The following is a 140,820-nucleotide window of genomic DNA, read 5'->3' on the forward strand; positions in this document are numbered from 1 at the left end:
CACAGCTGGTACAGGGCAGGTATCTCTATTCAGCTTTGGCACTTCAGAGAATGTACGCATCCATTGTAATAACCAGCAAATGATCTGAAAACTTCTCCCGGCTAGGGTAGAGCCCGAGGAGGGAGTGACCATCTGTTTTACTTAGCACTGTATTGCCCAACACTACCGGAGGCAGGGGTCACCGCCTTGCTGGGGGTGAGAGGTGGAACCCCAACAGTTGGTCCAGCCACACTCGCCCCTGCTTGGCTTTGCTCCCTGTGGCAGGCAGGATAACGGGTCCCCAGAGATGTTTGCTTCCTAACCCCAGGAACCTGTGAAAGAGAATTTGTAGGTGTGAGGAAGTGAAGGATCCTGAGATGGGAAGGCCATCCTGGATTATCCAGGTGGGTCCAATGCAACCACAAGGGCTCTAACAAGGGAAGGAGGGAGGTAGAAGAGTCGGAGCAGAAGGCCCAACACGCCACTTCTGGCTCTGAAGGTGGGGGAAGAGGCCATGATGCAAGGACTGCAGGTGACTTTTAGAAGTCACAAAGACAAGGGAACAGGCTCTGTCCCAAGGCCTCTAGGAGGAACAGGCCCGGCTGGCAGCTTGACTTCAGTCCAGTGAAATCCATCTCAGACCTGGGCCCTCTAGAGAGGTAAGATGAATTTGTGTTGTTTTAAAAGCCACTGCATTTGTTACAGCAATGGTAGGAAATAAGCAATCCCATCGACTTTTTCCTTGTACGGGCAGACTCGTCTCCAGCTTCCTGTGGTCTGCATCTCTGATCTCACCTCCCTGACATCTTGCTCAACACTCTGGGGCCTACCAGCTTGTCCTTGAGACTAACTTGGGTTCTCTGCTCTCTCTCCACACCCCCCTGCCTCTGTAAATCAACCTTCAGGTCCCACTCCAAGGTTCCATGAGACGCCCATTCAAGAAGTACTTAGGGCTGAGAGCACTATTCTGGGACGGGGAATGTAAAATGAAATGAGCAAGGTCTCTGCTCTCCTGTCTGGGAGGGGACAGGCCCCAAACAAGTACTCAGATGACTAACCGGGTGATTTGAGCAGCGAGAGCACCTTGTTTGCATCCCTGGATCTTGGTGGCACTGGCAATACCATGCTGTGAAGCACACGTAGGGTACTGTGCTAGTGAGCAGATGGGCCATCAGAGAAGGCCTCCCCAAGAAAAGCCGTTGGAGCTGAGACTGAATGATAAGCAGCGTCAGGCAGCATGAAGACTCCCTTCCTAAAACCTCCCTAAAACCTCCGCCCTACCCCTCAGCTCTCCTTGAGCTTTTCTGGCTGTGTTTACCTGGTGTTATTGGCTGAGATGTGTCTCCCCAAATTCCTAGGTTGAAGCCCTAAGCTCCAATGTGACTGTACTAGTAGTGAGGGCCTTTAGGAGGGAATTAAGGCCACATGAACTCATAGGGAGTAGGGCCCCAAACTAACAGGACTGGTGTTCCTATAAGAGGAAGAGGCCAGGGATTCATGAACTCGGAAAAGGCCACACGAGGACAAGGCCAGAAGGCAGCTGTCTGCAAGCCAAGGAGACCCCAGCAGAAACCAGCCCTGCCAGCACCTTGCTCTTTGACTTCCAGCCTCCAGACCGGTGAGAAAAGATTCCTGTTGTCCACGCTGCCCCATCTGAGGCATTTCTTGAGGCAGAACAGACTGGTTTGTAAATCTACATCACTGGTCCACCTAGTGGTGGTGGAAGAACCACCTAGCAGGTCTCTTTGCTTGTCCCTTCTACAGCCCACTCTCTCTGTGGTAGATGAGAGAACGTTCTACCACGGACCTCCCAATTCAGACTCCTCGGCGAGTGACTCCCATCCCATACATAGGGAATTTCAGATTCCCCACGTGGCCCTGTTGCCCGGATCTTCCTCCATCGCACATGCCAGCCATCCCAGGCCCTCCTTGTTCCCCAGGCAGCATGCTCCAGCCTCAGGGACTTGGCATGTGCTCTTGCCTCGGTCTGTGGCACTCTTCCTCCTCTCCAACGGCTGTCATTTCTCAGGGGCCTTCCCTGACGATCCCCTTTAATGCAGCCTCCCACCACTGCCACACCCTGGTGCTCTAGTTTCTTGGGTCTTTGTGCGCTCGATGGTGCACACTCCCACTCGCCATCCCAGGGCGCCGTGGCTGTGTCTTACACACAAGTGAGCCCTTGCACCGTGCAGAGCTCTACCGCCAACCTGGTCACTGAATACAGGTAGAAGCAGCAGCCCTCGGGCTGAAGGAACGCGGGCCCGGCAGCCACTGGCCTCGCGCTTCCGATCCTCCTCTGTAAGAACGGGGCCCATCTAGGTGGTTTCCAGGATGCAAAGAGTGACTACGCAGCGTAGGACGCAGCGGAGAAGGAACGGCGGAGCTAACAGGCTCCTGGAGAGTGGCACCCTGACGCCCGGATCTAGGTCACCTCCCTGCCCGCTGCGCTTCCACCTGCAGCGCCTGGGCCCAGGGCGGCCGGGGACACGCAGGAGCGGGCTAGGACGCTCAGTGCGAGCGCGCCGGGCACCACGTGGCCTCGCGGCCGCCGGACTCCCACTGCCCGCGCACCGGGTGGCCAGGTCGCGCCCGCAGCTTCCGCCGCCGCCCCCGGCCCGACGTGGCGCCGCCGCCCGAGCCCGACGCTCGCGGCGCAGCCAATGGCGGCGTCTCCCGGGCGCCGGGCGCGGCCTCCCGCCGCCAGGGGGCGCCGCTGCGGGCGCAGCCCTGCCACCACCGCCGCCGGTCGCCGAGGGAAGCTGCGAGCGAGCGCCAGGCCCCGCCGCCGCCGCCTCCGCGCCCGCCGCCCGCGTCCCGCCCGGCCGGCGCGCGTCCCGCAGGTAGGAGCTGGGCGCCGCGGGGAGGGCGCGCGCCGCCGCCTCGGGCCCGCGCGCCGGTAACGGGCGCGGCGGGCGGGGGAGGGGCGGCGGGCGGGGGCGGGGGGCGCGGCGGGGCCGGCGGAGCGCGCGCCCCGGGCCCGGACGGCGCCGCGCTCTCCCCGCGCCCGGGGCAGCGCACCCGGTTCCGCGAGCCGGGCTGGGGGCGGAACGGCTCCTCTTCGGTTATCGCACTTAAAATACGTCCCCCCCGTGCTTTCTGCGTGCGCCGGGGGTCGCGGGGCCCGGGGCGGCCCCGGCTGGGGCGGGAGGCGGCGGCCGTGGGCCGGCTCGCCCTCCGGTGAAGCCTCTCGGGTCTGCGCGGGGCGCACCGCTGGGTGGGTGGCGATTGGTTTCCGGCATTTATGGGGGATGCGGGGATTGCGCGGTTTTAGGTTTCTTCTTCCCACCCGTGAAGAACGAAGACCTGTCAGTTCCCATTAGCGGGAATTTCCGGTTAGGGGTGGTCATCGCAGGGGTGTGGTCAGGCTGGAAGGGCCTGCGGGCCCGAGGGGCGGCGCCTGCCTCCTGATTGGGCGCGTTTATGGGGAGTTGGGCATTTCGCGGTGCCGGGTGTGAGGGATGCTAGCGGGGAGCCGGCTTGGGTATTGGAAGAGCCAGGGTCTGCTCAGACTGGACCTGAGTTGCCCATCAAGGTGACCACTGGCCACGTGGGACTGCCGAGCCCTTGAATGTGGCTAGACCGAATCGAGATGTACTCCCGCTTGATTGTTTAAAGTCTGGTTTTAAAGGCTTAGGATGAGGAAGAAAAGGACAGAAACGATCTCATGGGTAATCTTTTATACTTAAGTACACGTCGAGATGATCATGTGCGCATGTTGGATGGAGATGCGAGGTCAGCAGCACTGTCCCCGCCTTCCGTTCACTTTTTGGTGTGGCTACTTGACAATTTAAAACGGCACGTATGGCTGGCATTATAGTTCTATTGGACAGCGCTCAACTGGAGCATCTGAGTGGGGGAGGGGCCGGAGCCTCTGCCATCTGCTTGTCTTCCTGCTTGTCTGGAAACAGGCCTGTGGCCTCCTTCCCTGGAGGCTCTCAAGGAATCTGCTGCCTCGTCCCCCTCACTCTCTCTTGAACTGATGAGCCGAATTGCTCAGTGGGTGTCTTGTCCTAATTTGCATAATTCAAGTTAATGGACTAAATTGTATCGTTGAAAAATGCCCTCTTATCTGCTGTGTGCTTTGTGCTGGAGACTGGGACTACGTTGTACAGAGGTTCAACTCCAAATAAGATCATGGATATTGAGGTTGGACCGTTATCAGTGTTTGTGTGTTCTGCAAAGAGCCTGTTGATTCTCTTTAGTCCACCTGTGCTGGAGAGCTCCTGCCCTGCTCTGTATTACTGTGACTTTTGCTCAGTATTTATGCCCTGATTTCCACCCTCCTTCCTGTTCCCCAGGTAGTGTCAGTTTCCTAGTAAGAAGGGTGGTTCCTCAACCACAGGGCCCACAAGTGTTAATCTTACCCATTTTAAAATCTGCCAATTTGTTGTCAGTGTGTTGTAAGTGGAAGGAATCAATTAGAATCTCTCAACACTGGGCAGGGTTTGGATATTCCAGTGAATAAAGAAACTGAAACCAAAGGTTGTGTGGACCGAGTTCCACAGATGCTCCAGGACAGACTTTCTAGCTGGGTGGGAGGAAACTGGTCGTCTAGGTTATCTCTAGAAGTGTTTTGCTTGGGTGGACGTACTTTTTCTCCAGAATCTTAGAAGTGAAATTTGTTCCTATTAAAGCTGGAGGTGTTTACAAATCAAGAAAAAACTAGATGATATTTTAAGGGCGGGGGGGAGTAGAAATATTAAAATATTAATCCAGAGGTTTAAAAGTGAATGCTAATGGTAGTGTTTCCATTTTAATTCTCTCTCACACAGCTCATGTGAGGTATTTTCATTGGTGTAAGGAGGTGGTGTTAGCTGTCTTTGCCAGGTTTTGTCCCAACAAGAAATTTGCTTTTTAATCTTAAGAGTTTAGCGACGTGTTGTCTAGTTAGTCAATATTAACGAATTTCACATGCCTCTAGTGAGGCTTCAGGACCATGGGATGGAGTTACATATGGGAGAGGTAGAGAATTTGTTTCACACATACAAAAATGCAAACTTTGTGTTTTATGAAAGAACCTGAATTTGGAGTAGGGTGTTAATCAGGCCTTCTAGGTGAGAAGGCAAGAGTGTTTGGGGATATCATGTCACTCAGCTTTGACAGGAAGACATCATGAGGGTTCTGGGCCCAAGTGATCCCAGGCAAATTATTTACCATGATTACACTTGAAATCTTTCTGTTGAATCCTCCTGCAGAATTTGCAGATGGAGTTGGTTCACAGGGAACAAAGTCTTATCCACAAAGTAGGGCTGGGTGCTAGAGGAGACTTGGCAGATGTTTTATCTTTTGGAATCTGAAATCTAGCAATTTCAAAGTGAACAGTTCCTGTAACAGGAAAAACCTGGCCCAAACCTTCCCCATGCCTTTTGGCAAGTTTCCATTGCGAAGTTTTCAGTAAAAGGAGAAACTGTTTCAAGAAGTGTCCAGTAGCAGCTTCTCTGTTACACGGTGGTCCAGAGCCTTTGATAATGCCTCACTACCTGGGCTTGCAGCCTGCTGAGCTAGGCAGTGTGCCTCCACACCCCAGGGTTCTGGCAAGTGTTGCAAGAGTTACTTAGTACATTGTTGCAAGAAGAGGTTGAAAATAATGTTACTCTAACTACTTTTTAGTTTTTTGGTTTTTCAGTATTGGGAATTGAACCCAGGGTGTTCTACCACTGAACCACATCCCCAGCCCTTTTTGTTTTTATTTTGAGACAGGGTCTCACTAAGTTACTGAGGCCAGCCTCCAATTGATGATCCTCCTGCCTCAACCATTTTAATTAATAGTCGGGTGGATCACAGGTATTTGTTGTCTTAAAGCCATAACATAGAGAGGTGAGGTTGGGGATGGACCTGAGCGTAGATATGTATTTTGAATTTTTCACTTGAAACACAAGTGTACCTTTTTAGGCAGAAACAGAAACAATATCCTGGTGACCTGCTGCCTGCTGTTTCTATGTTAACCTGGTCCTATGTTAGAATGTCCTGTGAGTAAAGCTGCTTAACACTAAATATTTTATCCAAATGCATTACGGTCTGGGTAGAGCATATTCCCCTGGCAAGATTTATTTATCCTGACTCCCTGAGTCCACTACATTCCTGGGAAAGTCCTCTGCTTTGTCTGGATTGCTTTAAATGACATCCCTGGAGTATGTCCAGGGACACATGTCTGCCTCTGCATGTTGATTCCATTCCTCCCGAGTGGTTTTGAAGTGCGGGTCTGTTTGTCTGAACCCAGGCCCTGGCCACCTGAGACAGGTGCGGCCCTCCTTGGGTCAGCTTGGGTACTTATGGTGTGGATGAGAGGCCAGGCTGTCTGGCTTTGACATCTAGCCCTGCCACTTCCTAGCTGTGTGAGTCTGGGCCAGGTAAGTCATTTCTCTGCATTTATTTCCTCATAGCACTTATCTCTCAAGGTAATCAGGATCAAATGCTTAATAGCATAGCCCATGGGACGGTGGTAGCTGCTGTTCCTTTTGTGGGATTTTTTTTTTTTTTCCCAGTACTGGGTAGTGAACCAGCGATGCTCTGCCACTGAACTATATCCCCAGGCCCCCCTTTACTTATTTGTTTTATTTTTAAATTTTGAGATAGGGCCTCGCTAAGTTGAAAAAGCTGGCCTGGAACTTGTGATCCTCCTGCCTCAGCCTCCCAAGTCCATGGGGTCACAGGCCGGCCTCCCTCAGTGTGCCGCAGTCAGATTTGCTGATCTGGGTGTCTTCTGCTAATGGGAGCTAGTTTCCTGGATCTATCTTGACCGGCTTGACCGGCTTTAGGACACTGAGTTTCACCTAATAGACACTGGCTAAACCTTGACAGAGTTGCAGTGAAGATTCAGGGTACCTTTTGTCCTTACGGAACCTCCAGATGAGTAGGAGTTTGTGTCAACCAATCCCAGAAAGATGATATTCCAGCTTGCAAGAGTTAGTTCCACTACATTAACTCAACTCCTGTTTAATTGTGTCTGCCTGAAAGTGTCCTGTTCAAACTCCCACTCCCAGGGCGTTTCTTGATATTTAGGAGAAGAGGCCCGAAAGGACCACCTCACTGTGCTCCTTGGGTGTCCCTTAAGGTTCCAGGTCCTCTGCTGCCCCCACTCTGTGAGGTGCACCCACCCCGCTGCCCACCCTGGCCCCCCGGCATTTCTTTTCTGACACCTCCTCTCTTGCTTCTTTACCTGCACCTTTCTGCCAGGTTCCAACTCTGGACTTGGTGGGGGATGTCCTCTTTCTACTTGGCTACTTCTCTCTTTCTTCCATTCTGATATTGACCTGGACCCAGGTATTGTTCAGACAGTATCTGAGAAAGGAAGACTGAGACAAGGTACCTGCTTAAGGGTGTGGTGGCAATTTAGGGTGGTGAGGGAAGAGGCCTAAGAATGTCTTTTAAGCCAGGATTCCAGAATGAAAAGCAGTCCGCTTGGCAGAGGTCTGGGAAGTGCATTTTGGGCAGATGAAACAGCACACAGGGTGGCTCAGAAGCGTGGAAGGCTTGAGTGAGATTTAAAATACATGGAATTCTCCTGTATCACTTCTTTTTTTTAATACATTTTTTAGTTGTAGATGGACACAACAACTTTACTTTATTTCTGCGTGGTGCTGAGGATCAAACCCAGGGCCTCACAGTGCTAGGCAAGCACTCTGCTATGGAACCCCGGCCCCAACCCCTCCCGTATCACTAAAATGATAGACCCAATTTTAACAATTTTAAACCATGAAACAACAGACACTAGAAGAAAACACAGAAGTGTTTTATAGAGCTACCGAGGGAGCTGGGCTGGGATTCAGTGGTAGGGCCAAGCAGGTATGAGGCACTGGGTCCTCTACCCCTAAAAACCTTTGCAACTTTTAAAAAATATTATTTCTCAGATGTCAAACTCCAGAAGACGTGAAAGAAAATATTGATAGATTGAATTTAAAAAAAAAAATACTGTCAGAAAGCCTCACAAGCCAGGCGTGGTGGTGCACGCCTGTAACACCAGCAGCTCTGGAGGCTGAGGCAGGTGGATCTCAAGTTCAAAGTCAGCCTTAGCAACTTAGGGAGTCCCTAAGCAACTTGGCAATACCCTGTCCCTAAATAAAAAATAAATGGGGCTGGATGTGCCTCAGTGATTAAGTACCCATGGGTTCAATCCCTACAAAGGAAAAAAAAAAAAAAAAAAAAAAAAAAGACCTGAAGGTCTCATAATCAGTCAACCTTGAAAGTGGAGGTGCACACCTGTAACTCCAGCGACTTGAGGCTGCCAAAGAGGATTGCAAGTTCAAGGCTAGCCTGGGCAATTTAGCAAGGCCCTGTCTCAAGAAGTAGAAAGGGCTGTTGTGCGTGGTGGTGCTGTATTCCTAGCAGTTTGGGAGGCTGGTGCAGGAGGATCTTGAGTTCAAGGGTGGCCTCAGCAATTTAGCAAGGCCATAAGCAACTCAGCAAGACCCTGTCTCTAAATAAAATATAAAAAAGGACTGGGGATGTTACTCAGTAGTAGAGTGCACTTAGGTTTGAGACCCAGTACCACCACCAAAATAAATAAATAAAAACTGAGAAAGTCCTACAACCAAAGCCAAAACGTGTGGGTGTCATGGAATACTTTGTTCACATGTACTGATATGAAGTAACCTCCAAGATTGGGTATATGGTGCAAAGAGCAAAGTCCAGAATAATCTTAAAGGCCCTGGTTTCTACAAAAAATACAAGCATAGAATACTTCTAACTTTTTGTTTAAGATAATTATAGACCCAGGAAATTGCAAAAGTAATACATGGAGTCCCATGAACCCTTCACCCTGCTTCCCCCATTGGTGAAATGAAACCAGCACACGTTGCAACCAGGAAATCGCCAGTAGTGTGATACCGTTGACCAAACTGCAGACTACACTCGTTCTCACCAGCCCTCGTCTGTGTTTTGGGCGTGGTTCTGTACGTGGGTTCACGTGACCATCCCCACAGTCAGACACAGAAATGTGCAGAGTATCTTCAGCAGGACACCTAAGTGACTGGAAGCAAAGATTGGCTGCCCTCAGGGAGGGCCATGCGATGGCCAGATATGGCAGGGCTCCTTCTCCCTGTCAGGTTAAAATACTCTAAAAACAGTCTGAGATGCCTGACAGTCAGGTGGAACTATCAAATAGACAGCGGGTGTGTCTGCTGCTCCCCCGAGCTCTGCCTGGGAATGGACTGGGGGTCCTCAGGGCTCTAGATGAGGTCACTGACATCTGGGCATTGCAGGAGGACTCTAGGGGAGAGGAGGGGGCGTCTCCAAGGGGTTTGTGATAAATCCTCAGGGCTTTCACATCGAGAGCCCAGGTAGAGGTGGAGCCACAGGCCTTGAAAGAGACTGTGGCCTATGGGGTGGACCAGACCTAGCAAGGACTGGGACAGGGAGGGTGCCACCAAGTTTGAGTGAAAGCATGTCTGTTGGATCTACTTTGTAAAAATTTTTCTGCATTTAAAATTAAGGCCAAACCAGGCATGGGGGTGCATGCCTGTAATCCCAGCAGCTTGGGAGGCCGAGGCTGGAGAATGGCAAGTTCAAAGCCAGCCTCAGCAACTTAGTGAGACCCTGTTTCTAAATAAAATATTAAAAAGGGCTGGGGATGTAGCTCTGTGGCTAAACCCCTCTGAGTTCAATTCCTGGTGCCAAAATAAATAAATAACAGATTTGTACAGAATGCAAAAAAAAAAAAAAAAAAATTTGTACAGAGGTACGCTGGGGTGCAACTCGGTGGCAGAGTGCTTGCCTGGCATGCCCAGGGCCCTGGGTTTATCCACAGCACTGCAGAAGGCAAAATAACAAAAAATCCAAAGCCAGGCAATGATTACAAAACAAAACCATCAAACCAAAACAACACAAAAATAAAGTGGTATACAAAACAAAGGGAGGAGGAGTTATTTCACAAGTACACTAATCTGTGGTAGAAAAAAAATGGAAGAGTGGCCACCTGGAACTGGGATTGCCTGGGAAGGGGTCTGTACCTTAATGGGAGCCTGGATTATAGGGAGTTGGTCAAAACTCACATTCACATTTATGCATGTAAGGCTGGGGTTATAGCTCGGTGGTGGAGTGTATGCATGAGGCCTGGGTTTCCATCCCTAGCATCCTGCAGAACTGCAAAAAAAATTGTGCATTTAAAAAAAAAAAAGAAAAGAAAAAAGGGCAGAGGTCATGCTACGTTTGCTGAGGCATTTAGGAATGAATTAGAATTGAGGTCTGCAACTTACTTGGAAATTTATCAAAATCAGGAAGTGGATTGATGGCAGGTCAGTCGGACAAGCAGATGGATGCAGATGGGAAGATGATAAATACAGGAAGATGTTAATTGTAGAATATGTTTAATATATGTATATAGTCTTCATTGTTTAAAAATGTTTACTGAATCAGGTGCACACCTGTAATTCCAGGGACTCAAGAGACTGAGACGGAGGATCACAAGTTCAAAACCCGCCTCAACAACTTAGTGAGACCCTAAGCAACTTAGTGAGACCCTGTTTCTAAATAAAATACAAAAAAGGACTGGAGATGTGGCTCAGTGGTTAAGTGCCCCTGAGTTCAACCCCCGGTACCAAAAAAAAGAAAGAAAGAAAGAAAAAAATTTACTGTGTGTTTTGAAAATTTACGTTAAGATTTGGGAAATAATTTTTAAATTGAACTTGAAATGGTCTGTCATATTATATGTAACTATTGCCTTATTCTGTGTCCCCAGATCCTTTTATGTGTACAGGAGGGATGTGTTTATTGCTGCTAAAAACGTCTGCATCTTACTTCCTTCTAATCACTTGGATTGTCAGCCCTTTGCACCATATGCTTTGTAAGAGGTCAAGGTTCAAGGTTTTCTAGCACTTTCTGGAGAAATAGCTCTAAGGCTATTAACTTGGCAGATTATTACTACCCAGGAGTGCCTTCTTAGCCAACAGATTTGCTTTATGAGTGAACTTCAAATTAATTCCTCCCCTCAGCCTGGCGGGCTGGGAGCAGGGTGTATCACTAGCCCGAGAGAGTGGGGTAACTGTAGTGCTCTTTTCTTGCTCTGGGACCCTTTGCTCTATGAGTCTGTCTCTGAAGAAGTTGGCCCAGAGAGGGTTTGGGGTGTAGCTCAGTGGTGGAGTGTATGAGTTTGATGTCCAGCTCCCCTCTTCCCTCCAAAGAAAAAATAGGGACCCCGTCCTGCTATGGGGGAAACAGGAGAGGTTGCTGCTCCTGTGAGTCATCCTCCTGAGGAACGCTGCGTGGACTTTTCATGGCTGGCTTGCACATGCGCATCAGGTTGGGGCTTGAACCCAGGACCTCGCACATGCTAGGCAAGCCCACTTCCAGAGGTCATTACCATTACTGCTGGACTGCCCTGTGCTCCTGTTTGCAGTTATTTCACGTGTATGCAAAGAAATATGAGTCCATACATAGTGCTCTCCGAAGTGACTTTATGCTTAGGAATACAAATTTAAAAGTCTTCCTGGGCCTGGTGGTGCAGGCCTGTAATCCCAGCAACTCAGGAGGCTGAGGCAGGGGGGATTGCAAATTTGAGGCCAGCCTCAGCGATTTAGTGATGCTCTAAACAATTTAGTGAAACCCTGTCTCAAAATAAAAAAAAGGGCTGGGGATGTGGCTCAGTGGTAAAGCACCCTGGGGTTCAATTCTGATAATATATATAGATATATTATCACGGATTTTTCTGGCACCCTGTTTCATTTCTACCCCTCCCACCTCTGCCTTTGGCTAAACAATTCTTCTTTTCTTTTTTTGATGGTACTAGGTAGTGAACCCAGGGCCACTTTACCACTGAGTACATCACCAGTCCTTTTACATTTTTTTAATTTTTAATTTTTTAATTTTTATTTTTTTGGTGGTGCTGAGGATTGAACCCAGGGCCTTGTACTCTACCAACTGAGCTATCTCCCCAGGCCCCCTCTTTTTTTTTTTTTTTTTTTTTTTTTTTCATTTTTTAAAATTTTGAGACAGGGTCTCGCTTAGTTGCTGAGGCTGGCTTTGAACCTGAGATCCTCCTGCATCTGCCTCTCTATTCTGGGAGTACAGGCATGCACCACCCCCTGGGTTTGCCTAAACTATTTTTGAGAAAACTTCTCCAGAAATAGTGCCATTTGATTTCTGTGCCATGGACTTCTTGAATTTCATATTTTGGAACATTTCAAATATGTGCAAAGTAGAGAGACTAGTGTGAAGAATTCTTATCAGTATTCTACTGTTTGATCCCTGCCCCCACATCCCTGTTGTAAATTACTGGAGTATTTTATTTTTTGCTGAAATATTTTAAAACAAACTCCAGACATCGTGTCTTTTTCCATGAAAACATTTCAGTAAAGTACCAACTTTTAAGTATAAGATACGGATTTTTATTTAGAACAGACAGTATTTAAAAGATAATAGGATCTATCACCAGTTGTCAGCCTCTGGACATTCCAACCCCCATCCTATCCTTACACTTCAAAAAAAAGGTAGATTTAAAAACAAAACTACAAGTGGTAAATAATAATGAAACTCAAAAGTTTCAGCCACACACTTGAAGTATGGATGGAATTTCCCTTTCTGTCACCAGGTCCAAATTCGTGATTTATGTGATAAGAGTCGTCTTAGTTGGGTGCTGTGGCGCACATCTGTGATCCCAGTGGCTAGGGAGGCAGAGGCAGGAGGTTTGCAAATTTCAGGCCAACTTGGGCAATTTAGGGGGAAAAAAAAAAGGTCTTAGTTTCAGGTCTTATTAGTCCTCAGTGTGGGTGATTACACGCACCTCCCTCCCCTCCACCACTTCCCCCCCAGGGACATTGACTGTGGTGTGGGTCAGGGTGCTATAGGCATGTGCGTAGAGGCCAGAGATCCTGCCAGCTGGCACCCTGCAGTGCACAGGACACCCCACAAATAAGCAGTCACCGGCCAGGGTCCTGCGGCTGGCAGCCTGGGTGCAGGATGCCCTGGGGAGGGGTATTTTACCTGCATCTCTTCACAGAGCTTCTCCCTGAACTTGGGGGTCCTGCTCAGTGAACATTGATCACTGGGGGGTGGACACCAGCAATATGGACTCGTGTCGCTTGTCAGTATTAGGTTGAAGGCAATCCTTAACTATCCAGAAAATACCAACAGAAGTAATTTTAGATGACCATTCATCAGTGGTACCAGTGGGACGGTTTCAGAAGTTTGGCAAAACAAGCGTATGGTTTAGAATCTGCTTACAAGGAAGCCAAGCTCCCCGGGAGGCACTCAGACATGAGCGCTTTCTCCTTCTTGGAGAGCTTCTAGAAGCAAGGCAAAGGGACCGGCTGTTCCAGTGCATGCATGTGGGCCACTGAGGACAAACGCGGCCTGCAGCTGAGGGGAAGGAAGGGAGCAGATGACTTTTCCTGGAGACCAGTTAGGAGGGACAGACAGGCGGTGCATTGCCTTTCAGCCCGGAAGAGAATGGACACTGCTTGTGGGGGCTCAACCACAGGGGGCCCAAGAGATCACTCCTCGAGGCCACTGGGCCCCGGCCCTAGACTAAGTGGGGGATGGGCCTGTCCACAGCTCCCAGTGGGACAGGGCCTGGAGTTATGGGGGTTTTAAGGTTACCCAGGAGTTCTGGTGCCTGATGTAATTGCGTGCCTTGTTTCTTTCCAGATTGTTCATTTAGAAAGTGGATGTGTGGGATAACATGTCCAGTGTGTCCGAGGAGAGACGAAAACGGCAGCAGAACATTAAGGAAGGACTGCAGTTTATACAGTAAGCGCTGAGTTCATGGCCTGGGTTCTTGTCACGTGCTGGTTCTTTTCTTACGTGGCCTTACCTTGAAAGCAGTTCGGTCACATTCAGCGGGTCCTGTCGATCTGGGTCAGAGACGACACCCTCCGGTCTGTTTGCGGTTCTTGTCTGCAGTGGAGCCCACTGTGGTGGGTCTTGGGGTGAAGTCCTTCGTATCCCCCAGAGCTGAGGTCTTGGACTTTGCTCTCGTGAGAAGGGTTCTAATGAATGAAATGTGATGCAGTCTACCTCTGCCCCCGAGGGCTTTCACCCTCAGATGTTCCTGTGAGGAAGTGCGTTGGTGACAGACAGCCCTGGGCTGGGTGGACATGTCCGGGCAGAAGGGCCTCTTTGTTCCCTCGTGGGAAGGACATTGTCCTCTGTACTGCACTAAATTGGATCAGATAGTGTTAGTGGCCTGTTCTATTTTTAACCTTTTTGGCATTTGAAGAATTAGGCCTTCTTTTAATAGAAGTAGATTTGAAAGAAAAGTGTGTGCTTAAGAAAGCGCTAGGAATAGTTGGGATTTTTGCTTCATGACTACAGGCACACGGGTACTGGTAGTGAAGCGTGTCTTCGGATGTGTTTTGCACAGCGGAAGCACAGTTTTAAGATAACTTCTGGTGAACAAATTCTGATAGGAGCCTGATAATTCACAGATGATTTGTTTCTTCTTAGGTCGCCGCTGTCATATCCAGGAACCCAGGAACAATATGCGGTAATGACCCTGGGAAGGGCTGCCTGAGTCTGCAGAGGCTCGCGGGCTGCCATCTACGGCAGGGTTGGCAAACCTGGCCTGGGTCAGACCTGGCCGCCACCCTTTTTTGTGAATAAAGCTTTATTGGGATGCAGCCATACTCAGCTGCTTATGTATCATCTCTGGCTGCTTCATGACTTGAGGTGGTGGTGACAGAGACCATAGGCCTGCAAAACCTAGGACAGTCATTACCTGGGCTTTTACAGAGGCAGTTTGCCAACCCCCGTACTGGGCCAGCCTTCTGGGGGAGGGGTTGCACCTGGCCAAGTGTCTTGAGTTTTCTTTTCCTCTGTTAGTGTAGTTTGAATTAGTGTGTCTTTTGAGCCCTTTGAAAATGACAATTTTATTGAAAATAAGTGGGACAGAATTTGATAAGAAGAATGTATAGAATCTTCTATTTTTATTTTGGAGAAAGTCCTGACAGCAGCACTAAGGGGGACCGGAAGGCCTGAGGAAAGAACCAGCAGTGGGCCTGCCAGTGAGACCCAGGGAGCAGGCCCTTGGGTCACCTGTGGCCTTTGGCTCTGGGGGTTTGGGTCCTTCCCAATGTCATTTCTCTCCGTCTGGTTCTTCCCTTCCTGTTCAGTTCCCTCCTCCTCTCTTTTCCTCTCTCCACGCAGGTGTAGAGGCAAAAAACTGAGCTAGACACCACTTGGAAGGATCCTCTCATTTTCCACATGTGGAACTGGGGCCCACAGAGCACAAGTGGCATGTCACAAGTCACACCAATTATTAATGGTCGACATGTCCTGTTTCCTTTAATAGTCTAGTCAGCTTACACCTGAATCCATAAAATGAGACCAAAAAAGTTGAGTATTGAATAGATCTTGTGATGGAAAAGGGCTTTTAAGATTTTGAAGCAATGAGAGAAGTCAGAAGGAAAATTAAGAACTCTTGTACAATCCAAAGGATGTGTGTAGTTACTTGAGACCGGCTCGGTCCCAGTCCCCCCGGGAAGTGACCCAAGCAGGCAGTAGACGAAGGAAGAAATACAACAGGCGCAAACGGGCGGGAAGTTCAACCGTCCTGTGGGGACATGCAGATTAAAAGGACGCCGTGCTTGCTCGGCTCCAGAGGGATTTCCTGTGCATGTCGCCGAGGCACGTGCCCCATACCGTGCGGCAGGGGAAGGTCCACGAGGCTGTTGCTTTCCTGGGGTGCATGTTCTTGAGCCGAGGGCTTCCCTGTGCTCATCATCCTGGTGCAGGATCGGGAGCTGGGCTTGGATTTGCGGGGCCTTTTGCTGGGCTTTTCTTCAGAAGGAGGGAAAATTCTCTTGTAAAAACCAAAAAAGCAGCTCAGGCGGAGCCCCTCGCAGACCGCGCAGCCGGGCTTGCGGTGCCGCTTCTGCAGCAGGGCTGTTCTGTCCGGGCTTTCTCTCAAGTTTGGGGCATGACCCTTAAAGTCGACCTGGTCATTGCTGTGTCCTGTAAAGGGCTTCAAGAGGCAACTTTCTTTTTTCAAGGTGTATTTGCGTGCTCTTGTGAGAAATCTTTTTAATGAAGGAAATGATGTTTATCGGGAACGTGACTGGAACAGCTCCATAAGCCAGTACACGGAAGCTTTGAATATAGCTGATTATGCAAAGTCTGAAGAAATTTTAATCCCTAAAGAAATCATTGAAAAACTACATATAAATCGTATTGCCTGCTATTCTAACATGGTAAGTGTGGGTTTTTTTTTTTTTTTTTTTTTTTTTTTTTCTTTCTTTTAAGAATATTTCTAGGAGCCAGGCACGGTAGCACATGCCTGTAATCCCAGTGGCTCAGGAGGCTGAGGCAGGAGGATCGCAAGTTCAAAGCCAGCCTCAGCAAAAGTGAGGCACTAAGCAACTCAGTGAGACCCTGTCTCTAAATAAAATACAAAATAGGGTTGGGGATGTGGCTCAGTGGTTGAGTGCCCCTGAGTTCAATCCCTGGTTCCCCCCACCCCCCCAAAAACAAGAATGTTTCTAGGAGAAAATTTACCTCTGTGTTGTAGTACATTAATAAAGAATAATTTTCTTCCAAACATGGAGGTACATATCTATGATTCCAGGGACTCAGGACTCAGGAGGCAGAGGCAGGAGGATCTCCAGTTCAAGCTTACCCTGGGCAACTTAGTGAGACCCTGTCTCCCAATTTTTTTAAAAAGGGCCAGAGATGTAGGTAAGGTGGTTAGTAGTAGGGTGCCCTAGGGTTCAAAACAACCAAAACTCAAATTAGGAAAACGTGTTTTTTTTTTTTTTTTTTTCCAAACAGAGCTGGGGGTCAAACCCAGAACTTCATGCTAATTTCAGTTTTTAAATTTTTTGTTTTTGTATTTATTTGCATTACTGGCCTCAAACTTACGATCCTCCAGTCTCAGCCTCCCTAGTGACTATGATCACAAGCACGTGCTACTATGCCTGGCTAATTTCAATTTTTAAGAAAGGCATATTAACTGCTTTTAGTGTGACCTGAGGCTTTTAAAAATCAGTTTTAGATAAATCTTTAGCGATTTAAAAAATTCTTGGTTACTAGTCCCTGAAGATTGCCATTTGAGGGTGGTGGTGGGAGTGTGCTCACTTATACAAAGTCACCTGGAGGGTACAGTGGCCCTGCCTGTGATCCTAGCTGCTCTGAGGCTCCAGCAGCAGGATCACAAGTTCAAGGCCAGCCTCAGCAACTTAGTGAGACCCTGTCCCAAAATAACAAGGGATGTGGCTCAGTGGTTAAGCACCCCAGGGTTCAGTCCCTGGTACTGAAAAGGATTCAGTTAGCCCTTGTAGGCTTTTTCCTTTCACAGAAGATTATTTAGCGCAAGTGTTTCCTGCTTCTAAGCTTAGAAAAAAAATCTTTTGATGGGCTTATAATTTTCACTACATATGTTCAGGAAGATTTGAAGATGAATTTAAGGAAAGTGCCCATGTTGTCTAGCACTCTCTTCAAGGGCAGGCAGTGGTGACAAGTGTGGTTTCCAGCCCATTGGTCCCCTCCTCAGTAGTGCTGGGGGTTCCATTCCATTGCCCTTTTGTTTTTAGTTGGTACATCAAAAGCACCCGCGTTTACGGGCTGCTCCGTGGAGCATCAGTGTGCGGGTGCGTGCAGGGCAGGGCTGAGTCGGGAAGCAGCTCTGTCCCAGCCGTCCTCAGTGCTCTGGGGGAGGCTTCAGGGGACACTTCATGTCATCGCCGCCACGATTCCCACAAGGTAACTGCAGAGGGGAGGCGCAGAATGGAGCCTGGCCCAGGGCTCTTCCATTTTATTTCTAGAAGGCTTTATTTCTCGGCGATCTGGGGTCCTTATGGTCAGATGGGAACACTGGCCTGATAGGTGGTAGGTACATAGAACATGATATCCTTTCCACCTTCGTGTATTTGAAATTTCAAAACAAAACTAATTCTAAAAAAATAACACCGCTTTCTTTGAGTTTTAACGGAGTGCAGCAGGCAGGGTCTTAAGGTTGTTTCCAGTGTGAGAAGGGAATCGTGTGGTTGCTGACTCTCTTCTCTGGCCTTGCCCATCAGGGTTTTCATGAGAAAGTTCTAGAAGACTGTAGTGCCGTCCTCAGTGTCAATGCCAATAACTGCAAAGCTCTGTATTGGAAATCTAAGGCTTTGAGCGACTTAGGAAGATACAAAGAGGCCTACGATGCTGTGGCCAAGTGCTCCTTAGCGGTGCCTCAGGTATGGGATTTAAACGTTGGTTCGTGGGTTTACATCATGGCTGTAATTGCTTGCATGTGAGTGGCATTTAAAGAGTTAAACTTCTGACAGTGTGGTTGTCCCAGTGACTGGAGAGGCTGAGGCAGGAGGATCGATTAGGCAAAAAGGTTGATAGAGATCAACCTCAGCAATTCAGGAAGACCCTGTCTAAAAAAGAAAAAGCAGAACTGGGGATGTGGCTCGCTGGTAGAGTACCCTGGGCTCAGTCCCCTTGCAGCCTCCAGCCGCTCCAGCCGGTGTCTGGACAGGAAGTGTCCCCTGGCTGCTGGTTCGCCGATGGTCTGTCAGTAGAATGCTCTTCTAAGCTGTGTGTGGACTTTTTTCAGGATGAACACGTAATAAAACTGACTCAAGAGCTAGCTCAGAAATTGGGATTTAAAATAAGGAAAGCATACGTCAGAGCCGAGGTAAGCTGAGCTTCCCTCCCTGAGGGCTTTGCATTTTGTTTTATAAGTTGCAGTAACTTCAGTTTTTAAATTCATGCCTTTTATTTCAGCTCTCATTGAAATCAGTTCCTGGGGACGGGGCGGCCAAGGTAAACTTATGATTTCTGTAAGAAGCATATTTACTAGAAAAGGAAGAGTGGAATTCTTAGCAATTCTGCTTTTCCTATTTTTAGTACGTGCCTCTTTTCGTCCTCATGTAATTGACCGGAGCTTCCTGTCACTTTAAAAAAGAAAATAAACTCAAGTAATATATTTTAGTCTTAACCAGCATTTCCTGAAATCCACTGGAGCATTTCACAGGATGTGAATAGATGCTAGGTTTTATTTGAAAAACGTGGTCCAGGGCAAATACTAGGATACATTGAAAAAAGAATTATTTTCTTTTTTCTTTTTCTTTTTTTTTTTTAAGCCAAGTCTTCTTAGAGATAGTAGAATGCTAATGGCCACTGTGAGTGTGTGTGCGAGTGAGTGTGTTTGGCGGGTGAAGTGGTGACTAGATTAGGCCCTGGTATTCTGCTAAAGGTCCTTTGAGAAATTTCGGACCACAAGAAATAAGTGGGCAGCTGGACTTGGTTGCACACCCATAATCCCAGCTGCTTCGGGACTCAGGTGGGAGGTTTGCTTGAGCTCAGGACCCCCCCGGCAATATAGCAAGATACCCCTGACCCCCTTAAAAAAAGAATTGCTGGCCTAGTGCACACGTTATAAAGGTTTAAATACTCCTTTTCCCCTCCACTCCCTGCCCATGGTACTAGGGATCGAATCCAAGGGTGCTCTACCTCTGAGCTACACCCCCAGCCCTTTTTATTTTTTATCTTGAAATGAGGTGCCAAGGCTGGCCCCAAATTTGTGATCCTTCTGCTTCAGCCTCCCAAGTAGCTGGGATTACAGATGTGTGCCACCAGCAATCAGCATTCCTTCTTGAGTTTTATAGGTGCTTCACCGTTTAGGACTCTGAAAATGTGACTCACTGTGGTTTAATTTCTAGGCTGTGAACTGTTCTGTGGAAGACATCGAGCCAGGTATGTTTCCACATGTCATCTTCACCGGCTGACGAGTGCCGGCTTTGGACTTGACTTTTATGTGGCATTGTAAGAGATCTCTGCGTGGTTATTAAAGTGACAGTGTAATTACTGTCATATTTTCACCCAGCTCTTCGTGTTCTCTGTCACTGACTAGTAACACTAGTATTGTGTAAGTTTGGCACAAGTGAGTGAGTACATTTCCATCTGTTACAGATTTGTTAACTCCGAGGCAAGAAGCACTTCCTGTTGTTTCTTTACCTGCATCCAGTTTTTCTCATGACATGGGAAGTGAGCTGGTCTCAGTTCCTATCATGCCCTTAGCTTCTGTTTTGTCCCTGCAAGTGGAAGAGAATACTCTGCCATCCTCAGTGTTGGCGAATGGAGGGAAGATGCCCTTCACGATGCCCGAGGCTTTTCTGGATGATGGAGACATGGTTCTTGGAGATGAGATCGATGACTTGCTTGATTCTGCCCCAGAAACTAATGACACTGTTATGGTAAATAAGTTCAGTGCTTTGCTTTACTTCCAAAGATGCAGTTACCATTCGTTTAAATTGTCAAGTAACTGGGTAGATATTTTGATGTTTTTGGGCTGAATTTTGGATTTCTGACTGAAAATTATTTTTGTCCTTTGGTAACTGGATAATTAGGTCATTTTTAAAACAAGAAAGAAACATGCTATCTAGTCATTAGCCATTTTTTTTTTTTTAAAGAAACAAATATAACATTCCAAAAAAGAATAAACATTCAACATTTAAGGAAAAATTAGTTTTATGGGTTAGGAACTTCTCATTGGCTTAAGGAAATTCTCTACTGACCATATACCATAAAACAGAAGTCTGCAGACTAGCCCACATTCCAGATGGGGCCCACTGCATACTTTGTGTGGCCCACAAACTAAGGATCTCTCTACATTTTTAAAAGGCTAGAAGAACAAAAAGACAAATTATATGAGACTGACTTAGTGTCCATAAAGTTTTATTGGAACCCAGCCACAGTACTCTTTATACATTGTCTGCAGCTGCTCTGCGCTGCAGTAGCTGAGTTGAGGAGTTGGAATGTGGTTATGTCATCTGCAGTCAAAATACTTAACTTCCAGCCCTTTATAGAAAAAGACTTCAGACCCCTGCCATAAAGTATATTAAAATCAAGGCCCCTGAGAGGGAGAAATTCAGAGCTGGTTTGTGGTGGGTGATGTCTCTGAGGGTTGCTTGAGGTTAGAAGTGTCTGGAAAGGCTGGCAGCTCTGGTTTTGGTTCTCAGCAGCTCTGTGGTCTTGGGCAAGGCACTTTGCTCTTGGTGTCCCAGCATCGTCTGTTCAATGGCAGTCACAGGCACAGATCTCGGAGAGTCCTAAACATCCCCCTAGGTGGCCTGTAGTACCCACTGTGAGGCACCTGGGGGCATTCACGATTCTCTGCTCTGAATTGGGAGGGGAGGTGGGAGCTACAGTTGTCCTTGGGAGATTGTGAGTTTCACCCCCAGAGAGATGGTTCCAGTTCCCTGGTCTTTTCGGCTTCTTTTCTGAATCTCCCTTCCTCCCGCCACATCCCACTTATCCCACCGTTCCTCTTAAGTAAAGCAGATTCTCAGGAGCGGATGAGTGTAATAGTTGGATTAATGCAATATTAGACCTCATACCTCAATCATTTCTAACAATCAGACTTGGAAATAAACTCCATAGCTAAGGTTTTTCCAGTAAATCTTGATTTTGATTGTAAAGTAACATGGCCATCCGGTGTAGTGACTTGTTTTTATTTGCTGGTGTTGAAAGCAGGCCAGCTAAACTTATGGCGGAGTTTTGAGATTCTCGATTCATCTCTGATCCGTCTCTTCTCCTGCAGCCGTCAGCCTTGGTCAGAGGGCCACTCCCGGCAGCCAGCGTCGCCCCCAGCCTGTCCTTTCCAGCATCTCTGCTGGGGACCTTGCCCGTGGGTGCGAGATATGCTCCTCCACCCTCCTTTGCAGAGTTGTATCCACCTTTGACCTCATCCTTAGAAGACTTTTGTTCTTCTTTAGATTCATTTTCAATAAGTGAATCCAAACGAGGTAAGACTCTAGACCATCGCAGTTAATTTTCTAAAAATGAAAATTTGTATCTGGCAATTATGTAACTAATGCTAGGCAGCAGGTACCTGGAGTTTTCGCAATAGAGCTAACAATGTGAAGACTGAGCTTTTAGTTTTGAGTTCACCTTGACCCCACAGTACCGTTCCGAGAGCCGGAGCAAAGGCAGGAGGGTGGACATGAACGTGGCACTGGTCCTTACCTTGGACCGTTTGTTAAGCTGGGTGTTCCTCGTTCTGGGGTGAAATGACTTAATGTGTTCTTCAGCAAAGGCCTGTCCCATCTTAAAGGGTCTGAAAGACAGGTTGTCTTTTTGAATCCTGAACTGGGAAAACACAAATTTCAGATCTGTGTTTAGAATGGTAGCCGTTAACCCTATTTTTGGCTTCCTCTGTTAAGCTCATTAAACTGCCCCTGGCCTGACTCCTGTTTCTGCAGTTCCAGGTTTAATTACTTTAAACAGTACTGTAAAAAATCTTCATATTTTTCTGAGACATTGTTACATGGCTAAAATGGCAAAACTTTAAATAACTGGATTAAATATTTACAACTGAAAAGATGGAAATAAATGGGAGACAGACAGGCGGAGAGGAAATTGAGTGGTAGGCCAAGAAAAACAGGGTTTGAACCTTAGCATTGGGCTGAGTTGCTGCTTCACCTCTTCAGAGGGGAGGCTCTGTTCCCATTTTGAATAATTTTCTTAGTTTTTTACAGTCCTACTCAGTAGGCCCTGCCTTAGGTCATTTCTCCAAAAATAACTTTTCATTTTAATCTGTTTGACTAAGGGTTCTTTATGCCCTTGGTTTCTAGAAGCCTTCTTTGAGTGTCAGTGATAAGCAAGAAAGCTCCTAGGAGCTGGGTCGGGAAAAGGAGGTGGGAAGCCATAGCCGTCAGCTGCTGGGCCCTGTGTGTGTGTTACCTGACGAGAGTGAAAAGTTCTGTTGAAGTTTTTTTATTATTTTAGATCTGCCCACCTCAACTTCTAGAGAGGGAACAACGCTTAACAACAGTAATTCTTCCCTTTCACTTGTAAGTGCCACTTCCTCTTTTGTAAATACGTCGCTTAAATTGAAATAGGCCTGTACTTAAGTAACTGAATTATTTGAATGAACATGAAGGTCTCCCTGAAGTTTCGCGTGTGCTGTGGGAAATGGTATGTCAGACTCTTGTAGAGCATCCAGTACTAAATGCTGTGCGTTTAAGACTGGATCTGTCATAGCAAATTAGTCACTGTCGCAGATGGCTTAAGAGGCGCTAACGCAGCATAAGCAAATCAGGGCATGTCGGATGTTCATCCACAGGCTCAGAACAGTGCGTCTTACTTTAAACAACCTAGGGAGGATCACCAACGGGGGGCCTGGAGACCAAAGAGGAAAATGTAGACCGAGTTGGTCTTTTTAAAGAAGGGCATGGAGGACGGGGACAGTACCGACCTCACCTTGCTCTTCGGATGACATCAGCCTCCTTTGTTAGTGGTAGTACAATATATGCTGCTTGTTTGTTTCTGTTTTTTTTTTTTTTTTTTCTTTCTTTCTTATTTTTCTTGCAGATGAATGGACCAAGTAGTTTATTTGCTTCTGAGAGTTTCCCAGGAATTTCGAGTCAGCCTAGAAATGACTTTGGAAACTTTTTTGGAAGTGCGATTGTGAAACCATCATCGGTGACTCCAAGGCACCCCCTCGAAGGAACCCACGAATTGAGACAAGCTTGCCAGATCTGTTTTGTCAAATCAGGTCAGGACCAAACAAGTGGGCAGAGCGTGTTCAAGCCAATTCAGACCCTAGAAGTTGTTAAAAACTTGTAATTAGATGTCACCAGAACTGCTGTTGTGGCTGTTCATCACCTGCTTGTAGTTCTTACTAAGGAAGCAAGGGTTATCGATGGGGCATCTGGAGACTAATGGGATGAGTAACTGCTCTGATATTGAGTATTTACCTGATCTTAGAAACTTATCGAAGCTTTTAGGAAATTCCTTATGTTCTAAGCATATGTGTAAGAACCTGATAATTTTCAAATAAAGCAAGAACTAGAAGAAAAAAAAAAACATCGTAAGATCAGTATGTGGCCAGGTATGGTGGTGCACACCTGTAATCCCAGCTGCTCAGGAGGCTGAGACAGGAGGATCGCAAGTTCAAAGCCAGCCTTAGCAATTTAGTTGAGACTCTGTCTCAAAAACTATAAAGGACTTCCTCTTGATTTTGTTTCAAATCAAGTGATATAAATAATTCTGATCTGGACCCAACTTTTACTTTCTTTGTTAGTTGTATTTCCACCCCTAGTTCTGCAGATTTTATTTGACTTTATTTGAGATTGTAGAATTGGTCAACAATCTGGACCAAAAATGGTCCTTTATAAAAATAAGCCTTCAGAATTCCTATCCAAGTTATTTCCCTGATAATTGAATAAGGGGATGTTTTGGCAGGACTGATGGTGAATAGAACTTGTGTTGCCTGGCAAACAACCAAAAAAAAAAAAAAAAAAAAAGTCAAAAGTCTGCTTTGGTAGTCTGTTTCTGTTTTGATGAAATTGGGGGATGGTAATGAAAATCACCATTCCTCTGCCCAGGTCTGCTTATAAATTGATTGTAGAAGGAGGTTTTTTTTTTTTTTTTTTTTTTTTTTTTTGATGCATATCAGCAATCTTCTTTTTATCTTTTTCAGGCCCTAAGTTAATGGATTTCACTTACCATGCTAATATAGATCATAAGTGTAAGAAAGATATTTTAATTGGTAGGATAAAGAATGTTGAAGATAAATCATGGAAAAAAATTCGTCCAAGACCAACAAAAACAAATTATGAAGGACCATATTATATATGTAAAGGTATATATTGTGATTGCATAGCTACATAAGTACTTAAGTACGTTATATAAGTAAAAACTTAGATTTGGTACATCTATTATAAGCGTTCTAATATTGACTTCATAAAAGTGCTTAGACTTATTAGCAAGATCCTTGCATTGAGATGTTAGTATTTTTTCTGTTATTCTTACTGTTGTTTTTTTAAAATCTTGTGTATATTTTATAGTTGTTTATGGAAACAGGGCTTCAGCCAAGTTTTAAACAGAAAATGCTGAAGCTTGAAGTGTTGTCTACAGAGAATCAGAACACTGGACTAAAGCTTTGAAAATGTCACTGTGTTTGAGATACGTTGGGGAGAAGTTGGTTTTTTAATTTCTGTCCCAACCACTTAGTCTGAATATACTTGGAATGTCCCTAAAATGATTTTTCAACCTCAGATGGAGTACTTGAGAATATCGAGCCATTTTTCCCTTTTGCAATAAAATTCATTTAGGCTTGGAGATTTAATTCCACTCCCAGAGAGTAATAAGTGCATAACTTCTTGAAGCTGTCTATGGAGTATTATAAAATGTCAAATGATGCGCTCAGTGTGATCAGTGCTCATTGGCTGTGAGGAAAGGTCGCATGGCTCAGTGTCTCCTCACGCCCTGTCCTCCAGATGTCGCTGCAGAGGAGGAATGTAGATACTCAGGCCACTGCACCTTCGCTTACTGTCAAGAAGAGATAGACGTCTGGACCCTGGAAAGGAAGGGGGCGTTCAGCCGCGAGGCTTTCTTTGGTGGCAACGGGAAGATCAACCTCACCGTATTCAAACTTCTCCAAGAGCATCTTGGAGAATTTATATTCCTTTGTGAGGTGCTTTTTCCAAGACTTGTATTCTGCTGTATAATTGGTGGTAGCATCGGGGGTGTAGTGCAGCGGTAGGGCTCCTTCCCGGCCCTGGTTCCTTCCCCAGCACCACACATACGCACACATAGGTGATGGTTTCTGATTTGCAGAGAACTCAGCAGATCCTACCATGAGATAAAGCTTTCACTCAGAAAGCGGTAGCTCCTGCCAGGCCTGGTGGCACACGCCATAACCCCAGCAGCTCAGGAGGCTGAGGCAGGAGGACTAGAAATTCAAAGCCAACCTCAGCAATTTAGCAAGGCCCTGAGCAACTCATTGAAACCCTGTCTCTAAATAAAATATAGAAAAGAGCTAAGGATGTAGCTCAGTGGTTAAATGCCCCTGAGTTCAATCCCTGGTACCCCCCCCCCCAAAAAAAAGAGTGGTAGTTACTACTATATAAGAATGATAAGAAGACTTCACGTTGGCTATTAATCGATACAGTATGGAATGTAAAGGTTTATAAACTAAGGCAACATTCTGGGCACAAGATTCAGAGTCTGCATTTGTGTGATAAACCTTTTTCTCTCTGTTCTAGAAATGTTTTGATCATAAACCTAGAATGATAAGTAAAAGAAATAAAGATAATTCTACTGCTTGTTCTCACCCGGTTACGAAGCATGAATTTGAAGACAATAAGTATGTTGGTTGTTTCTAATTTTTGTAGTGAAAAAATAGATCCTTTTCATAGATCCAAATAAACCAAAAGTGGGACTGGGGTTGTAGCTCAGTGGTACAGCACTTGCCTACCACATGTGAGGCACTGGGTTCAATTCTCAGCACCACATAAAAAATAAACAAATAAAATAAAGGTATTGTGCCCCTTTGTAACTGAAAATATTTAAAAAAAAAAAAAAGGTGTGTGCCCAGCTTCCCCACTGCTTCCATCATTCTGTCCTTGTTTTCAAGCACGATGACTATTTTAAAATCTTTTAAGCTGGGCATGGTGGTGCATGTGTGTAATCCCAGCAACTTGGGAGGCTGAGGTAAGAGGATCACAAGTTTGAGGCCAGCCTCAGCAATTTAGTGAGACCCTGTCTCAAAATAATAAATATAAAAAGGGCTGGGGATGTGGTTCATTGGTTAAGTACCCCCTGGGTTCAATCCCTGGTACCAAAAAAAATGTCTTTAAGTAGATTTGACTGGGAATTAAGTAATGAATTATTAAATCGATTCTTTAATGTAGAAAAACATTGAGTCTAGCAGTTCATGACGGATTTAGGTGTTTGTTGGTTTAAAATGAAATTATCCCCCCATTAATCCAACAATTGCATGTGCTCATTTAATATTTCTCATAAAGGTTTAGAATGTTCTCAGTCTAGAAATGGATAGTGTGTGTGTACACATTTTTAAAAAACTACGACAGAACAATATCAAAATGTTCCCGTTTCCTCTTAGGTGCCTCGTCCACATTTTGCGAGAGACAACGGTAAAATACTCCAAAATACGTGCTTTCCATAGTCAGTGTCTGCTTGATTTATGTCGACACGAGGTTCGCTACGGCTGTTCGAGGGAAGACGAATGCTTTTATGCCCACAGTCTTGTGGAGTTGAAAGTCTGGATCATGCAGAATGAGACAGGTGGGTCTGCATGCCTGAGAACCGTCTCCGGGAGCAGAGGGTGATGGGACAGGGACAGTAGTGTGGAGGCCCGCCTCCTCCACCCCTGTGGGCGCTCTGTTGGACTGTATGGTCACTTCTGGTCTTCAGGGCTGCCTGTTTTGGGTGTGGCCTCCTGTCATTAGCTGCTGATACGAGTCCATCCACGTTGCCTGGATTTGGGGGGCGGATCCCTGAGGAGGCAGCGAGAGCTGTGTTTGTAAATTGCATTTTGAGACAGAGTCATGTGGTACTCATTCTTCCTGGTGACAGACCAGGCTGTCCCAGGGCAGTGGTGGGTTGATGTTCTCCAGGTCTGACTCTGACTAGACTGGTGCTCGGTTGCTGTGTTTAGAATTTAAGGAGCCTCCTACCTTTCCCAGGTATTTCCCATGATACCATTGCTCAGGAGTCTAAACGATATTGGCGACATTTGGAAGCAAACGTACCTGGAGCTCAGGTATGTCCTCTGATGTCCTCCATGTTTTTGTTTTTTTTTTTTTTTTTTTTTTTTGCGGTACTGGGGATCGAACTCAGGGCCTGGTGCTTGCGAGGCAAGCACTCTACCAGCTGAGCTATCTCCCCAGCCCCTCCATGTTTTTTCTAGAGGTGTTGGTTTCTCATAAATATTGGAATTGCCTAGAGGATGTTGCTTGGTGGAGGAGGTGGTTTACATGTACTGTCCAGTTATTTTTTTGTTCATTTGGCTGAGTAATTCTTTTGAAAAGCAATTTGTATTTTAGTTGGTCATGAAACAAATTTTACCTGCCCATAATATCATAATGTCCACCCACCGCATAGGATACTGTTTTTCTTATTTAGCTTATTTGATGAAACAGTGGGGGTCTCGGGCTTAGGGGATTCTTGGACTGAGGGAGGTAGTTTTATTGTAGTCGTGCATCCCACCTGGCATAACTTGTTAGTCCACTGTCTCCCCCGCAAAAAAGAAAACCATTCCAGGCATCAGAATGGGAGAAGAATTGGAGATTTTAATTATCAGATCGTATTGATAACAGTCAAGACACCAAGCCAGACCCCCTCCTTCCCAAACGTTGTATACTATTATGAAAAAGATGTATGGTGCTTTAGCATTTTATTCCAGAAAACTAATGTTCTCTTATAAATGATCTCTTTGCTTAAGGTACTTGGCAATCAAATAATGCCTGGATCTCTTAATATGAGTATAAAATTTGTGTGTGCTCAGTGTCTGAGAAATGGTCAAGTCATTGAACCAGACAAAAACAGAAAATATTGTAGTGCAAAAGCCAGGCACTCGTAAGTATCCCGTGGGCAGCGTGGAGGTATGCCTTTGTGATCACTGTTTCATGGGTATGAAATCTTTCACCTCAGAAGAAAGATTGAAAGAAGAAAAGATGAACACTTTGAAGAGAGGAGTGTATAATTTATGTGTACTTACAAAACAAAAGGGAAGAGATTTTGAAGACTGAATAGCTAAGAGTCCAAAAGTAGTGCTTTTTCTATACTTTATCAATTATTTGTTGAGGATTCCTAGGGAAGGTTGGTAAATGTCCTCAGGAAGTGAAAGTGTAGCATCAGAAGCCATTTCTTTTAGAAGTGTTGAGGGGGAAAGAGGATCTCTGGTCTTCAGGTGCCGACTTCGTACCTCTCCCCTTACATGATGCCTTTTCCCGGTCTGTCTGCTTTTTCTGAACTCCATTTTCCTTAGGTGGACCAAAGAGCGCCGAGCCATGAGAGTGATGTCTTTTGAACGTAAGAAGTGGATGAACATCCGTCCTCTCCCCACAAAGAAACAAATGCCTTTACAGTTTGATGTACATACGTAATTTTTAAGCCACTTTTTTAAAATTAGGCATTTCAAATCATTAGAAAGTAGTAAATCAGATTAAAACTCAAGCCCTTTAAACAATGCTCATCAGTAATAGTGAAATTTAAATGGGTCCTCTCTTGTTTTCCTTCCCCTGTAGTATGTGTGTGACTCTTTAACAATTTGCATATTGACTGGAATTTTAGATACTGGAATTGAGAAAGAAGTTATGGGTATAACTATGCTTTGGGGATGGAAGGAAAGAATTCCATTTAATTTTGATTCCTCAGGTTTGACATCAAACCCAGGGCCTTCTGTGTTATTGTGAATGATATTGATGGGTTTGTTTTTATCCTGCTTTGTCTGTTTCACTGAATCCAGGGATATGAGCTTAAAAATACTCAGCGTTGTAGGCGCTGCTGAAGGTAGCCCAGAGGAGGGCATTCAGGGCCAGAGAAGCACGTTCCCCAGCACCCCCAGGGTGGAACAGCAGGCCACCTCCAGTTAGGGCAGAGCTTCCCTGGCGCAGAGGCATGTTGTATTGCAGCACGCGGTAGCGGTCACGTGGCCTTGGTCATGACTGTCCACGCAGACCACTTGAGTTGTCTCTGGACTGTCCTCTTTACAAGAGAGGGGCTCTGGAGAGTCCTGAGGTATTTCATTGTGTGACCTAAGGGACAGGGACGGGGGGCATCACAGGAGGTCAAGTGTCTACCCCCATGGAGAAAATATGGGGAGAACCTTCTGCCCAGGGAAGTGGGGCATTTGAATGTCAGTAAGCCATCTTCTCCAAATTGCCAAAAAGAGTTGAGGAAGAAGCCAATGAATTTTTCATCACCTGCAGTATCTTGCAGTTTCACATCAGTAACGTGGTCAGTCCTTGCAAGGAAGCAGAGTGTGTGTGTGTGTGTGTGTGTGTGTGTGTGTGTGTTTTATCCAGAATAGGTTAAGGCTCTGGTTTAATCATAGGGTTTCATAGGGGGGCCCAGGGTTTACTGGAGCCGTATCTTGGGCTTTAAAAGCTAATGTATCAAGGACGTGGTTAAGATGAGGACATCTGAGAACCATTCTAGTTCATGGTTATTCTTCTCTTGCCTGCGTTCTGCTACTGTGCTATCTGACAGGAGCTTATTTCCTTTACTTTTCTCTACCATACTAGGTATTGCTAAGGGTCCTTTTTCTAAAAGAAGAAATAATACTCTGGGCATGTCCGTGTGTAGAGAGTGTGATGAGGTGGAAAGAAGGTAGGCTCAGAGTCTGCCAGAAAGGCATGTGGCAGTTACTCGGCCTCCGTTGGCCCATCTGTCAGTGGGAACACTTGGGTCACAGGGAAGCTTCAGTGCAGTGCTATTCTGTAAAAATCCAGAAGAGTGCCCGTCTTTCTCCTTGAGGCTTCTCTCCTTGCTCCTCCTCCTGGGCTTTGAAAGACAGTGGTGAAGTTCTCTCATGCACACCCTGAGCACCCCAATAGGGATCTAACTGGGACAAGAACGTGGCGAACGAAGTCGGAGCTGCTGGCTTCACGCAGAAGGTTTCAGGGTGGTGTTGCTGACGCTGGTCCAGTGGAGCAGATGTGCCTTGTACTTTTGAGTGTTGCAAAAGCAGATGCTGAGCATTCGCTGCCACGTGAGCTGATCACATGGGCAGCTTCTGTCAAAACATTGACCTGCTAATCATTCGTTCTACTAGGGTTTAGCCTGTAAAGACAGGTTGGCTGCAGATACTTGAGAAAGAGCTCTCTTGGCAACTGAGGTTTGCTTGGCTCTGGAAGGTTGATTCTTGGGAAAGTCCACATTCTGCTGATCACTATAACTTTATTTTCCTACCAGTGTCACCATATTTCCTTTGTTAAATAAAAATGTACATAACCAGAGAGGTATTATTTGGAAGCCCTGTAACTCCATGGTGGTGCAATGATTGCCTTCAGATAATGCGTATCTAGCAAATCGTGGCCAAGGTTAGCTACCAGCATTGACTATCAGTAAGTTAAGCTTCCGAAGGGTCCCTGGCCCTAGTTAGGGGGAGCAGGCCGCAGTTCCTTTAGTGTTGTCCAGGGCTGACCCGGAGGCGGCATGATGTAACATGGGAAAGGAGGAGCCATCAGAGAGGGCCCGAGGTTTCATGGCAGAGTTTCAGTGTTCTGAGTGAATGAGTTTGTTGACATTTTCTGGTAAGAAAATGTTCTGTACTATAATTCCATACTTTACTTTCTTCTGGGGATTTCATTTTGGAAAATTTTGACATAGAAATATTTACCATCAATGTCATCTCAAGTATTTTGGGCTTAAAATCAATTTGAATAGAGCCAAATTAATTTTTAAAATTGTATTGCTAAGTATTAGCACCAGTAATAAGACTTATTTTGCTTAAATTAAAAATTAGTTTTACTAAGTGTGCTCTGACTTAAAACCCGTTTACGTATCTGTTTTTCATACAGCTGTGCAACCATATTGCTTCTGGAAAAAAATGTCAATATGTTGGGAACTGTTCCTTTGCTCATAGTCCTGAGGAGCGAGAAGTGTGGACTTACATGAAGGAGAATGGAAGTAAGCGGATGTCCTCACTGTGTCCTTGAGCTCTGAAGTCTAGCTCGCGTGCAAATGCTTTTTCTCCATAAAAACGCCAGCTTCGCTTGCACGGAAAGCAGTGTGCTTTCTAGACAGTTTTACTGTGGTGGTGACAGTGGCTAGAAAATGAGACCTCAGCCCCGGGGAGCAGAGTGAGTCCCAGCGTGCTTGATTAGGCCAACTTTGGTCTGGCCCTAGGTCTGCTGTCATGTGATCTAGCAAACGTGGTCCCCACAAATGGCCTAGAGAAGCTCAGTCCTTCTGTGACTTTTTAAACCAGATGGTCTACTCTTGTGGCAAACGGTTGCGCTCTGAAGCAACAGGGCAGATGGGAGGTCTCCACAGGGAGTCTTCACTGGTAGAGCAAGGCCAGGTTCAGAGGCCCAAAGAGAAAGCTTTTATCTTGGTTTTACCTTGGTCGAGTTTCAAGTTCATTTTGGAGCCTTTGAGAGGAGCCACACACCACTTTTGTGCTTTTTTGTTTGTTTGTTTGTTTGTTTGTTGGTACCAGGGATTGAACTTGGGGGCACTCGGCCACTGAGCCACATCCCCAACCCTATTTTGCATTTTATTTAGAGACAGGGTCTCACTGAGTTGCTTAGTGCCTCATTTTGGCTGACGATGGCTTTGAACTGCCAATCCTCCTGTCTCCGCCTCCAGAGCCGCTGGGATTACAGGCATGGGTGACTGCCTTTGACCATAAAATGTTTTACTACAAGGAACATTGCTGTTTAATCTCAAATAAACAAATAGAAATACACTGACCGCAGTCTCTGACGGCAGGAATCATTGGATCTAAGGCTGCCGGCTGCTCTGTGACTCGTGCGCAGTCCGCTGCTGTCTCGCTTACTGAGTGAGGACACACAGTTGGCCTTGCTGAGACCTTGCCGGCTCTCCCACTGCTGCTTCTGAGAAGACTCTCCAACTTCTCCCACTTCCTCCTGATGACCCAATGTTAGAAACCCTCAAGCAGACATAGTGGCTATCTAGGGGACAGATTTTACCCCTCAGCTTCCCTCCTTCTGGGGACAGTGGGCAGTGTCTGGGGACGCTTTCATGGTGATAACGTAGGGGAATGTGCTGCTGGCTTCTAGTGACTGGGCAGAGTCTGGGGATGTTGCTAAGTATCCCATAATGCAATGGGCAGCTGCCAGCAGGAGAGAATTCTCCAGCCAATGTGTCAGTGGTGCTGGGGCCGAGAAAGCCTGGTCTTAGCACTTGGCGGCAAAGTGGCCTACTACCTGTTCTTGCCACAGGATGCAGTTGGCAGCCCCCGTCCAGGACCTGGGCTCAGTGCTGGTGCTGCCGCCTGCACTTCAGCACGTGGGTGCTCTGACCTGTCCTGATGGATGGCTCCCGTCAGGGCTGGGATCCTGATGGACGAGAGGCGGGGAGTGTGTTGGCTCCAAGCCCCCTGCGATTCACAGGTCGGTGGCCTTGCGTGGTTGTGGCACCGACAGTGAGTGTGTAATGCAGGGTGGCAGGAAGCCGTGCGGAGGCTTTTTTGACAACACCTTTATGATGGTTTGAGTTTTAAACACTCCCAGAGTGTCTTGCAAATTCAAGGAGTGGTGAATTAATATTGAAAACTAACGTTTGCGGTTTAATGGTCCTGAAATTGGTTCTTACCCATGAGAATTTATCTGCAGCTCAGGCAGGACCACCACCCTGGGCCCCTCTCGCCTTTGTTTTGAAAACATGCTGACTGATAGAAAAAGTGTGCCTTTCCTTGTTGCCGCTGAAATGATTCATTTTTCTTTAGTACAAGATATGGAGCAATTTTATGAACTCTGGCTAAAGAGTCAAAAAAATGAAAAAAGCGATGATGTAGCCAGTCAGTCAAACAAGGAAAATGGAAAACAGATTCACATGCCAACAGATTACGCTGAAGTTACCGTAAGTACCCGGGTCATCTGAGCCCACCTCTGCCTGACAGCGGTTGATAGGAGCTTTTTTCTTCCCCACCTTTTTGAAAATGGGACTCCATTTCCCACTGCCTGCTCTGCTCTGGGGCCGTCTTCTCCCCTCAGGGGTTTCCTGCTGTTAGCTTAGGTCTCCTCAGGATAGGAATTGTGTCCAAGGCCTGTTCCTCTCCTCGCCAGCCTGGGACCCTGAACAGATTAACCTCCCTTGAGGGGGCTCATGATGACTGTGACTGAAGTGTGGGGAGCGCAGGACCCGACCTCAGTGGCGGGCCACAGAGGTGCTCAGGGATGTGCCCTGCTGTCCCCCAGGCCCTGCTCCCTGCTGGCCTCCCGTGGTCTGGCCTCTCTGCATTGTGTGGAGACACCTCGGTTGCTGATGGGCTGTTTCCACTTTGGTCTTCTTTTATTTTATTTGTTCTTTTTAGTTACACATGGCAGCGTATTTCGACACATCATACATGGAGTATAACTTCCCATTTTGTAGTTGAACATGGTGTGCAGTTTGCTGGTCGTGTAAATTCTGTGCGGTTCATTCCACTGTCTTTCCCATTCCCTTCCCCGCTCCTTCCCCCGACTCTCCCTGTCCTCTGTTTTGGTTTTCTTTTAAAATTTTCAAAAAGGTAAAGTAGCTACTATAATGGATGGCTTGAGCCCGCCATGCCAGGTCAACCAGGGTCAACGCTTGTCTTTGCTTTTGTAAAATAAATAGTGTTGCAGATAAAGTTGGAAGTCCATGTGTTCCCCTTCCCAGAGGAACCAGATCCAGTGTGTTTCCAGGCCATGTTCACGTATTATTGATACAGTTATTCTTAAACAATCTGCAGTTCTACCCGATGTGGTTTTAAACTCTACACAGTGCATGTGTTGTTCTGCTTGCTCCTCGCTGGGTTTTGGGCACCTCCCCATGCTGGCCAGGCCCATGAGCACAGCCCACTGCAGGCCTCCTGTGTGGCCTTGTCTGGCATGTCTTTGCACAGGGCACTTGGGAAATGACCACCCCAAAGCCTAGAGTTCGCACCTGTCATAGCACTTAAATCCTAGTGTGACAGTTCCTCCTGGGGAGGCCCGTCCCTGCAGGGCCAGCATCTGTCCTTTTTCTGGCTCCTGGCACAAACCTGGCCCACTGTCATGGCTCAGTTCAGGGGCATGGGGCGGAGCTGCTGCCAGTCCTTCTGGAGTGGGTCTGTCCTGCTCTCATCCCCCTGGCTTCCTTCATGGTGCCGATTCTTCACAGAATCCTTACCTAGCTGCCTCTTGTCCTCCCGACAAACATCCTTGTTTGGTCAGCTGGCGGCTTCCTGGGTGCCTCCAGGAGTTGACGCCTCCTCTGCTGTCGGTGTGCTGGCTTCCATCCCCACACTGTGCTCTCTTCCTTGTTCCTGCTTCTGACTTTGAGTTTTATGTTCTTGCCTTGCTGCCCAAGAGTAGAGCTGGGCCTTAGATCAGACCTCCTGGTTTCCCTGAGCAGTGACAGAACACACAGACAACATCACTGATGGCCACATATCTCTGCCACTCACCAGGTGGACTTTCACTGCTGGATGTGCAGGAAGAACTGTAACAGTGAGAAGCAGTGGCAGGGCCACATCTCTTCAGAGAAGCACAAAGAGAAGTTTTTCCACACAGAGGATGACCAGTACTGCTGGCAGCACCGCTTCCCGACGGGGTATTTTAGTATTTGTGAGAGGTATGTAGGTTTGCACAGTGTCCCTGTGGAAGTTGCTGATCTCTTACACCTTCATGGACGTTACCAGTGGACAGTATCTGGTGGCATGGAGGATACTGTCACACCTGCTAAGCACGTGTGCTGCCATCGAGCTACTTCCCAGACCCGGTTAGGAATCTTAAGCCTAGGAAAATGAATATTTTGTGGGCATGACATCTATAGAGAAATTAGTACTTTAAGAATTTAAATGTATTCAAGAAAAGTACTGATTGGGGCTGGGAGTGTCATTCAGTGGCCAAACACTTGCCTAGCATGCGTGAGGCCCTGGCTTCCTCCCAGTGGTAAAGTGCATACTTAGCAGGCCTGAGACCTTGGGTTCAATACCCGGCACCAAATTAAGTAAATAAAAGATCCCTGAGAGTTACATGCAAATCATAATGCTAGTGAAATATGTATTTTCAAGAATTGGGACGGGCTGGGGCTCAGTGGTACAGCGCTTGCCTGGTATGTGTGAGGCCCTGGGTTTGATTCTCAGCACTGCATACAAATAAATATATAAATAAAAATAAAGGCTCATCGACAACTAAAAAAAATATATATTAAAAAAAAAAGAATCATGGCCCAGATTTTGTAGCTGCCTTGTGACCCTTACCAAACTGCCTCCTCCCAACAGGTATATGAATGGTGCCTGCACAGAAGGAAGCAGCTGTAAATTTGCTCATGGAAATGCTGAGCTTCATGAATGGGAAGAAAGAAGAAATGCCCTAAAGAGGAAGCTCAACAAAGCAAGAAAAGACCACTTAATTGCCCCAAATGATAATGACTTTGGAAAATATAGTTTTTTGTTTAAAGATTTAAACTAATATGCTGGCTTTTATGTAACCTAATCAGAGCATTGACCAGAAAAATTGAAAGTGTTCTGAGGCACGTAGCAGAGGAGCTGCAGATTTTCTGCTTGTATTGGCGTGTATCGTTCCTCCTGAGCAGCAACCCACAGTAGGTAGGAAAACGGGCTGTTTAACAGGTCCGGCCAGGCTCTCACCCACCATTGGCATCAAATGGTGAAGTGACTGCCCCCAGGTGCCCTCTGTTGAACAGACTTTTGGATGGAGTGTGTTGGGAGAGGATAAGGTTATGTCTAGGACGATTCTTTGAGTTGGTCCTGCAGATAAGAACCATGATGGTAAGAGAATCAACACTGGTACTGGGATCAGGATACATGACGGATGAAGTCCTTACGTGTTTTAGCGGAACGAATTTGTTTAATATAATAAAGTTTGCTACTTATCTGTATGTAGGTTGCTAAAAAGGATTTTCTTAACTCAGATTTTAAGCCAAATAACCATTTAACAGTAGTATATGTTAAATGGGGTATTTTTCTGTATTTGTATGTTTCACTATAATAAGGGAACTGAGGATAATGTGCATTGAGAATATTTTGAAAAATAATCAATTGACTCAAATTTTATTTCATGGTCTTTTGCTGTTTAAATGATGATTTTGAAAGATTAAACTTGTACTGTTGGTATTGTGTAGTGTATGGACCAATATTGCCTGTAATAAAAAATTTTATATATAGATGACTTTGAGTTTTTTGGCGTGGTTTTCTTCACCACAAAGAATTGCTGAAACTGGGTATTAAAACCTCAAGTTGGTTTTTTAAAAAATTCAAATTTAAGCAGTAAATGACAGAATGCCACTTGGAAGGATCCGAAGGCAGCTTTTCACACATCCGCTCCTCTCCTCCGGATTTGGGCTGAGACCTCCTGTGTGGAATGATGCAGTGACTCTGAGGGGCTCTGCTGTTTTCTTCAGAGGAGTTACTTAACAGGAGGAGTGACCAGCTGGTCGAAGTCCACCGAGCACCCTCAACTGGCTCTGGGATTGCTAAAAGGGACCACGGAAGGCACCGTGGGCTGCCAGAGATACAGAAATGACTACACTGGTCTAAAGGGGACCAGGACCAGTGGGCCAGGGAGAAGGGCAGTGGTGGGGTTGGGCAGCACACTGCCATGGGGAGGGACCGGCTGGAGGACTCAAAGGGCAGGGTCTGTGGTGGACCAACCCTTCAGTCCCTCAGGCAGAATTACTTCCTCATGAAGGGTGGGGTGCTGAGAAGCAGAAGCGCGTCTGGGGCGAGCTTCTGGCAGTGAGACTGGACGGAAGTGGGACACTTAGCAGATCCAGCAGTTCAGAGTGGGAGGAGTCCCCTGAGACTCCTGGAAAGGGTTGGGAGAGCCTCTGCTTTCCCTCTGTGTGGGAAGGCCCTGGAAACCAGTTCTGGATTGATTTATTAGCTGTAGATGGACACAATGCCTTTATTTGATTTTTCTGTGGTGCCGAGGATGGAACCCCGTGCCTCATATGTGCTAGGCAAGTGCTCTGCCACTGACCACGACCCAGCCCCCAGTCCTGTTCTTTTAAGAGATGGTCTCACTAGGTTGCCCAGGCCGGCCTCAAACTCCCAGGCTCACGCAATCCACAGGTATCACTGTTAGTTCACAGATGCTTTAGAAGCAAATCTTATGTAGCAAATCCATGATCTGTTAGGGATGATATTTCCTGCAGAACAGAACGCTAATCATTATTCTGCTTAGTTTCCCTAGTCTGATGGTCTTCAATACATTTACTTTTTTTTTTTTCTATAACTTTCTCTTAAACTCCTTTTGGCCTTTTTTTTTTTTTTTTTTAAATAGAAAATAGGAGATCCTAAAAGTTTTCCTTGGTGCTCTGTTTCAGTTGAAAGATGAAACCGTTGGTTGCTTTACACTTTGGAATCTAGAAAACTTATTTTGAGATCCTATGAGTAGTCAAGATCCACCCCCACCCCTCTAGCTCCTCTCCTCTGTCTGTGCTCAGCTCTCCACCTTCTTGGCAATTCTCTGCTCGGAATGATCCTTTCATAAATTCCACTCCTGCCTGAATCAGCCAGTTTCATGCTCTGGTTTGCAGCTAGGAACACCCCTTGCCATAGCCTTGGTCACAGCATCAGGAAGTCAAGGTTAATTATTCTGTGGTGAGATCGCACCACCATCCTGCAATTGAATGGCTCATTGGGCACAGAAAGTGGTGTGAGGGGAACAAAGGAAAGGGGGGAAAAGGTGTGAGCGACAAACTTCCAATTCCATGATAGAGGAATAGTAATAATCAATGTGTCTACTTGGACATGTTATCTCCATGGTGTGTGTCGGTTTTGTAATAGCAAAGTATTCTTAAGATAAAACAAACGTCACCATTTTCAAGAATACAATTTAGAGATTTCAAAGTATATTCATGGGCAGGGGTTGTGGCTCAGTGGAAAGGCATTTGCCTAGCATATGTGAGGTGCTGGGTTTGATCCTTAGCACTATAAAAAAAAAGTTAAAGTATATTCATAATGTTGTGCTAAAATCACTGTAATCTACTTTACAATATTTTCATTGCTTTTTACCCTCATTTCCTGAATCTCCCCACCCCCCTGCCTCTCAAACTGGCAGCTACTAACCTGCTTTCTGTCTCCAAATTCTCCTGTCCTGCCTATTTCACATCAATGGAATCATACAATATGTCCTTTCACGACTGGCTTCTGCCATTTAGCATTTTTTCAAGGTTCACCTGTTTCTTAGTATGTACAAGTATGTCATTTTATGGTTATAAAAGCACTTCATTGTATGGATAGGCCACATTTTGTTTATCCATTCATCAGCTGGATGTGTGAATTGTTTCCACTTTTTGGATATTATGAATATCCACATTGTTGTGCAAGTTCTTGTGTCCATATAGAATTTTGTAGACTGAGCTGGGCATGGTGGCAGATGCCTGTAATTCCAGGTAGTTGAGAGGCTGAGGCACAAGGACTACAAGTTCAATGCCAGCCTGGACAACTTGGTGAGACCCTGAAGGGATGGAAATGTAGCTTAGTTGTATAGTGCTTGCCCAGCATGCATGAGGCCCTGGATTCAATGTTCAGTACAGCAAAAAAGAAAAGGAAAAAAAATTATGTTTTCTATAGTGAGTCATCCTGTCTGACTCAAAGAGGGAGGTGGAGGCTGCAGGGGAATCCTCCCTGTTCTCACAGACTCCTCCCTCTGCCTAGTACTCCCTCCCCACCCCAACTGAGGTGTCCTGGGTAAGCAGGCTGCACTCCATCACCCTCACCTTTCCTGGGGCCACCTACCCTATCAGGGCTCTTCGAATAGTCTTTGATGTTCTGACTAAGTTTCAGGGACCTACCTCAATGAGAAACTGCACTGCTTGGGCAGTTAGTGCACACCACAAACTTCAGCAGGGGAGGTTAGAATACGGGCCTTTTAGGAGTATTTGTTGTAAGGAATGAATGCCAATCTGTAGAAAGCCCATTCTGGGATCGTGATACAAAGTCTCCAAGAAACAGACAATTACCCAGGTCCAGAGTTGGGCTTCCCTTCTACATTACTGCTGTCCTGGACCTGTTTTGTAAGTAAATGCTTGGAAGCTTTAAAAATTAATGATCATTATTTCTCTCTAGTTTCAAGAAAGAATTAGTACCTAGGGAAATACATACATTGTGTGTGTGTGTGTGTGTTTCTTCCCCCATCTCTTCCCAAACCCCTCCAACTTGATCATGGTGTAAAAAATGGCCACAAAAGCTCAGAAGCTTGCTGTTGTGGACAAGTTAGTGCAACCTGACCCCAAGGGCCTGTTTTGAAGTTGTAATTGTTTCAGAAGAACATTCTGGTTTCAGCAACAGCTTCGGTTCTCAGAGAAGAGGAAAGGGCACACCCTTTTAGTAATCCAGGGTGTTTCCTGGTCTGTAAGACATGACCCTGTGTGTGCTCACAAGGAATTGCAAGTCTCATGATATAAAACACAGGCAGCAAAAGCACTTTGAACTTTATATAAAGGTCTGTGCAAATGCCAGATGTCTATGGAAGTGTAGAACAGATTCCGTTCCAGCAACCTACAGTGAATGAGGACTGGCAAGGGGACTGTATTTGTTTTCATTAGTATTAGACCATGTAAATGCAAACCTACGGAAAGAGAAACCAAGAGAACTAGAAATGGAAAAAGTGAAGATTAATAAACTCCGAAATATATTCTTTCCTCTAAGGTTTTAAAAACAAGATTATATAAGAACAATATAACATGGTATGGTTGACTTATAACATATAGAGAGGGGTTGTAATAGCCACAAAAGAAAGAGGAGTAACTGAAACTATATCGGGGCATTTTCTTTATCTTTCTGGAATTGTTAGTGTAAATATGAAGTTGATTCTGAAAAGTGTATATTGTAATCCCTAAAGCAACTAAGTATAAAGCTTAAAAGTTAAAAATCATTAAAGGAATGAGTGGTATGCTAGATAATATCTACTTAATTAAAAAAATAGTAAAGAAGAAACAAGGCAGGTAAAGAAGAAAACAAATAACAAATAACAGGTGCAAATGAGCCACAAACATCTTGGACCTTGATACTGGACCCTGGTGGTTGACACATGAAATGTCTGGTTTGTTTAGCAAGAGTTCACTTTACACCTGTAGAAACAGAACCAGACAAGGAGTGATAGGATTTGCACTGGGGCACACAGATGACCTGTGGCAGAGGTGGGGGTCTCACCTTCTCTGAATTGTACATTTTCTTTTTTGCATAACATCATGCTGCCTTAAGTCCCTCAAATTTTCTTTGATTAGCAGGTGTTTTTTTTTTATTTTTTTAATTTTTATTTGGTATTGGGGATTGAACTCAGGGGCTAACAACCACTGAGCCACATCCCCAGACCTATTTTGCATTTTACTTAAAGACAGGGTCTCTCTGAGTAGTTTAGTGCCTCGTTTTTGCTGAGGCTGACCTTGAGCTCTCAATCCTCCTGCCTCAGCCTCCCGAGCCGCTGGGATTACAGGTGTGCACCACCATGCCCAGTATGATTAGCAGTTTTTGATATTGGAGGCCAGGTTTTGATGAGAGCCTCTGCAGCTGTGTAATCACATACACTTGCCCCCAGTACACTTGTCCCTTTTCCTCATGGAAACAGTTTCTTCCTGTCATTCTCAAATCATGTGTCATCCCTTTCCAACTTGAATTTTTAAATTCACAAATCTTACTTAGGATCTAACATAGCCCGGTACAGGGCACATGCCTGTAATTCCAGTTCCTCACAAGGCTGAGGCAGGAGGATCACCAAGGTTGAGGACAACCTAGGCAAAATAAAACAAAAAGGGCTGTAGATTTAGCTCAGTGCTTGCCTAGAATGTGCAAGGCCCTGGGTTCAATCCCCAGGATCTAACATTTAGAGTCAGAGAACACACATTACTGAACAACCCCAGTGCTGAGCTCATCTAGTGGGACCAGCTCTCGAAAACCATCTAGAGAATACAAACCACCTGCCATAATCCCCCAATCCCCCAGGAGCCTGAGATTGTTGGGTTTGGCTGGCCTCCTTGAACTAGTTCCTAAAGAGAGTTCTAAAACCTAGACGTGTGCCCATAAAAAGAGTGACCTAGACATTGTGGGTGTAGTGTGCATAGTGGGTTGCTGGTGGCTTCTCAGCCAGAACGACCTTTGAGTCTGAATTTCTCACCTACTAGCTTAGTGACCTCGGTCAAGTGACTTTTCCAAGTTTTGGTTTTCCTATCTGTAAAGTGATACAGGCAGAACAGATCCTCCACACTTGGGCTTGGGCACGCAGGAGTTAATCGAGGCAAGGTCGCTGGCAGCGGCACACATTAGTAACTAAGATTTATCGAGTACTTCTATGCTCAGCACCTTCCATGAATCACCTCATGTAATCCTGAGAGCAGCAGCTGAGACCTCTCCTGTCTCACTACTGTGTCCCCTTTCGCCCTTGCACGAATAAGCGAATGGCACAGGGTCTTCCAGGTTCTGTAGTGAGAGTAGTGGCCCCGATTGCTGTTATCATCAGGGCTCCTAAAGCCTAGCGGAACTGCCGGCGGGACCACTACTCCACACGTGCGGGTTGGTAGGACAGGACAGCAGTTTCCAGATGTTCCATTGCTGCGCCTGCGCAGACTGCCTAGGAAGGGGATGGGGCCACAGGCGCGTGAGGATGGCAGCACCCCAGCAAACTCCGCGGACGGGGGCGGGGCCAGTGAAACGATGACGCGGGCGCAGACTCTGTGGGCACGGGGGGGGGGGGGGGGGGGGGCCCAAGGGGGCGGGACTGCCGGGAGGAATTCGGGTTGGCGCAGACTCCGTGGGAAGGGGGCGGAGCCGCGGGGACGGGGCGGAGCCGCGGGGGCGGAGCGCCGCCGCGGCGCGGCTGACGTGGAGGGTCCGGGTTAGCGGGCGCGGCCGGCTGCGGGGTTGGGGAGCGGCGGGCCGGGCCGGGCCCCCGGGCCCGAGGCGGCAGCGGCGGCAGCGGTATAAAGCCGGCGACTGGGAGCATGTAATGTCGGAATGCGGAGGCCGCGGCGGCGGCAGCAGCAGCAGCGACGACGCCGAGGACGAGGGTGGCGGCGGCGGCGGCCCCGCGGGCTCCGGCTCCCCTGGCCCGGCCCCGGCCGAAGCGTCCTCGGCGGGCCGGCTCCGCCGCGGGCTGCGCGGCGCCTCCCTCATGGCGCGCCGGCGGCCAGAGCTGCTCTGCGGGGCCGTGGCGCTCGGCTGCGCGCTGCTCCTCGCCCTCAAGTTCACCTGCAGGTGAGGCGGCCGGGCCCCGGGTCCGCGGCCCAGCGCCCCTCAGCCGGGTGGGTCGTCAATGCATGGCGGGCTCGGGGCCTTCAGGGTCGGGGGTCGTAGCGGCTTCCGCAGGGGAAGTCGGGCCTGACCTTGCCTGGAGCCACGGACTTGACCCTCCCCAGGCCCGCGGCCACGGCCCCCCACTTTCCGTGCCCGGCCAGCCATATGGCGAGATTTCCGGGTGCTGCCTGGCGCCCCTCCATCCCGTTTTAGTACCGGGGGAGGTGGGTCGTGTTTCTGAGCTGCTCTCACTTGTTAGGGTCTCTGAGGGTGCACCTGTCAATTCTGCTTAGAATATAAGACCCTCGTTTTTCACCTGTTTCATTTCCCTTGTGCAACCAAGGTAGTTACTCACAACCGTTTGAGAGTCCCAGGCTCTTGGGAGTTGAGACACTCATTGGTCTGATGATTATTTATCAGTGCCCACTGTCTGCCCAGCATTCGTTAAATCAACAGTGAAGACAAAAGTCTGCCCGCCTTGGGTGGATATTCCAGTGGGTGGTACAGACGATAAACAAAGAAACAATTTTGAAGAGCTTCAAGAAGTGCTGTGTAGAGAATAGAAGGGACGAGGGTGGGACTGAAATGCCTTCTTAAGGAATTGGAGGCTCACAAGGAGAGGAAGGAGTCAGCCCTGGGAAGATAAGAGGGAAGAGTGTCCAAGGTAAAGGGAACAGCAAGTGCACAGTTTTGAGACTGGACAAACTTGGTGTTTTCCCGGAACTGGAGGGAGAGAAGACTTGAGCAGGCTGGAGGATAGTGAGGAGGAGGAATGAAAGTTAATGTGCCTTTTCTCAGGGAAGTACACTGATACAAAATTTACATTTCAGTTGTACTCTGGCCTCCCAGGTCCACAGTGTATCTTTTGAGCTCCGGTTTATGAAACCTTTGCCACTGATAATATCCTTTTGACTTTTTTTAAAGTCTCCAGTTGAAGATTTCAACTGGAGACTTTAAAAATAAAGTTTTTTTAAAAAGTTTATCTTGCTCCCCATTGCCAAAAAGATATTACAGGATTGGGTATTTTAGTGGAAAAATAACAAATTTAAATAACCATCCTAGAACATTTGCTATGTGCCAGGTATCGTGCCATTAGGGTTTTTCCATCTCAGCACTATTGCAGTTTGGGGCCAGATTATTTTTTGTTGTAGGGGATTGTCCTGTGTATTCAAGAAGGGTTAGCACCATCTTTGACCTGTACCCACTAGATGCTGGTAGCACATGCCCTCAGATGTGGGAACCAGTCTCCAGACATTACTAGATGTCTCCTGGTGAACAGAAATGGAAATGCCTGCTTGGGAACCAGTGTCCAGATGAATGCATTTATTCATTTAACATGTAGTTGAGAGCCTAGCATAGATCTCATTTAAATCTTACAATTCCCCATAAAGCCTGAGCATACTGTTATCCTTCCCAATTTATAGGTGAAAGAGTCAAGCCTTGGTCACATTACAAAACCTGCCCAAAGTCAAACCCATCTATTAAATGACTGAACTGAAATTTGATTTTTTAAAAAAAAAATATTTTTAGCTGTAGATGTACAATATCTTTATTTTTTTATGTGGTGCTGAGAATTGAACCCAGTGCCTCACACATCCTAGGCGAGTACTCTACCAATGAGTCATAACCCCAGCCCCATGAAATTTGAATTCTTTATTGTCAGGAGCTAGTCTCTTAACCTTGCTTTTCATCATTGCCCTCCGCAAGGAAAATATACAAAAGTATTTTACAATTTTGCAAGTTGGCACTTGGGTTCAAATTAGGAAGAGAGGTGTCTCTCCCAAAGGTCTGTGAGTTTTTTTTTTTTTTTAAACATCAGTTTGTCTAACTGTAGAAATAATGCTTTGTGTTTGTTCTGAGACAACATGACTTGATAAGGAAGTTCTTTGAGATTTCAGGAAGAAGGAGTGTAAATCCAGTTTCTAGAGCTAGCATATTGAAATTCTGACCTGCTTCTGGCAATGAGAGTGAGCTGTCAATGAATTTGTTTATTCATTTTCTTTCTATGCTACTGGCAAATTTAGCAGTCTGTTAATAGGCTTAAATTAATTTTTTCAGGCTTTTTTGATGGAATGGTGTCATGTTACTATTTTATTGCCACACAACTGACTCTAGCATTTCTGTCCCCTTTTCTTATTTTAAGATCTTTAATAAGGACAGAGACTTAGGGGAGAATAATTGGAGTCTTTTGGAATCTTTTAAAATTTTTGTTATTGTTTTTTAATTATTACTAGTAGCTCCCAACCTGAAATAAATGACTGCTCTCTTTAGTGTCTGTTTCTTAGCTGAGTTCAAACTATATAGTATAAAAAAAAGTTGATTTTTAGGTTGGGTCACAGCTAATAATTGTGCATCCCTGGGCAATTTAATCTCTACCTACCTGCATTTCTGTACATTAAATCTCCATGACTTCATCCTGCTTGCTTTCCTTTTATCTTGATTTGAAGGATTTGAAAAAATGTGTGTGTGTATTAGATGTAAATGTATTCCCATATGTACATACACTCGTTTTTGCTTTATTTTTTGTTATTTCAAAACTGCCTCTATCCTCCTTGGAAAGAGGTGTAGGGTATAAGTTTCGTGTAAAAATTGGGTTTGCAGCTAGGTGTGGTGCACACCTGTATCCCAGTGATTTGTGAGGCTGAGGCAGGAGGATCACAAGTTGGAGGCAAGCCTCAGCAATGTATCAAGACCCTAAGCAACTGAGTGAAACCCTATTTAAAAAAAGGGTGGTTGTGGGTGGTTGGAGGTGTAACATAGTAGTAGTAAAGCACCCCTGGGTTCAATCCCCAGTACCCCCTCAAAAAAAAAAAAAAAAAAAAATGAGTTTACAACAGGCCTTTCTTGTTTACAACCAACTCTTGATTTTTTTTTTGCACCTGAAACATTGCAGAGCTGCAGGACATCTTTGATCTGGGTATAGTTTTTCAGAAACAGAAGCAAATTCAAGAGATAAATGGAATTCATGAAAGTTTCTGATGGAACAGAGGGAAATGTTTCTCTTTCCTGGCCAGTTTGTTTCTCTTTCTCCCTCTCCTTCCCTACCTCCCTCCCCCACCTCTTTCTTTTTTGTGTTACTTGGGATTAAACCCAGGGCCTTGCACACACTAGGGAAATGCTCTATTACTGAGCCACACACACTGCAGCCATTGTTTTTATTTTCAGACAGGATCTCACCAGGTTGCACAGGGTGGCCTTGAACTTAGTGTCCTCCTGCCTCATCCTCCCAAGTACTGGGATTATAGGCATGTACCACCCTGCCTGGCTAATGTTTGTGTTTTGATTGGTCTTTTGTTTTATCTGGCTTGTTTACTTTAGGAACTCCTCTGAACCTGCAGAGCAAAAACACTAAGTTGATGATTCTCTTTTCTTGAGCTGTCAAATACCTGTCTTTTCCCACAGATTGCATTATTTGGTGCCTAACATGCTATTTGAATGGTTAAAAAAACAAACAAACAAACATAATTGCTCCAAATAACAGGACTTTGGATCTCTTGAGAATGTGTCACTTTTCACCATGCAACCTTTCCCATTTCTTTGCATGGCTGTCTTGTCATTCAGGTCTCACATTAGATGGTACTATTCTGCCTACTGCCCTATAGTGGGACTGCTGTGTCCTTGTGTTACATCACCACATTTTATTCTCTACACAGCAGTGACCATTTTGTGTACTTTTATTGTTAGTTGTTTGTTTGGTTACTTGCCATCTTCCTCTGCTAGAAGGTAAGCTCCTTAGAATACAGCCTGATGGCAGTGCTGGCCTAGGGACCTGTACCTCTGAAGCACCATGTGTGAAGCACAATAACAGTTGCTAAATCAACATTTTATAAATAATCATGTAAGTGAATTTTTCAGATTATGGACATAATACCTTTGTTTTATTTTATTTTATTTATTTTTTTAAAATTATTTTTAAATTTTTTACAGACTGCATTTTAATTCATTGTACACAAATGGGGTACATCATTTCGTTTCTGTGGTTGTACATGATGTAAACTCATACCATGCGTGTAATCATACATGCACACAGGATAATGATGTCTGTCTCTTTCCACCATTTTTCATACCCCCCAATTTCCTTCTACAAAATCCACAGTTATTCCGTTCTTCTCTCACTCCCCACCCCCCCACCCCCATTGTATATCATTCTCCACTTATCAGGGAAAACATTTGGAAGCAGTGTGGAGAATCCTCAGAAAACTTGGAATGGACCCACCTTTTGACCCAGTTATCCCATTCCTTGGTTTATACTCAAAGGACTTAAAATTAGCATACTACAGTAACACAACAACATCAACGTTTATAGCAGCTCAGTTCACAATAGCTAGATTGTGAAACCAACCTAGATGCCCTTCAACAGATGAATGGATAAAGAAACTGTGGTATATATATTTTATTTTTTTAAATGGTACTGACGATCGAACCCAGGGCCTCAAGCATGCTAGGCAAGTGCTCTTCCACTGAGCTACAACCCCAGTCCCTTTTCAGATTGTGGATGTATTCTATATAGACTTTGGGGTTAAAATGTCATTCAAATAGGAGATCTGTTCCTTTTAGCACTTTTGTCTATTTTGGGATTTCATAGAAGCACAGTCATATTATATGTACTCTCTGATGTCTGACTTTTCACTCAGCATAATTATTTTGGGATTCATCCAAGTTATAGTATGTATGAGTATTTTTGTTTGGAATAACCATGAATGGTAAGACTGCCTCAGTTAAGCTATTTACCCGATGAGTCATGTCAGCTTTTTATGCTTACTATTAGCAGTACTCCTTTTTACTTTTCTTTTCTCGTCTTTATGCTTCTGTCCTTTGTCTTTATATCTAAAATATGTCCTCCCCCCTTTTTTTTTCAGTGTTGGGTATTGGATCCAGGGCCTTGGGCATACTAGGCAAACACTGTACCATTGAGCTACAGCTTCAGCCCTTTTTATTTTATTTTGAGACCGGGTCTCACTAAGTTGCCCAGGCTGGTCTGGAACATGGGATCCTCCTTCCTCCTGAGTAGTAAAATGTATCTCTTAGATAATATATAATTGGGTCTTGCTTTGTATTGTCTAGCTGTCTCTCTTCTCTTACTTGGTTTGTTTAGTCTTTTTCTATTGAATGTAATTATGATTACTGATGTGGTTTGGTTTGTCTTCTTGCTATTTGTTTTCTACTTGTACTTTCTGGGTTTGGTTCCTCTCAGTCCTTTCTGCCTTCTTTTGGTTTAATCTAGTACTTTTTTTTTAGGGTTTCATTTTTATATAGTTTGTTTCTTAGCTAAACTATTACAGCAGTTTTATGCTGTTAGTACAAGTATATGGACAACTCAAGGCCGCTTGAACTTGGTGAGATATAGTCCCAGCCAAAACCTGTTTGTCCTGATGGAAAAGTTGTGACCATTCTGACTTCTGAACACTTGTTCAGGGTTCCTTCTCCTCCTGACTTCTCCCTACTGGGAACTGCAGGTATTCAGAAAGCCTGTTTTCTAGTTAAATAGACTTATTGCTTTGTTACTTGGGTTTCATACCTTTTGGATTATGTGATGTTTTTGGAAAAATGTTTATTATTATTTAATTATTACTTTTGCCTGATTGCCCTGTATAAGTACAGACCTGCCCTACCTAACTCACTTAAGTTTTTTCTCAGATTTGAGTCACTGGTAAGCAGCTACATAGCAGTCTTACTAGTGTGGCCTGTGTGTTCCCTCCCCATACTTCTGAGCTCCAGAGCTGGTAGCCCTAAAGACCAGTGGCTCCTGTGGTAAGCCAGGCTCCAAAGACGTTGGGGATGGAATCTTTGGGGTGTGGCGGCAAGGCTGTAGAGTATTCTGCTCTCCAGTCCTCTCCCAGTCCGTGCCTAGTGGGACAGAATACCAGAGAATCATTTCTGCAATGTCATTCATGTCTATGTCGGCTGGAAATTGCCTTAGCACAGTATACTACTTTTACTTCAGGACAGTGATTTGAGAACTCCACTGTTTTATTCAAAGAATGCCTTTTCTTTTAAACTTCATTCTCCTTCTACCCAAAGCTGTTGTAAGAAGAAGATAAATAAGCAATCTTGTTTGTGTTTATTCTTTTTTAGTCGAGCAAAAGATGTGATAATCCCAGCAAAACCACCTGTCAGCTTTTTCTCCTCGAGGTCTCTGGTCCTTGACCTCTTTCAGGGACAACTGGACTATGCTGAGCACGTTCGCCGGGATTCGGAGGTGGTACTTCTGTTCTTTTATGCCCCGTGGTGTGGCCAGTCCATTGCTGCCAGGGCAGAAATCGAGCATGCAGCAAGCCGGCTTTCAGACCAGGTAACACTGACATTCAGCCCCAAAAGTTAATGATCATCAATCCTGTGTGTAAGAGATGATGTCTCATGGAGACTCCCTGTCCATCTGGCAGTTTTGTCAAGGTGAACTCTGGGGTGGTTTGTCAATTTCAAAACCTGCTGTAAAGAACAAAGAATTTGAGTGTGATGGTCGTAGTTGAGGACAAGAGTGAGAACAGATTCTGGATCTTTTTTGGCAGGGTGGGTACTGGGGATTGAACTCAGGGGCCCTCAACCACTGAGCCACATCCCCAGCCCTATTTTTATTTAATTAGTGACAGGGTCTCACTGAATTGCTTAGCACCTCATTGTTGGCCGAGGCTGGCTTTGAACTCTAGATCCTCCTTCCTCAGCCTCCTGAGTCACTGGGATTACGAGCATGCACCATTGAACCCTGCAGATTCTGGATCTTCAGACGAAGGCTATCATTGAAGGAGGGAGGGGGCTGAAATCCTAGTTCTATGTATATCTTGCATATCCATTTGATAATTGCTAGGTAAATTTTATGTAGGAGAAATTTATGTATGATATGACTATATTGTCACAGCATTGACCTTTTTAATGCATGAACCAGAATTGTATTCATCAGATGTTTAATGAATGCCAACTTTGGACTGGGTAAGAGAGATAAATAAGTCATCTCTTATGGCAGTTGTTTTCAGCCCAGTGGATCCCAGTGCCTTTTAGAAAATGAGTATTTTGTAATGTTCCTTTTTCTGTCCTAAAAGAAATTCATAGGTGATAAAACTTCCCTGCACATCTAATTTCAAATAATCTAGAGTGCTAATTGTAACCAAAAATAGTTGGAAAAAAGAAAAGTAAATTACAAGTAAACTTTATATATTTCAGTATGTGAGTGTTTGGGCAAAGCAGGTCTCTGTACTTTTATATAGCACCCCTGTGAATGTGGTGGTTATAAATACAGCCTGATGAAGGTGTGATGTGTTGGGGACTCTGAACAGCAAAGTGCTCTCTGTCCTCAGTCTACACAGAAATTGTATTCCTGAGAAATTCAGTGAGCACAGCAATCTCACTTAGAACTCACATATAAAAGGGGACCTCAGTCACACGTTGAAGGGAGTTAACAGTTCTGGATTTGGGTAGTAAGAAACAGGTTTTTCTTCAACGTCAGTACTTGGCAGGCATTTAGAAAACTATGGGATGATGTGGATGGCACTTGCCAATGCAGAGCAGTTTTGAGCATTGCAGGATATCTGCTAAGACCCTGCCCTACACAGGTTCTGTAGCTTCTCCCAATCACAGCAACAAACAGAAGGCATCCCACAGATTGATTAGAGGTTTCTGCGGAGAACCACTCACCTGAGATAACTGGTGCAGGCAGCTGAGTTGCAGAAGTTCATTCGGAACTTTCAGTTGGTTTTTCTTAGAAATAAGTAATGTTACAGATGATGACTAGGCATTCCACCAGCAAGGTGAACCCTTTTAACCATTATATCCCTGAGTGTGTACCAAGTACTACTTAAATTTAACTCTGTTCCTCATAACATTCATTGGTGTTGGTGGGACAGGTTCTCACGGTGTTGTTTTCTCTCCAACCCCTTTAAAAATTGCAAGTACTAAGGAAGCTGGCAGGTACTCCCAGGAAAGAAACAGGAATTCTGATGGAGCACTGGGAGGCAAGCAGTATGTAAACATAAAATAAATGACCTTTTTGTCAGTTTTTCCCCAGTTTTCTGAATCTAGAGAGCAGCGAACCCATTGCCTGTGTGGGGAAAAAGGAAGATTGTAGTTTATTTTAGATGAATTGTAGATTAGTGTTATTTTGCTCTGGAATATTTGCCCTTCTGAATGATGGTATTGGAATATTAATAACAGCTTCCAGTGGAGCCAAACAGTTTGTTAAAGAGGCACAGAAACACACAGTGGGGGTTACAGTGCCCCCCACAGTGACTGGCTATGCTCTTTTCAAAATCATATTTTTTAGCTCCTTCCACATTGAGAGTTTTTGCTCCATATGCTCAGGAGGGAAAAGGACTGGGTTTATTTTCAGAGATAGGCAAAAATCTTTTGAACCATATTGCTTAGTAAAATTAGCAAAATGGTAGATTGTACTCTATTTTTGAGTTTAAAAAAAGAGGAGATGTAAACTTCAAGTAAAGCCATTGTTATTTTTCTTTTTGTCTAGAAATAGACTCTAAAAGGAGTTCTGAAGGGTTGCCACTAAGTTTTGAGCAGTTTTTTGTTGTGATAGTAGATTTAAAATATTCGAAAGTGTCTTCATTTGTAGTCTGTATTGTTCAATAATTTGTTGTGAACGTTTTCAGACAGCAAAAGTGAAAGAATTTTGCATGTACTCACCACCCACATTCTGCTAACATCTTATTGTGCTTATTTTGTCATGTGGTTTCCCATCTAACCATCCCTCAAATCCAGAGATTCTCAACTACTGGCCATATTGCCACTGCCCCTGCCTCCAGGACTTTTGACCTTGTCTAGAGACATTTTTGGTTGTCACTGCTTCAGAAAGGAGTGCTACTGGTTATTTAGTGGGTAGGGCCCAGGAAAGCTGTAAAGTGCCCTGCACCACCCTGTGTCTAGTTCTTAGGACATCTGTCATCACAAAGCAGGTGTAACCCCTTCATGCATTCAGCCCCAAATGGCAGTACTGCCAGAGTTGAGAAGCTGCTCCAGTCCATTAATCCATCTCATTTTTTGGCACCTTTCAAAGTAAATTGCAGATACAGGGACACTTTTCCCTAAATACTTCAGTATCTACCTATAAATACGTGTAGTTAGTCCATGTTTTTATTACTTAAGTGAAAAATACCTTTCAGAGCATGGCTTAAAACATCAATTATTAGTTTTTTAAATAACCCTTTGATATTTGTGATGTTTTATTCACAGTAGCATTTTAGTTTTGGATTCTTAGTTTGACAGTCAAAAGGCATATCCTTCTGTTGTTTGTTTCTGTGGTGCTGGGAATTGAACCCAGGGCCTTGAGCATGCTGAGCAGTCGCTCTACATCTGAACTATACACCCAGCCCCAAGAATATCTAGATTCATGCTTAGAAAAAGCCCCTTGGTACTCAATCACTTTAAAATTCAAAGCAAATAACTCTTGGGTCAGACTCCAAGTCCTAGCTGACACTGAAGATATGAGTCTTTTTTATTTTAGTGGCAAATTAGGACCTTTGAAAGCTTGATGCAATTTTTTTTTTTTTAAATGTACTTTCTGTTTCAGTGAGAGAGGACTAGTTCCATTTTTATAATTTCATCTTTCAAATCTTGGTAACTGTTCAGTTGTTATTCATAGTCATTTGAAACCCTTTTTTGGCTCTGCAGGTGTTGTTTGTGGCAATTAACTGTTGGTGGAACCAGGGGAAATGCAGAAAACAGAAACACTTCTTTTATTTTCCTGTAATACATCTGTACCATCGGAGGTAAGGACTTTTTAGTAGTGTTTCTGATTTCAGTTGTTTAAAATATCTTAATGGTTTTTTCTATATAAAAGTATTAGATATTCACTGTATAAAATCGAGAATATGCAGACAAACACAAATTTAAAAAGAGATCTCTAATTGCTGTGTTTTTATTTATTTTCTCTTATAAATGTACATGTCTACCCCTTATTTGAAGCAAAAGATAGGACCAGGCAATAATGCTATTTCCTAAACTGCTTTTTTTTCACTTTCATGAATGTCTTTTTATATCATTATATGTATTATGGCATTTTATTTTTTATTTTTTTTGCAATGCTAAGGATCCTTGAACATGCTAGGCAAGTGCTTTACCACTGAGCTACATCCCCTGCTCTCTACATTATTATTATTATTATTATTTGGTATGCAGTATTATTTTTAAAAGTACAATTACTCCATTGAATGACTGTACATTTCAGGTATTCAAAAAGTATTTCGTATTGCAAAAATACATAAAAATTCCTCATTACCTGGCAGCATCACATGGTCAAGAATGTATCTTACCATATTTTTCAATTGGGGAGAAAATTACTACTGGTTCATAATTTCATGTCCCAAGTTCTGAAATTACAAAGACTGGAAAACTTAGGATTTCATGAATTTTGTCCCGAGATGCGTATATCTGACCTAAAGTAAGATGAAGCTACCTGTGATCTTTATCCCACTTAAGCTAGCTCTTTTTGCTGCAGAAATACTGATGTTTGGCTTTGGAGTATTGCCCAGATCATCCTGTGGATATTCTTAAGTCATGTCTGAGAATCTGACTTAGATGAGTTTTGGAGGCAGAAGTTGGGAAGTTAGTCTTATTCAGTGTGATTGGCTTGAAGTTTGTGGTTAAAGGAGAGTTGACTAGTAAGGTCTCTACAATGTAGGCTTTCCTCCCCCTCCTTCTGAACTCCTTGGGCTGTAGTCAACAGGGTTTATGACAAGCATCAGTAGACAGTCATTTCTAGATCCTCTGTCCCACTCCATCCATTTCCATATCTCTAACGTAAACTGTTGGGTGGCACATAGTACTATTTCCAGGAGTCATGCATAGTAGTATTTGGGCAAATCATATTTCCTTACCTGACCTCCACCCTCACATTTTCTTTTGAACATTAAATGTTTATAATTTTAATATTTACAGTAATAAGCCAGTTTTTGCCTGAGGACTATTGAGACCAATTTTTTGATCCCCCCACCTGCTTTTTTGCCCACTTATTTGAGGTTTTACCACTACTTTGAAGGTTAAGGTGCAGGTTGTTTAGAATATAAGAATAGATAGTTTCTTGATAATTGTTTCAGGGTTTCTTTTCTTTTTTTTTAAAGTATGTGTAAGCTGTACTTGAAGGTTAAGACTGTTATCTGTAACATGGAGATTAACGTGCCTTCTGAGGCCTCTGCATTACTCTCTGGCTTTGGAAATGGGCACAGATGCCTAGCAGGGGTGAAAGTCCATGCTAGTTGCGCAGACGTGGCCCTAACTTGATGTGATATTAAAATCAGAAGAATTCCCTCGAATTGAGTACAAATATCATTTTGAGATACATGGGTATACAGTATTGTCTTATATTGTTTGTTTCCTTAGCTCTTGTAGAAAGATTGAAAGGACTTTAGAAGAATCTAGTCTGTCCCTTTTGCTTTACAGATGAGGAATTTGAGGTTGGTACTCATCTTGAAATACCTGCCCCTCATCTTTGCCTGCTGCTGTTTCACTTGTTGAGTCAGTGCAGATCCCTTACTACTTGTTTCAACACTTCCATTTTCAGTGTACCTGAAACAGTGCTAAGGCACAGAAATTCCCAGAGGGTAGTTCTTTCATATTCTGCCTTAGATCCCTGAAGATCTCTATTTTATGGGTGTACACACACACACAAATGTTTCCATCGGTCAAAGGCTGCTGGGAGCATTCTCGGTAGTCACAAGGTTCTTCTGGTTAACAGGCCTGCAGATGTACCCCCTGGGTCTTGTTACTGAGCACATCACTGCTGTTTGTGTATTTTTGTTACTGCTATTGCTCTTTTGTTATAATGACTTATCTTATAGAAGCTGCTTAAAGAAACTAATAGGCTTTTCTGTTTTGTGAAAGTAGTTTTTGGTTTGTATTGAGACCAGTCACAGAAAAAGTTAATTAAGGGTCTGAAGCAGGGAGGTGTGTCCTCACAACCCTGTGTCAGAACTCCGTGGCCCTGGATCAGCATGTCCTGTGGCAATGGCTGTAGTTTATTGGTAAAGCATGCCCCACATCCTGCATTCTGGGATCTTGTTAACCTTGATAAATCAGTTGAACCCTTACAATATCACACCAAGGAAACTCAGCAAAGCCTGTTGCCTTACACAGATGAGGTTTCTGGATTTGTTGGCTTCTTTTTGCTAAACAAAATAAGTTTTTCCTTTAAAAATTGCTAGTGATTGGTGGGGCTGGTGGTGATTTCTAAGCTGAACTAATTGTGGTTAAGTTTTTTGAACTGATAGAATTCCTAACTCTTCTCCCAGCTGTGCTTGTACAATGCTGTTTTTACTTTTTCATGCTGAAATTCCTTCCACGCCATGCTCTGCAGTGTACACTGAGGAATTGTCGCTCTATCATGTGTGTGTGTGAATGTTTGTGACCATGTATCACAGTCTTGTGAGCACAGCATTTGATTCCTGACTGTGCTCAGTTGTTGCTGTTAACAACAGGCCCAGTGTCAGTTGCTGTTGAGAGAGAAGAGTGGTTATGGGGTTGCTGGATTTCAAGTTCCTCCCAGCCACCACCTACCATCAGTTGTATTTGTCTGTGTTGTGCAAGGTTGAGAGAGCCATGGGTGGATTCCGACAGCTTGGGAACATGACTGAATGGTGGCGGCATTACCTCTTAGTGTTGAATGGAATCCCTGTGTGTCCTCAAGCATAGCTGTGAGGAAGAGGAAGATAGCTGGGCTCTGCAGCTCCCCACCTTCGTACTTCCATGTTGTTGCTTTTCCTGTTGTAATAAAGTTTAGATAGGCTTAAACTTCATTTCCTGATCCTTCGTTTAAGTGCCTATGGAATGTTTAATTCCATCTATCTAGTAGGCCAAGGGCCAGCTGCTTAACTTGTTCCTCATTTCAGAGTGACATGTGAAGATTCTCTGCCCACATACAGTGAAGTGTGTAGTTAAGATCCTGGAATTCTTCAGCATGTGGCCAGTTCCCAGAGCAGCCTTGTTTTTGTTTGTGTTTTTTTAAAAGAAATGTTGTGGGAATTCATTTTTCCTTCAGAGACTAGAAAGAATTTAGTTTGCAATTGAATGAAGCTCATGGTAGGGTCATGGCTTCTTGTACCTCCCCTCCTTAAAGTGCTGATTCTTGATTAGTGCTCCGGCACCCCTCAGCAAAGCAGGTTACTTCCCCTGAAGCAGCTGGATACTAAAGCAAGACATTTTCATCCTGTGGTATTGATGATTTTAGCTATACATTGCAGGCTTAATGCATGGTGTATTATTTTTACTTTTTCTTTATTTATTTTTATTTTATTTTATTTTTTGGTACTAGTTTTGGACCAATCGAATACAAAGGCCCCATGAGTGCTGTTTACATTGAGAAGTTTGTCCGCCGGGTGATGAAACCACTTCTCTACATCCCATCTCAATCAGAATTACTAGATTTTCTCTCAAACTACGAGGTACTTATCTTTCATATCTCCTCCATTCCCAAGGCCTTTTATTGGGTTGTACTGGATTGTTCATATTTAAAGGTTTTTTTTTTTCTTTTTTAAAAAATACCTCCTGAATTGCAGCACTTAAAAGATCACTTTATAGATAAACACCAGTTAAATGCATTTTAAGTTAGGTGCAGTGGCGCACAACTGTAATCCTAGGTGCTTGGGAGGCTGAGGCAGGAGGATCGCAAGTTTGAGGCCAGCCTCAGCAATTTAGATCCTGTCTCAAAATAGGTAGGTAGGTAGGTAGATAGAAAGAAAGAAAGATAGGAAGGACTGGGGATATCATTCAGTGGTAAAGCACCACTGGGTTTAATTCCCAGTACTCAGGGAAAAAAAAACGTATTTTGAGATGACTGATCATAATGATGGTTTGACCAAGTGAGTTTTAAGGGAATAGAATACTTGTAAAATCTTGTGTTTTGGGAATTTTTAACAAACTTTGACCTTGTCTCATAGTTAAAGTACGTGAGAGTTAATTTACTATTTATGTATAGTTGTAAATTTCTAAGAATGCCATTTGATGCTTTGCAGTATTGCAGAAATACCTTACTTTTCTTGTTTGTTGTAGTTTAGATTTTTTTTAAAAAACATGGAAATATGTGCCTTTTTATTTTATTAATTGTGTAACTATTTCAAGCTCTTATTTGTAGAAAATTTCCCGACTTTCTTAGTGTGTCTTCTCTCTTGCTTCCTCATTGACAGCTTCAACCCCTGATAAATTATTTTTATAAGATATTTTATGCATGTTTTGGATAAGTTATTGAGACACCAGCAATGAGATTGATAATCTAAAAAATTATAAAAGTAGCTCCACAAAATCCTTCACTGGGACATGTGTCAGGTCATACTTGGATGCGACAAGGAAGCATGATGGTGCTTGGGTGCAGCAATATCAAGACCACGAATACATGATAGAGGGAAATACCATGTGAATCCGGACCTCGCTGACTGACTTGCATTATGTCTGTTTTGTGTAGATTGGATGTGAATTTTTTCACCAGGACACCATTTCTGACTTTTTTCTTTCATGTTACCTGTTCACCATTAGCAGATTCCCCAAGCAACATGGTTAATGTCTGTCATTCAGCTTGTAGATCGTAGATGTACGTCAGAGTAAATACTCCCTAATCCCGTGTGGAGAAAGGACGGTCCTCTTGGGCTTCTCCCCTGCCCTGGGCAGGTTGATGGGTGAGAGCTGCACTGGGAGGCAGCGTGCCAGGGCACAGGCGGGACTAGCTGGGTCTGGGATGCGGGGCTGGTTACTCACCTCCTGGGCATCAGGGGCTGGGCCAGGCTTTTCTTAGGATTCCTTTTAACTCTTCAAGTGCGATACTGTGATCAGTGGGTTTTCCGGTGAATTTATAGTAGGTGGCAGGCAGTCACTGGCGTGGCACAGCAAGGTGGTGAAAAGTCATGAGTCAGACCTGAGTTGAAACTTGGCTCCATCACTTACTAGTTGTGTGGGCTGGGGCTACTTACCTTCTTTAAGTCTCGTTTTATCAACTGTAAGACGGAAATAAACCAGGTGAAACAGAGAAAGTGCCAAGGGTATAGTTTCAGTAAAAATGATATCATAGAAAACATCCTCGATATTAAGACTATTAAGAGAAACTTAGGGACTGGGGGTGTGACGCAGTGGTAAAGCACTTGCCCAGCATGTGTGAGGCCTTGAGTTCAATCCATAGCACCGCCAAAAAAAAAAAAAAAAAAGAAACGTAAATGTGATGATACTCACTGGATTTCTCTATGTTTATAGAAAGGAAGAAAAGTGTTCTGTAACGAAGAGGACAAAATGACCTGTAGGGCTGACTGTCATCCTTCACTCATGCTCTCTTGATTTGTTTATAGAATACTTTGCCTGGTTTTAATAGATATCCCCTTTTTTTCTTTCTTTTTCTTTTTCTTTTTCTCACGTGTGTGTGTGTGTTGCTGAGGAATTGAACCAGGGCTTCACGCATGCAGTTTTCGTTGTTGTTGTTTGTTTTTGGTGGTGATATTGGAGATAGAACCCAGGGATGTTTTACTCCTGGGCTGCGTCCCCAGCCCTTTTTGTTTATTTTGAGACAGGGTCTTGCTAAGTTGCCCAGGCTGCCTTTGAACTTGACGTCTTCCTGCCTCAGCCTCCTGAGTTGCTGGGGTTATATTTATATAGGTGGGCACCATAGCCTGGCCCCCCTTTTTTTTCTTTTCCCCTTTAAATTTTTACTCATGCTCTTCTGAAAAGGAAATAGAAAAAGGAGAGGAGCAACAGGTATCATACAGCATGTGTTAACTTTCCCCAAAAGTTTGGAAACAATTGAGGTAGTTTAGCCTAACAATAAGACTGAGAGGCAACTTCATTACGGTTTTCATCACTATCAGATTTGTACATCCAGAGAGCTCTGGTGATAAAGGAGAAGAACTCCATTAGAATTCTAGAGGGCTGGGTTTTAACCCTTACCTTAGCAAGTCTAATTTATGAGTTTCACTCAGATTTCTTATCTCTAAAATAAGGGTGTTGGTTGACTTTGCTGACTCTTGTGGCTTCAGTGAAGTTTAGAGACTGGAAAGAGACAGACAAAAGTTTTGTAAGCTTCTTATTGGAAAAGTTGTTTTTTAGTTTGTTTTTGAGATGGAGGTCTCCCTATGTTACCCAGACTGGACCTGAATTCCTGGGCTCAAGCAGTCTTCTTGCCTCAGCCTCCAAGTAGCTGGGACTGTAGGTGTGTGCTACTGTGCACCCAGCTAGGAAAGTACTTTCGAGGCAGTGACCTTGAAATCTTACGGCAGATATCTTTTTAACTCCTTTTTATCGCCTTATTACTTCTAGTGTTCTTTCTAGTAGCATCTGTAGGAAAGAAACAGTACACATTGTGACTGAACAGCCAGGCTGCTATGTGAGCTGTAACCTCTGCATCTTTTGAATTTGCTGTCCAGCAGTGCTTTCAAAGATCCTGCTCCAGTTAGTGACAAGGAGTTCCTTCCCATCAGTCTCAAAGTTGTGCGGACAGTGTCACTTGTGGTTGGGTTTTGGCAGCCCACTTAATTAGTGATGTACAACAATGGTTAGACCACCTTAGGAGCCAAGAGTGCTGCTACAGTGGAACCCTGCTGCAAAGGCCTCCCTCTGCCCTGAAAATGTTGGGCTTCCTCCCCAGAGCTGTGGATAGCTTTTATTGTGTTGGTGTCATCTTCTCCTGGGCTTCTCACTGGAGATGAAATGGTCTGGTTGTCAAGAGAATATACTTGATTAATTGTGGAAGAATTAGGGAGTCAAGCCCAGCATGGTATTTGTGAAACCACTTGTCTTGTGAAACACACCACATAGTATTACCTAGAAGGAAGCTGTCAGTTTGTGCACATATCTGTAAAGATAGTGTAAAGACAACATTAGAGATCCAGAATCTTTCATGGTTTTGATGGAAAATATTGGAGGCCCCGCTCTATAGTACACAATACTTTTGGAGTTACCTGCTGTATTAGGGTTTCTCAACCTTGGCACTGTTGACATTTAGGGGTCAGAATTCTGTGCTGTGGGGGTCAGTGCTGTGCTTTGCAGGATATTTACCAGCATTCCTGGCCTCCATTTACTAGATGCTAGTACTGTTATCTTTCCCAGTTGTGAAATCCAAAAATATCTTCAGTCATTGCCAAATATCCCTTGGAGGCAAAATTGCCCCAGTTGAGAGCCACTACTCTAAGTGATTCCGTTTTCCCCAATTATGTCACAAGTGTTAGTTCAATCGTGTCTTTTTCATGTAGCACACAGAAATCCACAGTCTTTAGTAGCATCTGTAGGAGAGAAACAGTACACATTGTGACTGAACAGCCAGGCTGCTGTTCCAGTCTAATGGCTGGAAGTTTATCTGCTTGTAATAGATAAGTTATCGTAGAGAAAAGATGGAAAATCAACAGTGCCTCGACTAGAGAATTCTGGAATGTTATCTTTGGGGGACTAGAGCCAGGAGTGGTTTAGATTGTCATCAATAAAGCTGTCCCCTGTACTCAACTTTTTAAACTGTTTATTTTCTCTTTAAAAAAAGAAAAAATTATTGAATTATAAATATGTTAAAGAGCTTGCCAATTTAAAAAAAAGCATCTTTAGTCAAGGGCCTTATCTTCTAATTTATACTTTCTCATACTTGTCATAAACATAGATTTCAGTATTGTATTTAAGTATACTAAAATTAGGTCAAGATAATCAATGTTTTTGTGACACTTTGTCATAGTAGCAGAGTTTTTGCTTATGTCTGTAATTGTGTTTGTAACATCTTATAGGAGTGCTTTGGATAATTCTCTCCTCATATTAAAAAAAAAAAGTTTTGATTATCAGGTGCTCGTGAGCCATTTGGGCCACCATAAAATTGTATAGCTGGCATTCACTGCTTGAGAAGTGATGATGATATCCTAAAATCAGCAATTTCCTCTTCTGACAAACTTTTGTTGTACATACTGAATTCTATTTATGTGCTTATTCTGTCACCAAAAGAAATACTGTAATAATATCTTTCTTTGGATTTTATATGTCTTATAGTTGAATCCATTCAAAAGCCTATTTTAGATTGGATATTATTTAGAAGAACAGTTTTAACCAATGAAAAATATTTTATTCGACTTAGATATCTCAAATCTACCTAAAATGGTTAATCATTAACTGTAGTTTTATGCTTGTAAAATATAACTCTGACCTCAGATACAATTACTAAGAAAACAGTTTTGCCTTAAACACCATAGGAAGACATTAAAAGGTGAAAATTATAATCACTTAACTGTAAATTCTGCTCTGCTGCAATCCTGTTGGTAAGAAAATCTTGAGTTAGGTTCATGTCTGAAGTGCCCTTCAGCTTTTACTTCTTGTCTGCCAGTAGCCAAGTGAGGTCCAAGTACATATAGACCCTCTGAGAAGATCAGGAAGGCCCAGAAGGTGTGACTTGGCTGAAGGGAGGCTCGGCTGTGGCCCAGGTCTTGTGGCTCCCCAGTTCCTGCCTGTGTCCCATGTTCTTATCTCTCAGTAATGTTTAAGGTCACTGAGTGGAAACTTCACTATCTATGGAGAGGTTAAAATTTCAAATATTTAATTTCAGATATTATTATTTTATGTCATTTTTGAAACTTTTTCTTTCATAATAGAAATATTTGAAAGGTGTTGGCTTCTAATTTGTCTGTTAGCTTCCCGCCCCCCCTTTATTCTTATGACCAGGTCTAAGAATAAATAATGGTGAAGGAGGGGGCCATGGCTTTTGACTTAATATTAGAGCAGGAGTTTTGCCATTTTCTGTTAATAAGTCATTAGAATTTATTCTGCAGAACTGGAGGTGATCTATGTGTGCAGTCACAATATTGAGCTTGGGTAGAGTCTAGTATTTTCTTCCTGCTTAAACACGAAAGTAATGTCTACCTTATAAATCATGATGTGTCTAAAAACTGAAGTGAACTTGCTGGGGAAATGCTGCAAAGAGAAATAAATAAGCTTTAAGTCATCTCTTTGCAAGCCTTGTAAGGAAATTCTGCTTCCTGCCATTATTCCAACTGCAGGCTCTGTTCCTTGAGGTCTCTTCCTGCCTCAGATACAGTCTGGAAGATGTAGTTTATCATTGTGGACAATATGGTCAAACAGAACCCAATCCAATGTCTTTATTTTTTTCTCCTGGTGGTGCTAGGGATTGAACCCAGGGCCCTGTGCATGGGAGGTAAGTACTCTACCAACTGAGCTACATCCCTAGCTCCCACCAGTGTCATCTTTGTGGTGAATGTTATGTTCATTAGGAAGAGAATAGGACTATAATGTTAGTGAAGTTTTCAAAGTCACTAGTTTTATGACTTATCTAATTTCAGCGTTTTTATTTTTAATTTTTAAAGCACAAAATGATCCGGTTTGTACATTATCATCTACCCACCAATGCCAACAATATTATTATTTTGAACTTTTACCTTGTATTTGCAGCCAGAGTATTTTCCAAATCTTTTTGTGAATTTCTATAATTAAGAATGGTTATTTAGTATACATTTGTACATTTATTCTTAGTGGTTTGGCAAAACGAATTGTTTTAAATATAAGTGGGATTAGAAGGGGCCTGAGAATCTCTGTTTTCAGAGAAGTGGGGGTGCTAGGTAAATTACCAGGTGACAGAAAACCTGAGCAGTTTGGAGAAAAACAATGCGGCTCCTGGTATCATACTGCTGGTAAGTAAAATTTTGTCTTGAATATTGAGAAAATAGGTACCATTTCTGTCAATTTACAGTCATATGGCACCGTGAATAAAATTGTTTTACATTTTCTAGGTGTGAGTTAACATTGGTACAGAAGTATTTCTAGTGCTATTGAGAAAAACACTGTAAGGTAATTATTCTCATGGCCACTAGAGGGTGTGCACACCATCTGCTGAAATTTCATGCTGTCCTACAAATGGTGTCTGCTTACACAAGAAATACGTCAATGAGGATTTGTTGGTCTCTTATAAAGAACCAATTTCCAACTTCCTCATTATAATGGGCACTAAATAAATATACTGTACATTGTGGGATAAAATTAACACACAAACCTAGGTCAAGTTATAATCTAGTATTCATTGTGTCGTTTTTTTGCTGAAGTGTAAACTTCAGGGAGAAGCTTTGTCTTTTTTTTTTTTTTTTTTTTAATATGCGGTGGTGGGGATTGAACCCAGGGCCTTGGACTTGCAAGGCAAGCACTCTACCAACTGAGCTATATCCCCAGCCCTTTCTTATTATCTTTTATTTCTGTTCATTCATTAACAAATATTTATTACTTGCTGTGTGCTAGACAGTCTCTGAGCTGGAAGTGTAGTTATGAATAAGAGAGTCTCTGTTTCATGGAATTATAACATGGAGGTAGACAACAACAAACAGGAAAACACTTTAAGTTTTATGTTGTGTTAGGATTTCAAACCCAGGGCCTTGGGTGTGCCAGGCAAGCACTGTATCACTGAGCTACAACCCCAGCCCTACAAACAGGAAAACAAACAATGGGTACTGGGCACAACAGTATCTTTCCAATATTCATGTCTGGGTGAAACTTTAGGATGTGACCTTATTTGGAAATAGGGTCTTTATAGATGTAATCAATTAAGGATCTCAAGATTAAATCATCTGGGCTGGGGAATGTGGCTCAGTTGGTAAAGTGCCTGCCTCCCAAGCACAAGGCCCTGGGTTCAATCCCCAGCTCCGCAAAAAAAAAAAAAAAGGAAAAAAGAAAAAAAGATTAAATCATCCTGGATTTAGGGTGGGTCCTGGATTTAGGGTGGGTCCTAAATCCAAAGACTGGTGTCTTGATCCAAAAAGGGGAAGGCACAGAGAAAAAGGCCATGTGAAGACAAAGGCAGAAATTGGAGCCAAGGAAGGAATGCTTGGAGCTACCAGCTGCTAAAAGAGGCGAGGCAGGACCCTCTTGGACCCTACCAAGAGAGCATGATTTTGGACTTCCAGTTGCTAGAGCTGTGAGAATAAAATCTGTGGTTTTGAACCTCCAGTTTGTGGGAATTTGTTAGGGCAGCCCTAGGAAGTAAATGTACAAGGTAATTTGAGGTAGTGAGTGCTGTGAGGGAAAATAGAGAGAGATAACTTAGTGGCAGAGGGGAAGGACACAGTTATTTTAGAAGCCAGGGAAGATCTCTTTAGGAAACAAGATTGGAAGAAAAATAAAATGAAGCCTGTGTGATTTGACCTGACCCTAAGGAGACTGGAGAGAGTCCTCTAGAACTTGGGAATGTCAGTGCAAAGCCCTGAGGAGGATCTGGACTGATGAGGCCTGAGAAGCGATCACAGAGGCATCTTTTACCAGTGCGTGTCCTGATGACACTGTTGACTGGTGGTCAAATGAAGAAAGAGCGATACTGTTCGTTCTGTGACTGTTCCTTCACCTGGAAGCTATTTGAGCATCCAGGAGTGAACTGCTAGAGACATTGCAGCTGGCAAGCATCAGAACACAAAGGGACATCCTTGTACCATGGGCTTGAAACATGACATCAGTTCCCAGTGTTCCCGGCCAGCTCATCTGGAAGGTACCTCCAAATGCGTTGAGTGCAGGGTTAGAGTTGTCTCCTCTGAGCCAGCCTATGGGTTTATTTGCAGCTGAGCAAATCAAGGCCTAGACCTAGAAAGGTCTATGTGTACAGATGTGTTTGTTCCTTCAACTTCAGCTAAAAATGTGGAGGAAACTAAAATATATGTAGCTATTTTGTGAGAATTTTTTATAATGGTATAGCTTCTGTTGGGGAGAATTTCTAAATTGAAATTTTAGACAAGTAGTTACAAATTTTATTTTACACATAACCAGAATCAGTTTTGTAACTTTTAAATAATAATTTACAATAGAGGGCTAGAGATGTCATTGAGTGGTTGAGCATTTGACTCGCATGTGTAAGGTCCTGGGTTCAATTCTCAGTACTGCAAAACAAACAAAAACCAAAAAATAATTTGCAATAGAAATGAACAGTTAACTGTACCTTCTCTTTATTTCCTCTTTTATGTAATTTTGAAGTACTAATTTCAGGTTGTTCTCAAACATGCCAGTTTTCAAAATTCAATACAGACTGTCACAGTATTTTATCTGTCAAGTAGCGCTTAAAATGTACTTCGCCTGTCTCTTGTTTCTGTTTTGAGGCAGGACCTTGCTAAGTTGCTCAGACTGAGCTGGAACTCAAGGTCTTCCTGCCTCAGCCTCCTAAGTTGCTGAGAATGCAGCTGTACTCCATCAGCTTCTTGTGTTTTAATAGTATTTTACAATTTACACACTTTTAGTCATCTCATATAGTTATTGAATCTTGTGTTCTTCATTTCTTTGGCAATGAAAAGTGAAAATAATTTTTCCTGTATGTCTGTTTACATTGTACTGTTTTTTGAATTTCTTTGGTCAAACTACTTGAAAATTTCAATAGCATTTCATTGAAGACAGAGGCTCCTTCATGCAAGCTATGTAAATTACAGTGGGGATGCCATCAGTGAAAAAGAACCTTAACCAGGCACGGTAGCACACGCCTGTAATCCCAGTGGCTCGGGAGACTGAGGCAGGAGGATTGCAAGTTCAAAGCTAGCCTCAGCAACTTAGGGAGGCCCTAACTTAATACTTAGATGAATTTATTTCATTGGTTTTAGTTTGAGAGATTGGTCAGAATTTAAAGAAATTTAAGTGAGTCTGTTTTCTTTCAATTAGTTTCCATTTTTGTTATGTCCCATACTAACTAAGCAGCTAGAATTTTTGAAGATTTTATCTTCCTTTGTTCTTAGTAGGAAAGTTTATTACACGATCATGGAAGGGTTTGAAACCTTAAGAACCCAAATACTGTAGAATTCTACTTTAAGTCAGTTGTAGGTTGACTTGTGAAAAATGTTTTGAAGGAATAGGGCAAAAGAAAATTTTGATTTCAATGACTAGGGCTGGGGATGTGGCTCAGTGGTCGAGCATGTACTTGAGCAAGCGTGAGGCTCTGGGTTCAGTCCCCAGCTCCACAAAACACACGCACTGCTTTCCTGGTTCCTCAGTTTGAGAAATTGGTTATTTGCTAGATTTTTGGAATGTTAGGATTAAACATTCCATCTCAGTTTCTATCAGAATGAAAACCAATTGATTTATTTAAAGTTGAATCTTAGGAATTAAGTAATTGGTTTATATTGGGAAGATAATACACTATACTACAGATTAGAAATTTCCTCTTTTATACAGTGATTTAAAACTTTACCAGCTGATTACATTTGCACCTTAACTTTTGAGTTCACTTTTGTCCCAGTAGTAAATAAGCCTCCACAGTTACTAAGAATGGGATGCTGAGGCTTTCGGGCTGAGAAGGACTGGTGCCTTCTTTCATCAGGTTCGCTTTTCACACCAACCCATTGAAGAGCTGGGCCTGTTTGCCGGAGAGGAAACCGAGGCTAATGTGAAGGATCACCCACTCTTATGTGTTTGGCCACGACTTGAGCTTACCGTCTTCTGATTCCAGGCCCAGCGCTCTCCTCAGGGAGCCAGCAGTTGAACTTTTAAGACAGATACGATTATTGCAGGGTAAAACCGGTAGAAGAAGTACCACAGGACTGCCAAAGAGGGATAGGTGCAGCGAGCAGAAAAGCGGAACGCGTCCTGTGTGGGCAGCTCATTGGTTGGCAGAGGGAAGGGCCATTCTTTGATTAAACGGGTCGAGGAGTGAGCAGGTGTAAATGAATCTGGTGAGGATAGAGGAGTGGAGGGCAAGCATTGGCCACCTGCAACTGATGCAACCAGAGAGGAGGCTTGCCACTGGGCGCTGGGTCTTGAACACAGGACATATCGTCAGATTGATCCTGATTTCCAGTGAATGGGAAGGTAAATTTGAGTGAGCTAATTTAGAGTGAGTGAAGACCTGAACTCGATGTTGAAGTTTGAGCCAGGATCTAGAAGAGTGCTGTCAGGAGAGGTGGAAAGCCCTGCTTAGGGCGGGAGGAGGAACTTTCAGCTTGGTGCCGTCCTGTAAAAGCTACTGTACTCCCCTCTGTAGCCCCAGTACTTTCTGAAGGGAGGCCAAGGTCAGCTCCAGCTTACAACCCTTCTTGGGTGCTTAGACTTTTTAAAGAAATGCAACCAAAATACACTAATCGTCAACTATAATGTTTTTGTCATTTTTGTATCTTTAAAATATCCTCCATTACATGACTGAGAATGGCTCAGTCACCTAATTGTGCTCTTGTCCCTGCAGCCTGGAGTACTCGGGTACTTTGAGTTCAGCAGCTCACCCCAGCCTCCTGGCTATCTGACCTTCTTCACCTCAGCATTGCACTCATTAAAGAAAGGTAAAACTGATTTACCTTACAACATTAGTCCTTTGTATGTATTTATATTGATATCTTTTGCATATGTTATTATATTTTCTAATTTGTTAGATGCCTTTTCTCAATGTGTTTTTAGTAAATATTTTTTTAATGCTCTATCATTAGCAAAGTACTGTAATATTTCAAATCTAGTCTCTTAAATGTATTATATCACTTGGTCATTGTTTAGTGTGTAGTTACAAGTTTAGGTCAGAGTCCGTAGTGGTCATCTGATCTGTCAGTTGCATAACCCTAATTTAGCCATGTACTTCCATGGAGGAGCACTCTTACAGATGCAAGGTCTCGTCACATCACAGCGTAAGCCTGCTGCCACTTCTCTCCTCTCATCCACATTTCGTCCACTTAGTTCATAAACGTGTTGTTTGGAGTCCTGCTTTTCCGTCATCCTCATTTTTCCATGTCGCTCTGCATTCCCTCTGGTCACCACTCCAGGGCTTGTCTTGCTCTGTTGGACACTTTCATCCGCTTGCTTGTCTCAGTCTCTCTGTCAGCACTCTGCGCCAGGCCCTCACCACTCTGGTCTTGGCCAACGGATGGACACCAGGATCTAGTGTCCCCCTTCCTCCTTGACTGTGCTTTTGCATGTGCTGCCGCTGCCTGGAAGGCAGAAGTGCCCCACTTCAGGCCTGGTTGTCTACCCACAGCAGATCCTTTTCATCCTTTAGGGTGCAGCTCAAACATCACTCTGACTGCCCAACAACTCAGCCCCTCCCCCAGTCTAACTCGGGTACTCCATTGTTTCCTTCATAGCACTTAACACAGTTTACGATTGTGTATATAGTCACAAGATGGCTTGTTTAGTATCTCCTTTCCCAGATTCTCAGATTTCTGAGGGTAGAGACCATGTGTCTTTGGTTTAGTGTTTTTCTCCAGTGTCTGGCACAGAGCAGGAGCTTAATCAGTATTTGCCAAGTGATCAGATTAATGTCCATATCATCTTACCCCAATAGACTAACTAAAAATATGTAGCCATCTGTTTATTACTGATTATTAAGTTGCTTCAGCTTTTTTATTATAATAGTATGTCATTAATACATCAATTATACAACTGGTCATTTTAGTATTACATTGTCTTCAGATTTTATTGTGTACATATTTTTTGTGTGGGAGTCATTGGAGGAGAGATCAAACTTTTCATGTCTTCCGTCCACTTGGAAGAGTTAAGCTGTGCAACTTCGAGTGACCAAGAAGACTTAGCAAGTCAGAGTTTGTACTTTGCAAACAAAATACTGGCATCCTAAATAAACTTTAGAAGTAAACACTCAAAGCTTTTCATGAAAAATTCAAGCTCTTTAAGGAAGACCTTAACTTAAGATTAAATATAAAAGGTAACCTAGAATAATTCCCTGAAATGATGGGAGTGTGCAAGCTCTTGAATCGAAGGAAATCATAGGGGATCATAGGAGGATGCTTTACTTGATTATCTTCTATTATGTGCTACTACACTATGTTAGTGAGAAATAAGTCATTCATCTTAAACTATTTTTTCATTCCGAGGTTTCTAAAGTGGAGAAACCTTTTCAAATGCAAGTCAGTAGCCTTCTTCCCTTTCTTTAAGCAAAGGGAGGGTAAAATGGTGATAAAATAGGATTAAGAGGGATAAATGGCTAAAAGTTACTCAAGCCAGGTGTGAGGGTGTGTACTTGTACTCCCAGCTACTCAGGATGTGGAGGCAGAAGGATCTCTTGAGCCCAGGAATTCAAGGTCATAGCGAGACACCACCTCCAAAACATACCCTAGGGAAGAGGGCTGGAGAAGGGGTGGCTCAGTGGTAGCACCCTTGCCAAGCTTGTGTGACGCCCGGGATTCCAGCCCCAGCACTAATTAGTTCAGTAGTAAACCTCAGAAGTACAAAATTAACCTCCCTGGTCAAAACACAAATTTTGACAAATGATTGTATGAAACTTCTTCCTAGAAATATGGTCTGGGTTTACCTTTTCTACTCTTCTTCCCTGTCCTGTGATTCTAGTTGGGCCTGGCCTTATAAAGTCCTGTGGCATGTGCAAGTTTGTGGGAGTCTAGATTCATTCTTGCTAATCTTTATCCACCCCATTTTTTTGTGGCTAAGTTCCCACGTAAGCTTAAAGAACCATTTTTAGAAGAAAAAGACAAAATTGAAATGATGATTTTTCCCTAATATGTACACCATGAAGGATTACTTAAAATAAATCTTACCTTAAGCATCTGGACTTTTCCCCCTTTTCTTTTTCTTAAGCTGAAGTCAAACAGTATTTTCCTTGTTATAAACAACGAATTGCAATAAGAGAAACATGTGCATGTTTAAAAAAAAAAAAAAAGAATCAGTTTCAAATGTGAATTCTAGATGGATGTCCTATTTAGAATGTGTACACAGATCAAGACCTGAGAAACGTTTGCTTGTAGAGAGCAGATCTGAAGACGTGTTGACTGCCGCAGTGGGAAGCAGATGCAGAGCACAGATGCCAGGATTCAAACACACACATCTTCCCAGTGCTAAATGGTTTGGTTTGGTTTTGAACCATGCTGGAGATGGAACTCGGGGCCTCAAGTGCTCTACCACTGAGCCACTTCCCCAGCCCAACTTCATGTTTCTTAAAAGTTGCCTGAGAAATAGCCAGGACACTTTCTGAGTTGTGCATTTGTTTCTTGAAGCCAGCTGGCTGTCAGTCTACAAATAATTTGACACTGTGTCATGTGTGAAGTACCATGACTGGGCACCCCGGAAATGCCAGAACTGAGGTATAAGGCCTGGTTCTGTGGTGCCTTGCCACTCCCTTTAGGCTGTTTGTTGGTGGATATCTTTACAAATTACACTAGAAAAAATTAGGGGAAATCCATTTACCATCTCACCATTATAACATGAATTGTCTTCTATCTTAATTATTTCCTTTCCTTTAACTGGTGCCCTTTACCTATGGATCTCACCCTTGGTGCTAGTTTGTCAGTTGCCAGTGGTGTGGACCAGAATACTTGGTTATATTTCTGTCCATTATTTCCCTAGCCTTTCTTCTTCCTTTTCCTCTCTTCTTCCTCTTATGCTTCCTTCTTCTCATGCTTCTTTCCCCCACTTCTTTCATCTTCTTCTGTCTCCCCTACCCCCAGTACTGGGCACTCTACCGTGAGCTATATCCCTAGCTAATGAATTAGTGAAAATTCAGATGGTATACCAAATGTCACCTTGAAAATAACTAAAGGTAATAGAAACTCCCCTCTCCCTTGGAAATTTCTGAATTTAGTTGATAAGGAAACCTTGTGGTGTTAGTTTTCTTAGGTACCACCTTTGGGAAATGCAGTTGGCTCTTGTTTCCTAGATTCAACCAACCAAAGATCAAAAATAATTTTTAAAAAATTGCCTACTCAAGATACTGAGACAAGAGAATCACTTGAGTCTAGGAGTTAAGGACCAGCCTGAGCAACACAGTGAAACTCTATCTTGAAAAAAAAAAGTTATGTAAGCAAATTGCATCTGTATTGAACATGTACAATATTTTCTTTTCATAATTCCCTAATCAATATACTACAACATTTATATTAATACCATTTATATTGGGTATTTTAGGTAATCTAGAGATGATTTAAAGTACATGGGAAGTCGTACATAGGTTATATGCCAGTGCTGTGCCATTTGATTGATGGGACTGAGAGTATCCTCAGATTTTGGTATCCTAGGGGTGGGGAGTCCTGGAACTAATCTCCCCAGGTACTGAGGAACAACTCTCCTGTTCTAGTGATTTTTTTAAAGAGGAATTTATTAGTAGAGGATCTTTGTAGTTGCAGTGTAGGGTCCCTCTGCTCCACCAGGGGGCGTCTAATGCTGCTGTGGTTGCTGTGGTGGTGTGCCTTACTCATAAATAAAGCTTTTCTGGAGCATTTTCTGTTTGGTTGTGAAATTTTACATCAAGAGGTCTGGAGGTAGGTTTTCTTGCTGTGTGTGTAACGTTTTTAGAGACTTTGAGAAAACGGGACTACCAAGCAAGACTGACTCAGGTTACTTCATCTGTTTTCTTGGACACCTTGAATCTTCAGACAAAGCCTTGGGCTTAACAGTGCTCTGTAAATGGAAGAGGGTCTAGGACCACATGGTATTTTCAAACAATCTCCTTCGTTATCATGGTTCTCATTCATAGAGGGAACTCTTTTTCAAACTATCTGCCTCTATTCTGAGAGCCTCTGGGTGCTCATTAATACATTAGAATAAACATGTTAGCAATTCCAAAGTGCCTGTTCCCACACCTAAAACTGACTTTTGAACTATATTGCATTTATGTTGGCAACAGAATTCTCATTTCATAGAATTTTTTTTTTTTTTTTTTTTTTTAGGGGGAAGTGGCTGGGGATTGAACCCAGGAATGCTTTATCACTGAGCTATATCCTCAGCTCTTTTTATTTTGAGAGATGGTCTCACTAAGTTGCTGAGGCTAGCTTCTAACTTGCAATCCTCCTGCCTCAGCCTCCCGATTGACTGGGATTATAGGTGTTCACCACCATGCCCAGCTCACAAGAGATACTTTTATTTCCATTATGACTTATTTCTGAAGCTTTTAAAATGCTGGGCCAAAAAAGAACCTCCCAGCACCAGTGGGACATGACAGGCACCTCTGTGACCAGGTACTTTCCCTGCATCTTTACCACCACTCTTTGAAGTAGGAACTGTTACTATCCCAGCTTTACAGATGAGAAAACTAAGCCTCTAAGGAGGTTGTTAATTTACTCGGGTCAGGTTGGTGGCAGAAGGATGATTCCCTATACAGGAGACCCTGTCATTTTGTTATGCTGCCAGGAGGGTTATGTTGCAAGTGGAGTGGAGTTACTAAAGTAGGGAGGCTGCCCTGGGCTATCCAGGTGGGCCCATTCCAATGAAGGGATCTTAAAAATGGAATTGGGAGCCAGAAGAACAAGGTCAGAGTGATGTGTTGTGAGGGCTTGTCTAGCCATCTCTGGTTGAAGATGAAGGGGGCTGCAGCTAAGCAGTCGGGCAACTTCTGAGAACTGCAGAAGGCCAAGAAATGGATCATTGTTAAAGCCCCCAGAAGGATCATGCTCTGCTGACTGGGCAGGTTGATTTCAGCACATGAAACTCATTTTAGACTTCTGATTTCCAGAACTGTAAGGCGAATGTGTATTGCTTTAGAACCCTAAGTTGTGGTAGTTTGTTATAGCAGCAACAGGAAACTAATACAGTCATATAGCAGTAAGTGCAGGAGCTAAGATGGGAGTAGACCCGTGGTCCAGAGCTTACCTCTTCCAGCCCTGCTGCCTTCTGCCTTTGGCCATTGTGCTGCACTGGGATGAGGCTAAAGGTGCAATATGGCGATTCCCTCCTCCTGGCCTTGCCTGTGGTACTGCTTTAAATGTAATGCCTTTCTCTGATTAACACCCCCCTTGCTAATTTGTCAAGGCCTAGTTGAAGTCCTAGAGATTGATTACACATTGCCTAGCTAGCACGACATCTCACATACCAGGGACATCAAATGGAAGTGTTCCTACCACTGACTCCCTTCTTGGAACTCCTGTTGAGTTGGTGGGCTGTCTCCACTGCAGCTTGGGTTGGTTTCTGATTTTCCCTTGGGCTTTCATGATACTTTCTGAATGACAAGTTCCCATAGGCAGGAACCAGATTTCCTGAGACCAACTCATTTTAGTGGCAGGCATCCTGGTGTGACCATGGCCCAGCCACGGCTTCTCACCGGCCTTCAGGTTCATATAGCTGGTGCCTGGACCACAGAAGAACCTGAAAGCAGCAGGTAGAGCAGGCGGTGTAAGCAGACAAGGTTAGACTGTGAAGTCTTGTCTTTTCTGACAGCAAAAAGAAAGGAATTTAATTGAAATGTATACAAGAGAAGTATTTGAATTGATTGATTTAATGTCGTTTTGGTATTTATTAAATGAGAAGAGTTGGTGTAAGGGTATATATTTTACTGTAATGTTAAATATATGTGCCAATGCATATTTGGCTCTATTGTTTATTTTCTCCTAAGATAATATATTTGGAACTACATTGCTCTTTCTCTCCCGCTTAACTTACAAGAAAGAAACTCATGGCTGAGGCGTCACACGGTTCCTTAGCAGTATCTTGGCGAGCACCAGGGTGTGTGTGTGCTGCCCAGATGCCAGGGTTTTTTCCCCCCCTGGATAATTGCTTTGTGCTTTATATGAAGAATTTAGAAAATGTATGAACCTCAAAGTCACATTTCTAGGGGAAAATGCAAATAATAGCAATAGTTTATGCTTTGAAAATAAGAATCTCTGTATTCTATATATTCCTTTGAAAGTTCTCTCCTTTTGATGGATGTTTTCATCATTGGAAGTGATGAAGTCATCATTGTAAAAGGTCATGGAGCACTGGGAACATGGCTTACTGTGGAAACACTTGAGAATGTTAGGGAGTGTTTTTATTTCTTTTTATTTAATTCTTTGTTCTCCCTTGTTCTGACTTGTCCAAAACCTGGGAAAGAAGAGTGGGGAAGCAGGATTAATAAAAATGTCTGAGAGTGTAGGATAAAGTGGGATTGTTTCCAAGCAGACAGACAGCCCCAAGTGCATGGTACGTGTTTGCCTATTGGAATGTCACTGTTTCCCAGTGTAAGGAAGTGAGAAAAGTTTTCCCAGGGAGGAAGTGGCTTTTTGGTCATGCTGATTAAATGTCATGTGACTCAATCTAGTTGTATTTAGTTTTGAAGTGCACCGTGGTTTATTTTGTTAGCAGTTATCTTTGTGAGTGTGTTTCTTGGCCTGATACTCCATGATCCCTGAGGCTTAGCTCTCATGCAGAAGTCTCCTGCAGTGTAGATGTTAACCTTGGCTTGCAGATTCACCTTGTTTGTTCAGTGCTGGCATATGTTGATTCTTCAGGTCTCCTTGGGTACCTCACCCTTAGTACACCAGATGCTGTAGACCCCTGAGAGAATTACCTTATTAAGTCTCTGGTTTTACTGCCAGGTACCTTTTCTTTCTAAAGAGAGAGATGAGGGGACTGCTCATCCTTGGCAATAATCATTCTCTGTTGGTGGAGGGATTTTCCACCAATGCTTCAGGAAGCATTATCTTATTTATACTTTCTAGTTAATTGCTCAATACAAAGATATACTACTCTTTGCTTTTTTGAGTACTGGCGATTGAACCCTAGGTCACTTACCCATGGCCACATTTCCAACCCTTTTTTGTATTTTATTTAGAGAAAGAGTCTTGCTGAGTTGCTTAGGGTCTCCCTAAGTTGCTGAGGCTGGCTTTGAATTTGTTATCTTCCTGCCTCAGCCTCCCAAGTCGCTGGGGTTACAAATGTGCACCACCACACCCTGTAAGACTTACTAACTGTTGGACATATCATCTCTGCCTGATTTTCTTCCTGAGATAAACAACTCTTGCTTTTCCATCATTACTATCCTGGCATAGTTTATTGAAAATGTAATATGAATCTCATAGTTAATTTCTAGTGACTACAATAAAAAATTAAAATGAAACAGGTTAAATTAATCAAATATATATCTGTATATATATGTATATATATATATTGTCATTTCAATCTGTAATCAGTATGAAAATTGAGATATGTTACCTTTTTTTGGTTTTTGAACCAAGTTTTTTAAAAGTATTTTATGCTGGGTGCCATGACGCATGCCTGTAATCCCAGGGGCTCGGGAGGCTGAGGCAGGAGGAGTGCAAGTTCAAAGCCAGCCTGAACAAAAGTGAGGCACGAAGCAACTCTGTGAGACCCTGTCTCTAAATAAAACATAAAATAGGACTTGGGATGTGGCTCAGTGGTCGAGTGCCCCTGAGTTCAATCCTTCATACCCCCCCAAAAAAATATTTTATGCTTTTATACATTTAACAGCACATATCAATTTAGACACTAAATTTTTCTTGGAAAGATGTTTTGTGTATTTAGATTTTATAAAATTTATGTCTGAAACAAGACACATAACCAAGTTGTTTTAAACATAAAGGTTTTCCAACTGCTGAATTGTCACATTACAATTAAATAGATTTAGTTCTTCATTGTTCACATTTCAGGGGCTCAGTGGCAATGTCTGTCTCGTGGCTGCTATCTGGAACAGTGCAGCTCTGGGCTGCGTGGCTCTCTGCAGGGCCCACCCAGGTATCCTGGGGAAAGCAGTTCTTTAATAAGGTCTACATCTCCTGCAGGCACAACCTCACGTAATGTTTCAGAGTGTGGTCCTGGTAGTCTGCTAGTGCTGAGTGTGAGTTGAGATCATTTGCTTCTCGCAGGACCCTTAATTACTTATTTTAAAGCACAAATTAAAAGGCTGCTCTACTTCCTAACGAAAGATAAACTATTCTTATTCTTTTTGGAATGTTTGAAATGTTAATCCCTTGGCTCACTATTGTGATTCATGGCTCAGAATATGTGTGTTTTACCCTAATATTAAACTGAAGTTTTAATATCAAAAATTGAATTTAAGGCAAATAATACTAAACAAAATAGGCTGACATTAAAACATTATGCAGATTCACTTCGGAAACGCCGCTTGCGTAAGGGAATTGCACCACTCGCGGATTCCACACGGATGGTCTGAGCTGTAGAAATTCGCGTCTACGCAAATTGCGGAGCTCCGTGGCTCCGCGCTAGTTTTGTTCCAAGAAAGGACGCTGTGGGGGAGTTGGGGCAGCTTCTAACGCATGCGTGGAGCGCCCTTCACCACGATTTTTCTCCCAGTGTGGCAGGTCGGTTGCTGAGGCCTTGGGCAGGCGAATGAGAAATGGAAGTTTCTGAAGCAATTACTTTAGCCAAAAGATGTCAGACTGATAAATTAGGATATGTATCTAAGTAAAATCTCTGTTAGACTATTTCCTCTCCCTCTGTAAAAGTAACTGCTTTAATCTCTTAGGGCAAAAAATGTGAACTTACTCAGTGCTAGGTGCGATGAGTTTTGCATAGCTGCCCCTACCGCGCCTCGCACATTTAAAACTCACTAACTGTAGTTCTTTTAAGACTAAAAGGGAAAGTTGAGTCCCGAGAACAAGTTACACACTTAAGTCTCGTTTTGAGGCTTTTGGCAATTTTTCAAAGTCTTAATCGATCTACTGTTTCTTACACCAAAGAGCAAAAACTCCTGATCCAGCCAAGCAGTTGCACGGACTGCTGCCTTGCATCACGCTCATTCTTGCTGCTGTTTCTTTGCTTATGCCATACCTCCAGTTTGAATGGTCTCTCCACTGCCCCGCCCCCCATCTTAAGCAACTAATACCCCACATTTTTCTCAAAAGTTGGATCTGGATATCTTATCTCTGCTTTATTACTCTGTTTCCTGTCTCTTATTTCACGTGTTGAGTTTTATCTGTATTCAATCATAATTTACTAAATAGTAAAATTCTGGAATTTTCTTATTGGTATGTAGCTGGATGCATATGACCATGATTAATAATGGTAAGCTTTAGTATGTATTGGGTACTTCTAAATTAGTTTACATGTGTATTAATTCCCATAACACAGTAAGTAAGAATTATTCGGGAAACTGAGGCACAGGAAGTTAGGTAATCTGCCCAAGATTACAGAACAGGGAGAAAAGAGAATTGGAGTCCAAATCCACTTAATATGGCTACACGGTGAAGAAGGTTGTTTCTCTTTTGGAGTATTTGTTTTCTGTATATTTATATTAGACACCTAATAAATGCCTACTGACTGCCACGAAAAAAAAAAAAAAAAAAAAACATTATGCAGAAAGCCAAAAACAAAAACCTTGATGTAAATGTGAGAGTTCAGATGGATCTGAGTGGAAAGCTCGGGGAATTTCGGCACCTTCCATCTCCCTGCGCCCGTGGAGGTTGCCGTGAGCTAGATGGTGAAAGTGGTGCGTGGAAGGCTCAGGAAGAGGTTTGGGGCTGTACCCAGGGGGTTGCAGGAGGCAGGAGTGGGGCATTCTGTTAGTGCCAGAGAACCCCAGTCTCATAAAAGATGACCAGGAGTAAACCTGCCCCAGTGTTGACAGTAGATGATAATGAAGGTCTCGGGAAGACCTTGGAGCTCTCAGGACGGCAGGGCACAAGCGCGAGCACCACAGTGCTCTGGGATGTGCTGCAGAGGGCCTGGGTGGTGGCTCCGTGGGCAGGGGGCTGCCTTGCAGCTGAGGGACACACAGGACCAGGGACACAAAGGCTCAGCACCTTTTGTAGCATATAGAAAAGAAGCCAGTCTCCCTCTGAGCAGCCGCAGGAGTTGCCTTGGTTTTCTTGCCCTACTTAGTTGCCTGCATGAGCAGCTGTAGAAACTACTTAGTTACTAATTTTTTTACCGTGGTGTTCTTTCAAGATCTCATACATCTTGCAGTGCTTTCTTTAAGTTTTTGGTACTGGGGATTGCACTTACTTAACCACTAAGCCACATCCTCAGCCCTTTTTATTTCTTTTTGAGACAGGGTCTTCCTGAGTTGCATAGGGACTCACTAAGTTGCTGAGGTTGTTCTTGAACTTGTAATCCTCCTGCCTCAGCTTCCCCATGCCCAGCTTATAGTGCTCTTCTTTTTTTTTTTTTTTTGCATTTCTTTTCTCCCATGTTTTTATTGGTGCATTATAATTAAACATAATGGTGGGATTCATTGTTACATATTGATAATGCACATGATAAAACAATATGATAATTAGTCAATATAATTCTCTAATATTTCCCCTTTCTTTCCCCAGTCCCTTTCCTTTACTGCTCTTCCTTTGATTTTCTTAGAATTTTTTTCATACATGTATATAGGGTAATAATGTGTGTCTCACTCCACAGTCCTTCCCATCCCTCCCCTCACTCCCCTCTGTACAATCCAAAGTTTCACAGTGCTCTTTGACACAGGCTGTCACTATGATTAGTAGAGATCTCAAGCCGGCATGTTACCAGGTGAATGAAATGTATCAAGAATCTTTTTATTAAGTTATTCAGCATATTCAAAGTTCTTAAAATATTGAGGACTCATTATGTTTAGGACAAAAGGATTCATTCTGTAAGTGATCAAGACCCCTGTTGTAGAATGCCCGGGGTCTGCCCTCACAGAGGTACTGTGGCCATGAGAGGGGCGGGCTGTTTTCTTGCATCACCCTGCACTGTAGGCTTCCTCTGCTAACCAAGTGTTCTTTGTTCTCACGAGACTGCAAGATTTCCACTCTATGCAGCAACTTCAACCGAGGTGTGATTTTTGTACATTTCTTTACATGTGAAAAATAAAGTTTTAAACAGCAGTGTGTTTGAGTGTGCTAGAATCCGTTTTGTGTGGCAGACTGTCTGTTCTGTTAATGGAGTTAAAAATGGTTTTTAAATGACCTCTTTCAACTTTGAGGTCAGGCTGTCACTTCTTATTCCTCTGCTCCCATAAATTAGTTGGTGACTTTGGCAGACTGTCAAATGAGTGTCCTTCCTGACTGCTTTTTCTTACCTTTTAATCGTGGCAGTCCACCAATATCCAGGCTTTCCCTCTGGACAGTGTTGTTTATGTTCTACCAGTTCTTGGCTTTTCTTAGGTCTTGCTTCTCTTTGACAGCCCTCGAAATACTACATGTTGTACCACTAAAAAAAAAAAATTAAGGGCTGCTGGGGGTGTTGCTTGGTGGTAGAGCATTTGCCTGTCATGTGCAAGGCTTTGATTCCCCAGCACCACACAAAGAAAAAAAAGATTAATTCAGGAACTAATTTGATACTTAAAGAAAGGCTGCAAACGGAGCAGAGATTTCCCTGATGACCTGCCTCTCCAGGCTGTCCCCATTGTTAACATTTAATGTATTCATTTATATTTTATGGTGATTTTGTAAAAACTAAGAAATAAACTATGATACATAGGTTTTGTAAAAGCTAAGAAATTAGCATTGATTGCCATACTGTTAACTAAACTTCTTTCCGTATTTGAGTTGTCCCAATGTTTCCACTAGTGTCAAACAGGATGTACTTTGAGATCTCACATTACAGTTGGTTAGTTTTTCTCCTTAGTCACCTGACTTCTGACAATTCCTCTCTTTCCTTGTCTTTCATGACTGTGACATTTTTGAAGAGCCCTGCTCAGGTATTTTATACAAAGTCCCTCAGTTCTGGTTTCTCTGATGGTTTCTTGTGATTGGCATGTGTTTTTCCAAGAATGTCATAAAAATATACCTTCTCAGTGCCACTTACAAAGGTTCCCAATGTCAGTGTGTCTTCTACTGGTGGTGTTAATTTTCATCACTTGATTAAGGTCGTGCTGCTGGGTGTCTTCAGTGAGAATTTACTGTCTTTCCTTTGTAATTAACAAATACTGTGGGTGGCTGGGAGCTCAGTAGTAGAGCACTTGCCTAGTGTGCATGTGGGCCTGGTTCCATCCCCAGCACTGCAAAACAGTCGTAATAATCACATGGTGGGGCTGAAACTCTGGTAGAGTGCCTGGTCCTGGGGAAGCAGCTGCCTCTTCTCACTTAGCAGTAAGCTCACGGAGTGAGGTGCTTCCTTCATCCTAGTGCCATCACTTTTGGTTTTGTTCGGATTATTCCCAGTAATGCTGGGGTTGCCTCTGGTCTTTGGATAAGTTCCACTCTTTTTTTTTAAATTTCATCCTAGATTTTATTTTCTCTTTACACATTTTTTATTGATGTATTATAGTTATACATAATGATGAGATTTATTGTTACATATTCATACATGCACACAATACAACTATATTATTTGACCAGTATCACTCCCTAGCACTTCCCCTTTCTCTCCCCTCCTTCCACCCTCTGGTCCCTTTTTTCTGTTGATCGATCTCCTTTTGATTTTCATGAGAGAACCCCCCCCATACACATAACTTTCTTTTCTTTTTTTCTCTCTAGCTTCCACATATGAGAGAAAACATATGACCTTTGACCTTCTGAGTTGATTTATCTCACTTAACATAATGGTCTCTAGTTCTATACATTTTCCTGCAAATGATATGATTTCATTATTCATGGCTGAATAGAACTCCACTGTGTATATATACACCACATTTTCTTTATCCATTCATCCATTGATGGACACGTAAGCTAGTTCCATAGTTTGGCTGTTGTGAATTGTGGTGTTATAAACTTGGGTGTGCATGGATCACTGACTAATTCTTTAGGGTAAGTACTAAAGAATGGTAGAGCTGGATCATATGGTGGTTCCAGGCCTAGTCTTTTGAGGATCCTCCATACTGATTTCCAAAGTGGTTGTACTAATTTATACTCCCACCAACAGTGGAAAAGTGTTTCTTTTTCTTCACATCCTCTCAGTATTTATTACTATTATTATTGATGGCTGCCATTCTGATGAAATTGCAGTGTAATTTTGATTTGCATTTCCCTAGTTGTTAATGGTGTTGAACATTTTTTCATACATTTCTTAGCCATTTGTATTTCTTTTGAGAAGTGTTTGTTTAATTAATTTACCCATTTATTTTAAGGATATTTGGTTTTTTGATGTTACATTTTTTGAATTCTTTGTATATTTTAAAAATGAATCCTATGTTAGAAAGTAGTCAGAAAAAATTTTCTCCCATTGTGTAGGTTCTCTTTTCATATTCCTAATTGTGTCTTTTGTTGTGCAGAAGGTTTTTTTTTTTTTTTTTGGTACGGTAGGTAGGGGGACTAAACTCAGGAGCACTTGACCATGAAGCCACCTCCCTAGCCCTATTTTGTATTTTATTTAGAGTCAGGGTCTCACTGAGTTGCTTAGTACCTCACTTTTTGCTGAGGCTGGCTTTGGACTCGCGATCCTCCTGCCTCAGCCTCCCGAGCTGCTGGGATTACAGGCGTGTGCCCCCGTGCCTGGCATACAGGAGCTTTTTTTGTGTGTGGTGCTGGGGATTGGGATTGAACCCAGGGCCTTGTGCATGCCAGGCAAGCACTTTACCAACTGAAGCTTTTTAATCTGATGCCCCAGCCCCAGAAGCTTTTTAATTTGATGCCATTGCATTTATTAATTCTTGGCATGATTTCCTGAGATTTAGGGGTCCGATTGAGAAAGTCATTCTCTGTGTCTAAAAGCTGGAGTGTTGACCAATGTTTTCTTCTAGGAGTTGCATAGTTTCTTATCTAATTCCTAGGTCCTTGATCCATTTGCAGTTGACTTTTGTGCAGGTTGAGAGATAAGGGACTAGTCTCATTCTTCTACATGTGTATATCTAGTTTTCTAGCACCTTTTTTTTTTCTTGTACTGGGGATTGAACCCAGGGGTGCTTAACCTCTGAGCAACATCCCCAGCCCTTTTTTAATATTTTAATTTGAGACAGGGTCTTGCTGAGTTGCTTAGGGCCTTGCTAAGTTGCTGAGACTGGCTTTGAACTCATGATCCTCCTGCCTCCATCTCCCCAGCTGCTGGAATTACAGGCGTTTGCCACCAGGCCTGGCCCTAGCACCACTTTTAAAAAAAGCTCTTTTCTCCAATGTGTGTTTTTCAAGTCCCCATCTTTTATGAGCACTTGTTTGCCTTCACACAAGGAATTTGAGGCTTATCTTGTACTTTCCTTGTCCCAGCTCTGAAATCAGTTTCTTCACCAAGAGCCTGGTTCCTTTTATCAGAGAACTATGTTTGGAAAGCAGTGTGCTGGGTGTTGGGTGTGCTCATAGGTATGGGTGACCTTGCTCTAAGGTCTTCTCAGCAGGGAGCTCTAGGCAGTACCGATGCAGCATGCATCTGCATTCCCAGGTCACACACGTGTACTTTAGTTGCCCTGGTTTACCTGATTCTCTCTGGTTCCATTCTGCCACCACAGCGTTTATTTTAACCTTTCCTCCACTGTGTGAGTTCTTACTCCCTCAGTGAGAGCCCTGGCGCTTGTCGTCTGTAACATATTTACTCACAAAGAAGTAAATAAATTAGTAGTTTCAGAATTGCTGATTTACCCCACTGTGAGAAACACATTTGGAAGGAGATTTCCGGCATGTGTGTAGAGTCCTGGCCGTCCTGTTGGGCAGCAGCACCCAGTCCGGGTGGTGCTTTCCAGTTGCTTCGGTGGGTTCTCGCCCCCATCCTCTGAGTGCTCCATGATTCTTGTGCAGTACAGTTAGGTTTCTCGGTTAGTGATCGTGTTCTGCAGGAGTCCCCTCATCTCGGTTGGTTTGATGGTTTCATTTTGGAGTGTGTGAGGGCATGGGAATCATTACTGCAGCTAGGGTCCCATCAGAACCCACTGGGGACACCAGGCCTCTCAGCCCTGCTTCGCCACAGCCATCACTCTCTAATTTCTGCCTTATTTTTCCTCTATTTCTTCTGTGCCACTTTAAACTCATCAGATTTGTGTTGAAGATTATCTGCGGTGGCAGAAGTGAATGTCACTCCCACCTCATGCTGTCGGCTGCTCCTTCCTGAGTAAAGGAAGATGTTACTGCCGGAAGGCGGGACTCAGGATTGACTAGACACTAAATGTGTTTAGCACCTTTGTGTTTTTTATCTTAGCCACTTGGATATAACTTGGTAAATTTAGAGTTGAACAAACTTTATATGACATCTACTGATGAAGCAGAAAGGGGAGAGGAAGGCATGCACTTTTTCCTCCACTATCATGTTTACCCTCCTTAACACCAAATACTTTATATCACACAGATGTTACAGTATTATGTGTGCTATGAAAAAAAGTGAAAATGTCACACCAGAGGTCCTCATTCATCTCTGTTCCTCGACACCAAACCATTTTTAAATTTTTTTTTAGATGTTTACAGACCTTTATTTTTATTCATTTATTTATATGTGGTGCTGAGAATTGAACCCAGTGCCTCACAAATGCTAGGCAAGCGCTCTACCACTGAGCCACAACCCCATCCCCACTAAAACAGTTTTATTAACCTTTCAGAGTCTTTTCTTTATTCTTTCTTTTATTTTTGCTTTTATTTTGGTGTTAAGTATTGAACCCAGTGATGCTTTACCACTGAGCCCCCTCCCTACCCCTTTTATTTTTTTATTTTGAGCCAAGGCCTCACTGAGTTGCTGAGGCTGGCCTTGAACTTGTGATCCTTCTGCCTCAGCCTCCCAAGTTGCTGGGATTGCAGGCATGTGCCACCACGCCTGGCTCAGAATCTTGTGATTTATTTTTGTTTTTTTAAGATGTGGTTTTTCTGTGTTGCCTAGGCTGGTCTTGAACTCCAGGGCTCAAGTGATCTTCTTCTTCAGCTGGGGCTAGGGCATATACCACCATACCCTCCTTTCAGGCTTTTTACATTTCTAAATATATGCAAGTATGGGGAAAAATATTGTTTTACAAGTGTTTTTTAAATTTTTTAACATAAAAGGTGTGCTTGGCGTCTTTGCTTGCTTTCTCTGTCTTGCGTGTCTTCAAGATCTGTTCTTGCTGTACAGAGAGCTCTGCTGTGCAGTTCCTAACATCTGCAGGTACCTGTTGGCAACTGTGCTGATAAACAGATGTGGGTTGCTGGCTGTGTCTCTTTGTTGCAAGCAGTCCACAAGCCATTCTCCCCGTGGCTGAGCCTGCCCTCCCTGTCCTGCAAGCCTCCTGCGGGAGCACTCCCTGCTCATTTGGTCATCAATACTTGACATTTCTTATGTCTTAACTGTGGGAAATTTGAAGTAACAAGTGGCATTTTGTTTTCTTTTGCTTTTCTGGGATGGTGTGGAGTTGAGTGCATTTCCATAGTTATCAGCCATGGCACATCCTGTCTTGTGCTCTGCCTGTCTTAACCATTTTATTTTTCATCCTGATTTGTGTAATGCTTTGTATATGCTAGATTTGCTCATTTAGTAAATGTTCACCAGTTTCTTACTGTGTATATACCCCAGACTTTGCTGTAGGTTCAGGGTGCCAGCAATAAACAAGGGCTCTTAATTTTACAGAACTTACATTCTGAAGAGGAAGTTGGACCAAGGAAAATCTAAGTGACTAAGATTGTGAAGACACTAATAGGTGCTATAAAAAAATAGAATAGTGGTACAGAAAGTGATCATCAAGGGACCACAGTCCTCTAGACCATCCCTGGGTGTTTGAGTTGGGGCGGGAAGGCTTGTTGAAGAAGGTGGGAATGGAGATGAATGAAGCAAAGGAGCCAGCCTGGAGAAGTGTCCAGAGAGTACAGCACACGCCAGGGCCCTGAGGTGGGCCTAGTGAGCAAGCGGGGCAGGTCCAAGCCTCACAGACAGACCCAGCGGGTTCCTCAGCACATGTGATTTGAGAGGCGTTACTCTTGGGTGGACTTGACGCTGGCCAGGTTTCCACAGCTCCTTTCCTTCCCGTCTAGGCTAGGTAGGCAGAGCCTTGCTCTAGGGGGGCTTGCGCATCAGGACTGGATCATTGGGTTTGTGGTTGTTTTGAGGCATAGGCCTTTTCTTTAATAAAGGAAAATTTTCTGTTTCAGATTACCTAGGAACAGTACGATTTGGGGTTATCACAAATAAACATCTTGCGAAACTGGTATCCTTAGTACACTCTGGAAGTGTGTATTTACATAGACATTTCAACACATCACTTGTAAGTATTTTGAAATTGCATTTGTAATAGAGCAGTGGTTCTTAACTTGTGTAGGCCACAGACTCCTTTGAGAACTGGCTGGATGCACGGATGCTCTCCCGAAGAGAGCGCACATGACTTTACGTGCAGACTGAGAGTTCCTACAGGCCAGCGCCCACGCCCCTGCTTCAGAGTCCACGCATCACGGACTCTGGAACATAACATTCAGCAGTTCTTTGTGTATGTTCTTAGATTTTGGTGTGGCCTGGTTAGTTTCCTCTTGGATGGAATTGCAGTCACTGCCGGGAGAGCTTACTCTGGCTTGTATTCTCAGAGATTGAGCGTCCACTGGGCAAGGGGTGTTCTTGGTTTATTCCTGTCTTTCATGAAGATGGCAATGGGACATGCTTTTCTCCTTTGCTGACATAATGGATTTTTAAGTTGTCCAGTCACAGGGGGAAGTTGATGACGTCTCACCCCAGAGATCCTTGGCTCCCGTCGTCTCTTTTATTCCCTGGTTTTGTTTGCTCTTTTTGGGGCGGCCTCCACTCAGCTATTTGAGCGTCAGCCTGTGTCCTGTGCAGTTCTGTGCTCCTCCTCTGTTGACGACTGCTTCCTCAGTCTCGTCACCAAGAATTTTTTCCTTCGGTGCTTTCTGTCTCTCTGACTTCATTGACAGTGTCAGTGACTTACAGGTCATTTGATGATTGATAGCCCTTACCCAGAGTAAGGACTGTCCCCTTTAAGCCAGGTTCCCGTGGCTCACCTGGTGCGTCACGTGCCTTCAGAGGCACTGCCAGGCCCTCTCTGGGGGCCCTGCTTGCCCGTCACCCTGGCTTCTCGGTATCTCCAGTGTGCCAGATGTTGTGCTTTGCTTCCTGCAGTTATATTCCAAGTCAAATGTATTTTTGGCTCTCTGAGGAGAAGTGTTTGTGACCGTGTCGCAGTGTTTTCAGACTCCACAGCCCCTCAGCGCCACTGCCGTAATGGTCTCTCCACCACGCACCTCTCTCCTTGTGCCTGAGTGTCTTTTGACTTCATCTGCTTTTGCTAGCTATCATTTTCCCACATTCTTCATTCCTGGCCTAAATATACCATATGTATTTATAGTAAAGGGTGCTGAGGAAGAAAATTTACATGGCTGGAGAAAACAGGTGTAGCTGTGAGGGGACACCGAGACACATCAGGGTTACTGCTTTAATTAGATACTTTTTAAGGTTGGTTGGTTTAGCTGTAGAATTCCTTTTTATCAAACGGCATGTTTGGGGACAGTAATATAAACAATGAAAGCAGTGGACATCTTCATTGTGGGGTAATTTAGATTTCCACTTTAGAGGGTATCAGATACCTCATATTGTGAAATTCTCCAAAGCACCTCTTTGGAAATTCTGCCTGAAACCAGTGATTTATATCATTGGACTTTAACAAATAATCATATGTTCACCTTTATTGATTTTTGTAGAGAAGCAAAGCCAAACCCTGAGTACCTCTTTGCTTTGTGTGTTCACACACCATGTGAGCCATAGCCTCGAATGAGCTCAGGCCACTCGGGTCCGTTCACAGGCTTGCGGGGTCCCTGCCTCTGCCAGGTCCTCCAGTCCCTTGGGTGCCTGTGAGCCAAGCTGATGCAGCCTCTGTCTCACGGGAACTGTCTCCCCCTTGGGGACAGGATTTTAGGACCAAGGTAAAATCTAACAGGTCCTGAATCCCTGATTCCTATTCCTACAGGGGAGTCTCCATCCTGTACAGATACACAATGAGGTTTCACAGCTCTCCTGGGATAGGCTGGTAGCGGTCCTCGTGGCCACCAGCAAGCAGGGGAGGTTATTTGTGGGTGGGCACATCTGTCTGAAGGGGAGTGGGGATTCGCTGATCAGCAGGCTCCTACCTCTGTTGCTCTCTGCCCTAGCAGCCAAGGTCTGGGTGGTGGAGTGCTGGCCTCACTTGCGGGCACCCTGGGTTCCTGTGGGTCAGTGTGGGCTCTGGTGCGGCCCTGTCCTGCCCAGCCCCCTGACCCTCTGTGTACTCGTCCTCTGCAGGTCTTCCCCAGGGAGGTCCTGAACTACACGGCTGAGAACATCTACAAGTGGGCCTCGGAGAACCGCGAGACACTCTTCCGGTGGCTGCGGCCGCATGGAGGCAAGAGCCTCCTGCTGCACAACGAGCTCAAGAAAGGACCAGCGCTCTTTCTGTTCATACCTTTTAACCCCTTAGCCGAAAGTCACCCTTTAATAGATGAGGTAAGAGGCATCGTGGTCAAGTGGGCGGGGCAGGGGACCCAGTAGCTCGGCCTCTCTGGCTCCATGTCCAGGAGCATTTACTTGGCCACCCGTGGCTGTACTCCGCCCCCATCAGTGGCCTGGAGATCCTGTGCCTCCAACAGGGACCACCCTAGTTGGTCTGGCCGCAGTATGGACAGCTGCTCAGGTCTGGGGAGAGTAGGTGGGACAAGAGGTCAGACCACCTCTCCAGAGAAAGACCAAGCGTCCCCTTCCTGCAGCAGGAATGGCCTAGGAAATGCCGTTCTTCTGAGGGGGTGGCCAGACTGCCAGCCCTGGCCACCACAGGTCAGCAAAAAAGAGGCCCGCAGCCCAGCAGCCAGGAGCCGCAGCAGCCATGTTGGCTCTGCTTTCCCCTCAACCTCCTTGTTGCACAGAGAGCCAGAGGGATTTAGAGACAGCCACCTCCAGGAGTCGGCCCTCCCTCCCGCCTTCCCTGCTTTCTGGGGCACTCCCTGTCCCTGGGTGTGAGTTTATTTTATACGTGGATCATTTGGAGGCACTTAGACAGAGCAGTAACAATCAGCAGAGGCGGCCTGGGATTGCTAAATTGGATTTACTGGGGGTTTTATTTTTTCTTTCCCTCAAGGATCCTTTAATTGGCCAAAACCAATTTCAGACAGCTGTGTACCACAGGCCAGGCTAGGCAGCTGCTGCCTCTCCCGTCCCCTCAGTGCCCGCCTGGAGGGACAGAGGGCAGGACTCCTGCGAGGCTGCGCACTTGGCTACTCTGGAGCCTGTTGTTAAGGGCGTTATCCCTCGGGACTTCTGAAGGAGCACTGCTGTCCTGGTCAGGGGAGAAGAGAAGAGAGAACCACGCGGTCCTCCTTTCCCTCTGGTGAGGGAGGCGGCCGGGTATAAACTTGATTCCTTCAGGAAGCCTCTGCCTCACAGAGGAACTGTACTAGTGCTGACACCCCTGTGACTGGGCCTCTCCAGAACCTGGTGTTAGGGCCACCAGCTGTTGACAGGAGAGACAGGGCTTTCAGCACAGTGGCCATCGTGGTTATGGAGTCTCATGTCACCTTCTGAAGTTCCGAAGTGCCAGTGACCTGGGCAGGGTGTTTTGTGGCAGAAGCCCAGATTCTCTCCAGAGGGCGTGGTTGGTGTAGGCTCCTGATTGGGGGACCCTTGCTTCCCGGCTTGTTCCCGGAAGAGCACTCCCCACACTCGTCCCCATTTCCTGTGCCTGCCGACAGGCCTTCTTTGGTCTCAGTTTGATCTGCAGCTCCTTTCCTTGGGTTCCCACAATCCCTGTGAGGTATTCAAATTCCCTGAACCTGAGCGTATGATTGTCATGACTGAAAAACAGGCGACTCCTGTGTTCACAGTACTGTGAATTACCTAGGCAGGTGACACATCTGTCCAGCACACTTCCCTCTTTGTTTTGGGTCAGTGTGGCCAGTGTTTATGGAGCACTGTGCTGCGGGGCTCAGGGGAAGGATGTGAACAGCAGTCTCGGCCTTGGTCTCAGAGACAGGTCCAGTAGAGAGCCATAACGCAGGACAGGACACTCAGCCCTAGACCCAGGGTCAGCAGGAATTGGGGGGGGGGACACCATTTCAGAAAGTGGGGGCCTAGAGAGGGACTGGGGGAGAGGGATTGAGACCGCTGAGCTGAGGGAAGCAAAGGGGAGGAAGCACCTGGCAGAGGGACTGTGGTGGGAGGCCGCAGCAGGTCTTGCTGTTGGACCCTGTGCCGCCTGCTGGGGAAGGTGCCCTGTGGGGAAGACCCTGGGAGGACCTTTGGAGGGCAGGGTCTGGGGGGCTTCTCCGAGAATTCCAGTACCAACTAGCCATCAAAATCTTGTTGACAATGTAGAGTTGTGACCAGAGTAGTAATTTTTCTGGCAGCAGAATTCCAGAAAAGTGAGTGGTATTAAGAACCTGAAATGGGTGGCAAATAGTGTCTGTGGTGGGGGCAGTAGCAGCAGTGACCAGAGGCAGACTCAGCAGGTGCCTGGGTGAGGTGGGTGATGTGCCTACAGCACTCAGGCTGAGTGGTGCGTGTGTGAAGGCAGCTTTGTTTCCCCCCACCGCTGGAAGCCTCGTTTGGGGCAGGAAGCAAAGCAGCTTACAATGCTGAGAATAAAGCAAGCACCCTCCTGAGTGAGGGTCTTGGCTTGAGAGAGCCGGACAAGGACACTGGAAACAATTGTGGTAGGGCACGTGCAGGGCATTGTGGGTGTGGCCTGAAGTGGGTGGGGGCTCTTGCACGTGTGCACCTGCGTATATCCAGAGTTCTAGAGAGCTCCTAGACACCGCAGTGTGTATGATGCAGCTTGTTAATCAAAGGAAATACTTTCCTCAGCCAGCAGTCTGTGTGAGTCTTTCCCACTGCAAGAGTTTCTTTGAGACAGTCACAGTGTGTGAGTCTGGTGCACGGGCATGGATGTTGCAATCAGATTTATGAATTTCTCTGATGAAAGAAAGGAGAAGAAAGCATCTGTTGCACAAAGATTTTAAATTATTTGCCAAGCTTTCCTTAATAGTTTAATTAAACATGACATCAAACAGCAGAACAGGATGGTACCTGGAGGTACATTTTCAGAACCATGAAAGGAGTGAAATATAGAAGCCAGTTCATGGGAGCAGAGTATGTGCCTTCCTCCTTGTGTGCACAGTACTTTCTTCCAAGAGAGATTAACGAAAGAGATGAGCAGAGAAGATTCTAGGACTTTTGCTCTCTTTAATGTAATTAATGTTTTCATATGTGAACATTTTATAAAAGATGATATTAAAGGTTTTATGGGGTGCTGAGAGGAGGAGGCACCTCGTCTGGTCTGAGACTGCGAAGGCAAATGGGCCAGGTCGCAGGCAAATGGGCCAGGTCGCGTTGTCCAGAGGTCATAGGGGCCCATCAGATGTTGTTTGGCCGAGGAGTGTCGTCATGCTTGGGTCATATTTTTGGAAATGAAGTGGGGCAGTGTGCAGGTGTGTATGTTGTAAAATACATTTTTGGTTTTTTTTTTTTTTTTTTTTTTTTTTTTTTTTTGGTACTAGGGATTAAATCCAGAGGCACTCAACCACTGAGCCACATCCCCAGTCCTTTTTTGTATTTTATTTAGAGACAGGGTCTCACTGAGTTGCTCAGGGCCTCATTAAATTGCTGAGGCTGGCTTTGGATTTGCCATCCTCCTGCCTCAGCCTCCCAAGCTACTGATTATAGGCGTGCACCACGGTGCCCAGCCTGTATGAAATACTTTGATGCACTTGTTTGGGAAGGTGTTAGACTCATTAATGAAGATGTAGAAGAAGACATTGTGGAGGAATTCTGAAGGTGTGAAGGAAATGCACTTTTTGGCAGTGGAGGGATTGAAGTTCTCTTTCTGTTCCTTGACAGCCTGGACATAAGGCCTGGGCTCAGCCCCTTCCCCTCTCCTCTCGTACAGTGGGCTAGGACCCCTTCTGACTCAAAAAAATGTGTTCACTGCTTGTCAGCAGACTGGCATGTTAGAAAAGCACCCCCGAGCTCTGAGCAGGTCCTAGAAGGTTGCTGCCGGCTGAAGCTGGCCTCCCAGCCTGGGCTCTGCCTGCCACCCAGAGGAGGTGCTTTCCAGGCATCCTGGGACCTCTCACCAGCTCTGCCCTGTCTTTCAGATCACCGAAGTGGCCTTGGAGTACAACAACTGTCACGGGGACCAGGTGGTGGAGCGCCTACTTCAGCACCTGCGGCGGGTGGACACACCCGTGTTCCAGTCCCTGGCGCCACAGCCGCCGGCTCCGCTGCTGGACACACCGCCGGTGGCAGCGTCCCCCTGCTGCAACAGTGTGGTGCTGCCCCAGGGGCACTCCTTCTCCAGGACCCACAACGTCTGTGAGCTGTGCGTCAACCAGACTGCCGGGGGCCTCAGGCCAAGCTCGGCCAGCATGTCACAGTGCAGCTTCTTTGAGATGGCGGCAGCCCTGGATTCCTTCTACCTCAAGGAGCAGACCTTCTACCACGCGGCATCAGACAGCATGGAGTGCAGCAATTTTTTAACTTCCTACAGCCCTTTCAGCTACTACACTGCATGTTGCAGGACCATTAACAGGGGCGTGGTGAGCTTCATCGATTCTGAACAAGGTGTCTTTGAAACCCCGACCCTTGCATTCTCTTCCCTGGAGAAGAAATGTGAGGTCGCCGCCCCGAGCTCCCTTCCTCACATTGAGGAGAACAGGTATCTCTTCCCTGAAGTGGGAGTGGCCAGCACGACCTTCACAGGCCTGAGCTGCAGAACCAACAAGACCCTGAACATCTACCTTCTGGATTCCAATTTATTTTGGTTATACGCCGAGAGGCTGGGTGCTCCGAGCTCCACGCATGTGAAAGAGTTTGCCACAATTGTTGATGTGAAAGAAGAGTCTCACTATATCTTGGATCCAAAACAAACGCTCATGAAGTTCACCCTAGGTACTGTAGGTGGAGTCCCCAGCATACTAAGTTTTCCTTAACTTAATATAGGTAACTCAGATTGAGAGGGCTTGTTACACTGGGTTGTGGGGGTGATGGTAGCTCTGTGGCTCATTTTAAGTCTTTATCCATCAGTCATAATTTTAAAAGAAGCTTATTTGGTCTATTAAATGACATGGAAACTTCCTAACTCCAAACTTTGGATAAGCTTATCAATCTGATGGGGTAAGGCTCCAACTCTCTAGTTGGCCGTCCCTGTCCCATTTTTAAGGTAAAGCCAGCTGGCTGTGTGTCAGGCAAGGAGGGGAGAGCCCTTCTGGGGAGACGTCCAGGGGCTGATGAATGGGAACAGTTAACAGCACGTCATTCTCGAGCAGTGAGGAAACAAGAGCGCCTTGCCACCCTCACTGTCTTGCAGGTCTGAACGTGTGAGCCTCAGGGCCACCAGGCTCCATCTGTTCTGCTGCAGCTTTCTAGGAATGCTGCTGTGACCTCAGGTGCCTAGATTGTAACAAGCAGGGGTCAAGTGCAGTAAACAAAGTCAGGTTGCAAATAAGTGAAATTCTCTTCCAGGGTTAGAGTTCCATTGTGGGTAAGATCCTGGAGCTTGCCCCTGGGGTTTGGCAGCAGCAGCAGCTGACCCACACTGCCCGTTCCCAGGACCTTGGTGGAGCCCTTGACAGACAGGGGGAAGTGAGAATTCAAAAGCCTTATTAGTTCAGCCTCACTGGAGACTCAGGGGACAAGCAGTATTTGCCAAATGGAGAGAGGAGGAACTTGGTAGTGAAGGAAACTATTTTCAAGTTCAGAGGGTATGAAAGCAAGAGTAAACTCAAGAGTCCCTGAATGCTAGTCCTCATAGCTGTCCTCTTTTGATCAAGGTGGAGTGGGTTTGTGCCTGAGTCACAGTTATGAAGGTACTTGACATAAATGTTGGTTCCCCATAGCAAATTATGTATGATAATCATGAGTACTCCTTGGTGCTTAAAAGAATCCTATGACCAGTCTCTTTCTGGAGGACATAATCTTTTGATACTACAAATTACTCCTGATTCATGTTTTCTAAGGATATTTTGGTATATTGGGTTTTCCTAAAATGAAACAAGCATTTATTTTATTTGTTTATTTATTTACTTTGGTACAGGGGATTGAATTCAGGGGCACTCAACCACTGAGTCTCATCCCCAGCCCTATTTTGTATTTTATTTAGAGACAGGGTCTCACTGAGTTGCTTAGAGCCTCACTTTTTCTGAGGCCGACTTTGAACTCCCGAGCCACTGGGATTACAGGTGTGCGCCACTGCGCCCAGTATTTATTTATTTATTTATTGTGGTTCTGGGGATTGAACTCAGGGCCTTGTGCATGTGAGGCAAGCACTCTACCAACTGAGCTATATGTCTAGTCTCCAAGCATTTATTTTTTAAGAAAGCATTCATTGGGTGTTCCTGAATTCTAAGTTCAGTAATACTCCCATCATTTGATGAACTCATAATGTGTTCACGTTGAATTTAAGGGTTAGCTGAAAGAAGCCTTCTTCCACTCAGAAACATCTGGCTCAGCCATTTCTTTGTCCTGTAGCTGATGATGGTTCTTAGGGTCCTTGTGAAACAAACTATGTGCTTGTGACATTGTTGACTTGGAGAGTTAGCTTTCAAGTCAGCTGTCCCTAGGGCAGTTTCAGAATTTAGGCTGCATTCAAATTAGGAAATAATTCTTGGTTTTATGTTTCAACAGCATAGCCAACTAAGTGTCCCTCAGATGTGACAATGAAGTCTCTTTAGTATTCACATGACATTCTTCACTTCCTCCTCCTCCTGCTGAACTTGCCATTGTTTGTTAGGACCTCAAAGTGGAGGGAGTTAGAAGAAGAGAAGCGAAACTCAGGGTGGTGTTCAGCCAGGCAGAGGGCCCCAGTGGCACTTGTGGGAATGGTGAAACTGTTGGCCCAAATTAGGGCTTTTGGCTATATATAGGTTTTATTTAGGTATTTTCCTCTAGAAATGATTGAGTTTATTTTCACTGACTTTAAAAAAGGAAACTTGAAGAATTTTAATAAAGGAAACAAAAAACTAGCTTCTTATCCTCGACCTACGGGTGCGAAGCACCCTCCACTTTGCCGTAGCTTATGCATTTCTGCCTTTGTAGTTTCGTTTAGAGATCTAGCACCCTAAGTTGAAGTCTCTTGAACAGACTGGGGCATGTTGGTGGCGTGTGCCTTCTTGCATGGTGTGTATGTGTGTTCCAGGCCCTTTAGAACAGAATAGCCCGGACTCCTAGTCCGTAAGTATTGCAGTGTCCAGTGCCGCATGGTGTTTCGCTATCTAAAGGACTCTCTGGTGAGTTACCACTACCAAAGCTAAGCCAGGTGCCCCCCCGGGTGGCTTTGTGCAAGGTTTTGCTGAGAGGTGAAGTGTTACAAATGTAAGCATGGGAAGTCATTTCTGTTTTTAAAACATGGAGTTCAAAGTAGGCCAGTTACTCTCCCTGTACCTACAAAAGAATTGATCTCATTTTTTTCTTTATTTTTAGAGTCTTTTATTCAAAACTTCAGCGTTCTCTACAGTCCCTTGAAAAGGCATCTCATTGGAAGTGATCCTGCCCAGTTCCCTTCTCAGCATTTAATCACTGAAGTGACAACAGACACCTTCTGGGAAGTTGTCCTTCAGAGACAGGTATGGAGTCACGAGGGAGGCAGAGGTGAAACCTTCTGTCTCCACTGAAATAGTTTGCAAAGCTGCACTTGTTGAGGTGAGCAGGTTTTTGGTTTAGTTTTTCAGTACTGGGCATTAACCAGCCCTGTTCTGTGCTACCTCCCCAACCCTTTTTAATTTCTTATTTCAAAACAGGGTCTTCTTAAGTTACCTCAGCTGACCTCAAACTTGCACTCCTCTTGCCTCAGTCTACTGAGTAGTGGGATCACAGGGTGGCCCCACCATGCCAGGCATGATCAGTCAGTTTTTGACGTACATATTAGTCACATGACATTTTGCTAGTGGTGGAACATGAGATTGGAAAGATGAAAATATCCCTGTGATTTCTGCACAGGGCACAAGGCTGACCCAGTGCAGCAGGGAGATGAGGAGGAGGCTGTTTCCAGGAACAAGTAATGGTGTCTTCCTTTTCCACAGGATGTCTTACTGCTCTACTATGCTCCCTGGTGTGGCTTCTGTCCATCCCTCAATCACGTCTTTATCCAGCTAGCTCGCCTCCTGCCTGTGGATGCACTCACTGTGGCCAGGTAAGGGACCTGCACCCTGCCCTCACCCTCCCTGCAGCGGGCCGTGGTGTGCGAGGCTTGCCCACTGACCTTGAGCTAGACCTAGATGTGATGGTCAGGCTGAGCCACGAGCAGAGCCTGCCGAAGCCACTTCTGGTGAATCCTGAGTGTCCCGTGATGTTGAATGTGTTTAGGACTGATTGGATATTTGGAGTGCTGACTACTGAGAATCCTGGGAACCGACATCCTCAGAGTTGCCACCTGACCCTGGGACCTGGAGGACTGACCTTTGTGTTCCTTCTCATTTGTGAAATCTAGAGGAAGGAGTGGTTGATAGCCTTGTGTCCTAGTTTTGTGATTATGTGGGTATTGTATGTGGGCTCCTCATAAGCAAAAAAATTTAAGTAGGTTTTTTTCTTTTTCTTTTGGAAAAAGAAGGCTCAAACAGATTTTAGATGAAGTAGTATTACGGTTCAGATTTGGTCTCCCCAAAAAACTCCTGCTATGGCAAGTATATTCAGAGATGGAGTGATTAAATTATGAGAACTGTATCCTGATCAGTTCATCCTAGTTTGAATGGGCTTGCTGGATGGTAATTGTAGGTAGGTGTGGCGTGGCTGGAGGTGGGTCACTGGGAGCGTATCCTAGAAAGGTGCATCTATCCTTTGGGTCCCTTATCACTTTCTCCGCTTCCTGACTTTACCTTGAGCTGAGCATCTTCCCACTGCTGGGCCCTTCCCCCACAATGTTCTGTCTCACCTTGGTCCAAAAATGGTGGAGTCCGTCCTATATGAATTGAGACCTCTGAAACCGTGAGCCCCAAATAAACTTCCCCTCCTCTTAGTTGTTCTTGTCAGGTGTTTTGGTCACAGTGATGCAGAAGCTGACTAAAACAGGTAGTAGAGTTTGGGTTGGGGGTTGTTTAGATTTAAGCTGCCTCCCTGTCCCCCAAAAAAGAACACCCTACAGACAGATTCGTTGTAGGATAAAATCACAGAAAAAAGAGCCAAACATAGAATATTGGATTTGCTAGTTCTTTTGAAAGATGAAAATTTTCCAAGTAGAAGTAATTGAAAAATTAATGAAAGAACTGGGCATGGTGATGCATACCTGTTATCCAAGTGACTTGGGAGACTTTGGCAGGAGGATCACAAATTCAAGGCCAGCCTCAGCAATTTAGCAAGACCCTAAGAAATTTAGTGAGACTCTGTCTCAAAAAATAAAAAGGACTAGGAATGTGACTCAGTGGTTACATAAAGCGTCCTGGGTTCAATCGCTGGTACCAATAAATAAATAATGATAAAAATAATAATAAAAGAGGGCTGGGGAGATAGCTCAGTTGGTGGAGTTCTTGCCTTGCAAGCACAAGGCCCTGGGTTCAATTCTCAGCACCAAAATAAATAAATAAATAATAATAATAATATTAATAATAGTATAATAAAAGAAAGATAGATTTAATTAGAAGTATGTACACTGAAGACAAGTAAAGGAAAACAGACTTTAAAAAATGGGACCATAGTAATTCACAGCATTTGTATTTACCTGTTATATCCAGTGCGCTGTCAGTAATAATATTTAGAACCAAATCTGGGGTGTGATGTGCTAAGAGATTTTTATATACACAGGACTTAACCCTCCAACACTCACTGAAGCCAGTATGGGCATCACTTTCTTTTATTGAGGAGGAAACTGAGGCACAGAAAGATCAGGAAACCTTCTCAGAGTCACATGACCTGTTGTGACGGGTCAGGATTCGGAGGCTCCAGGCCCCTCACCATTAACTTGGTTTAAGGACAGGTGACAGGGACTCCAGTGTGGAGAAAGGACACAGGCAAGTGTTTCATGTAAGAGGACAGAGTGAATGAACAACTAGGGACATTACAACCTAACAAATATAAAGTAAAACATTAACAATGTATCATTTACACCTATTAAATTAATAAGTGCTTCTAAATGACAATCATGTGTTGATAAAATAGAGTGAAATTGGCACAGTCATGTGTAGTTAATGGAATGAGTAAATTGGCAAAATCCTTTTAGAAAACGTTTGGCAACATTTGAAAGGAATCACAAAAACAGTTCCGTATTTCTGACCCAGTCAATTTCACTTTGGGGAGTCAGGGAAACGGGAACACCCACACAGGCACACGCAGAGGAAAGGCAGTTCTCTTGGCATTTGGTGGGATTGTTGTCCATTCACATGTGCAGTGCATTTCATACAGTTAATTGAAAAGAACAGAGCATGAGATATTAACTTGCAGACCAAATGTGAATGGGAATTCCAGAAAGGTGGCCCAGGTAGCCCAGTGGACCTACTGAATGGATCTGTTTTTTTGTTTGTTTGTTTGTTTTGTTTTGATATTAGGGATTGAACCCAGGGGCTTTAACCACTGAGCCACATCTCCAGCTCTTTTTTGTATTTTATTTAGAGACAGGGTCTCATTGAGTTGCTCAGGGCCTCGCTAAAAGTTGCCAAGTCTGGCTTTGAACTTGTGATCCTCCTGCCGAGCTGCTGGGATTATAGATGTGAGCTACCACACCCAGCCTCTGGGTGGGTCTTTACAGTGTTTTTATTTTAATTTCACAGTCTGCTCTCTTGTTGAAGTAAAAATCAGAAGGAAATAAGCATGTGATTATAGGATACCATGTTCAATGCCACTTGCTTGAAAGATGGGATTCTGATGTTTTAGGTGGGCTACCGCAGACAGAGGCAGGTTAAAGTTGTGGTAACTTGTTTTCATTCAGTTATACCATTTTTTGAAAAGTGAATTTCATCCTTTTGAATAAACACATGGTGCTGATTTATCCCATCCAGCCCCATGCCAGTTGTACTTTCTGAAAGCAAGCGTCCCATCAAGTTCACGGTTCCACACACTGCAGCTTTTGCATGCACTCTGGTGAATATTGGCCCACCAGCCTTTCCACTAGGATGGCAGACCTCCTTCCTTGGAAGATGCTGTGAGCAGTCTGTGTCCAGGCAACTTTCACAGGAACTGTGCCCCAGGACCAACTCAGGCCTGAGGACTAACCACCCAAAGCAGTTGCTGTGAGTGCCACAGTACCTGAGCACAGGGTGTGATACTGATGTCATTTTCTGTATTCAAAAATTAATCTAAAATCTGCTTAGGAAATACACTGAGCTTCCATCCAGATTCACAACTTATGAAAAAGTTGTTATGCTTGGTATACTTCATTCAGTGATTTATTTTCTTTTTCCAGAACTAACTCAGGCATTAAGGAACTTGACCAGATCCTTTCAGATGAATGCACTGCTCCTTAGGCGTCAGTGAAGCATTCTTTGGGAGGTCATTATTACTTTTAGGACATTATATTAGCCTTCAGTGGCAAACTTCCCCAGGGTGACAGCTGCGTGTCCTGAAAGTACGGTGCCTGGCACTCAGTGAGTGGGTCTGGGCCAGCATGGGTGTGGACTGGCACCAGAGTCCTCAGTTATTAAGAGAAGGCCCTTTCAGCTTGGAGTTCCACGGGCCGATCTCTTACTTACCTCTACTTTCTCTTTGTCTGCCAGGATTGACGTGTCTCAGAATGATCTTCCTTGGGAATTTATGGTCGACCGTCTTCCTACTGTCTTGTTTTTTCCTTGCAACAGGTAAGACTGCATTTTTTTCAACATTGGGCAGATGAGATTCTCTTGTCGAGGTCTGAAGATGAAATGGATTTAAGTTGTAAATCCACCGTGGGTGCTGTTGGCACCTACCTGTGATCCCAGCTACTCGAGGACTAAGGCAGGAGGATTGCACGTTTGAGGACAGCCTCAGCAACATACCAAGACCTTGTCTCAAATGTATGCAGGGCCGCGGACATAGCTCGGTGGTAGAGTGCTGCACGAGGCCCTGAGTTCAGAAACAAAAACACACCCACAAAAGCCCATAGAAAACATTCTCTAGGACTGAACTGTTCAAAAAATGTGCCGCTGGCAACATGGGCAGAAGAGCTCTGGTGTCCGAATGTCACGTGTGGTGCTAATTTTCTTTGAAGAAGCTCGCTCTTCTGAGTCTGTTTCTTGCATGAGCATGCATGTGGCCGGCGGGATTTGTTAGCTTCAGGGGCCTGTGAATGAGCATGCAGAGGAAGCCACGCTGGGCAGGAGAGACCCAATGTTGATGTGGGTCTTGGCGCCCTGCGCCTTCTCCACTTCCGCTCTCATTCAGCCCTCCCAACATCCCCAGCCTTGTCCTGCGGGGATGGGTGGGGACTTCTTATCCACAGCATATGAGCAGACCACCATGAATGTCTGCCATAGGGCTGACACCTCGATCTTGTCACACTCGCCTACATGGTATTCCAGGGTCGGTTATTACAACACCGACACCAAGGCCCTAGCAGCCAAAGGAGACGGGACCTGGCATTAGTGATTGTGGGTGCAGACATTTCAGTAGAAAAGAAAAGTAATTCTTGGCCCTCTGGAACCAAATGGACTGGATGTTGGCTCCTTCTTTAGGGACAGGTTCCCTTTAGTTTTAGGATGGGTCTTCATGGGGTTCACTTCTGTCCTCTGCTGGCAAAGTGTCCGCAGGTCCTTTAGGGAAGGCCCTGACCCCCTTGTGCAGCGGGCGCCCCTGCTCCTCCCACCTGCTCCTCCGGGAGAGGGCTTCCTTCACGGGCTTTGACTCACTGCTTGGTTTTTGCCATTTATCTTAAAGAATGTTTGCTGGAACACTTCCTGTGTAGTAGGGTCTTGTCACATCATGCACTAAAATCAGAACGTGACTCACCCTTTTCTGTTGCTGGCTGTGTCATGATGAGCCTTTTTCTTTCTAAGAAGTGTTTAAATTGCCACACAATCAAGGATTCATGGACTCTAACACTAGCAATTTTGTCTGTGTGGGACAGAAGTTGGGCATGCAGTTTAACAACGTGTAACATTTGCATTCCAAACACAGTTGGAGAAGTATTAAAACCATAGCGCCTGACTTGTACCTTTGCATGAGGAAGTTCTCAGCTATTGGAATGCATAGGTGTGCACTAAGGGGTACAAGGGGACTTGCACACAGGACAGTGTGAGGTGGTGGCCGTGGGGAGGCCCGCGTCTGGAGTGGGACTTGCCCACTGAGGCTGCCTTGTGTGAGAAGCATGAAGCTGAGCTCATCCCCCAGACCTGAGCCGGTCGGTCACCGTAGCCCCTTCCTATATCCCCTGAACTGGAAGGGTAGGAGTATAAATGTTGAATAGAAGACTGTCCCGTTCTGTCCTAATGGAGTGCTCTCAGTAAATCAAAGCCTTATTGCCTTGGATTGGAATTTTTCTCATTTCCTAAAAACAGATGGGAGGCACAAGTGGGGTGGGCTCAAAGTTAGCTGGAATGTTTGGTTTGCCTAGGATCTTGGTCAGATAGCTGGCAAGAGAGGAAATGAAAAAGACAGTGTGTGGAAAGACCATTTTCATGTTCACCTGCTTATGCTATTTTTAGTGAAAGGAACATGAAATTGTATGTGCACTATGAAAAAGGCACCCTTGTGCATGCTCTGAGTGAAACCACACAGCAGGGAAAATGTCAGGGTGTCAAAGGTGATTGCCCAGAGGGGAATCCCTACATCCCTAGCACATTGTCTGCAGCTAGCAGGTCTCATTTTGTAAAGGTGATGCAGAGAAACTGCAGAGGAGCCTGTCTCAGCCACATGTGCACGGGGCTTCATCCTGCTCCCGGTCCTGCCACCCTGCACCCGAGGCAGGCCAGCTGGTCCTGAGGGCACCCCAGAGCCACTGCTCCTGACCAGCTGCCTACATCATATTCTCTGGGTGACATTTCAGAATTCAGGTGCTCTGGCCTGACCCTCAGCCAGGGTTCAGGAGGTATGCATACTCCACCAGCAGCCTTTAGTGTGGTGGTCCTCGGGGAGGAGCCACTTCTGAGGAGTGCCCAGCCCTTCCCTCAAGATTCGAGGGGAATCAGACAAATGCGGGCACCTCTTACCACCACACTTCCTAAAGAACTACTTTTGTGGAAACTGTTCTTTGATACTCTGTCCTAGCTACTTTGAAGATGTATTAAAGCATCTTAACATGGCCATTAGGGAGTTCATGGCACTGCCCCAGGACTCCTACGATCATGTGTTCACAGATGTCTCCACACTGGTATGCTGAGGTCCCTCACGACCTTCCCGAGGGCTGGTGCACCTCTACTCTGCCCTGGGAGACTAGGGCTTGCTGCAGGATGCAGTGGCAGACCCAGCTGCTGACCTGCAAGCTGCCCAGACATCAGAGGAATGGAGGTCAAGAGCAGGTTTTGTGTATGGAGAGGGTGTTAAGTTTTTAACCAGTGGTTGCTTAAGGAACATGCAAGTGTTTAAAACTCTGACACTGTGTATTCACTCACTCATTTCATCCTTACAGCAGCCCCATGAGGTAGGGGATACTCCTATCATCCCCATGTAACTGAGCATAAGTCACTTGTGTAAGAACACATGGCACAGAGCAGAGCCTGGGCAGCCTGCCTATCGAGTCCCTGCTCTTGACCTCCATCCCTCTGATGTGAGGGAGCTGATGCTGCCTGCTGGCCCACCTTAGGCATAAATGCAGAAAGCTTGGACCTTTGGTCTGTTGCAGCCAGATCGTGAGTGCACAGGTGACTGCGTCTGTGGGACTCTGGCTGTTAGACAAGTAAGTTCTGAAAGGGCGTTATCTAAATCAGGACTTGGAACAGAGCTGTGGGGAAGCCCTGTCCATTGTCCTCCTCCTTCCTTATTCTGTACTTTCGGGGCCCGGCAGCCCTGCTTGACCTGAGCCCCTTGGTGGTCTTGTTGCCAGTAGGGCCTCTCCAGGCCTGAGCCCAGGTCTCCTGGGGATTGAGAACTTCTGCCCTGGATATACTTGCTGAGAAAACGAGCATTTCAGGGACTTGTTTCAGGCTTTTCTGATCTCATCAAGCATTGTTGATGACCACAAAGTGACACGGTGACAGTCCTACCCAGGATGCCCATGCCACATGGTCACTGGGCCTCACAGAGCACACAGTGGCCCCCATGCTGCAAGCTGCTGGTGCCCTGTGTCACTGGCTTTAGGCTTGAATCTGGGAGCACTTGTCTTTCTGGAAGGCTGTGCACAGAAGCCGAGCTCTCTCCTCGGGAACAGACACAGTGCAGGCGTCACAGGCAGCCTCCGCTCTAGGGAACTGCCTGCTCATGCTTGTCTTCCTTCAGTAAGTAAAACCCTCAGGCTGCCTTGCTTGGTAAGAACAGCTGCCCGACCTCCATAGCAGCTGTTGTGGACCATCCTGTTGGCCTGTGTCTGATCCTTGACTCCTCTCCCTCTCTCTCCAGAAAGGACCTAAGTGTGAAATACCCCGAAGACCTCCCCATCACCCTTCCGAACCTGCTGAGGTTCATCCTGCACCACTCGGACCCTGCCTCCACCCCCCGGAACTCCGCCAGGCCTCCTCCGGAAGAGTGTCTTCAGAGCGAGGCCGTCCTGCAGCAGGGGCACATCTCCCACCTGGAGAGGGAGATCCAGAAACTGAGAGCAGAGATAAGCAGCCTTCACCGAGCACAGGCACAGGTGGAGGGCCAGCTCTCCAGTGCCCGCAGGGATGAGCGCCGGCTGCTGCGGCAGCAGCAGACCCTGGAGAAGCAGCACGGCCTGCTCCAGCGGCACAGCGAGCAGCTGCAGGCCCTATATGCACAGAAGGCCCGCGAGCTGGAGGCGCTGGCCGACGCCTCGGAGACCCTCCTTACTGAGAACGCGTGGCTCAAGATCCTGGTGGCCACCATGGAGAGGAAACTGGAGGGCCAGGACCGGGCTGAGGACCCAGCCCCTCGGACAGAGGCGCGTCCTGAGCACTCTGAGCCCACAGGTGCCCCCCGGTTACCTGGCAGTGCCCCTCCACCTTCCAATGTCAGTTCCACACTGGCACCTGAGAGGAAGAGTGAGAACAGGACAGACTAACTTTCAAAATGACATGAAGGAATCAGAGGTGAAAACTGTACATTGGGAATATATTTATGCAAATTTTATTGAAATTTATTGTAAATAAAGATTTTCTCAGTGGTCTAGAAAATCAGCGTGAATGTCATTCAGCTTTTATTGAACAGGGATGACATCCCTTCCACTTATTGCACAAACTTGGTAGCTTCGAGAGAAAACAGTAGCACAGTCCATTTGAACATCTGTCTGCAAAATCGGTCCATATTTCCGTGGCTTAGTGTCAGAGCGTCCCTCCCACTGCCCTACAGCTGCTTCTGCCATGACCTGGGGGGGGTTGATTCTTGACTGGTCTCGGAAGACTGGAACAACAGTTGGGCTATTGACAAAGAATTCAAGAGAGGGCATAACTTACTAAGCCATTTGAGTGTGTGGCTCTGGTATCTACGCTAAAAAAAGTAGCCATTGATGATGGGAACAGGGACAGCCATTATGTGTTCCCAGTTCCTCAGACATTGTCATGTTCCTCCCAAAGACCCCCACCAGCACCCCACCCGGCCTATCCCTCACCCAGCACTGCTACCTGCTGATGGGCCGACTCAAGGTCTACAGATGTCCCTGGCTACTGGAGGGGGCAAGAGAACCTCCAAAGTGAAACTGATGAGAAAGCAGCGTTAATCATCTCGAAACAAACCACAGCTGCACCGTGAGAACTGCAGGGGCAGGGAGAGCGAGGTCGGCTAGGGGGCGGGGCCAGAGGCTGAAGGTGTGGCTCCTGCCACTCACAGAGCTGAAGGGCCTGGGTAGCAGGAGCAAGCCTGGAGATCTGAAAGGGAGAGGGTGGACCCAACACCCCAGCTTCACCCAGCTGCCCAGAGCAGACCTGCCCTGGTCCTCCGTGGGCACCTTTGGGCCTTCTGTCCTCCCCTTGGGGTCTGGCTGCCGTGGCTGGGTTGCTGCTCCCAGCTCAGCCCCACCTGCCCACCTCTGCTTATGGCCAGCTGTCCTTCCACCACCTCTTCCCAGCTGTGCCACCCTGTCAGGGCCAAGGGCATTTCCTGTACCGCTCTCCTGCAGCACGGAAGGTCTTGTCAGCCACCCCCTCCCCACCCTAGGCTGCTGCTTTATGTCTGAACCCCAATTTAGGTGTATGCTGCTAAAAAGAAGGCTCCCTACTGCCCCCCCACACCCCAGGGCTCTAGAAAAGGGATTAGCTGGACAAAAGAATCGCCCCAGCATGGCCAGGAGACCGAGCTCTGTGCCTCCCACCATGCTGCTTGCAGGCGGCTCAAGTGCGTAGGGCGGCACTCGGAAGTTAAGCCAGGGCCAGCCTCTGGTTGGTGACCCAGGATGACAAGTTGCATTTTAGTGATGGTGTAGAATGTGCTTACAGTGGTCGGATTAAAAACCTAAGCGAGCTCACAAGGGACACCTTGAGATACAGGCTGGCTCCACTGAAAGCCACCAACTCATCCATGAGAACCAATTCCTGAACTTCAAATTCACTCCCTCTCCCTGTGCGAAGCACGTGCTGGCAGGTAGCACTGCATGTAGGGCCTTTGAAGAGATCAGGGGACTTGAGACAGAGGCCACTAAGGAAAGTGAAATCCAATACCCAGCAGGTGGGCGGTCATCAGAGAGGAAAGGAAGCTAACCTGTGAAAAGGGAAAGCGTGGGGGGGGGGCAAGCCTCCGCCTCCTCCCTCCAGTGCAGGAGATATTAAACACAAAACCAAAACCCTTCTCCTGGGCCAACTGGGTTTCTGCTGACAGAAGCAGCCAGAGCACTGGCATTTCTCTGAGGCTCAGTGACTTCAGCAAAGCTGTGACAAGGGGAGTACTCAGCATACCCAGGACCAGAGAGGCAAGATACTGCTCTGCTACCAAGGCGCCTGGCAGCCCTCGGGACGCGCGCCCTGACTCGTCCCTCACTGGCTCCCAAGCAGGAACGTAGCTTCCTTGCAATACGCCATCAACAGGCACTGCTACTTAATAGCTGGATCTACCTGGAGAAAAGAGGGAGGGGTGTGGCTCTTCATCCACTACCAACCAGACAGATGTCACCAAGCACCCAGACTGGTCAGCCAGAGACTTCCAGCTGGCGTCTCACTGCTTTTACTTACAAGCAGGTAGACATCAGAGACTCCTGCCAAGTCGACCCCAGGCCTTACACGTCTAAGACCCCCGTGGTCTTGCCTCTGCTCATCGTGAGTGGCCATAATCAACCAGTCCCATGTGCTCGATATGGTATTTTTAAAATTCAGCAAAAAAGGCTTTAAGCACGTGCTTCTGGGGCCTATGTACAGTTCACAGGTTTTGTTAGTTCACGCGTTACAGTAGTAGCTCTGTCGAAAACAGGCTCAGCCAAACATTCAAGTAACAAAAGCGCCATGGGGCCGCAGCCCCAGCAAGGACAGGCCTGCCCACTGCCTGCAATGGGCAGCCCCGCCAGGAGGCCAAGGGGAAGCCCAGGACAGCCAGGACCCTGGAGTCAGTGCATGCGATGACGAAGCCCGCCGAGGCCATGCCAGCAAGCGTCAACCCTTCCTCTCAGACAGCAGCATGTCTGTGGTTCTGCCCCTCCCGGCGCTGCTCGGCTGGCTGCAGACAGGACAGGAAGCCTCGCGGCCCAGATCAGCCGTGCACTTCTGGGCCGCTGGGGGTCATCAGCTTGGCCTTCCTCTCCACGCATGGTCCCTTGGCCGAATACTGCACCAGCAGGAAGGGCTCCTTGGTCTCGCCATCGCCCACGATGCTCTCCTCATCCTCCGACTGGCTGATGCGCTGTAGCCGCAGGTAGCACCAGCAGCCCAGGATCAAGGCCCCCAGGGCGGCGATGGCAATGAGGATGACGATGACCGTGACCACGCCCGTGGTGGGGCTGTGGTCCATGATAGACATGGTCAGTGCTCCTGGGGCCTCCTCGGCAGGAAGCTCTTGGGAGCGGCCGGCTCAGTGAGGCTGGAACTCCAGCTGGACACGGGAGTCCTGAAAGACAGAGCGAGATGAGGCTACACCAGCGCCTCGTGGGGACCACTGCAGTCGGAGCTCCAGCTGGCAGCTGCAGAGGCTCTAATTTTGTTTTTCAATTTTTAATATTTTCAGACTGGGTCTTGCTATGTTGCCCAGGCTGGTCTCGAACTCCTGGACACAAGCGATCCTCCTGTCAGGCCCCGACCCCCGAGTGCTGGGGCCGCGGTGCACCACGAGCCCAGGGGTCTTCAGCCTGACGCCGGCTCTCATCCAGGCGGGAACACATAACTGGCTTCGCCATCTCCGTTCAGAGGCCCACCCCAGCCTGCGCCTGTCAAGTGTCCACACCTAACTAACTGCTTCTGCTACCAGATCAAGCATGTGACTCTGGCTCAGGCCCGGGCCCAAGTCCTGGAGGGGAGGGGGACAGAGGACGCCTCTGAAGCTGTGGCAGGGGCTGCAGGAGGGCCGGACGCCCCTCTGGCTCTTCTGTTAAAGGTGTGCACTCTGGAAGCCAGCACCACCGGTGGCAGTAACTACTAGGGGACTAAGAGGAGCCAGTGGCTTCCTGAAGGATACAGAGGAAGGATCTGAAAACAAGGAAATGACATCTGCCACAGTGGGGAACAGGTGACACACACAAAGCAACCAAGTCCCTCTGGGGCCCCTGTGAGAAGGCACGGCAGACAATGGCTTCTGCCACCAGGGGCTGTGGCTGGCCTGGGAGGATCTGGAACTCTGCAACCTGGAGGGACTGAGGCCAAGTCAGCAGGAAAGAGGGTCCCCAAGACGCAGACGCTCAGGGGAGCTCTGCGGGGCAGGTGTGGGCAGCAGCCCTGTCGGCACGTCCTTCAGTGCCTGGCGCAGGACCCAGGCTGCAAACAGGTCAGTGTTCCAAAATGTTGTCACTACAGACGCAGGTGCCACCTGGGGACACCAGGTGCTCTGAGGCTAAGTTGGGTGGGCAGTCGAGGCGCAGGGATGCCACGCTGTGGGGAATGGAACCAGAAGTGACTCGGACCCACCTAGGATGCTGCGTGGGGGCTGCCTGAAGGCCACAGCAGCTAGATCCACACCCCAGCACCCAAGGGTCAAGCAGGGATTACTGCCCACACCCTCGAGGCCCAGCAGGAGGGCGGCGGCCCTGGAGCTCCGGAGCTATGGCCTTCCTATGCTGGTGGCTGCCATTCCTCTCTGCGGGTCCGCCATCCACCCACGCAGGCCCACGCAGCCACAGGACACAGGACACCACCAAGTCTACGGCGACCTACAGGCCAGCACGATGCATCCCATGGCTGCTTCCTGCTTCCCAGCCGGGCTGCCACCTCACATCTTCGGAGACAGCCTCTGCCCAGGCTGCCCTCTGCCCAGATAGATGCTCTGCTCCCTTAACCTCGTTCAGTGGTCCTCCAGGGCACGTTACCCCATCCTAGGGACATCTGATCGTGCCTGGGGCCATTTTGGGTTTTCATAAACAGGGTGAGGTGGCACTACTGGCAGGGTAGAGGCCAGAGATGCTGCTGGACAGTCCCAGGCACGGGACAGGCTCTACAACTGTGACACAGAGTGACCAAGGGAGGCAGAGAGCAACTCTGACCTAGTTAATGCCAGCTCCTGCAAGGGCACCCTCCCCAGAGCGCTGGCTTGGCCTCCTCTGCAAGCCTGGCTTCCTGGTCAGCACCCTGCACCCCGGCCCTGCCTGAGCGCTCAGCCACCGGCCTCTGCCCTCACGACCACCTGTCCTCTCCGGCCCCGGGAGTGGGCCTGCACCTGCCCTGCCTCCACCTCCTCTCCTGAGCCTCGGGCTGCAGGCCCTGCTGGGACAGCCCCCTCCAGCATGGGCCTCTGGGCAGGAAGGCAAGTCAGTATCAATTCGGAAGGGGAAGTGTGTTTGGGGACTGGGTGGCTCAGGGGTAGGAGGTGGGAGATCCAACAATGGTACCAGGATTGAGGGGGGAGCCCAAGAGACCCCCACGAGGCCAGGGACACCAGCAGTCCCGGGAATAATAAAGAAACTGAGGCACAGGCAGCCCCAGCTCACAGGAACCCGCTGAGAAGAGAGGTGGGCCCCCCGGGCCTGGAGACGGGCAGAGTCAGGTATGGGCCTCTTACTCCGCCCATTCCCAAGCACAGACCCGTGACCAAGCCACTGTCCCACCTGCCTGTGGCCCCGGGCCCTCCCTGAATGTGCTGGTTCCTTCTCACTCAGCAAGTGTTTCCTGAGAACTGATCTAAAAATTCTGATCACAGCACCCCCCGCTCAGACCCTCCCAGGCCTCAGAAGAGACTCCGACCCCCTGCCTGTTCTCACTGTCCTGTGGCTGCTCCCTCCTCAGAAGGCACCTGAGGGCCGCTGCCCAGGCCGTCCTGGCTCCAGCAACCCTCTCCTGTGTCGCTGCCTGTCCTAGAGTCTCTGCTGCCTGCAACGCTCTGGGGTCAGGGTATCTCCATGGCTGCCGTCTTGCTCCCCACGGACGCCAAGTCTGCAACAGGAGGCCACTGCCCGCAGCTGCATCTCTGCCCTACCACCAGCACACAGTAGGTGCTCAGTAAAGTAGCTTAGTGTTCCAAGCCTGGGGACAGTGAGAAGTTCAAGGACATCCTACCCTCAAAGGCAGCAGTCAGGGAAGCCCAGCTGAGCCAGCTTCCCAGCCCGAGGCCACCCCCAGGACCCTGTGCACAGGTCCCTGTGCCCACCCCAGCAGCCTGTGAGGAAGGACAGGCTACAGCTGAGTGGGGTGAAAGCAAGGTGTGTCCGTGGATTCCCAAAGGACTCCGCCCATGCATGCTGGGGCAACAAGAGGAGGTGGTGGCCGAGTGGTCGAGAAGCACAGCCCAGAGGAAGCCCAACATGCCAGGGCAGCTGGGCCCTGTGAGCCCACTTTGCCTGGTTGGACCCCAGCCCCGGCTGAACCTGTCCTGGGCCTCCTCAGGCCCCTGAGTGCAGTTGTTTCCTGCAAGCCAGTTGGCCCCTTGGGATCCTGCGAAGCCCACGGGCCAGGGTGGCACAGAGAGGGTCACGGCCTGGGCTGGGGAGATGTCCAGGATGGTACGTGGGAAACCTATCGGAACGATCGTCACACCTCCCACACAGGCATCTGGTCCCCAAGCCCCCCGGCTGACTGCTCACCATCAGCATGCCCCCTTTGCAGACGAGGAAACCGAGGTGCAGAGCATTTGAGTGGACTGTCAGGAGTGATGCACTGGAAATCAGGATGTGAACCCCAAGAACAAAGGGAGAGTCATTCATGCGAAGAGGGCCAGAGCAGGGCAGGGCCAGCCCGCGGCGGAGATCTGACGCCCAGGAGCACCCCCTTGTTGGCTCCCTGGGTCAAGGCAAAAGGCACCGGAAGCCCAGGGCCAGCGGGCTCCCCAGCCAGCCTACATCGTGCCCTGAACTCTTGGAAAAGTCCAGGCTCTCCAGTCTGCAGACTTCTCTGCCCCCCAATCACCCTCAAAGGAGGGTGATGCACAGGACCATGCTGTGTCCCCTAGCAGAGGTCACGAGTCCCATGGAACAACAAATTCCAGGTGAGCACTGGCCAGCACCAGCCCTCGTCAACTAGGCTGCAGAGGTGCTAAAACTGTTGTGCCCAGTTTGCCAAGGCCCTGAGGGAGCAGGGCAGACCCCAAGGGGTTCAGAAGAACAGTCCCTGCCCCATCGCCAGTGGGCACAGGGCGCGGGTCTCCTTCATGGGCCCTGGCTTCTCCTGACTCGTGCCCAGTGTGAGGAGAGGACCACAGTCACCCAGCCTCTTCATGGCAGCCAAAACCAGCCTTTGCCCTGGTGAGCAGGCCTCCGTGGCTGCTCCCACCCGCTCGAGCACGCTGCTGCTAATGGCCTCAGTTTCTCAGTGCGTAAAATGGGAACGAGTCCCTGACCCCACCCCCAGGAACTGAAGGGCAATAGTCTGGCCCAGGCCCAGTGACACCAGTATCCCATTCCCCAGGGACACACTGCCGCTTTCTTCTCGCTTCACTGCGCACATCACAAGGCTGCTGAGCCTGGCTGAGCACAGATAGCACCCCACGTCAGCAGCCCCCACCGCTTCCAGGCCCCAGCCAGGCCCCAGGGACTCACGCTGCAACCCCAAGGTGGAGCACGTCCCTCTCCCTCAACAGAGCCACCTGCCAAGGGCACTGACAGACCAGGCCCTGCCTTTTAGGGGACCCCGGCTCACCAACGAGAAGCACTTCCTGCCCTGGGTTCTGATAGGGAAAGAGGACTGCAGACAGGGACTGGATGTCTGCTGTGCCAGGCCCCAAAGGCCCTGGGACGCAAGGCACTTCATACAAGGCCCCTGCCCTCCACGAGCCTGACCAAGAACAGCAGGGATGTGGACGGGAAGCTAACATTAAGGGGGCAGTGCCCGGCTCTGTGGCTGCGGTCAGCTCGCCCTCCGCCTCCTCCTCCAGAAGAGGAGGTCCTGCCCAGGTTCCCCATGGCAGAGAGGGCGCAGGAGCCAGGGCCCTGGCGCTGCCCCAAGGTCAGCTGGGGTCTCCTGTGGTCCAGAGCTGAGGCTCCTGCTCCCACACCATTCTCACCCACTGGTCATTCCCACAGGCTGTCCTAGGGTCAGCCTGTTCAGTCAAATGACTTTGGAAATAGTGGTTGCTACAAAAGTTGATAGTGGCTATTATGTGTCAAACTCTAAACTGAGCACCTTTTGCAGATGTCTCCAAAATTTTTGCTTCAGAACAACCCTAAAGTTGAGTTGTTGCTCTTTCCACTAGACAGATAAAAAATCTGCAGCTCAGAGAAGTTAAGTCAATTGCCCAAGGTCACACAGCTCAAACCTAGGTAGTCTAGATCTGGAACTCTGGATTTCTGAACTTCCTGAATGTCTGACTCTAAAGTATCATATTCCTCTCCACCACCTTCTCTCCCTGATGCTTTGAGGGGTCGAGGACAGGTGAATCCAGTCTGGCCCCCATGAGAGCAGGCTGGGTGACCTGTGCTGAAGACTCCAGGCTGGACGGGACTCAGTGATGACAAGCGCCCCAGCAGCTCCCTCGTGCTGAGCGCGGGCGGCGTGCAGGCGCGGTGCCAGGCGCGCTCCACGCACCCTCTCATTTAACCCTGCCAGGCGACGCCCGCGTCCCCCTCACTCTGTGGAGAGGCGAGGCAAGGCAGGGCTGGGGGCAGCAGGGGCTCGGCCAGGGGGCGGCAGCTGGGGAGGAAACGACCCTAAGGAAACGCTCTAAGGAGTCAGCCTCCTTAGAGGTGGGGCCGGGGGACCACGAGACCCAGGCGAGCCCACGCCGCGCACTCACTGCCGACGGAACCGGCGCCTAACACTGCGGCTCGGCCTCAGTTTCCTCACCCACGAAATGGACTCCAGACGCCGCCTGGACGCCCACCCCTCCGAGCCCTGCTGACCACGCTGGGGACAGCAGGACCCCCGCCCCTCCCGGAATTTTGGGAAATCCCGAAGCGTCCCGGAGAGCCTGGCGGCGGGCCGCGGTGGGGCACTCGCGCCGGCGGGGGAGGGGGACACGGTCCCCGCGCAGCCTCCGCCCCCAGCCGCCTCCTTTGTCCGGATCTCGCCGCAGCGCAGCGGACAAAGAGCCCCGGCCCGCGGGCGCGGCCCCCCGAACAGACCCTCCCCCGAAGCCGCGCCCCCGCGGGCCGCCCCTCCCCCGCCGCAGAGACCCAGGCCCAGGCACTGCCGCCTCGCGCGCCCCCGCGCCGTCCGGGGCCGCCCCTGCCCCTGCCGCCAGGGCGCGCCGACACGCGCCCGGCCCGCCCGGCCCTGCTCACCATGGCGCAGCCCGCAGCCCGGCCCGATCGCCCCGCAGCAGCCCCGCCGGCCCGGCTCCGCCCGCCCGCCAGCCCGGTCCGGCCGCGGCGCACCGTCGGGACGCAGGAGCCCAGCTCTGCGGCGGGCGGGACGCTCCCGGCCCCGCCCCGGCTGGGGGCAGGACCTCCGGGAGGCCAATGGGGAGCCGCGCCGGGACGGCGGGGCGGGGCGGGCCGGGGCGGAGTCACGTGCGCCGGGGGCCGGGGGCCGGGGCGGCCCGAGGGCGGGGCTGCGCGCAGCTGGCGGGGCGGGGGGGCGGGCTGGGTTTCCGCGCGCTGATTGGGCGCCGGTGGGTGCGGGGCCCGCGCCAGAAGCCCTCCCTCCGCAGGTCTCACCCCCACGCTGCGAGCAGCTCGGTTCCCGCCTGAAAGCAGGGAAACTGAGGCGTCGGGCCCGCGAGACCCGCACTCCGCCTGGAAGCTGGAGCGGAGCACTCTGGCCGGAGCGCACGGAGGCGTGACACCGGGTCGGTGCCCCAGCGCGGGAAGAGCGCGGGACCCTTCGCTCCTTCGCCAGTGCCTCCCTTCGTTGTCCACTCCTCACGTAGCGAACTCCAACAGTGCCTCCGGCCCCGGTCGCTGCCAGTCAGCCACGAACCCGACGAATGGGGTCTCCGCGCTCGGAGCTCTTTCTCATTATGCAGCAGACGTGGGGAATTTGCAGCCCTTAACCACTAATAATCGTGGCTTCAGGTTTTTTGTTTTTGTTTTTTTGGTGTGTGTGGGTGTGGGTGTTTTAGGAGGTTACCGGGGATTGAACCCAGGTGCGCTTTATCGCTGAGTCACATCCCTTTTTATTTTTTGAGACAGGGTCTCGTTAAGTTGCTAAGGCTGGCTTTGAACTCACCATCCTCCCTCCATCCTCCCAAGCTGCTGGGATTACAGGCGTGAGCCTGTGCGCCCGGCAAATCTTGGGTTTTTTAAAAAAAAAACTAATACCCCCGTGGGCATTCCCCCCCCCACACACACTAAGTGCCATGCCCTGTATTAATTGGTCAACACATTTTATCAAAAAAACTTAAAAAAAAATAATAATAATAATCCCATTTTACAGATGAGGAACCCAAGGTCTTAAAGAGTTCAAGTACCCCTAGCTGCTCCTGGTAGAGGCAGGATTTTAGGCGGTCCTGTCCGCCTGGGACACAGAGGCCCTGTTAATCAGTGACCACCACTGGGCCACTCCAGAAAGCCATTGGGCTAGAGGACACCCGCCAATGGCCAACTGGAGTCCACAGATGGGTGAAGGTGGAGCCTCAGGGCCTCTGTCAGGTCCAGGGTACTTGGGAAGACAGGAGGGGGTGGGTGGAACTGGGACCTCTTCTGGGAGCTGGGGGGATTGTTGCCTGGAAACCTTCCCCAGCCTGGAGCAGAACCTCTGGAAGAAGGTGGAGTGTGAGCTCTCTCCTTCCTCTCCAGCCTTGGGGGGCCGAGGTGACTGCCCCCAGCTGTTTCCCACCTCCTGACTTTCCTCCAACTGGAACATTCTTTCATTCCTGCCTTCAGATTTCATCTTACATGCCCCTCGCTCAGGGGAGTCCTCACTGACCCCCACCCGAGTCCTCCCCTTTGTTATTCCCTCTGGACCACCATGAAATCGTGCATTTTCCAGGATGTGCTACCAACTTTTGGTCTGCCTAACCCATCTGATCTTTCCATCCACTGCTGAGTCTACAGTGGGTGCTAAATAAATGCTGAATGATCAGAGGGCAGTTCTCCAGGCCAGCCTAGCTGCGCCCCAGCCAGGAAGGACAGGCCCAGGAGGTGAGCTGGGGATTGCGCAAGAAAGGCAGAGGGAAGCCTGGCCTGAGGCCAGAGCCAGGCCCGAATCTGCCTGTGGGCCACACCTGGGAACATGGAGTGGGAAGAAACAGGTTCTCCCCACAAAGCCAGGTCCAGTGGCCTCTGTGGTCCCAACCTCAAGTCGGCCTCACCTCATTAGCAGTCAGGGCTGGGAGAGGCAGGCTCAGAACTCCAGAGCCGGAGCTGGCAACATGATGACAGGGGAGGCAGGGACACTTTGAGAAAAGATTCTGGGGGGAAACAATGAAAGACCTGCGGCGTGGCACAGAAGTGAGAGTCAGACTGCCCAGCCAGGCCAGCCTTCCTGCTGGGTAGCTTTGGAAGAGCAGCCTAACCTCTCTGGGCCTCACATTTTTCATCTGAAAAACAGGGAGGACAGCGAGGTCAACTTCACAGGGGCGAGAGCACATCAAGGACTCAGCAACCTCAGCCACTCGCTCTTCATGTTAGTAACAGGGTCTGGCAGGTTTGGGGCGAATGCAAGCTCCCCCATGTAAATCTTGGGCAAGTACCGCACCTCTCTGAGCCTCAGGCACCCCGTCTTCACAACCTACCTCTGGGCCCACCTGGATCCAGCCATGATCCCGGCCAGGACGCTCCCATAGTGTGACAGCACAGTAGACGACAATACAAACAGTTGCCAACGCTTACACAGACGTCACCGTGCGCTGGCCCCTGTTCCACACTCCACGGGTGCCTGCGCTCATTTTAAACCCCACCTGCAGATGAGGGCATGTGGGTGCCTCGCACAGGAGTCACCGGTGGCCCCGTCTAGGTGTGGAGGGCCTGAGGTTGTTTCTCAAGAGCTCCCAGGTGGTGCTGATGGTGTGGGGATCGCCCTGAGCAGTACGTCACCTGCAGAGGGCCACAAAGGCAGTGGGCACCATGCCTGCAGCCAGACCCCCAGAGTGGCCCACGGGGTTCTGCTCTTACCAAGACCCTCCGCCTGCCCAGCCCCACCTCTCCCCCAGAGAGGCAGGAAGCAAAGCTCCCCTCCCCCAGGCCCGTGTCCCTGGAGGGAGGTGTAGGGGCCACCTCCCTCCATGGTGACATCTGGGCCAGCGTCCCCTGGGGCCTCCCTGTTGGATGGGCTGGAGGTTCTCAGATGTTCCTTAGCCAGCAAGATAATTAAGGGCCGGGGTGAGCTTTCCCAGCGCCCTGGGGCTTGCTGGGGCCCCGCTGGGTCTGCCCTGTGCTAACCTGGCCTTGGGCCCACTTCAGGGGTGGGGGCTGGGGGAAGGCGAGAGGGGCTGTGACAAGGAAGGGGCTTGCTGGCCTGGAGGGTGGAGAGAAGTCAGCCGGCCTGGGGGAGACTCCAGCAGCTGGGCCTCCCTGCTGAGCCCACAGGCGCCAGGCCCTGCGGGTGGACAGGCGTCTGCTCCCAGGACCTCCTCATGAGGGTTCCAGGCCTAAAATCCCCTTGACTTTGGCCACAGGGGAGTTTCCTGAAGGGTGAGATGAAGACCACTGGTGAGATCTGCAGGGCAATGCGAGGCGAGACAGAGAGGGTGTCATCTAGCTCTGAGACACACAGCAATTCTGTGTCAAGGGAGGACACCTTGCTTGCTGCTAACGCGGCTCTAATAGGGCCAAGCCCCATACGCTGAGGGGAGAAAGTTGGCCTCAGACCCAGAATCTTGGGAGTCAGTGCTTGTGAGCTAGAATGTGTGGTTTTCTGTGTATTTATGTTTCAGTTCCCTTCCACGTAGGGCCCGGTTACTGCTTTTCCATTTATGATTAGGGGATGATACCCATTCCTTTTAAAATCGGTGTATTTAGGAAAAAAATAAGTAACTTAAAATAAAGGAAGTAACTATAGAGGTATTGAGGGGAAATGGAAGGAGGGGGCAGTGGCAGATAAATAGCTGACGGGAAAGGAACCAAACGGCAAGTCCCAGCCAGGTGCCCAGTGCTCTCACGCCCTGGCAGAGCCCCTCTGGCCCCGCGTCCACCAGAGAAGCCCATCTAGGTTGTCGTGGTTGAGTGTGGCCTGGGTCAGCTGGGGTCTTCATCCTTGGGGTCTGTGGGGTCAGTGCGATGAGAGCAGGCTGCGGGCCCTGGCAACTGAACTTGGCCTGCGGTTCCCTGCCCCACTCCCACCCTGCAGGGCCCCCACCCCGAGCACATGCGCACCCGCAACAGCAGCGTCTGTCTTCCAGCCTCTGATCATTCCTTCATCCACTCGCCTGGTTATTTGTTCTTTCTGCCAATCTTTACTGAGCCCCGACTATGTGTCAGGCACTGTGCTAGCTGCTGGGGAGACAGCCTTGGGTCTGGCAGGCGAGGCTCAGCCCTCACGGGTTTACGTCCCGGCGGGACAGTGGGTGCGGGAAGGAGGACGAGGTCGATGCATGGCGTGTCCAAGGCAGACGAGCTGGAAAAGGGGGAAAGGAATGGGGAGACGCCGGGAGGACCTCGTGGGGCAGGAGACCAAGTGCCATCTGGCCCTGATGCCGGAGGTGCTCACAGGCCGGAAGAGGCCGACCTGAGTATTTTTATTTCTCTGAGTAATTTTTTGTGAACTTCAGATCCACAGGATTATGGGCGGACTTAAGCTAAACCATGGCGGGTTGTCTTCGTAGCTCCTGCGTGACCTGCTTTATGAAAAGTTTCCAGAGTTATTTGAATCATGTCATTTGCACTGGATGACCATCGATCCAAGCCAAAGCTGGGACCCTGACCTTGACCTGCTCCCACCCTTGAGGTTCCCTGTGCCATCCCCAGGGTCTGCCCGCTTTCCTCTTCTGAATGGTTCTGTAGTCCTCATGCCCTAAAAAGTCTTTTTAGTCCAGTTCCTTTCTACCCACTTTATTTAGAGGATGGATTCGTTTCCTAAGAGACCACCAATGATCACAACCTGGGGGGCTTAAAGCAACTCAAATGTTCTGTGTCAGTTCTGGAGGCTGCAAGTCTGGAGCCCAGGGGGCAGCAGGGCCCTGCTCCCTCTGAGGTCTCCAGGGAAGGATGTGTTCAGGGTCTGTCTCCCAGCTTCTGTGGTCACCAGTCCTTGCCCGATGCTTGGCTGAAGCCACATCACCCCAGCCTCCCAGACTTTCTCCCATGAGCCATCTCCTCTGCTCCGTTCCCTCCCTCTCTTCCTCCCTCGCTTCCTTTTCTTCAATACTGAGGACTGAACCCAGGAACACTATCCCCAAGCCACATCTCCAGCCTTTTTTTTTTTTTTTTTTGTACTGGGGTTTGAACTCAGGGGCACTCGACCACTGAGCCACGTCCCCAGCCCTAGTTTGTATTTTATTTTAAGACAGGGTCTCACTGAGTTGCTTAGGGCCTTGCTTTTGCTGAGGCTGGCTTTGAATTATAGATCCTCCTGCCTCAGCCTCCTGAGTAGCTGAGATTATGGGTGTGTGTCCACGCCCAACCTCACCTGTATTTTCTACTAAGAATTCTGAGGTTCTGCTATTGTCCATAATTGATCATTATTTCCAACATTTAGGTGTCAAAGATATTTACCTGTTCTGCTAAAACTTAAAAATATTGACATTTGACATTTAAGTCCCTAATTTCGAGTTGATTTTTTTTTTATATGGCGTGAGGTAGGGATTGGTTATGTAATCTTGTGAGCTTTGGTCGGTGATAAATGTATTTTGGACAGAGTGGAACAAGATAATCAAGTAGGACTCCTGAGAGTACTAGAAATTGCCCACCAGATTTCGGGTTCTAATTCCGCCCCTCCTGTAGACCACACGTGGAGCCTCTCCTTCATCTCTGTGAGCGCGTCTCACAGACAGGGAATGAGATAGGCAGCACCCTTGCCTGCCACGAGGATCGCGTGAGATGCCGCGTTGTCTGGTACACAGCCTGAGCGCTAGTGCCTGTGGAGTGCTGAGCGTGTGCTGGGGGATGGTAGCCACACCACGCGGGTTATGAACTCATTTGACTTCTGCTGACTCCATGAAATACATGTTATTTCCTGCATTTGTGGATGAGGAAACTGAGTCTCAAGGAGGATGAGGAAGTCCCCATAGGGCACACAGTCAGCACAAGAGGGACTTGAGCTTCAGCAGGCTGGCTGCAGAGTCCTTGTCCTTAAGCACCACACATGAAAGTCACTCGGGTCCCCTGGCTCTATCCACCAGAACCCAGACCCCTGGCACAGGGGCAGTGGGGGCCCAGGATGGCCTCCAAGTAGATACAGAGAGCAGGAAGCGGCAGGGCTGCCTCCTTCCCTTTGACTTCAGAACTGAGAAGAGTCTGGGAGGGAAGGGAGGCTGGGCCTCCTGCCTGGGAATCCATCCAGCCTCCTGCTCCAAAGGCAATTCCTGGGACAGTGGAGATGGATCCCCAGGTTCCCGGAGTGTCCTGCGTAATTCACAGCCACCATTGGGAGTCCTGAGGCCGCTTTGGGGTCAGGCAGGAATTATTCCCAAGGCCCAGTTCGCAGGGCTTTTTATCTACAGCTGGGCCTGAGCACAGAGTCGGGGCTGGGGACTTCCCACCAAGAGGGAACTGCAGGTCTGGCTTGAGCGGCAGGCTTGCCAGGCACCAGACCACCACGGACAGGGGCCTTGAGCTGCACAGCTGCCCAACTCCACCACTTTCTGGCTTTGCCACCTTGAGATACTCAACTACCTTCTCTGAGCCTCAATTTCCTTATTTTAAAATGGGACTAACTACCGTACTTTGCTAAGAGATCTGGAAATAATTTACCTGAGAGTAGTAGTCTGTAGCTGGGCCTGATCACGGGAGCTGCTATCATAACCGTTTTCTCGATCAATGATCCTGTCCCAGGCCCTGCCGGGGATACGGAGATGGTGTGGCCACTCAAGGAATTTCCAGCCACTGGAGGAAACAGATGACCCAAGTGTTACTTTCAAACAAGGCTTCTAGCGAGCCAGTGGGCTAAAGGTGGTTATTTACAACACCGATTCATTAAACGCCTACTGCGCACCCAGCAAGATGCAGTGGTGATCAGCCATGTCCCTGTGTCCATGGCAATTATAGCCTAGTTCAGGGAAAGCTGGAGCCACTGGGCCTTGCTGGGAGGAGAACTTCCAGGGTCAGCCTGCCGCTAGGCTGGGACAAAGGCAGGGACAGGGGACTCACAGGTCTGCCCAGCTCTGCGCCTGGCATGGGTGGGGCAGGAAGGTGAGGCTCCCGTGCACATGCTCCTCCTTTGCCTGTGGTAAGGCCCTGTCCAAGGGACCCAGGTGAGGGTGGAACTCGGGGACTCGCCCAGACCTGAGTTTGGCTTGGGGCGGTCTTAGCCTTGTATTGCTTTAAAACAAACTACCCCAAGGCTTAGCGGTTCAACTGCAAGCATTTATTTCTCTTCGATTCTGTGGGGCAGGAACCCGGGAGCAGCTTACCTGGTGGTTCTGCTCAAGGTTTCCCAGGAGGCTGTGTAAAGGTGTCAACCAGAGCTGCAATCTCAGGACAGCTTGGTGGGACCAGAGGATCCATGTCCAATATGGTGCACCCCGTGGCTGTGGGCCAGAGGCCTCATCTCCTCCCTAGGGGGCCACTCTGCAGGGCTCCTTGAATGTCCTTGAATGAGTGACTTGGTGGCTGGCTTCCCCACGCGGGTGATTCCAGAGTGCAAGAAGAGTGCCTTCCTCCCCCTACTCTTTCTCTATGGTACTGGGGACTGGCCCCCAGGGTGCTCTGCCCCGGACCTCCTCCCCCAGCCTGCCCGACCCCCCCACTGACACTTTTTAATGTCTTTTTTACATTTGAGTCTGGATCTGGCTAAGTTTGGCCTCAAGTGTTTGTTTCTGGTTCTGGGGATCCAGCCCAGGGCCTCCAGCCCCTGACCTTGACCTTTTGATCCTCCCACCTCAGCTTCTCAGGTCGGGAGGAATGCACGCAGGTCCACCACGCCCAGCTTAACCCTCACCTGACATTAAAGTGCATGATTAATGCCTGGACTTGGGGAGCACCTTCACCACGCACCCAAGGCCATGTGCCCCGCCCCAGGGAAGAATGCCTTTCACCACCCAGTCGCAGAAGTCTCCTTCCAGCATCCCCAGCACCCTCTTCTTAGGGGTGAGTCACTGAGCCCAGGGCTCACTCAACAAGCACCACCTTCGTTTTCATTATTATTATTATTTTTTTTTGGTAGTTGCAGATGGACAGCAAACCTTTATTTTATTTGTTTATTTTTATGCAATGCTAAGGATTAAACCCAGTGCCTCACACGTGCCAGGCAAGCACAGTAGAGCCACATCCCTGGCCCTTTTTGTATTTTACTCAGAACCAGGATCTTGCTGAGTTGCTAAGGGCCTTGTCAAGTTGCTGAGGCTGGCTTTGAACTCGCAACCCTCCTGCCTCAGCCTCCCGAGTTGCTGGGATTACAGGTGTGTGCCACCATGCCTGGCTCTCATTTATTCAATTGATATTTTTGAGCACTTACAGTCTGAGCCAGCCTGGTGATAGGCCAGTGGCATCCAGTAGAAATGTGACAAGAGCCACACATTGTCACCAGGCACAGATCAGCATGCCGGTAATCCCAGCAATTCTGGAGACTGAGGTAGGAGGATCACAAGCTCAAGGTCAGCTTCAGCAATTTAGCAAAACTTGGTCTCAAAATAAAAAATAAAAAGGGCTGGGAGTGTAGCTCAGTGGTAAAGCACCCCAGGGCTCAATCCCAGTACCCAAACAAAACAAAACAAAACCCAGAATTTACATTTCCAGGGCCACATTAAAAACATTGAAATGAGAATGGTGAAATTAAGTTTAATAATGTATTTTCTTTATCCCGGTATTCCAAATGCAATATATGGAATCAATATTAAAAATTATTATTATTACTGTTGTTACTGCTGGGAACCCAGCGCCTTGCTTGTGCTAAGTAAGGTACACCCTCCACGTACAAAAACTGGTAATGAGGTATTTTACATTCTTTCTTGTATGGTGTTCGGTGGTTGCCAAAACTAAATGCCACCGACCAGGCGGCTTGAACAACAGCAGCTCATTTCTCACAGTCCTAGAGGCTGAAGTCCGAGGTCAAGGTGTCCGCAGGTTGGTTTTCCCACGGCCCTGTCCTTGGCCTGCAGATGGGCCCCTTCCTGCAGCGTTCTCACCCGTCCCTGTGCACAGGTGTCCCCGCGTCCCCTCTTTTCACAAGGACACCAGTCAGAGTGGATGTGAGGGGGCTCGTCTTAACTTAATCACCACCCTGAGTGAAGGCGCCACCCTGAGGTCCAGGAGCTTAGGGGCTCAGTGTTCCCACATGGCAGGGGCCATGGAAGCCCAGCCTTCAAACCTCACGTGCCTTTTCCTCTTGGGTCCTGCCTCCATTCTGGCCAGCCAGCCCCACTCCGGTGCTTGCTCACACCCCCCACGCGGCCGGTGGTCCCTGTGCTGGACAGCACAAGCTCAGGCTGGTGACGTAGAACGGGACAGACGGCCTCCTGCCCTCGTGGGGCTTCCACTCTCCCCGAGCAGACAGAGGAGACATCTAGAGGTGACACGCACGGTGTGCTGCCTGCATTGGGGGAAAGGCAAGCGGGTGGGCGGGCCGGCGGGCACCGTCTTCCAGAGACACCGTGTGCACACGCGCAGATGCGAGGATTCCACATGTTCCCTGCTTCATCGCTGGGGAACGTGTCTTGGAACTTATTCCCCATCGTTACGCATAGATTTCAGATTTTGATGAATAATTTGAAGCAGATAAAGACACTGTGCTGCTGAGCCCCAGTAACAGACGCTGGCCTTGAGCCCTGGGAGGTGGGTGCGCATTTCCAAAAACAACTCGAATTCATGGGTAGCATTTGGAAACAGGTAGAAGGTAAAAGCTACGAATTTCAGAGAAATGGCAAGTGCTGGATCATGGTACTGCCAAGTCGTTGGGTCTGGAAGGTCTCCTTGTTGAGGTTAACATCACAATAAAAGCTGATTATTCAGCTGGGTGCAGTGGTGCCCAGCTGTCATCCCAGGAACTGGGGAGGCTGAGGCAGGAGGATGGCAAGTTTGAGACCTCAGCAACTTAGGGAGACCCTGTCACTAATAAAAACTAAAAAGGACTGGGGATATAGCTCAGTGGTAAAGCTCCCCTGGATTCAGTTTTCAGTATAAAATGAAAGAAGACTAATATCCAGGCTCACTGTAATGTTATATTAAACTGCAGTAGTGGTATGCTACTTACTATTAATATATAATAATAGACTATATTAGCATAGTTTATTAATGTCTAACAAATATAAATATATGGTAGATCTAAAGATATTTATATATTAAACCTGTATAAATGCAGTAGTATATGTAAGATCACAAAATAGCAAGAAAACAGATAATTGAGAAAAGAGCTAGGCTGGGCAGAGGCGAGTTTCCTCCCTCCGGAATGGAGACTGGGGTCCGCAGTCCCAGGGCGGGTCCAGTTCTGTGCTTAGGAATGAGGCTGGGGCTGGGGTCTGGGGTCAGGGCCCTTGGATCTCGGGTCACTCAGGAGAAGCTGCTGGAAGGGAAATCAGTGCCAGGAACTAAGGTGGAGCCACCTGCCAGCCTCCAGGTGTGTGAGGTGAGAGGGGGACCAGGAGACATTCCTGTGGCACGCCGGTCGCCCTGGGGCCCGGAACCCGTGTCCTGGCCAGCTGCTCCCTCCTGTGAGTGGCTTCTGAAGCCTTTTCTTGCGACTCTGGGGCCACAGTAGTGAGGCAGGACCACAGGAGCGCACACTGGAAGTGCTGGGACACGGCGAGGGAGCAGCACGGGAGGGGGCTGTCGCCATCTCGTGAGCCCTGGGAGCCCCCACAGGCCCTGCGAAGCTCAGGGAGCTTCCTGTCCCAACCAGACGGCCCCAGCCGGGGCCAGCTCCTTAAGGAGCTTTGCTCTGGGCTCTGAGCCACGGTCCCCACCCCGCCCCAGCTCCGTGGGCGCCACCTCTCAGAGTCTCAGTGGTTCCATCCTGAGCCTTGGCCTGAGACTCTGGGGCCAGCTGGGCACTGGCCCGGACTCTGGCTGGGCAGAGCATGCAAGAAATCGGGAACCAGTTCTGAGCAGAGCGGTGCCCGGGCTCGCTGAGTCCTGTCACTCAGAAGGACCTTCTTCCCGCGGTGGGCCCTGGCTGGCAGTCTCTGCTGCTTTGACCCGGAGGTAGGGAAGGGATGGGAGCTGGGAGCTGGTGAGCTGTCTCCAGCAGGTCCTGACCTGTCCTAGCTGGGCAGCTGGGAGGCAGGCATAGGTCCTCGCTCTGGCTCACAGCCCTGGGGCCACCGGTCCTCAGCATCCTCAGCATCTCGCCGCCCCCGTGCCCGGCTGCTCCCTCCTCGGGGCGCCTTCCCTGACACCTCCTGCTCCTCCCTCGGCCCAGCCTCCACCCTGGGAAGCCACCCTGCAATCCTGTGTGGTTTCCCCACCCGGCGTGGCTCCTGCCCCACCCATGTCTCACCTTAGTGTCTGTGGTCCCTGCCAGGCTATGGGACCCCCAAAACTAGGGTATGGCAGCTCTGTAACCCAGAGACAGCAGATTCTCCATAAATGCTTATTAAAAGCAAACAAAAGAATGCAGACAGGCAGGAATGAAGGAAGGAAAGGACGAACACATCCCCACCCAGCCCCAGTCTCTGAGTGTCTCTGAGGGTGGCTTCTGCTGTGGCGATCGATGCCCATGGCTGGCACTCAGTCACTGCAAAGTCAGCAGTCTGGCCTGGCCCCTCCTGCCAGGGCAGGTGTAGGGAGGTACAGTCCTTCCCCGGGATGTGCCTGACCAGCTGGGCCTCTGGAGATTTTCCTGCGGAGACCCATCGGGAGGTCCCCAGGGCAGGCAGGACCCTGAATAGTGGGTACTGGAGAAGCCTGGCCAGTCCAGCCCAATGGGCAGGGCACAGTTCCCAGTAGCGACAGGCCCTGGTGTTCTGGCTCACCCCACCTCAATCGAGGAACTCCCCCATCCTGTGTCTCTGCCTCTGGAGGTGCCCACAGGAGCCAGACCACCTGGCGGCCTCCAAGACCCTAGCCACCCATCAACCCCTCCTCAGCCAAGCCTGGGCAGAGCCCCACCCTCTGCCACCAGGGCACACTGACGTGAGAACGCCTTCCAAGAGCAGGCTCCCTCCTGGAAACAGGCAGGAGATAGCCCCAAGGGCCTCCTTGGGAGGAGAGGTTTGAGGCCACATGAGCCTGCAGCTGCTGAGGTACCCACCTCCAGCCCCAGCTCAGACACAGCCCGGTCCCGTCCTAGGAGCCTCCATTTGCCGTTCAGGAAGCATATGCCAAGTCCTGGGGTTGGGACGGTGACAGGACAAGGTTCCAGCCATCATGGAGCTGGCCCTCGAGAGGGGAGGCCACGAGTCGAGGACAGACATGCCTTAACAAGTAAACTGCATCATGTCACCTCAGAGAGGGAGGGTACTGTGGTGCGTGGTGGGGGTGAACTGGCATCTGCGTTAGAGGGGAGGTCAGGGTGGGACAACCGGGCAACAGAGGACGGAGGCCTAAGGGGTGCTGAGAAGCCAGTCCTAGAACATTCGACGGGAGGAAACTGTCCTGCAAAGGCTGCTCAGGGGTCACAGGAGGCCAGGGCCCTGGGGGTGGGGGTGGGGGATGGGGGCCACCAGGGGCCAGCCCAGCCTCAGAGACGAGGGACTCTGGAGAATGTGCCCCTGGTGAGGCCCCGGGGGTTTTGGACAGGGACAGCCTGTTCAGTTCCCCTTACCCACCAGAATGTCCCTTTCCCTGCAGCCCAGAAAACCCCTCACCCATACGTCCTTGTTTCAAACCTTTCCAGGGGTTTCCAGGGTCTCTGTCTCCCTCAGCTCCATGTCAGGTACTTTCTGAGCTGGAATTTCCTGTGGGTGTGGGCGGGCGGGCTCTGCAGGCAGAAGGCTCCCTGCTGGCCTCCTCTCCTGCCCCCAGCCTCGGACCAGAGTCCCCCTGCCTCAGAGTCTCCAGAAGGCAGCTTTACAGGCCAGGACACCAGACCTGCCACGTGTTCAAGACCACAGGGCTCAGAAGGCAGGGGCCAGCGGCGCCCAGGTCATTAGGGCCCCAGAGGCCTGTCGGATCTGGCTAGGCCTCCTGACAGCTGTGGGGAGGGGCTTGCGGATCCTTCTGCCCCTCCCTGCGTCCCCCAGCTCGGCAGAGGGCACCTCCAGCGCCCCAGAGCACCCTCCTTTCCTCTCCTCCTGCCTTCTGTTCCGGGTGGTCACCAACTGCTCCCTGGTGGGCCTTGTAGCAAACTTGACACCTGCCAAATACACCCCTGCCTCCCTCTCGAGAGAAGAGGAGGAAATTAAATCGAGGCAGGTCACCATCGGTCTGGAGAAGCCACTCTGGGGTCTGTGGGCGCCTTTCTCTAATGATGCACCTCACGCGACTGCACTTACTGCAGCGTGTCTGGAAGCCGGGACCAGCTGGCGCTCACAGCGCTGGAGACGAACAGTGACAAACGCTGCCTGCCTGTTGGCCCCGCCCCAGAGGTGTTGGCCCACACCCGCCAAGAGAAAGGTCTTAAGAAGACTCAAGGATCAGCCCCATCCTGCCCCTGGGCGGCTAGGGGGACACTAACATTGGCTCTGTTCCCCAACACGACAGAAACCACCTTTCGGGGGTGACTTGTACGGTACCTTACGTGTACGTGGGCCCCTTGACACCAACATGTGCCCTGCATCCTCCCCCCGAAGGTGGAGTTCAGATCTGCTCAGATAAATAAAGAGTAAAGAAAGAAATCGTGCCGACCCCCAAATATGGCCTGATAGCAAATAGCCAGAGTGGCCGTTCCCTCAGGGCCGTGGCATGCTGGGCCCTGACCCAAGCATTGGCCTGTCGCCGTCACCACCGCCCTGCCAGGCAGTCAGCACTCCCCACGTTTGACAGATGGGGAAACAGGCACACGGTGGGGGCGTGACTTGCCAAAGGTCACAGGCAAGGAAGCGTCAGGCAGGGTTTGAACCAAGCAGCCTAACCCTGAACCCCCATCCCTCTCCCCAGCGTCGTGGTATGGTGGCCAAAGGTCAAGGTCAAGCTGCAGAGCCCACCAGGTTCTTTACTGGCCCTCCCAGCTGCCGCTGGCCCAGGTTCCAGACCTTTCCATCTGTTCAGAGAAAGGGCTTCCTCCCCGGGAGGGAGCTCTGCCTGCCCTCTGGCGAGCCTGCCCCCTGCTGGATCGTCCCTTGCACGCCCCGGGACCTTGGCCTTGGTACTCCTGCCATGGACTGCAAACTCCTCCTTCCACATGGTTCCCTCAGTACCTTGGTAGGGTTGGTGGGTTCGAGTCAAGAGAAGGTGTCCACGCAGCGCATTTGGCCGGCGCCCCTTACGTCCCTTTTAATCTGTAAGGCTTCTCTCCTTTTCCTTCCTGGCCCTTCAGTCACCGCAGATGTCGAGCCTCTTCCTCGTCATCTCCGATTGGCTGCCTCCAGCAGGAGCTGCAGGGCCTTGTGGCCTTCCCCAGTCCCCTACCTGAGTCTCCCTTCTGGTGTGTTTCGGGCGGTCCTGGACGTGGCAGGAAGCGCTCTGCCGCTGAGCTGCATCCCGGCCGTTGCCTGCTTTCCCTTCCTTTCTTCCTTCTTTTCCTTCTTTCTTTCTGTGGTGCTGGGCTTGTGCCCCGGGCCTCACGCCTCCTAGGCAAGCGCTCTTCCCCTCAACCCTGTCCCCAATTCGCTTGGTCATCTCAAAAGAAAGAAAGTCAGGCCTGGCTGGAAAAGGGAGTCACACTGATTTTGGCTGCAGCTAAATTACCCATTCGTCCATTTTGTCGTGATTCCTGTCCACTCTGGACTCTGCCTGAGTCTCTCTGGCAGAAGGTGGCTGAAGGAGGCCAGGGAGGAAGCAGGGTCCAGCTGGGGCTCCTGGTGGCCTGGCCCAGGCCGTGCCTTTGGGGAGGGAGGCACAGGGGACAGGTTCCCAGCATCTTCTGGAGGTAGAACTGGTCCAAAGCCCTGGAGGCGGTACAGGGTGGATGGCAGTGGCCCTGAGGGCGCTCTGGGGCTGGCCCCCTTCTGGCTGGGAAAAGCAGTCTCACCTCCAGTTCATCTGGCAGACACCTCCTCCCAGCACCCAGCTGCATCTGGGGAGATGACACACACACTAAATGAAGGTGACTCACTCTGCCACTTGGGCACCAGCACCCCATGCTCACCCTCTCCGGGAGGGGTACCCACCCGAGGAAAGAGGGGAGGTGGGACGGGGCACAGAGACCTGCATCTGCCACTTCCCTGGCCAAGCCTTGGTCTTCCCATCTCAGAAGCGGGAATGCCCATTCCTCCCTGGCTGAGTGTGCTCAGGGCCGTGGTGGCCCCAGTGCGGCCATGCGGCCATGCCTGGCAGAGAAGCAGGGCAGAGGGGAGCTTGGTTTGCAGCTGACCAAGAGGGAGGGCCACGTACATCCCAGTGGGGTTCCCACCCGGGTCAGCCCTGGTGCAGGCCCAGCGGAGCCAGCGGGGGTCCAGGTTCGGGCGCTGCCGGGGTTCTGAGCCCCTCCCCAGGGCCTCTGCCCAGCCTCGGAGGCTTCCTGTTTTTCTCTTCTACTTGATGCTTAATGTCCCGTGTTAGAGGAAGCAGTGAGAAGAGGTCAGGGGCCCGGGCTGCAGGGAGACGCCTGGATTCAAATCCTGGCCCAGCCGCCTCCCAGCTGCCGGCTGTGGGGCAATCTGCTTAGTCACGGCCAGTGACTCAGTTTCCTCCCCTATAAACCGAGCACTGGCACACCCTCCTGCCAGGCCTGTGCTGAGGATTCCACAGCCCAAGTCAGTTTCCTCCATGACACTGTGAGTTCATCCTCGCACGGGGCTCAGAACACGAGGCGGGCCTCTGCCCCGTCCTTGACGTGACCTCCGCCGTCCTTGACAGTTCCCTTGAGTTGTTTTTCTGGGAGCTGGAGATTGAACCAGGGCCTAGGACCTGCCAGGCCAGCACCTGCCGCTGGACTACGCCCAGCCCTCTCCCTGGCTTCTTGAGGACAGCATGCCCCGAGGTCACCATATCCACCTTCTACAGGAGCCAGTCACCTACCCACGGAGCTCCGCACCTTTGGGTGATAAATGGGAGTTTGAGAACACAATCTAGACATCTGGGGTGCTCACTGCCACTGGGTTGCCATTGCAACTAGGGTCAAAGCTGGAAAAACTCATCATTCTTCCAATTGAAGACCAAAAGTTTTTTATTTGGCAGTTCACCTTTTTTTTTTTTTTTAAACAGAAAACTGTGGTTTCTAACAGAACTAGCTTTTTTTTTTTTTTTGGTACAGGACTGAACCTAGGGGCACTTAAACATGGAGCCACCTTCCCAGCCCTTTTTTAATATTTTATTTAGAGACACGGCCTCGCTGAGTTGCTGAGGCTGGCTTTGAACTCTTTCGGGTTTTTTTGTAGTGTAGATAGACACGTCTTTATTTTATTTATTTATGTGGTGCTGAAGATGAAACCCAGTGCCCCAGGCATGCAAGGCAAACGCTGTGCCACTGAGCCGAAATCCAGCTCTGATTTTGAACGGTTGATCCTCCTGCCTCAGCCCCCCGAGTTTGCTGGGATCACAGGTGTGGGCCACCACGCCCGGTTGCACAACTTCTTATGTATCCTATGTTACAAGGCTAATGGTTTCAACATAGCAATACGAATACAATCACTAGCAACAAATGACTGAATGCAGTTTGGGAGCTCCCTGTCTCCCGGAGATTCTGTGGTTCTCAGGGTCCAGTCCATTAGGGATGTAAATCGAAATACTGGGCTGTGTGCAGTGTTGGAATCAAACCCAGCATGCTTGGCAAGCGCTCCACCACTGAGCCACAGCTTCAGGTCTTGCCTGCGTCCTTAGGGTGCAAATCTAATCACCACCATGCCCAGGGACCGCAAAGCAGGAGGAGGACCCGGCCTTTCCCTTAAAGGCACATGGGAAGCTGCACTCACTTTCACTTCACATCCCATTTAGTCACCTGGCCACAGCTAGGTGCAAAGGAGGCTGGGAAATGTAGTCAGGACTCTGAGGAGCATGCTCAGCCCAACAGTGGAGGTTCTATTACCTCGGAAGAAGGGGAGAGTGGATGCTGGGGACCATCAGAAGGCGAGCAGGCAGAGGGAGGGGTCGGGCAGCCTCAGTCCCCAGCTTTCTTACCTGGGGCGGAAGTGCTGCCGGCAGGCTCACCCTGCTCCCTCCCCGCCTCCGGTGTGCTGGGCTCCACTGCTGATCCTGATCCGCACCCCCAGCCCAGGCTGTCCCTCTTGATCCTTGGTGATCTGGCTTTTGTGCCTGGTGGAGGGAGCAGGGTTCAGCATCAGAGAAACTAAGGCTGAGAGAGAATCCACCCTCAGCTGGTTAGGAAGACTCAGACTTGAGACCGACCTGGGTTCAAATTCTAGCTCTGCCCTGTGACCTTGGACGAGTTGCAGAAACTCTCTGAGCCTCAGTCTCCTCTGTCTGATGGGGAGGAGGGGAAGCTGCCTTGCTATGGGGAGTGTGCCTGGCCGGGTCCCCATGCACAGTGAGCTCTCAGGGAGCAGTTGTCTCCCAGCTGAGACGGTCTCCCCTGCTTCTCCCCTGCTTCTCCCCAGGGAGTCCCAGTTCCTGCCTTTTGTGAGCTGGAGCAGCAGGGATGGCCGCCCACCCTGCAGGGACATGTCTGAGGGGAAGCCTGGTGGTGTCCACACCCAGGCGCCACGGTGAGCCCCCTCAGTCCCACCCAGGGTGCCCCAAGCGCCCAGTTCACCATGTTGACGGAGAACAGCTCCATGTAAAGCCCATTCCCAAGAAGACGTTCCTTGGCCTGAGCAGGATGTAGGGGTGCCCACAAAATCCATTTGCTCATGGAGAGTTAGGGAACCACAGGCACAGGAGTCAGATTGCTGGGGTTCACATGCTGACTGTGCCTCTGACTTTCACTTCTCTAAATCCTCAGTTTTCCTGTCTGTTAAATGGGATCAGTGAGCTTCCTGCCTCCCGGGGGCGTGGGAAGGGTGAAGTGAGCTCAGAGTGCCGCCTTGTAGGAAATGGGTGGATAAGAGCCAGGCGGAACCATGCTTGGCCTGGGCCTCCTGCCCACGGGGGTCCTGCTGTCCAGGGCCAGCTGGACGGGTCAGCAAGGCCAGGCACGTGTGGGCAGGCATGGCACCCCCGAGACAGCAGTCACCCGGGGACTGCTCAAGGATCGTTTTTGACAAGGTAAGTTCATGACTCATATAAAGTATAAAATGAACATGTGTCAAAGATTTTGACTCATGAATTGTGAGGAAACTAATAAGATGTTGCTGCCGATTCAAAGGACAACCCGGAAATGCAACAATCAGGGGTCCTGAAATGAATTTACAAATAGTGGCAAGGCTGGGCTGGATCCACAGGAGGACCATCAGCTGCACCTCTGCGGACGCCTTCGTGTGCGGTTCTCTGGATGAGCCTCTTCTGATTTACGACCGGTTTCCTCCAAGTGAAGGTCTTGTCACCCGGCCCCAAGGCGAGGGAAGGCTGAGGTGCCTTGCAGGGTGCACCAGGCAACCTGCGTGGGAATTTTCAACATGTTTCATTATTGTTCCCGACAGCACACACCCACGCGCACATGCACAGTAACAACTGCGGCCGCTCACACGGCCCCCGATGAGGCACGCCGGTCTTCCCATCTGTAAAGTGGGCTAATACTAAAGCCAGCCTTAGAACTCATGGGAGTTTCTGATTTGCTTTTAAGAGTAAATGAGCAGAGGCTGGGAAAGTGCTTGGCCCGTCCTCGAGAGGGGCCAGCTGATGGCTGTTGGGAGAATCGCGCCTGAGAACCCTACTCACTGGGTGGTGGGGAGGCCCTGGGAAGGCCACCCCAGGTAAGGGGCTTGGGTAGCACTGTCAGGAGGGAGCTGAGGAGTCTCCCTGGCTCCCCGGAACTGCTCCTGCCCAGCTGCTGTTGAGAGAGACCAGATTCGGTGCTGGGATTAAGTGGGGAGGCTTCCGGAACCTCAGCCCCAGGGGGGCTGGGCCTGGCAGCTGCAGCTGGGCCCCAGTGGGTCCCCAGGGCTGCAGTGGTGTGCGGGGTCTGGCTGGGAGGAAGAGGCTGCTGGCCTGGCAGCTGGCAGATGCTGATGTGGGGGCCGGGGCCCGGCTTCAGGCAGGGGAGTCTGGGGACTGAGGGCCAGTGGCGGGGCTCAGCCTGCAGGAGCAGCTGGGGCTGGGCGGTGACAGGACAGAGTGCTGGGGGCTGGTAAAGAGCACACGGACCCTGGGTCCCTGCCAAGACTTCCCAGCGGGGTGACCTTGGACACGCTGTGTCCTAGACTGTCCTTCCTCCCATCCTGTCACAAGGGCGATACGAGGCTACTGAGCTTGTACATCAGGCACCTGGAGGCCAGGCTGGGACCCTGAGCGTGTGACTTTTGCTTCAGTGGCCTGTTTCCTCATCTGTAAAACAGGGTTTTCACCCGTACCAACCTCGCAGGGCCTGTGGTGGTGAATTTGGTGTCCGCTTGACTGGACTACGGATGCTCAGAGAGCTGGTGGAAGATTATTTGTGGTGCGTCTGTGCGGCGTGTCTGGAGGAGATGCGCTTCTGAGTCGGTAGACTGAGTCAAGAAGATCCGCCCTCCCCAATGTGGCGGGCACCACCCAATCCAAAGGGGTTGAGTAGAACCAAAAAGCTCTCTCTCTGGAGCTGGGACATGCCTCTTCTGCTGCCCTCGGACACCAGAACTCTGGGTTCTGGGTCCTTGGGACTCAGGGACTTAAAGCGGTGGCCCCCTCCCCTTCCCTTTCCTGGATCTCCGGCCTTTGGCTCCACCTGCGTCACATCACTGGCTTTCCTGGGTTCCAGCTTGCAGACTGCAGACCTTGTGACTTCTCAGCTTCTGTAACTGTGAGCCAGTTCCCATAAAAAGCCCTACTAGTTGTTTATCTGGAATTTAGACTAATGAGGGCTAGTGTCTGGTCAAACCAGATTATGTTCCAAAAGGAACCTGGTATACACTGGGCACTCAATAAATGTTGACCTTGCCGTCATCAAGAAAATGACAGTTGGCCAGGTATGGAGGTGCACATCTGTCATCCCAGAGACTCAGGAGGCCGAGGCAGGAGGATTGCAAGTTGGAGGCCAACCTCAGCAACATAGCAAGACTTTGTCTCAAAACAAAATTTTCAAAAGGGCTGGGCATGTAGCTCAGTGGTAAAGCATTTGCCTGGTATGTGCATAGCCCTGGGTTCCAACCCCAGCATCACACACACAAAAAAAAAAGAAAAGAAAGAAAAGAAAAGGACAGTCTTTGTCAGGGCAGTGTGGGGCAGTGGTAAGCCCAGGAAGGACGCAGCCTCCGGAGGTCGGAGGAGTCGTGGAATGGATTCTCTCTGGAGTTCCAGCAGGAGCTGGCCCTATCGAGGCCGTGATTTTAGACCCGTAGAAATCATGGTGGACTTCGGATCCGAGAACTGCTGGAGGAGGGCGGGGGAGCCATTGATTCCGGGGTCACTTGTTGCAGTAGCTGCAGGAAATGGATCCAGCGCGAGAGGTGATAAACCAGATAATGGGTGGAAATTCTGACTCCCTCTCCTCCTGGTCCCCCAGCAGGAAATGGTCTTACCAAGTGGTGAGGAAGTGCGATTAGGTCGATTAGGTCAGGGACAGCAAAGGCCAGGGACCGAGCTGAGTGTGTGTGTGTGTGTGAGTGTGTGTGAACGTGAGCATTCATGTGCAGGAGGTGTGTGTGTGTGGTAGGGATGGGGACAGAGAGCAGCCCTGGGCTTCAAGAGTTTGGGCTTCCAGGTCCAGCTCTGTGGTCCCTGCAGATCTCGGGCCCTCTCTGACCATTTGTTTCTTCCTCCATCAACCATGGAGGTTGGAACAGGAGCCCCACAGGCCTCACCAGCCCCATTGCTGTAGCATTAGGTGGCAGGCCAACCTGAGTGCTGAGGACAGTCTACTAACTGTCCCTGGATGCCAGAGGCAAGTGCTGAGTCTGGGCCTGGCGTGTAGCTGGGAACCTTCCAATGTGACCGAGCCTACTCCAGAGGGCTCTGGAACTGGCAGCCAAAGTCCTCCCGCACTGCCTCTTGGGAGGGAAGATGTTGTCCCCTGGGGGAGTCTACACTGAGTGCTGACGGAGGGTCACTGTGTTCCCCAAGCCCAAGTCACGTAAGAAGAGAAACAGACACAGGGAAGGCCATGGCAAAGACCCAAGGAGAGGCCATGCCGAGAGGGAGGCAGAGACTGGAGTGAGGTGGCCCCAACCAGGGAACCCCAGGAAGGGGCAGCAGAGGTGGGAAATGGCAAGGAAGGTCCTCCCCTGAGCCCTCAGGGGTGTGTGGCCTGCCTGATAATTTGTTCCTGCTGCCCTCTGAGAGTGCCAGAGAGGGAAGGAGAGAAGAGGAAGGTGCAGAAGGCTGTGAGCACCGGGCCTAGGAAGGAGTCTCTTTTCTTCTTTTTTTGGTACTGGGGATTAAATCGGGGCCCTTAACCACTGAGCCACATCCCCAGCCCTTTTTATTTTTTATCTTAAGACCTCACTGAGTTGCTTAGGGCCTCACTAAATTGCTGAGGCTGGCCTTGAACCTGCGATCTTCCTGCCTCAGTCTCCGGAGTCACTGGGATGATGACAGTGCCATGGCACCTGGCAAGGAGCTTGTTGGGGCACAGGGAAGAGTGAAAGAGAGAGGACCTGGCCAGAAAGAAGGGGGCTTTGCTAAGTGTGAACAGGACTCTAAATTTGGACCCTTGTTAGTAATCTCTGGAAGAAGAGAACAAGGGATGTTGGACTTCAGGGATGTGACTGCCTATGGCGGACAGAAGTGGAATAGCTGCTGGGGGAAGCACCATGGAATTTTCTGTTCTTGTCCTGGGGAATTTCATGAGTGTGTTTTCTTTGTGATGATTCACTGAACTATGTACTTCAGAGGTAACCCTTCTTCTTTTCAGTAAGGGTTTTATGTCTCCACCAAAAATAATTTTTTAAAAAGATTATATGCATTTTACAAATGACCAAGTTTTGGATTAAATTTTGAGGATTTCAGTAGCACACTTACAGCTCCCTGAGTAAGTGGTGGAGCTAAGATTGGAACCCAGGTTGCCGTGGGTCCAGGGCCTGGCTCTGACCATCCAGGACCCAGGGATGACCTTCAATCAAGCCGCCCTTCCCAAGATGGCCTGTAGGGGGAGGCAGAGAGCAGTGGTCACGAGGAGAAAGGGCCCCCGCCAGCAGGGGGCGCTGCAGTCTCAGGGGACAGGCACTGGGCTGGCTGGGATGCGGAGCCCCCGAGGCAGGTCTGGACAGCCCCCCAGGGAGGCTGGAGACTGCCGCCTGTACCTTAACACAGAGTCAGCCCATACTCCATTGTACAGAGGACTCCCATGGCCAGCAGGAAGGGGGTTGCCCGAGGGGTGCAATGAGCTTCTCTGGACACACCTGGCCCCGGTCCAGTGCTTCTTCGGGGGAACCTAAGTTTCTCTGGTCTGTTGGGACCAGCCGAGACCTTGGAGGCCAGAGAGCTGGGAATGGAGTTCAGTGGCAGAGCACTTGCCTAGCATGCTTAAGGCCCCAGGTTTGGTCCCCAAAACACACACACACACACACACACACACACACACACACAAGAGGGAGCCCAGGACTTCCAGAGTCCCCTCAGAAGCAGGTCCCTGGATTTCACCCGTTCACAGCCCATCCCGTCTTCACGGCAGAGATGATAAGGGCTAAGGGAAATCCTGAAGATCTCCCATGAGCCTGCCGTGACCGTCCCACACCCTTGATGGAGCAGGTGAAGGAGGCTGCTTCCGGTGGGTGGCTCACTCGGGAGGACTCAGGATCTTTCACTATCTCAAGGCCATCACTCCCATCCTGTGGGGATCCGGCCAGTCCTTGGGGGATGAAGTGTCCTTGAGGGGATCGCGAGGTGACGCAGGTTGCTGGAAGGGAGCTTTCTTTGTCGTAACGTGTATTTAAGGAGCCTCACTGGGAGTAAGGCTTTGGAGTCTCACCCATGAGGCGGGACTGCCTGGGACTTCCCAGTCGGGACCCTGGAAAGCTGCCCCTGGATGACTTCAGGTGTTGGCTAGTCCCCATTTGGTGATGTCCCTTCTTTCTCTCTCGCCTGTCACTTTTGCTTTTGCCTTGCTTCCTTGTTACTGTTGCCAAAAGCTCGGTCCTTGTCCCGGATGCCAATCCAATAATGAGGCCATGGTTTTGAGAAAAAGGAAAAAGAAGGTTTACTGCTTTGCTAGCAAAGGAGAAACACAGGGGACTCCTGCCCCAGAGGCTGTGAGTCTGCCCATCAGCAGGAACAGGGGGCTTTTAAGGAGGTGATTTGGAGAAAATAAGTTCAGGGAGGAGAGATGAGGAAGGAGAAGATTGGAGAAAAGAAGATCCGGGAGAAGGTTGGAGAAAAGGTTGGGAAAAAGACAAAATCATGTAGGTTTCAAAGCGGCAAGGGATACAGTCAAAGCACCAAGTGAACCGGTTCAGTCATCACTACAATAAATGCTACAGGTGTAGAGGGAGCGTCTTCATGGCCCCTCCCTCCGGCCTGCTGCGCACACTCCTGACGCTTTACCATGGCAGGTGATGCTGGGCCAGGATCCCGAGTGCGATCTGCAGGCTTCTTCGGGTGCTTAGCACCCACCATGCCCTGTACAGAGGGCAGTGAGGGGTGGTGCCAGGTGGTGGGCACCCTTCAGGCTGGGTGCCATGTAGCTCACCTCCTGACCTTCTGAATTCTCTATCTGGAGGTTCTGTGGGCAGCAGCAGGAGCCCTGTGAAGTTCTCCCCACAGATTGATGGCCCTGGTGGCTGGTGGCCATCCCTCCCTGCCTGCAGGCAGCAGCAACCACAGCTCGGGGCTGGGTGGGAGGAGGGGAAGCAGGCAGGTACAAGCCTCAGCTGCTGTTCTCACCTGGGACTGGTCACTTGGCCTCTCTGAGCTTCATCTACACACTGGGAAGGCTCAAGCCATCCTGCCAGGAGCAGCCTCTTGTGTGAAAGCAAAGTGCCACCCAGACCTGGCACACAGAGGGACCCTCATCCCTCTGGCAGACCACACATGGCTGCTGATGTCTGCAACAGTGCCAGCCAGAATTTAGAGTTTCCTGATACTTTTTTTTTCTCAAATATCCTAAGCAGATTTCCAAATAACTCACCTGGCTCAGCCAGATGATCAGGGTCAACGCCAGCAGCCATGAGTCACCATGAGGCCTGTGCCCTTGTTGTGAAGTGTGGGAAGGACTCCTTACCTCGCAGGTCCTCCTCTCCAAACCGCACACCCTGATCACGAGGAGAACAAGCCAAGCTGGTTGCCTTGGCGCACGGGAGGCTGAGGCAGGAGGGTCGCAAGCTCGAGGCCGGCCTGGGCAGCTTAGCCAATGAAAACCAGATGGATCCGAACTGAGGCACAGCCTATAAATGGGATCTCAGAGCAGACAGCGGACCCGGGCAAGAGACCAGGGGATCTGAATAAGGTGTGGACTTTTCAGTTAGTGACAGAGTGCGGTAGGGGCAGAAGGGCAGGGGAGGCTCCCTGCATGGCGGGTGAACGGGAGAAGCAGAGCGCCTTTGGAATCAGAACTTCATGTGACACGGGAGGCTTCCGAGATCAAGCACCAAGGGCTTGGGGAAACTGCCACACGCATGCTTAGATCGGAAGGGAGACAGCCAGCCACGTGGCCGGGCTGCCCGGCTTCTCCTGGCCGCCGTGCAGCCTGCCTTCCCGCTGGGCTGCGGGCAGGACCCCCTCCCAGGGTCTGCCCATCTCCTGGCCGACGGGGAGGAGGGGAGTCCTCTCTGGCAGCTCCTAGGCAGGCCGCGAAGGCTGGAGTGGTGTCCGTCCCTCGTCCCCATGGCTGGCTTTGGGGGAGGGGTCTGGTTCTCCGCCCACCTTGTGGGGTGGGGGGTGCAGGAGACAGAAAGGCAGGACCGGGAGGCCAGAGAGACTGCGGCCCAGGCCGAGGCCAAGGCCTCCTTCAGCTCAGTCTGCAGCCTGCCGAGCGCCACCAGGCTCTCGCTTTCTGTGCGCCAGCGTTATCGGGGTCATTCATTAACTGATAAACTCCAAGCTCCAGAGAGATGACAGTAAGAGGGGAAATTGGGAGAGGGCAGGCGGGACTCTCTACTGTGGTCGCAATTCCTCTGTAAATGTCAACCTATTCTCAAAGTACAAATTGATTTTAAAAATGGAGGGTATGGGCTGGGGAGATAGCTCAGGTGGTAGAGTGCTTGCCTCGCAAGCGCAAGACCCTGAGTTCGATCCCCAGCACCACCAAAAAAAAAAAAAATGGAGGGTGCTCAGGAGATGAGCAACTTTTTATTTTAACCAGGGAAGACATTAAAAACCTCACCAAGCGGGGTGGGGTGGCGCACGCCTGTAATCCCAGTGGCTCTGGAGGCTGAGGCAGGAGGATCGTGAGTTTAAGGCCAACCTCAGCAACCTAGCAAGGCCCTCGCCAACTTACCAAGACCCTGTCTCAAAAATTTAAAAAATTTTTGGCTCGGTGGTAAAGCACCCCTGGCTTAAGTCCCAGTACCAAAAGCAAAAGCAAACCTTCACCTCTCCCGGAATTTTGTAGCAGATGCTGAGAAGAGCGGACAGGCCCTGTCTGGGAAGGAAGGTGGGAATTGGTGGTGAATGAACAGTTCAGCCTCTTCGGGTCTCATCTCGTGGAGGACCCAGGAGATGCTGGGGTCGGCATTTGGGGGGCCATTGATTCTGGAGAAGGCGGACAGAGAGGGAGCCCGTGAAACCCCAGCGGAGCTCGACGGACGCGCTCAGAGGTCGGTGCCCCTCAGGCAGTTCTGGAGCCTCAGGAGCCTGGGCAGGCGGTGATGGCGGGTGGTGAGTGGCAGGGTGTCAGGTAGGAGGCTCTGGGGACAAGAGGGTGACCGATGTCCTGGTTTGCCTGGGATCGAGGGCGCAGTCCTGGGAAAACCGTCGGCTGCTCACTCTACCAAGCGGGCGGGCCCCAGGGCCTGGGGCGGGAAAGCAGGTCCCAGGTTGGCCAGGGCCCATGACTGGGTTGTTTTTCTTTTTCTCTAGAACCTGAAAGTCTATTGGTTTCTTTTCTTTTCTTTTTTTTAACAGGAAAACTTTCAAGTTTCCCACGGGCAGCTATTTTAAAAAGGTATAAAAATGCTTTTCAGGCCCAACCAAGCACACGCTGGCCCCGGGCTGCCCGCTGAGGCCTCTGGGGGCAGATCTGCTCTGGCTCTGCCGTGGAACATCTGGGCTCCTCTGAGCCTCAGTTTCCCTGGCTGATTCCCCCGCAGGCGTGCGATCTGTCAGCCCGGCAAACGCTCCAGCCGCACAGGGGAAGCCGCACCCAGCAGGAGCGGAAAAGGAAGCAGCCAAGTGGGAGATAGAACCGTCCACGGAGGAAGAGCCGATAAACAAGATGTGACTTCCCCAGGATGGGGTCCCTCTGCGGGGACGGGGGCAGCGGGGGCACCTTGAGGATACGGCACTAAGTGAAAGGAGCCAGACACGAGGGACGCTTGCTGTGACCTCCACCGTCAAGAGACACCCCAGGGGCAAACCCAGGGAGACAGACTGAGTTTAAAGGTGCCAGGAGCAGGTCTGGGGGGACCAGGCGGCCTGGGACACAATTGCTCATGAACGTGGGGATTTTGAGAGGTAAGGACACGTTCTAGAATTGACTCTGGGGTGGGTGTATAAATCTAGGAATAAGCCAGGCGTGGTGGTCCAGGCCTGTAATTCCAGTGATTCTGGAAGCTGAGGCGGGAGGATTGCAAGTTCAAGACCAGCTTCAGTAACTTAGCAAGGTCCTCAGCAACTTAGTAGGACCCTCTCTCAAAATATAAAGGACTGGGGATGCGGCTCAGTGGTAAAGTGCCCTGGGATCAAGCCTCAATCCCTGGTATCTTAAAAAAAAAATAAAAATCACACAAGCAACAGACCAGGTAAGTTGTGCCAGCTCAGCCCCATCTCCCTGTGCAGCCTTGAGCAAGGTGCTGCCCATCCCTGGGCCTCTGTTTCCCATCTGGAGCCATGGGTGTTGAACCCAGGGTGTGTCCAGTCCTGACAGCTTATGATTTTTTGGGGGGGTGGGTAACCAGGGATCGAACTCAGGGGCACTTGGCCACTGGACCACATCCCCAGCCCTATTTTGTATTTTACATAGAGACGGAGTCTCACTGAGTTGCTTAGTGCCTCACTTTTGCTGAGGCCAGCTTTGAACCCACAATCCTCCTGCCTCAGCCTCCCGAGCCACTGAGATGACAGGCGTGTGTCACCAAGGCCAGCCAGCTTATGATCTAATATGACAGATGGTCACCTTTGCCCAGGCCACCTGCTCACTGAGACTCGGAATGGCATGGGCCAAGGATGGCCCATCTCCTGGAGCCTGCAGTTCTGCCAGTCCCTGACAGACTGCAGGGACAGCAAGGGGCCAAGCAGATCCCAGCGGAAGCTCACCGATGTTTGCAGCTGACCACAGACTTGACATGGTGGGATTCGTTGCTTGATGAGGGAACCCGTCAGTTAAGTTCAACCTCGGTCAGCAGAGGGGCTTCTTTGGGCCCAGTATCTGGAGTGCTTGGCTTTGACGTCCACATGCCTGCTGTGTGGTCTGGGGCAAGTCACTGCACCTCTCTGAGTTCTAGGTTCTGCAGATCTGAAAGGAAGGTGGTGACACCTGTCTCACAGGATGGTCGCCAGGATTCAGGCAATAACTGAAAGCCTTTGGTTGGTGCCAGCACAGGGTGGGGCCCCTCAGTGCGCCTCCAGGCCTGCTTCCCTGCCTGTGGTCTGACAGGGTGTCACCAGGTGGCTGCCGCTCAGCCCAGGGCGATTTTGCTCCAGAAGACACTCGGCAACTCCGCCATCACTGCGGGCCCCTGGCATCTGGATTTTGGATGCTACTGGATTTAGCAGGTGGAGGCCTGAGACACTGCTAAACCTCCCACAGTGTGGAGTTATCCACCCCAGGTGGACCGCTGTCTTCAAGGTCATCAACAAAGTCAATGTTGAGAAACCCTGGATGGACTCAGACCATTGCCAAGGTTCCCTCCGGCTGCAGGAGACAGCTGCCTTTGATCCACGTGCTTGGTTTTCTCAGCATGCCGGGACAGCTCCAGACGACACTAGTCCACACCCCGCATTACTAGGAACTCCCCCAAAGGGGGGCAGCTTTTCTGCTCACAGCAGCCACCCATATGGCAGGCCTGTCCTTCGGAACTCTGATTGGTTCAGAGGCAGATGCATGTGACACGAGATGGGCCAATCAGAAGCCTTCCCTGGGATTTTTGCCGGTTGGAGTCAGCACAGGGGTGCGAATTTGCAGGCCATGGTAGAGCAGCTAGTGAGACATGCAGGGGTTTAAATCTTGAGTCTCCCCCAAAGGCCTACATGTGGGAGGCTTGTTCCCCAGGGTGGCGAGGTGGGAGTTGGTGGCAACTTTGAGGTGAGGCCTGGTGGGAGGTCTTGGGGTCAATGGGGCATCCTTTGAAGCTATTACGGGAGTCCAGCCTCCTCCTCTTCCTCCTTCTCTGTCTTCCTGGGCACGAGCGGAGCAGCGTGGTCCTGCCTAGATGCGCTGACTTGCCACAGGCCCAGAGCAACCGGACTGAAACCTCCCAAACTGCTAAAATAAACCTTCTCCCTTTACAAGTTGGTTATCTCGGGTTTTTGTTATAGTGACAGAAAGCTGGCCAACACAGGGCAAGACGGCTCGGCTGCCTGGGAGCCATGACCAGAGAGAAGCCTGGTAGCTTCCGTGCATTCCCCACATGTGAGCCGGCAAATTCCCTGTCAGTTCTGCACTGGTAGGATGAAAGAAATACAAAATAAGTAGAAAGGAGACATAAAGTGGGCAGGGAAAGGAGCTTTGAATGGAGAAGTTCCGCATGCTTTCCCAGGTCGGCTGCGCCCTAGCAGGCGGGCTACTCCCGCGTTCCTGGGAAATCTCTTCATCTACCTGTGCACTGGGGCTTAACCGCCAACAAACAGGTGACGTAGAGAGAGCTGCGATGTTTTGAGAGGCCTATAATTTAGGAGACCTTCCAGTTTTCCTACTGATCAGATAGTGAAGGCCGTGTCAGCCCAAGGCTGAGAGACCAGACCACCAGAACCGGTCTTGGTATCTGGGCACTAGCTTTCCCACGTACCTCCCCACGGCCGCCCAGCCTGCCAGCCCGCTCTGACCCAGCACCCCAGGGTCTGGCAGAACCCGCCTCCCTCTTGCAGCCCAGGGGTCTTCGCAGGGCTGCTAGAGGATTGTGGCCTCCTCTGTGTGCGGCCTCTACTGCTGCTCCCTCACCACTCACTGGGGGGCGCAGGAGAGCAGCAGGGCTCCTCTTCCTCCTCAGCCTGGGCCTCCGCCGGGCTGCCAGGCCTGCCCACTGGGCTTCCCGCCTGCAGCAGGCTGCACACTGCCCTCCTCCTGGGCTCTGAGGCTTGGCGATCTGGTAACTGGTGTGGGCAGCCAGTGGGGACCTAGCTGGGCTGTCACATGTCCCCTGCATGTGGCCAGGCTTTCTCTCAACCTGGAGGCTGATTCCCAACAATCAGTGACCCTGTAATGCCAGGATGGGCCTCGGGCATGCTCAGGGCAGGTGGCACCCCCAGCCACACCCTGGCCCAGTGTGTGGCATGTTTATGACTTGGCCTCAGACGTCACTTCACAACACTCGGGAGGAAGGTCCCAGTGTTACAGAGCGGGAACCCGAGGCAGCCTGGAGGCCCCCTTCAGACCCTGACCCTTGCCAGAAAGAGTTCAGACATGTCACTCAGAGTGAGAGACATGAGTTTATTAGAAGAGGTGGGACAGGGGAAAGGGGGGTGCTCTCTGAGAGGAGAAGGACGGTGCACCCCTCCTACTCTCCAGCCTTACTGGAGGTCCCAGGGAAGTTTCCAGAAAGACCCACACAGGTCCCCTCTTGACTTTTAACAGACAGCAGAACGACATCACACTTCTGAGTCCCCACAGTCATGACGACTCTAGGTCCCTGTGGCCCGTGCTGACCAGTTCTAACTGGACCTGTTCTTACAGATTTCATGGTTGGGGGAATTTTCCTTCTCTCCTGAGTTCCTTGTGTCGGGGTCACAAAAGTCCCCTGCCCCTTCGGGGAAACGTGTCTTCTCACCCGCATTTCAGCATCCGCGGCCTGCGCTCTCTGCAGATGGCAGGCGGCTTGCCGAGGAGCGTGACCTGTCCTGTGGACTCCAGCCAGCGGGGCCACAGGGAGCCTGCTTCATACAGAGGGCGGCACCACTCACGTCTGTCTGTCCTGTCACCACCAGGGCCAAGAGGAGGAGAGCCACTGTCACCAGTAGGCAGAGTCCCTGAGGTGGCAGAGACTGCGGCGGCCACTTTGTAATGTCAGCCTCCCGCCTCCCCCGCCCCTGCATGGAGCCTGGCCCCGTGGCTAGTCATGCCAGAGACGCTCCCCACGGCAGGCTTCCGCGCGGCCCCCTCTGCTGGGACCCTGTCCCCAGGCACGCGCGGCCTCCCTGCTCTCAAATTCCTTCCTGTGAGTATTGTCATTGGCGTCTCTGGTCAGAGGCCTGACAATGGTGGTCTCACCAGACTGGGTTCAGTCGCCCACTGCTTGAGAGTTTA

The 140,820-nt window shown here is 48.2% G+C and overlaps 3 protein-coding genes across 8 annotated transcripts; 2 read left to right on the forward strand and 1 right to left on the reverse strand.

Moving 5' to 3' along the window:
• Positions 1–2,680: 2,680 nt before the first annotated feature.
• Zc3h7a (zinc finger CCCH-type containing 7A) lies at positions 2,681–36,470 on the forward strand. 2 transcript variants are annotated; one of them, XM_047533553.1, is made up of 23 exons: positions 2,681–2,819; positions 13,558–13,659; positions 14,356–14,395; positions 15,900–16,097; positions 17,922–18,080; positions 18,446–18,526; positions 18,616–18,654; positions 19,554–19,587; positions 19,804–20,087; positions 21,434–21,638; positions 22,621–22,685; positions 23,206–23,389; positions 24,317–24,478; positions 25,116–25,312; positions 25,884–25,984; positions 26,744–26,925; positions 27,327–27,403; positions 28,085–28,218; positions 28,631–28,736; positions 31,167–31,275; positions 33,059–33,192; positions 34,745–34,908; positions 35,561–36,470. In XM_047533553.1, exons 2-23 carry the CDS (start codon positions 13,592–13,594, stop codon positions 35,748–35,750), a joined length of 2,913 nt encoding a protein of 970 aa, XP_047389509.1. In that variant the 5' UTR covers positions 2,681–2,819; positions 13,558–13,591; the 3' UTR covers positions 35,751–36,470. The 2 variants fall into 2 exon arrangements, with proteins under 2 accessions (XP_047389509.1, XP_047389510.1); XM_047533554.1 differs by lacking the exon at positions 2,681–2,819 and adding an exon at positions 3,446–3,647.
• Positions 36,471–42,123: 5,653 nt separating this feature from the next.
• Positions 42,124–101,981, forward strand: Txndc11 (thioredoxin domain containing 11). 4 transcript variants are annotated; one of them, XM_047532875.1, is made up of 12 exons: positions 42,124–42,496; positions 48,611–48,827; positions 52,148–52,245; positions 55,782–55,911; positions 66,612–66,705; positions 83,983–84,095; positions 86,114–86,314; positions 89,953–90,745; positions 93,275–93,417; positions 93,874–93,983; positions 97,492–97,572; positions 101,243–101,981. In XM_047532875.1, exons 1-12 carry the CDS (start codon positions 42,249–42,251, stop codon positions 101,862–101,864), a joined length of 2,850 nt encoding a protein of 949 aa, XP_047388831.1. In that variant the 5' UTR covers positions 42,124–42,248; the 3' UTR covers positions 101,865–101,981. The 4 variants fall into 4 exon arrangements, with proteins under 4 accessions (XP_047388831.1, XP_047388832.1, XP_047388833.1 ...); XM_047532876.1 differs by lacking the exons at positions 66,612–66,705; positions 83,983–84,095; XM_047532877.1 differs by lacking the exons at positions 42,124–42,496; positions 55,782–55,911 and having other exon boundaries at positions 48,690–48,827; positions 101,243–101,980.
• On the reverse strand, positions 101,907–110,712 carry Snn (stannin). Of its 2 annotated transcripts, XM_047532879.1 has the most exons (3): positions 110,574–110,712; positions 104,555–104,827; positions 101,907–102,219 (listed from the first exon to the last, which is right to left on the reverse strand). In XM_047532879.1, exons 2-3 carry the CDS (start codon positions 104,738–104,740, stop codon positions 102,124–102,126), a joined length of 282 nt encoding a protein of 93 aa, XP_047388835.1. In that variant the 5' UTR covers positions 104,741–104,827; positions 110,574–110,712; the 3' UTR covers positions 101,907–102,123. The 2 variants fall into 2 exon arrangements, with proteins under 2 accessions (XP_047388835.1, XP_047388836.1); XM_047532880.1 differs by having other exon boundaries at positions 101,907–104,827.
• Between the last annotated feature and the right edge of the window lie 30,108 nt (positions 110,713–140,820).

This window comes from Sciurus carolinensis, chromosome 18 (genome assembly GCF_902686445.1).
Source record: "Sciurus carolinensis chromosome 18, mSciCar1.2, whole genome shotgun sequence".
Classification (NCBI taxonomy): Eukaryota; Metazoa; Chordata; class Mammalia; order Rodentia; family Sciuridae; genus Sciurus; species Sciurus carolinensis.

Excerpts from the sequence above, each read along its gene's own strand:
- Zc3h7a (XM_047533553.1), top strand. The coding sequence starts at position 13,592 with ATGTCCAGTGTGTCCGAGGAGAGACGAAAACGGCAGCAGAACATTAAG. Across the intron at positions 24,479-25,115 it reads ACCATATTATATATGTAAAG|ATGTCGCTGCAGAGGAGGAA; the intron begins GTATATATTGTG and ends CCTGTCCTCCAG. Across the intron at positions 28,219-28,630 it reads AGTGCAAAAGCCAGGCACTC|GTGGACCAAAGAGCGCCGAG; the intron begins GTAAGTATCCCG and ends CATTTTCCTTAG.
- Txndc11 (XM_047532875.1), top strand. The coding sequence starts at position 42,249 with ATGTCGGAATGCGGAGGCCGCGGCGGCGGCAGCAGCAGCAGCGACGAC. Across the intron at positions 42,497-48,610 it reads GCCCTCAAGTTCACCTGCAG|TCGAGCAAAAGATGTGATAA; the intron begins GTGAGGCGGCCG and ends ATTCTTTTTTAG. Across the intron at positions 93,418-93,873 it reads AAGTTGTCCTTCAGAGACAG|GATGTCTTACTGCTCTACTA; the intron begins GTATGGAGTCAC and ends CCTTTTCCACAG.
- Snn (XM_047532879.1), bottom strand. The coding sequence starts at position 104,740 with ATGTCTATCATGGACCACAGCCCCACCACGGGCGTGGTCACGGTCATC. Across the intron at positions 102,220-104,554 it reads CCAAGGAGCCCTTCCTGCTG|CCCAACTGTTGTTCCAGTCT; the intron begins GTGCAGTATTCG and ends CTTTGTCAATAG.